This window comes from Bos grunniens, chromosome 3 (assembly GCF_055505025.1).
Source record: "Bos grunniens cultivar Pamir isolate PY7600 chromosome 3, Bosgru_T2T1.0, whole genome shotgun sequence".
NCBI classification, from domain to species: Eukaryota; Metazoa; Chordata; class Mammalia; order Artiodactyla; family Bovidae; genus Bos; species Bos grunniens.
Window position 1 is genome coordinate 112,713,784 of NC_141167.1, and position 126,324 is coordinate 112,840,107.

At 40.8% G+C, this 126,324-nt stretch overlaps 1 protein-coding gene, 1 long non-coding RNA gene and 2 pseudogenes across 8 annotated transcripts; 3 read left to right on the plus strand and 1 right to left on the minus strand.

Annotated features, from left to right (window-relative positions):
• Positions 1-11,802: 11,802 nt before the first annotated feature.
• On the minus strand, positions 11,803-56,739 carry CD84 (CD84 molecule). Of its 6 annotated transcripts, none has more exons than XM_086393602.1 (8): positions 56,645-56,739; positions 39,641-39,982; positions 21,451-21,702; positions 20,934-21,053; positions 20,063-20,095; positions 17,966-18,063; positions 16,999-17,061; positions 11,803-15,348 (listed from the first exon to the last, which is right to left on the minus strand). In XM_086393602.1, the coding sequence occupies exons 1-8, from the start codon at positions 56,724-56,726 to the stop codon at positions 15,283-15,285; spliced, it is 1,056 nt and encodes a 351-aa protein (XP_086249728.1). In that variant the 5' UTR covers positions 56,727-56,739; the 3' UTR covers positions 11,803-15,282. The 6 variants fall into 6 exon arrangements, 5 of the variants coding, with proteins under 5 accessions (XP_086249728.1, XP_086249732.1, XP_086249729.1 ...); XR_015161257.1 differs by having other exon boundaries at positions 13,940-15,348; positions 20,914-21,053; XM_086393606.1 differs by lacking the exon at positions 39,641-39,982.
• On the plus strand, positions 24,190-45,013 carry LOC147376863 (uncharacterized). Its single transcript, XR_015161258.1, has 2 exons — positions 24,190-24,322; positions 44,823-45,013. It is a non-coding gene; the product is annotated as an uncharacterized LOC147376863 (long non-coding RNA).
• A 24,451-nt stretch (positions 56,740-81,190) lies between the features above and the next one.
• Positions 81,191-81,404, plus strand: LOC147376864 (small ribosomal subunit protein uS14 pseudogene; annotated as a pseudogene).
• Positions 81,405-109,184: 27,780 nt separating this feature from the next.
• On the plus strand, positions 109,185-110,641 carry LOC147376865 (uncharacterized; annotated as a pseudogene). Its single transcript, XR_015161692.1, has 2 exons — positions 109,185-109,199; positions 109,537-110,641. The product of XR_015161692.1 is annotated as an uncharacterized LOC147376865 (transcript).
• Positions 110,642-126,324: the final 15,683 nt, after the last annotated feature.

Below are 126,324 nucleotides of genomic sequence, written 5' to 3' on the forward strand. Positions count from 1 at the left end.
CATTATCACCTTTTAGCAAGTCACTTAAGTTTTACAAAACATCCTGAGGCCCTTCACCCACAGTTCTGAGGTAACCACACCTAGTCTCCTCATCAAAAAAGGTGGCACTGTGGATGATCCAGACAATCCTACTCTCCAGTTCCCTAGAAACAGGCTCTGAAAGTGGTTTCCAAGACTTCTTTTCTACTGTTGATATATGGGTCCCAATCTGAGTTCAGTTCAACAAATATTTATTAAGCTCTCTTAGGCAATGACCCCACGTCTGAGGTCAGGGGTGGCGGCCTAGAGGAGCTATCCCACATCCGAGGTAAGGGCCGGTGGCTGAGAGTGCCAGGCTGCGACGGTTCAGGAGTGGCTGAGAGGAGCTACCTCCCACATGAGGCCAGAGCGGGCAGCCAGGAGGAGCTACCCCATGCCCGAGGTCAGGGGCGGTGGATGAGAGGAGCAACCCCACGTCCAAGGAGCGGTGGCTGCGCAGGCACAGGAGGGCCCAAGAGAGCTACTCCACGTCCAAAGTCAGGAGGGGCGGCGGTGAGTAGATACCCCTTGTCCAAGGTAAGGAGGAGAGGCTGTGCTTTGCTGGAGCAGCCGTGAAGAGATACCCCACGTCCAAGGTAAGAGAAACCCAAGTAAGATGGTAAGTGTAGTGAAAGGGCATCAGAGGGCAGACTCACTGAAACCATAATTACAGAAAACTAGTCAATCTAATCACATGGACCACAGTCTGGTCTAACTTAATGAAACTAAGCCATGCCGTGTGGGGCCACCCAAGACAGGCAGGCCATGGTGGAGAGACAGAATGTGGTCCACTGGAGAAGAGAATGGCAAACCACTTCAGTATTCTTGCCTTGAGAACCCCATGAACAGTATGAAAAGGAAAAATAATAGGATACTGAAAGAGGAACTCCCCAGGTCAGTAGGTGCCCAATATGCTACTGGAGATCAGTGGAGAAATAACTCCAGAAAGAATGAAGGGATGGAGCCAAAGCAAAAACAATACCCAGTTGTGGATGTGACTGGTGATAGAAGCAAGGTCCAATGCTGTAAAGAGCAATATTGCATAGGAACCTGGAATGTTAGGTCCATGAATCAAGGCAAATTGGAAGCGGTCAAACAGGAGATGGCAAGAGTGAACGTTGACATTCTAGGAATCAGCGAACTAAACTGGACTGGCATGGGTGAATTTAACTCAGATGACCATTATATCACTACTGAGGGCAGGAATCCCTTAGAAGAAATGGAGTAGCCATGATAGTCAACAAGAGAGTCTGAAATGCAGTACTTGGATGTAATCTTAAAAATGACAGAATGATCTCTGTTCGTTTCCAAGGCAAAAAATTCAATATCACAGTAATCCAAGTCCATGCCCCAACCAGTAATGCTGAAGAAGCTGAAGACCTTTTAGAACTAAAACCCAAAAAAATGTCCTTTGCATTATAGTGGACTGGAATGCAAAAGTAGGAAGTCAAGAAACACCTGGGGTAACAGGCAAATTTGGCCTTGGAATACAGAATGAAGCAGAGCAAAGGCTAATAGAGTTTTGTGAAGAGAATGCACTGGTCATAGCAAACACCCTCTTGCAACAACACAAGAGAAGACTCTACACATGGACATCACCAGATGGTCAACACCGAAATCGGATTGATATATTCTTTGCAGCCAAAGATGAACAAGCTCTATACAGTCAGCAAAAACAAAACGGGAGCTGACTGTGGCTCAGATCATCAACTCCTTATTGCCAAATACAGACTTAAATTGAAGAAAGTAGGGAAAAACCACTAGACCATTCAGGTATGACCTAAATCAAATCCCTTATGATTATACAGTAGAAGTGAGAAATAGATTTAAGGGATTAGATCTGATAGAGTGCCTGATGAACTATGGACTGAGGTTCGTGACATTGTACAGGAGACAGGGATCAAGACCATCCCCATGGAAAAGAAATTCAAAAAAGCAAAATGGCTGTCTGGGGAGGATGTACAAATAGCTGTGAAAAGAAGAGAAGCGAAAAGCAAAGAAGAAAAGGAAAGACATAAGCATCTGAATGCAGAGTTCCAAAGAATAGCAAGAGGAGATAAGAAAGCCTTCCTCAGTGATCAATGCAAAGAAATAGAGGAAAACAACAGAATGGGAAAGACTAGAGACCTCTTCAAGACAATTAGAGATACCAAGGGAATGTTTCATGCAAAGATGGGCTCAATAAACGACAGAAATGGTATGGACCTAACAGAAGCAGAAGATATTAAGAAGAGGTGGCAAGAATACACAGAACTGTACAAAACAGATCTTCAAGACCCAGATAATCACAATGGTGTGATCACTCACACTCACCTAGAGCCAGACATCCTGGAATGTGAAGTCAAGTGGGCCTGAGAAAGCATCACTACGAACAAAGCTAGTGGAGGTGATAGAATTCCAGTTGAGCTATTCCAAATCCTGAAAGCTGATGCTGTGAAAGTGCTGCACTCAATATGCCAGCAAATTTGGAAAACTCAGCAGTGGCCACAGGACTGGAAAAGGTCACTTTTCATTCCAATCCCAAAGAAAGGCAATGCCAAAGAATGCTCAAACTACTGCACAATTGCACTCATCTCACACGCTAGTAAAGTAATGCTCAACATTCTCCAAGCCAGGCTTCAGCAATACGTGAACTGTGAACTTCCAGAAGTTCAAGCTGGTTTTAGAAAAGGCAGAGGAACCAGAGATCAAATTGCCAACATCTGCTGGATCATGGAAAAAGCAAGAGAGTTCCAGAAAAACATCTATTTCTGCTTTATTAACTATGCCAAAGCCTTTGACTGTGTGGATCACAATAAACTGTGGAAAATTCTGAAAGAGATGGGAATACCAGAACACCTCACCTGCCTCTTGTGAAACCTATATGCAGGTCAGGAAGCAACAGTTAGAACTGGACATGGAACAACAGACTTGTTCCAAATAAGAAAAAGAGTACGTCAAGGCTGTATATTGTCACCCTACTTATTTAACCTATATGCAGAGTACATCATGAGAAAGGGTGGGCTGGAAGAAGCACAAGCTGGAATCAAGATTGCCAGGAGAAATATCAATAACCTCAGATATGCAGATGATGCCACCCTTATGGCAGAAAGTGAAGAGGAACTACAAAGCCTCTTGATTAAAGTGAAAGAGGACAGTGAAAAAGTTGGCTTAAAACTCAACATTCAGAAAACAAAGATCATGGCATCTGGTCCCATCACTTCATGGGAAATAGATGGGGAAACGGTAGAAACAGTGTCAGACTTTAATTTGGGGGGCTCCAAAATCACTGCAGATGGTGACTGCAGCCATGGAATTAAAAGACGCTTGCTCCTTGGAAGGAAAGTTATGACCAACCTAGATAATATATTCAAAAGCAGATACATTACTTGGCCAACAAAGGTCCGTCTAGTCAAGGCTATGGTTTTTCCAGTGGACATGTATGGATGTGAGAGTTGGACTGTGAAGAAAGCTGAGCACTGAAGAACTGATGCTTTTGAAGCATCAGTTTTGAAGTGGTGTTGGAGAAGACTCTTGAGAGTCCCTTGGACTGCAAGGAGACCCAACTAGTCCATTCTAAAGGAGATCAGTCCTGGGTGTTCTTTGGAAGGAATGATGCTAAAGCTGAAACTCCAGTACTTTGGCCACCTCATGTGAAGAGTTGACTCTTTGGAAAAGACTCTGATGCTGGGAGGGATTGAGGGCAGGAGGAGAAGGGGACGACAGAGGATGAGATGGCTGGATGGCATCACCAACTCGATGGACATGAGTTTGAGTGAACTCCAGGGGTTGGTGATGGACAGGGAGGCCTGGTGTGCTGCGATTCATGGGGTTGCAAAGAGTCGGAAACAACTGAGCGCCTGAACTGAACTGAGGCAATGGCTTCTGTGATGAGTGCTGTTAGTGGAAAGATGAATAAGACATACTTTTTTCCTGGAGGGAGATGGGCCCCAAACATGTGACTAAGTGCCTAATTTCTCTGTTTCTAGGATGATCAAGGTAGAACTCCCTGCTCCATCTCTAACCATATGGCTCTGCTGCACTCCAGTTTCTTGTTTCTGATACCCTGTCTCTAGATTTTCCATCCTGTCTCAGGATCCTGGTCATGCCTCTTGCATCAGACTTCATTTTTGCTATTCTGTTTCTGAATTCCCCTCAGCCCAAGGTGCCTTTATGTCTCCTCAGGGTCTGAGTTCTCAGCTGTACAGAGCCTTTGTCATATTGTTAATAGAGCATTTGCTGCTTTAGCTACTTACCTTATCTCTTATTTTCTTGTGAAAAACAAAGATAATAAAAGAATAGAAGCATCATCACATACTTTTTCTGTTTACTTGTTGAAATGAAGCCTGTGGTCTCATTTCTTAGGCACTTACAATGTGTAAATAATTTTATTAATGGAAATTTACAAATGCAAGAAATAAAAGATGACATGGAGAAAAGACAAGCTACCCTGTTACAATCATGGCATCTAGCTTCTGAAATAGACTTAGGTAGCATTTACTGCTAGTGAGCATGTGTGCTGTGCTTAGTCACTCAGTCGTGTCTGACTCTTTGTGACCCCATGGGCTGTAGCCCACCAGGCTTCTCTGTCCATGGGGATTCTCCAGGCAAGAATACTGGAGTGGGTTGCCATGCCCTCCTCCAGGGGATCTTCCCAACCCAGGGATCAAACCCAGGTCTCCCTCATTGAAGGTGGATTCTTTACCATCTGAGCCACCAGGGAAGCCCCAAAGAATGTGTTGCCTCCCCACTGGGGAATTGAATGCCGGTCTCCGACATAACAAATGGGGCTACTCACCACTATACTAATGAGGATGGCACTGGTGAGCATAATCTTCACGTTTGTATTAATCAGTTAATTAATCTAATTCTTTTTTTTTTTTTTTTAAGGATCCAAGGTTAATTAGGTACTGCAGACACAAAGAAGAGAAGAGTCTTCTGAGCCAAAACAACTTATTGGCCACCTGGGGACACAGTTGAGAAAATGCCACTGCTATATAATTATCATAGAATATGATAAATGTTACTTTTATGCACTTTTGTACTAAATGTTACAGGAGTGTAAACAGGAAGCTATATATTTAGCTTTGGGTGGGAGGTTTTAGTGGAGAAGGAAGTTGCAACCCACTCCAATATTCTTCCTTGAAAAATCCCATGGACAGAGAAGCCTGGCAGGCTACAGTCCATGGGGTTGCAAAGAGTTGCACATAACTGAAGCGACTTAGCAAGCATGCCTGGGAGGTTTTAGAAGGCTACACAAAGAGAGGATACTTGGTCTGATCCTTGAAATATGGAAAAGTCAGAGATAGAAGGGAGAGAAAGGCATTTCAAGTGGAGGACATAGCATGGGCAAAGGCATGAGAGTGGGAAAGGATTTGATATGTTCATGGATCCATGATATTTCTATGTGGCTGGAGCTAGAGAAGAGGCAGGAGAGGGGCCTGGAAACTCTCGATGGGTCAGATTGTTAAGGGGTGAGGTCCCACAGGAAAATGAATTGATAAGTTCCTTGTTTTACAATAGAAAGATTGATTTTTATGTGATAGCAGCCCAGGTAATGAATGTTAAAGGGATGAGCTGAAAGACTGGGATGGAGAGACAGAATGTGTTTGAGGATTAGACACATTGAGGGGACATGGTTGAGAGGAGCCATAGAAAGGAGCTGGAACTGACAGACTACCGGGGTCCAGCCCCGGTTGGATCCAGGGATTCCCTCGGGAGGACGGCGTCGGCGATTAAAAGGAAAGATAAAGAGATAAGGAAAGAATTTTGTAGTTGAGAAAATAGAGGAGAGAAAAGAGGCTGATATTCCTTGGTTTACTCAGAAAGCCAATAAAGCCCCAGCACGGGACTTGCTCTGTTCACATAGGCCCCAGGCGCCCTCTCGAATAGCTGAAGGTGCCCCACCTTAGGCACCTTCTCGAGTGGGTCTTAGAAGCCCAGGCAGGAAAGTGAACGCAGAGGGCCCCTGCGCTCCAGGGAATCAGCCTGAAAAGGAAAAGGAAAGAGAAAGAACGACACGGGGAGACCAAGCCTGATGAGCAAGGCCCACACTTTATTTTCCAAAGTGGTCTTTATACCTTAAATTGTGCATAGTGGATAATGGGGGGCGGGGTGTGGGTAGAGTCATGCAAGGTCAGCAGTCCTTGATCCTTATCAAAGCCAGGCTTTCTTTCTGCAAACTTATCATATGCAAAAGCTTTAGGTGATTTACATCATCTTCTGGCCAGGAGGCCTGTTAACATTTTATGATCCTTTCTTCAGAAAACTTATTTTTCTCTAAAGGTGATTATTCTAAAGTCAGGCACCACCCTCCAAAAGCATTAGATAAAGTTGCATTCCTATAGGGCAAAAGTGTGGTGGGCTATAACAAGAAAAGAGTTAACTCAAGGGTCCAAGGTTACAAACATTAAAGCTACTACTTACATTTCTATATACCAATTATGTTAATCAATACACTCTCTGGGACACAGTAGGTAAGGGATATGGAAACTTGGCAGCAAGAATTAGCTCAACAAAGAAATCCTCTACTAGTTCTATTCTAACAATTTTAACTCTCTGAGAAACTCTGCATTGTTAGAATAGCTTAAGCTTCCCGTGCCTCTCGGGGTTGGGAGGCTGTGAGCAATCACAAACGTAGCTGCAGGAGTCCGAACAAATCTGTCAGGCAAGCTAGAAAGTCATCAGAGGGGTTTGAATTGAAACACTCCTATTATGCCCAGGAGACTTATTAACTAGAGTTTTAAGTTGATTTTCTTACAAAGAAAAGAGGTCGGGGATAGCCCTCCGTTAATGTCAGAAGAGTTGGTGAAAGTCGTGAAATAGTAAAACAGACAGATTTTGGTTTTGGGGTAGACGCTCAGACAGACCAGGGGGTGGCCCTTGAGCCCTGACTTGCCTTGCCCGTCAGGGCTCTCCCGCATGACCTTGTCATGGGTGGGAACTCCCCGTGCTGGCTCCCGGCAACAGACCCTAACAGCTGATTAGATATAGCAGGGAAGTTGAGGTGAAAATAGGAAAGAAAGAAGACAAGGATAAAAAAGCTCTCTGCTTTTGGTAGCTGATGATGGGTAGAGCAGCAAAGAACAGCAATTCAGGACACAGACCTTGGAGTTGGAAGGCTAGGAATTGATTTCTAAGTTTTAATATTTGCTTGTCTGAATTACTTAGCCTTTCTGTGACTCAGTTTCTTAATTTGCAAAATGGGGGATGGCTGCATTTTCTTTAGGGTACATAAGTTTTAATATTTCTTATTGGCTTTAAATGAGTGAATATATATAAAACATCAGGGTGGGAATAGTACATAGTAAGCACTCAGTAATTGTCAGCTATTATGATTTTGGTAGGTTATTAACTAGCACAGGGAAAACAGACTGAAAGCAACTTGGGGAGGCTGAGGAAAGATCTGTGAGTTCAATTTGGGGCACACTGAATTTAAGGTGATTTCTGACATCCATGCAGAAATGATCCGTAAATAGTTGGAAATATAGGTTATAAATTAATCATTGTGATTATGTATTTGAAAAAAATTCCTTGACAGATAATTTATGCAATTATTTGTCTACTATATGATCTCATAAGAAAAATTTCTCAGTTGCAAAGATATGACCACTTTGAATTCCCAGAGTTGATTCATCTGAACCCTGAACCTTGTGCAAGGCTATTCAAAACTGACTGGGCAATCAGCCAGCAAGAGTGATGACAGTAATTATCATTCAAAGAAAGAGTGGTTCTGTTTATGCATTCTTCTAAATAAATTCACAAAGTCTACAAGTCTCTAGAGAATGTACTAGTCATTACTCTGCTTCCTCAAATCAGAACTTCAAGACTTATACTAATGGTCTTTGTCAAAATGTATTTACACTTTAATCTGATTTGAACAACCATCGAGGGCTCCTCACACTTGGACTGCAGATCATTAAAATCTCAAGGTGTGTAGCTGTTTCTTAACCATGAAATAGTATAGCACAACGCCCCAATTCTGACCTCTTTCATTTCTGTTTCTCTTGTGGCATAAATAGTGCAAATTTACACTGTATCTCTCTCATTTTGTAACAACTCATTGGAAATGCTTGACACCTGAATTCCTTGCTTTCTAGGAAACCAGTTCTGCCCAAAATGCAGGCACGGTTTTTATACAAGCTTCTTTAGTAGGTGTTTCCCAAATGAAATTGAGTGGTTATCCAGAGAACAACAGAATTAATATGTGTACACATTTACCTGGAGCTGCAAATGGCACCCCACTCCAGTACTCTTGTCTGGAAAATCCCATGGACGGAGGAGCCTGGTAGGCTGCAGTCCATGGGGTCGCTAAGAGTCAGACACGACTGATCACCTTCACTTTCACTTTTCACTTTCATGCATTGGAGGAGGAAATGGCAACCCACTCCAGTGTTCTTGCCTGGAGAATCCCAGGGAAGGCGGGGCCTGGTGGGCTGCCGTCTATGGGGTCGCACAGAGTCGGACACGACTGAAGCGACTTAGCAGCAGCAGCAGCAGCAGTTTTAGTATCTCTAAAATATCATTATATGTACATATTCATTCAACAAATACTTGTGGACCACCTATTATGTGTCAAACAAAGTGCCAGGTGTGGGCTATACCTGAGGCAAAGTGTCAGGTGTTGGGAATCCAGAGCAGGCAGCATGGTAGAGTCCAAGTATGGACTCTACTCACTCTCATGGTAGAGTCCAACATGGTTCTTGGTGACAAGAAGTCCTAAGTTCAAATCCTTGCTAAGATTTTTATTCGCTTAGCTTTAATGTAAACTAGAAGAATTAATTTCCACTTTACAGCATCCAGTGTAGCAGTTGATATACAAAGTAAGCTACCAGTTAAATATTATAGGCTCCCTGCCCTCAAGTAGCTCTTTATTTCCTTCACTATTATTCAGACATAGCCCCTGTTCTCTCACTAGTTGAGGAGACGGGTATGCTATCAGGTAATTAGGATGTGGTGTGGTAAATGAAACAATAGGAGCAGATCTTGATCTAGGAGGATTAAGAGTTAAAAGTTTGATATACAAAGTTAATTTAGCACAATGTCAGATATATTTCTGTTGCATGGACCTTTATAACTTTGGTTTTAGCATCTTATAATGGTTTCAGGCCTGCTGCTAAGTTGCTTCAGTCGTGTCCGACTCTGTGCAACCCCATAGATGGCAGCTCACCAGGCTCTGCTGTCCCTGGGATTCTCCAGGCAAGAACACTGGAGTGGGTTGCCATTTATTTCTCCAATGCATGAAAGTGAAAAGTGAAAGTGAAGTCGCTCAGTCGTGTCCGACCCTCAGTGACCCCATGGACTGCAGCCTACCAGGCTCCTCCATCCATGGGATTTTCCAGGCAAGAGTACTGGAGTAGGGTGCCATTGCCTTCTTTGTTCAGGCCTATAATAACAGACCTATAATGATCCAGGTCTTTACTGTGTGTGGGCATGGAATACCTCTTTTAATACTCACACGAATCCTACACAGTAAGAGCCAGTATTATCCCAATTTTGCTGCTGCTGCTAAGTCGCTTCAGTCGTGTCCGACTCTGTGCAACCCCATAGACGTCAGCCCACCAGGCTCCCCCGTCCGTGGGATTCTCCAGGCAAGAACACTGGAGTGGGTTGCCATTTCCCTCTCCAATGCATGAAAGTGAAAAGTGAAAAGTGAAAGTGAAGTCGCTCAGTCGTGTCCAACTCTTAGTGACCCCATGGACTGTAGCCCACCAGGTTCCTCCATCCATGGGATTTGCCAGGCAAGAGTACTGGAGTGAGGTGCCATTGCCTTCTCCATCCCAATTTTACTGATGGGCAAATTGAGGCACAGAGAGGTTAAAACAAGAAACTAGGATTCAAACCCAGGTACTCTAGCATCAGAGCCCACATTTGTGACCACTCATTATACTTTGACTGCAGCCATGAAATTAAAAGACACTTACTCCTTGGAGGGAAAGTTATGACCAACCTAGATAGCATATTCAAAAGCAGAGACATTATTTTGCCAACAAAGGTTCATCTAGTCAAGGCTATTGTTTTTCCTGTGGTCATGTATGGATGTGAGAGTTGGACTGTGAAGAAGGCTGAGTGCCGAAGCATTGATGCTTTTGAACTGTGGTGTTGGAGAAGACTCTTGAGAGTCCCTTGGACTGCAAGGAGATCCAACCAGTCCATTCTGAAGGAGATCAGCCCTGGGATTTCTTTGGAGGGAATGATGCTGAAGCTGAAACTCCAATACTTTGGCCACCTCATGCGAAGAGTTGACTCATTGGAAAAGACTCTGATGCTGGGAGGAAGGATTGGGGGCAGGAGGAGAAGGGGATGACAGAGGAGGAGATGGCTGGATGGCATCCCTGACTCGATGGACGTGAGTCTGAGTGAACTCCGGGAGTTGGTGATGGACAGGGAGGCCTGGCGTGCTGCGATTCATGGGGTCGCCAAGAGTCGGACACGACTGAGTGACTGATCTGATCTGATTATACTGATTATACTTCTTCCTATTATGTCCTTAAGCTTCATTTTACAGTCAGAAGTTACATGAGAGAAAATGTTTACAACTCAAGGGAAATTCAGGGAAAAGCCTAATAGAAGGAAAGAAATGTATCTTGAAGAAAATATAGTCCGATCATTTCTGTTTTCCAGGAGGAACATGAGAAGTGCTGTCTGTTGACATAGCCTGGACCAGCCAGACTCCTTCCTATGCCCACTTTCCAGAAGTGGCCCAGTAAAACTCTTCTCTTGTGGGCTGTGCAGTTAATAATGTTCTATAGCTTTAAAAAATTTTCATTTAAAATCAGCTTCACTCTCTTTTTCTGAGAGGCATGCAGAAAAATCTGCAGCATTTTTCACTTTCTCTCCCTGGTAAAAAGCCCATGGTGACTTGAGAGGGAATGTCTTGCCTTACCAACTGCTTTCCACTAGAGGCCTCTGCCCCTGAGATTTCAATTTCAAAATACACTAAAAAAAAGCTGGCACATCTTGGTCTGATACAAGTATCTGATACAAATACCTTATAGTAACACATATATATGGAATCTAGAAAAGTGGTACTGATGAACCTAGCAGAGAACAGACTTGTGGGCATAGTGGGGGAAGGTGAGGGTGGGACGGACTGAGAAAGTAGCATTGACATGTATACACTATTCTATGTAAAAGAGATAATTAGTGGGAAGTTGCTGTATAGCACAGGGATCCCAGTTGGAGCTCTACGATGACCTGGAGGAGTGTGATGGGTACAGGGGAGGGAGGCTTAAAAGGGAAAGGATATATATAATTACAACTGATTCATGTTGCTGCATGGCAGAAACCAAAATAACATTGTAAAGCAATTTTCTACCAGTTAAAAAGTAAAGAGTCTGTTCCACTGAAAGAATAGTTTGATTTTATAGGCCTGTTGGTCGTAATATAGCTTATATGGAAAGATGTGAAGGGGAAAATAAGATCCCATTCATATTACAGAAGGATAATCTGAGAACTGAATGGGAATGCAGTGAGTAGCTTATGCCTTCATAAATCAGAAGATTCATAGGGAAGAATCAAACATGGTGTTCTTGAGTCCCAAAAGTCACTTGAAGAATTTCTGTGCACTGGCTGCACCCCAGGTTTGTTCTCCTGGGAAGACCCAAGGAACTCTTAGTTCTAGTTCTTTCATTTCTTCCTTCCTCCCTTCATCTTTCTTTCTTCCTTTCTTTCCCCTTCCTTCCTTCTTTCCTTTCTCCCCCAACCCCTACTTTCTACTGGGGAATTAGAATACTAAGAACATGACTCAGTAAGCACACCAGGGAGAGGCAGGGGCAGCAGTTACAGAATGAATACGTTCATGAGTGATCTCTCAACTCACATAAAGAAGTACTTTTATTTTAGGAAAAATATCTTATTCAGTGTGACTTTGAAACTTCTACATCCTTTGAGACTACGTCTCTTATTTCTTCTTCCATACCCTTCCCTAGGGTGACTGCCTTATACCTGGTTCATTGCTCTACTTGATGTTTTAGAAGATCTGTCTAACTCTGAAAATCTTTTCTCTCCAAATGCCCCTGTACTGGGAATAGCCTCTGATGTTTTCATGTTGATATTTAGTGCTTGCTGTAATTTGATTCCACTATGCTTATTGGCTTATATCCATCAGTACTTCCAATATATACCCTTTTTTCAAGCTAGCTGATCACTTTCAATTCTATTCAACAGCATTTATAGCTCATAAAGCAAGGTGCAAGGCACCATGTTGGCTGATGATAAATGCAAAGATGAATAAAGCTAATACGTCTCATGATCACCTTTTCTTGATCATGAAGTCATGGGCCTTGCCTTTAAGTAATGAACAATACATAAGGAAACAAACAATTATCTATACTGTAAGGTAGAATGAAATGAGTTTTAGTGACAGAAAGACAATAGGGGTGGGGAAAGGAGTGCAAAAAGAACCATAGTTATTTTGACTAGAGAAAGCTTCACAGATAAGGTGATATTTGAGCTGGGTATTGAAGGATATATAAATGAACAAGGGATGAGGCCATACATTCCAGCTGAGCACTATGCCACACATAGGCAAGGGACTGTGATCGTGCATGGTGTGTCTGGGGTCCTGCTGTTTTCTTTCTCTATGCCTTCCTCACTTGGAGGCTGTCTGTCTTCTTTACTCTCTGCCAAATCCCATCCACACCTTGAGGTCCACCTTCAGCTTCATTTCCTCTATGAGGTCTCTTCTGACTGTGTTAGGTCACTCCACCCCTTGTAGCATGTAGTTCAGGATTTGACTGTAGTGTTTGTGCTGTAGTTAGACCAAATCAGACATCATGTGCATCTTATACTTTGGAGATCTTGAAGCCCCCAACATAGTGATAGATGATTCTATGGGCCTATTAATGGGGACCAACACCTTCATTCTGCCTAAAAACAGTTCATTTCTGTTATTGAGACTGGAATTGTTCATGGTGGTTTAGGATTTAGCTGGTTGTGCTTGTTAATACATGAGGGAAACAATTTTTTCAAATGCTTACCTGAAAGTTCCCCTTAGGGGAAGAGGGAGGATCACTAACCATAGCTTGAACCCCACCACTCTCTGGGCTAAGCCTTAGTAACTGGGTGGACACAGTTTCATAATGTGTATCATCATCTCCCAAGTTCCCTCTGGAGAATGACTGCTTCCTTCAACGTCTTTTGTTCTGATGTTTGGGTTTCCCTAAAATGCCAGAAATATAGCTGAGTAGTTAGAAGAAGAACTAAAGAGCCTCTTGATGAAAGTGAAAGAGGAGAGTGAAAAGGTTGACTTAAAGCTCAACATTCAGAAAACTAAGATCACAGCATCTGGTCCCATGACTTCATGGCAAATAGATGGGGAAACAGTGGAAACAGTGGCTGACTTTATTTTTCTGGGCTCCAAAATCACTGCAGATGGTGATTTCAGCCATGAAATTAAAAGATACTTACTCCTTGGAAGGAAAGTTATGACCAACCTAGACAGCATATTAAAAAGCAGAGACATTACTTTGCCAACAAAGGTCCATCCAGTCAAGGCTATGGTTTTTCCAGTGATCATGTATGGATGTGAGAGTTGGACTATAAGGAAGGCTGAGAACCAAAGAATTGATGCTTTTGAACTGTGGTGTTGGAGAAGACTCTTGAAAGTCTCTTGGACTGCAAGGAGATCCAGCCAGTCCATCCTAAAGAAGATCAGTCCTGAGTGTTCATTGGAAGGACTGATATTGAAGCTGAAGCTCCAATACTTTGGGCACCTGATGCAAAGAGCTGACTCATTTGAAAAGACTCTGCTGCTGGGAAAGATTGAGGACAGGAGGAGAAGGGGATGACAGAGGATGAGATGGTTGGATGGCATCACCGACTCAGTGGAGATGAGTTTGAGTAAACTCTGGAAGTTGGTGACAGACAGGGAGGCCTGGTGTGCTGTTGTCCATGGGGTCCTGAAGAGTTGGACATGACTGAGCGATTGAACTGAACTGAGTTCCTTTTGGAGAATGGCTTTATTGAAGATGCCTTCTTTTTCATGATGATCAGGCAGTTTGGAGTGTATCTTAGCCTGGTTTTGTAGAGAAACAGAATTATAGGAAATAGCTATAAAGGAATTGACTCGTGGTTACAGAGATTGAGAAATTCTGAGATCTGTAAGCAAGCTAAAGAGGTCTGAGTTGAAAGGCCTGAGAACCAGGAAAGCTGATGGTGGAAGTTCCAGTCCAAATGCAAGGCAGCAGACTAATGTCTCAGCTCAAGATGCTCAGCTCTCAGACAGTCTGTCTGAGAGAGAATAGATTCTCCCTTACTCTGCCTTTTTTTCTATTCAGGTTTTCAATTGATATGGTGATGCCCACCCACATGGGGGGGGGGGTTGAGAATTAATCTGCTTTACAAGGTCTATCAATTCAAATGCTTATCTCATGCTTCACACTCACACCCTGAATAATGTTTAACCAAATATCTGGGCAACCCACGTCCCAATCAAATTGACACACAAAATGAACCATTACAGAGGGATACAGAAGGAAAACTTAGCCAGAAAAAAATATTATGAGGTTTCTGAAGTGGAGTCTAAAGAAAAATGCCCCAGAAGTCTAGTCCCTACAGAAAGAACATGTTCCAACACTCGTTTGGAAGAGTGTGTCTGCACAGCTGAGACCCACAGCTCTGACATCTTTCCATGCCACACAGTGATATAGGGTTGGGCTGGTCCAGCCAGGTATACCCTGAACAAACGTTCCCAGGCAAAGGGACAAACAGAGCCTGAAATGCAGTCCACACTCTATACATCAAGTCATGCACTTGAGTGAGAGGCTTATCTGCCCAAGGTACAGGGGGACTGGGTGAGGCCATGCACCAGGGCTTCTCCCATATATTGAGTATGAACAGAGGCTCTTAAGTGGTGTGTCATGGCAGGTTACAGGTGTGTAAATATTGATGCTCCACATATGGGATTGCTGGGAAGAGTCATCCCATCCAGTCATATTCAGCCTCCAGCCATGAGCAATCTTGATTGCTTATTCCATTGTATCATAAAAATTATTTTCTACATGTGCTGCAGTGTGAAGAAGGATGGGAAGCACTGTGCCAAGGGATCTGCTTTGTTATTTGTTAGGAAGTGAGCCATCTTAGAAAGGGCATGATCCATTTGTCTATTTCAGTACAAGTTATGCCCAGCATAACCAAAGAAGTGTCTCCTTCTTTGCTTACATGTTGGAATCTGGTGATCTGTAATTTCTGGGTAAGATCTGGGCAGAGGAAGTCTAGGTCTGGATCATTTGCCATATGTGTGGTTGCAGCTCAGTTTCCATGGGGAGAATTCCATCTAGGAGCCTAGATCACAATTTCATAGCTTGAAGTCCCAAGAGGTTTGCTGTTCTGAGTGCTGGTTTTCTCCATCTGTACAAAAGGGAGAAGAGGGAAATGCTGACGTAAAGGCACTGCTCAGGAATTCCAGTCCCACAGGAAGCCTTTAGAGAGACACCTTAGATTTCCCTGGTTCTGGGGTACTCTGGGGTAGCAGGATCTTGCCCTTTGCTGAGTCCCTCACCTCTGTTCCAGTCACTCCATTTGGAAGCCCTCTTAACTCAGAAAAAATAGCAGGTGGGAATGTAGGTATCTGCATTGATTTTGATTATAGGCTTGAAGCGGCATTCAGGCTCATGTGACCTGCCTTCCTTGTTCCTAGGTAAGCCTTCATTTCTCCTTTACCCCAGTAACTTCACCTTGGCTTATATGTAGTGGTGTCACTTTCACTGGTGTCATATGCTATAGTTACTTAGAATACTGCAGACAACTCTTCCACTGGCTCATGGAGTCCTAGGTTTTAAATTACATACTAACCAAACTAGTAATTACCAACCAACTTGTCTAGAGAGTTTACTATGAGATGTCTCAATCCAGGAGTCCCTGATTAATCCTTCAAAGCTACTACTTCCCAGTGTATTTTCTTCTGTTTCCTCCCATTCTCCTTCTAATCCTGGTCCAGACATGCTGGCTCCCTGCTTCTCACTTGCTTCTCCTTCCCCTTTTCCCCTCCTCCTCTTTCCTCACTCATTTTCTTCCTTTTCTTCTCTCTCCTTCCATCTTTGGTCCTTGAGGAAGTCAAAGTCCTTCTGTCTTATTCTCCAGGGCACTTGGTTTATCTTGACATTCAAACTGACCTGTGCATTGAGTTCCCTTATGACCTTCCTACTTGTCCAGCTTACAGATGACTCATAGAATCAGCTTTTAATTCTTATTCATGAATGCATTTGCATTCCATTTTGACATCCCAATATTTCCTCCCACTCGTCACTTGTTATCATTATCATCCCTTTCTCCCCAGACATCTGCGTTCAAATTTATCTTTCCTGGTTAGCTTCCTGCCTATTAACTCAGCTATTAGACAGAAACACTTCCAAAAAATTTGATTCACCCAGAGACCCCAAAGCTGTCCTGATTGTGGTGGAAACAAGGACTTTCAGATAGTAACAACACCGAACCAGGTTCCCCAAACTGAAAGTCCTGTCAAAGGTCAGGACCTACCTTCTCTCTTTGCATATTTGAGAGAAGCATGCTGGGGCACAGGGAACATGAGTATCACTAGAGCACTACAAATGCTTGTACAGGTGGCACACTCTGAAGGTCTGCTGAGGGAACCAGTGGCAACTGGGATTCAACCTGTGTTCTGCCTGCCTATCTGTGCATCTGGTATGGCCCTGTGTCTGCCTGGGGCATGGCAGACCTGCCTTCCAATTTATACACTGTGAGCTAGCAATGGCTCTGGATGTTATTAGAGGCTGAAGTTTCCACACTGCAGTTCAGAGACCTAGATGCTCCTTCATAGAAAGGCTGGGAACAGAAATCAAGGAAGCCAGCTTGTAAATGGCCTTGGACCTGGGAAGCGGAGCTGTGTGCATGTGTGGAAGGAGATCAAGGCTATCAGCAATTAATCCTGAGAAGCACAGAGTCCCAAGGGAACCATTTCACTCCTGTTTGGTTAGATAAGATGCCAAAGAAAAGTTGGAACAGACAGGACAACAGTGATAAAAATCAGACAGACTTTACCTTATCAGAGTACTGCATTATGGAGTAAATTGTGTTCACTGGCTCCTCCTTGGTGGGGAGCACCTGTAAAACACCCATCTTGCCCTCAGTGAGGGAGCCCAGGCAAATCTCTTACTTCTTCCTCTGCCCATCAGCCCTCCCTGCTCTCACTTTCACTAAGTGGTCTCCTCTCCCAGCTTCACCTTTGGTTCCATCCAGGTGGAGAGGATCAGGGTGAAGTTGGAGTGGGTATAGGTAGCAATTGGACAAGAACCTCAGAAGCCAAGAAGAACAGTCTGGTGGTTCAGACTGAGTCTTGCTTAATCAGAATTTTAGCTTTCCATGGGCTCTACAAACCCAGCTGAACTATTGGTCCAAGTACAGGCCTGGATTGACCAGGCAGACTTCAATTTCCCTTTCTCTCCTTAGAGACTTCAGGAGAGCAGGCTGGTAGAAGCACAGAGGAAGGCGATACCATGAGGAAGCCTGGTTACGAGTGGAGGTGAGGGAGGGGCAGGCAGGTAAAAGGAAGGTGGGAGGGCAGGCTGTGGGACAGAGTGAATCAGCCTGTGGAGAATAAGCTGCTGCTGCAGCCAGACCAAGAAGTCAAGTTCAAGTGGACCTCTCTCCGTTTTGTGCACTTGAAATCCCCTTAGCAACTTGTTTACTGGTCAGTGGCCACATAAAAGCTCTCACCTCATATCAGAGGCTCCCCTGGTATGGGTCCCCTATAGAAGGTGCTTTACTCTTAGTCATGACATCTAACATGGAGCCAGGCCCAATTAGAAGCATGAGGTCTCAAGTCCAGGAGGCTACCAGGGGGTGACACATGGCCACTTTCTTGTCCTCATAGAAAGATTCGAAGGATCATTTCCCTGACATGGTATTTCTTGGTCGGATCCCGCACCCCCAGCCTCTGGCCTGTGGCTGCTACCCATGACTCCCTGTTTGGGGTGGTGGTGGAGACCTGTGAGTAACACCACCTTACCTTGGATTGGGGGATCTCATCATAGATCCTGGACTCTGCTGGCTGGGTGTTTCTTGAAACTGTGATGTATGTGTATATTGTTCTCTTTGAGGAAGCATCTGAGTCACAAACAAGCATAGAACCACAGTACATGAAAATGTGGATGAATTTTTAGAGATGACTTAATGTTCTCTTTTTTCAAATAAAGAAATGAAACCCCAAGAGGTTAAATGACTCCTGTCCTCTTGAGATGGATGTTTGAATCCTTGCTTGTCTCTTTCTTAGGGATGCCATGCAGTACAGGAGACACCTGGCTCAGGTCTTACCCAGAGCTCAGTGGGAATTCTTTTCAGTCCACATTAGGATAAAGAGATTCTCCCCAACCTCTGTGTGGGCACTGCAGGTAGCTTTTCCACCCAGGGTCTTCCTTAGTATCTCCAGCATTTAGCATTGACTGCCTTGTATGGCTAGTCTTTTCATGTGACGGTCTTAGTTTTTCAATTAGATTGATTCTCTCTAGTTATACACTGTGTTGGTCTCTTCTGGTACATATCTTTCTTTTACCACTTCAGTGTTAGACATGTAAGAGGTACTCCACACATATTTGTTACTTGACTGATTGATTCAAACATTTGTTAAACTCTCTACCTGCCAAGCTCAGTGAGAGGAATTTAAGAATTCCTACTTTTAAGAATTCAGGGTTCACCTAGTGACTCAGATGATAATCTGCCTGCAATATGGGAACTGTGCTGGGCTTAGTCATGTCTGACTCCTTGTGACCCCATGAACTGTAGCCTACCAGGCTCCTGTGTCCTTGGAATTCTCCAGGCAAAAATACCGGAGTGGGTTGCCATGCGTCCTCGTCCAAGGGATCTTCCAAACCCAGGGATCGAACCTAAGTCTCCCACATTGCAAGCAGATTCTTTACCATCTGAGCCACCAGGGAAGCCCAAGAATACTGGAGTGGGTAGCTTATCCCTTCTCCAGGGGATTTTCCCAACCCCTGAATACAACCGGAATCTCCTGCATTTCAGGCAGATTCTTTACCAGCTGAGCTACAAAGGGAGACCAGGGTTCAGTTTCTGGTTTGGGAAGATCCCCTGGAGAAGGGAATGGCTGCCCATTCCAGTATTCTAGCCTGAAGAATTCCATGGACAGAAGAACTTGGTGGCTACAGGCTATGGGATTGAAAAAAGTCGGACACAACTGAGTGACTGTTTTAAGAATTCATGGACTAATAGATGCATTTCTCCCTTTGTACTGCTTTTCTTTGCTCCTAATGTGGAACATTTGAGGGTCAAGTTGAAAACAGATAGCCAGAATTGAGGGCCTTCATATTCCAAAGCACCAACATATCTGCAGACAACAGGTCTGGGCTGAGTGCTATTATTACAGGGATCAAGTGTTTCAGAGTTTAGTCCTGTCCCAGTCCCTGCCTCTGGAGAAGGAAATGGCAACCCACTCCAGTGTTCTTGCCTGGAGAATCCCAGGGACGGGGGAGCCTGGTGGGCTGCCGTCTATGGGGTTGCACAGAGTTGGACATGACTGAAGCGACTTAGCAGCAGCAGTCCCTGCCTCAGACTTGGTGAGTGAACCAGATTCAGTGCTCTCTCTTATTTCATTTGCAGATGAAAAAATAGGACTTCTTCCCTTCAACAAGGCTGTGAGGGATTGAGGGCAAAGGCCTCTTTGAGGAGCCCTGAAGATCACCTATGGCCTGAGGAGGTGGTGTGACTTCTCCCCATCAAGAGATTATTTGAGCTACAGTTCATATTACAGACTCTCTTCGCCCAGGATGCCTCCTTCTGTGTCAAGCCCAGGTATGTCAATTGTAAGGATAGTATCAAAGTACTCACGATGTACCAGGCACTTGGCCAAGTACTTTATATGTGTAATTCATTAAATCTGTTCAGTAAGTATATGCTGCACAACCTGGTTTTACGTGTATTTTACAACTGAGAAAACCAAGACAGTGATAAAATAATTGGTAGCTGATAGATGGTCAAGCTGGGACCTTCACCCCAGATGTCTGCAAAGTACAAGCTTAGGCTTCACCACTCTACTGTGAACTCATCTCTTCCAGTTGTCATCCAGGGAAACTAGTGGTTGAGAACTTACCAGGGTTCTTACTGAAGTTCTTCAAGAAGGAACCTGAGGAATCAGACCCAAAAGAGAGTTAGGAACATGGAATCAGAGGTAGAGCCTCTCTACATCCATGGTTGCTATTATGATGGGTGGGAAAGGAAGATTTTGAGTGGACACAGAATTAAGAGGAATAGAAGGGTGGACTCCCCTAGGGCCCAAGATCAGGTTTTCTGAGTTTAGAATGGTTACAATTACAGAATGATCCAGAGGGACCCAAAGGGATCTAGTGACAACTAGTACTTGTCCCTCAATGACATTTCAAAGGTCACAGTTTTGGTGGACTTGGAAGTGACCTTGGAGACTTAGTCCAAATCTTATTTCACGTGTGAGAACACTGAGTTGGAGAGGTAAATACATGTGCCCCATTGAGCACAGTTTGTTAATGGCAGTGCTAAACTTGAACCCAGGGGCTCTCTTTGACTTGAGGTGTCCAATTCTGATTTTCCCTACAGGAGACCTGGAGAAGGAAATGGCAACCCACTCCAGTATTCTTGCCTGGAGAATTTCATGGACAGAAGAGCCTGGCAGGCTACAGTCCTTGGGATTGCAAAGAGTCAAATACGACTAAGCGACTAACAGTTACTTACTCACTTAAACTTGGACCCAAGTTCTGGACCCATGGCATCCTGCTGATCCCAGAAACATGTTTGGAAGACCATTCAGGGTAATGTAATACAGTAATCAGGGCTGTCTTTCTGGGAGAGGGTAAGATGGGGCACTGAGGAGTCTAGAAAGACTAATTCCCTGGAACAAAGGACATTTCCACCCCACCTTGGATAACTGACTTCAATACCAGAAAAATGAAGGTACATTTCTACATTTACCTTGTGAGAAAATCTCCTACCTTCTCCTTTCTTGCACAAAAGGAACAAAACCACTGAAGGTAGAATGACTATAAGCACAGAAAGCACAGCCAGCCCACTCATCAGTCCAGTGTGGCGAGTATGGGGGGTCATTGTGATGTCTGAAAACAGAAGATTCAATGAGACTTGACTCTCAGGAGATGGGCCAGAGAGGTTAGGCAAGCTTGTCCACATTCAAGAGCACTATCCATACTAGGTGCCCTCCAGGGGAGTGCCAAAGCTACAAGGAAAACTGTACTGCCCGCTATTAAAGGTCAAGATCAGAAACTGAATCAGGCAGCTGAGTGGGGACTGCCTCAGAATACCCTGAAATGCCTGGCATCTCCCAGAAGGCTTTGGACTCTTTTCTGGGGCTTACTGGGAGGAGAAGCACCTTGGGTCCAGCCATGCCATAACGAAGGCACCTTCCTCTGGAGAACTTGGGCCAGTTTCAGGCCTTGCAGCAGGTCAGAGTGAATTTTGAGACTCCAAGAGAGATGGCCAGAGATGCTTGGTTACCTGCACAGAGCTGCTGGGCAGAGATGGAGTCAGAATTGTTGCTGACAGGGTTCCACGCTGTACACGTGTAGGTCTCCTCTTGGTTGTCAGGGGTCTGGAAGATTTGAAGGACATTGCCCTCTTCCCCTCGTGGACTCCAACTGTATGTCACATTCTTTTCTTCTTTATCCACAGAGCACATCAGTGTGACATTACAGGTGCTGTTCACAGATGTCACGAAACTCTGAGTAATTTTTGGCTTCTCAAGACGACCTGTGAGGAGAAAACACATGAGCCAGTGGTAAGCTGGAGATGACCTGTATCAGCCTGAGGGAGTCAACTATTAAATTTTCAGACATTTTCATGAGGGTTGTTAAAAACTTACAATGAAATACATTTTATTAATAACAAAGCTAATAAATCCTCAAAACTCATCACTTTCTAATGTTTTTAGACAATTTACTTTTTTATTTGTTTTTTTTGGCAGTGCCATGAGGGATCTTAATTTCCCAGCCAGGGATCAAACCCATGTCCCCTGTGGTAAAAGTGCGGAGTCTTAACCATTAGACTAATAGGGAAGTCGCAATTTACTGTTATCTATGCTCTAGGAGTTATTTATATCTATCATATTTATTCCTTGTAATGATGTAAAATGTCTTCCCAACTCTGCATGACTTAAAATCAGCTGTAGTGGGAGTATTTACATCAAAGGAATTGGCAAATGCTACAAACTAGGGCTTGATTTATTGCTTTTCTGATTGTCACTTCAGACTTAAGAAAGGAATGGAGGAGAGGGTTCTAAAGCAGATTAAACAAACAAACAAAACTGAAGATTTTACATTGTGACTAGCACACAAAAAGTCAGAAATAATCTTCTAGAATTTGAGAACCATCATCCAGTTCAGCAAAGAAGTTACTCACATCATTGATGAACAAATGAAGTTCCAATACATGTGTCTTTGCTGAATCACTTTTTTCTTATTAGTAAGCTTAAATTAAAATGTCAACCGATACTTACGTTGATTGTGTTCACGCATTTTCATGTTGGTTCATTCATCAGTTGCAACCACATGTTGGCTAGGGATATAAATGCTCAGCGAAAACCAGTGAATGCATTCTGTGAGAACAACTGGCTATATGGAATTTACAATAAAGGCTATTGTATATTATCACTTATACAATTGTGTGCCACATCTCCTTTATGTCAATACAGTTTATAGTGTGTGTATACAGACACACACATCATTAAGAACTGGTTGAAATTTTATCAGCACCCCACTGTATGACACAATCTTTAAACATTTTTGTTCGGCTCTGTTTTCTGGTCAATGTGTGTTTTCTTTTCTTTTTTTTTTCATTTATTTTGTTTTAAAGTGCCCATGATGAAAACTTCAAACCTCTTTAAAAGTTCATTTCAAAAAATGGTTTTGCTAAAACAACCAAAAGGTAAATGATAAAAGTTTTAGGTGTAAAGGATTACGAAAAAACCAATTATATGTAAGTTCATGCAATAACTAGATCTGGAGCTGGAAGAAGTACAGCTGGAAAGATCCTTTGCCAGGAGATAAGAAAAGGACCATATTCAGAGTATATAAGTTCAGTTAATTCTTGGCAAATCTGCTATGATGTGGTTTGCCCCTCCACTACTGCCATGCGAGGGAGGGAATAGAGGAAGGAACTGGCACATAACTTTCTAATTAACATAGAGTCTGTAAAAGCAATACATTTGGCAGTGTAGAGACAGAAACCATTTGTTTGTACCTGTGAGGATGTGAAAAATGGGAAGTAAGAGCTGTAAAGGCTTTGATTCCAACCTAATCAGAAACTCTGGTTCTAAGAGTCTCTTGTGCATGCTTACACTCTTTGTGACCCTGTGGACTGTAGCCCAGCAGGTTTCTCTGTCCATGGGACTCTCCAGGCAAGAATACTGGAGTGGGTTGCCATGCCCTCTTCCAGGAAGAGTCTCTTAGAGGGGAACATTCCAGATCAGAATTAGTGATGACTTGGCAAAAAAGCTTCTAAATAAGTTTGGAGTAAAGACCTTGATTAGCTGTGACAGTGATAGATACAGATATACATGGTGAAAAAGGAACCAAACTGTGTGTTTCCTCAGAAACTTGATTAACAACAGTGTTTCAATCTCTGCTTGTTGTTCACTTGTTTTTAGAAAGTTTTTTTTTTTTTTTAGTGAATGTTAAGGTGGTGGATAGTGGTGAAAATAGGATTCCATCTCATTTTTCTCAGCAGGCAAAGAGATGTTACTGTTAGGTAGTTAGAATAGGAAAAAGAAGTCCAAAATGGTGGTGGCTAAAAGACAAAGAAAGAAAAAAGCCCACAGAAACAGAACAAAAGAAAATCTGAGGACCAGACTGAGAACCTCAGGTGAAACAAACAGCTTTCTGGGTTAGCCCAGTTTACATAGGGCAGGCTCAGGGGAAGGAGACAAAACATATAAAAAGAGGAGCCAAGATTGAGACTCTCTCCTTTTGGGTCAGCCTGCCCTCATGCTTCGAGGGTGTACTACCTTTTGTTTGCCAAATAAAACGGAGCTGTAATCGGGCTATAACACTGGTCCACCATTTCAAATCTTTGCTGCAGTAAGACAGAATCTAGGAAATTACACACTCCCCTGATGACATATCTGGTGCCATAACTCGGATGTAACCTGGCTGAAACAACCTCAGCTCAGCCCCATGAGGCAGAGACCAAGCACAGAAGAAGCCCGACAACAGTCACGTGGCAAAAGGTCATGTGGTGGAAGCTGAATGCCAAGGAAACCCAGCCCAGTGGAAGTGACAAGAAGCCTAGTATGCTGAAAACAGGGACAGCAAAAACAAACTCAGCAGAAAGTTCACACAGCTCAGTCTCAGATTCCAGAAGACCTCCAGTTAAGGTAAGAGGTCCTTGCCTCAGTCGCTGGAAGGACATATGGCTAACAAATCTTAATTCCTTTACAATCTCTAGTTTCTTGTTTCCTTGAACCCCTTGTGAACAGGTGAGCAGCAGTGGGTGCAGTTGAGGGTCTCTGGCACGGGGCTACTTCTCAGTGTGTCCTGAAGGCTCCACTATCTGCTATGCCTTAGTAGCTGTTGCCCAAGTGGGTGAGGGTTATTCTGTTCTTAATCTTCTTTGTGCCAAGGATCAGGCCAATGAAAACTATGGGTACAGGTCAGGCATTTAGCAGTTTTTCTGACAGGCTATGAAGGGGGTTCCTCGGCATGCTTTTCCCACTGCTTTTTTTTTTTTTTTTAAACTTTACAATATTGTGTTAGTTTTGCCAAATATCAAAATGAATCCGCCACAGGTGTACATGTGTTCCCCATCCTGAACCCTCCTCCTTCCTCCCTCCCCATACCATCCCTCTGGGTCGTCCCAGTGCACCAGCCCCAAACATCCAGTATTGTGCATTTTACATGCTTCAATGCCATTCTCCCAAATCTTTCCACCCTCTCCCTCTCCCACAGAGTCCATAAGACTGTTCTATACATCAGTGTTTCTTTTGCTGTCTCGTACACAGGGTTATTGTTACCATCTTTCTAAATTCCATATATATGCGTTAGTATCCCACTGCTTTTTCTCCCATTCTTCAGCTCCTCTCTCCATCTGTGCCACTGTTTACAAAATATTGGGCAGGTCGTCATCTTTCCGTCTCCAAAAGTTGTGTTTGAAACTGTTTACCTAAGATTGGGACTCAAACTCATATGGCAGGACCTAATGAAACTCAGGTTTTTGATGTCTCATTGCAAAAAAATTCAGTGAGAGACACAGTGATAGGTAAGGGGTAGATTTGTTTGGATTCAGAGAGAAGCACAGGCCACAGAGTGTGTGCCATCAGAGAAGGTAAATGCGTTGGCCGTGAAATGTGTGGTTAGTTTTTGTGAGCTGGCCGATGTCATATGCTAATGGGTGGGAGGATCTTTCCAACAATTGGGGAGCCACCCACTCCTTGGTCTTTTGGTAGTGCCTTGGAACTGTCATGGCGCCTTTGGGTGTGTCATTTAGCTTGCAGATTGAGGATCAAGGCCTAGTTGAATTTGACTTGTCTGCCATCTTGGACCCATTTGATTCTAATCAGTTTATGTTATGCCTATGCCCTTGGGCTATGTCATTCTTTCAAAAGTTGTGCCCTGGCCCCTTCCCTCCTGTTTCATGCTCTTACAGGCCCACCATGTTGCCTCTACAATCTTCTGGAGGGACAACCAGAAAATAGCTGGCCCTTGGGAGGGAAGTACTATATAATATCCAATCCCTCTAGAGATTCAGGCCTTCATCTTCCATGTTTCCTACAACATGTGTATCAACAGCGCCTCTCAGTGAACCTGTTAGGGGGGGTGACAGGGCCACAGTGCCTGCTAGAGGTCCATCTGTTGGTGGCATCCCTTCAAGAGCAATTGGGCTTCCAGGGACAATGTTTGCCACTTTGGGAGTGAACCCTGCAGGCCTTTTGGGCCCAAACCCTTACCACCCTTCCCCTAAAGTTACAAAAGTAGTGAAAGCGAAGTCGCTCGGTCATGTCCGACTCTTAGCAACCCCATGGACTGCAGCCTATCAGGCTCCTCCGTCCATGAGATTTTCCAGGCAAGAATACTGGAGTGGGTTGCCATTGCCTTCTCCAAGGAGAAGGTTACAAACATAACCCTGATCAAATCTCCACTCCACTTTTAAGGAACACCTGATCTGTTGCCTCTTATTAATTTGTTCTCAAGTCACTTACTAACTCCTGCAACCAGGACCCTGCCCCCTTGTAGGCAACATCACCACCCAGCTTATTATTAAAATACTCTTAATGCCCCTAACAGGACCAGGTAACCCTCTCCTTTGCCATTACTTCTGTTACTACCTAAAGTGGGCCTATGACAATGAAATGTTGATCTCTAGGAGATTGTCAAGCCTCAAACTCCCTGGGGATCTGCACCTTGACCCTTAGCTCTCAGGTTGCAACAGTACTGGGTAGGATAATCTTTAGAAAGACTCACCCCTAAGGAAGTCCACCCATAAAAATAGAAGAAGGTCTATTAGTTTCTTCTCCTTTTTTCTTTTTCTCCCTGTCATCACTGTCTTTTAGATGGGAAATAACCAATCAACTTCCTTACAGGTGCCCTTGAGATGCATCCTTGATAACTGAAAGTTGTTTGATCCTCTAAGGAAAAGTTGCTTAAAATTCTTTTGTGCCACTTCGTGGCCACAGTATTCTCTGGGGGATAAGGAACACTGGCCTGATGATGGGAGTTTAAATTACAATACCGTCCTACAGTTGGACTTATTCTGCAAAAGATAAGGGAAATGGACAGAGATCACCTATGTCCAAATTTTCTTCCACCTAAGAAATATGAAGGAACTCTGTCTTAAGTATGGGATTGTTGTATGCCCTAAAAGTGAGCCTACTAGGCAAATGGTGTTAGGCATAGACAACTAAGAGAAGGAAGCCTCCCATGAAGGCTCACCTCCCATGGCTCCCGAGTTGCCTGGTGTTCTTTCCTTGTATCCAAATGTGCCCCCATATCTGGGAGCACCCCCTCCACAAAAGCCAACTCAAGTATGTCCCTTAGTGAAACTGGAGGAGAATTTGGATCAACCTGGGTTCATAAGTTCTTCTCCCACTTAGAACTAAGACTGATAAAACAAGACCTGGAAAGCTATCCAGATGACCCAGGCAAATATATAGATACATTCCAACACATTACCTTGGCCTTTGACTTGACGTGGAAGGACATCATGGTCATATTGAGTCAAACTTTATCTGACCCTGAGTATGCTAGGGTCATAAAGGAAGCCTGAGGGTATGCTACAGGGCTTCAACAAGTCAAGCAGTAAATATCCAGTGGGGGAAACTGCAGTCCCCTCCTCAGATCCTAACTGAAATTATAATGACCCTGAGCACATCTGGGAAAGGGATTACTTTCTGATCTGTGTTAAGGTAGGGCTAAAAGCAGCCCAGCAAAAAGTAATCAGCTATGCCTGGGTCTCAGCAATAAGTCAGCAGTCCAGTGAGAACCCCACTGCCTTTCTGGAAAGGCTAAAAGAGGCCCTCCAAAAGTTTACCAATCTGAACTTCGACTCTTACAAGGAACAGGTGATTTTAAAGGACAAATTCCTGTCCCAATGTGCATCAGATATTAGGATAAAGTTACAACAACTACAGCAGAAGGACCCTTCTGCTTCTTTAAATGGGATGGTCCAGACAGCCACCAGTACCTTTTATAACAGAGAACGAGAGAGGGACGTCAAGGCCGAGGAAAGGGAGAAAAGGAAAGAGACAAGGCATACCCAGATGCTGGCCGTCCTCCAGGGAAGCACTATGGCGAACCCCGAGTTCTTAAAGGACAAGGCACAAGGCAAATGCCTAATCTGTAGACAGGTGGGACACTGGGCCAAAGAGTGTCCAAACCATGACAAGTCTCCTAAATGGCTTGCTACAAATGCCATCTATTGGGACATTGGGTGGCATTCTGCCCTTGGGACCCAAGAGCCTCAAGGTCAAGCTTCAAGCCTTCCCTCACGATGGTTTAACAGGACTGAAGTGGCCCGCTCCAGCCAGCCTGCCTGTCACAGATAATCATCACGGGGCTGGAGCCAAGGGTGCAGCTGGATGTGGCAGGTAGGTCTGAGAATTTCTTGGTTGACACATGGGCTACCTACTGTGTCCTGACCTCCTATTCTAGAGGCTTCTCCTCCCAAACCTGTACCATTTTGGGTGTTACAGGAAAAACAATTACAAAAAGATTCACCCAAGCACTTCTTTGTTGCTGGAATGGACAAATATTTTCCCACCAGTTTCTGGTGGTCCCTGAGTGTCCTACTTCTTTATTGGGAAGAGATAAACTCACTAAACTGGGGACCACCCTTGTGACAGGAAGCTTTTCTACAGCTTCTGGTTACTACTGAGGAATCCAATATACCCTCTCCAATAGGGAGGGACCAAAAACTATGGGAGGACAAAATTAACCCCAGGTTTGGGACCACGGAACTCTTGTACAAGCCCACCAAGCTGAACTGGTCATCATTGTCCTCCAAGATCCCACTTGGCTTCCAAACTGGAAACAATACCTCTCAGAAGAGAAGCTTGGGAAAGACTACAATCGCAATAAAATTCCTTGCCTGTGGGCTATTGGTTCTCACCAGTTCACCGTGTAACACCCCAATCCTCCCTGTAAAGAAAAAGGATGGGACCTGGTGAATGGTTGGAGATCTCTGGATTATAAATGAAGCTGTGGTCCCCCTCCATCCCACAGTACCCAATCCCTATGCACTCTTGGGATAAATCCTGCCCAGTGCCAAGTAGTTTACAGTCCTGGATCTTAAGGATGCATTTTTTTTGCATGCCACTGGTTAAAGAATCCCAATATCTTTTTGCCTTCGACTGGGAGGCTCCAGGAGAAAAACACCAACAGACGACTTGGACAGTATTACCTCAGGGGTTCAGAGATAGCCCCTATCTGTTTGAGCAGGCTTTTAGCTGGGATCCCCTAGATCTGATTCTGGGACCTTTGGGAAAATATTACAATATGTAGAAGACCTACTATCTGCTCTCCAGATGAGAAAAATGCCCAACAACATGCAATTCAGATTCTTAACTTTTGGCAGAGAGGGGATATAAAGTCTGTGCTAAGGCACAGATGGTCGAGACAAAGGTCACCTACCTGGGAGTTCAGATTACACATGGGTCATCTAGGAGGTTGTCCTTTGATCAAGTACGAGGAATCTTCCAGTTGCCCTCCCCCATGACTCGAAAACAACCATGAGATTTCCTGGGGCTAACCGGGTATTGTAGAATCTGGACACCCAATTATGATCTAATTGCCCAGGCCTTATATGAAAGCTTGAAGGGAGGGGGTGATTTAATCCCATTGATGTGGGGAAGTCCTCAAAAGGAGGCAGAGGATACACTAAAAGAAGCCTTAACTCAAGGACAGCCTTGAGATTGCCAGACCCAGAAAAAGCATTCCACCTGTACATACATGAAAATGAAGGAATAGCCTTGGGAGTGTTAACTCAAAGGTTGGGACCTGAGCCCCAGCCTGTAGCTTACTTATCCAAGAGGCTCGACCCAACTTCCCAAGGCTGGCCTCCCTGCCTTCTAAATCTTGCTGCTATTGCAGTCCTGATAGGAGATTCTTTAAACTCTCTGGAGAAGGCAATGGCACCCCACTCCAGTACTCTTGCCTGGAAAATCCCATGGAAGGAGGAGCCTGGTGGGCTGCAGTCTGTGGGGTCGCTAAGAGTCGGACACCACTGAGTGACTTCACTTCACTTTCACTTTCACTTTGGGGGCAAACTAACTACTTTTACCAGCCACCTAGTGAAACAACTGAATAGGAGAGGCCATTTATGGATGTCTGATCAAAGGATCCTCAGATATTAAGTAGTGCTGATGGAAAATCCAGGCCTGACTATATCCCCTTATGAGGTTCTTAATCGAGCTACCCTCCTACCTACCCCCAAGGGCTCTCTCCCTTTCACTCTTGCCTAGAAACTTTGGATTACTGGACAAAACCCTGAGAGGGCTTGTCAGAAGATCTAACCAATCCTGAGGAAATCTGGTACACTGATGGAAGCAGCTTTGTCTTGGATGGAAAAAGAAGAGCTGGATATGCAGTAGTTTCCAATTTTGAGACCATAGAGGCTAAACCTTTTCCAACAGGTACTTCAGCCCAATTGGCTAAGCCTATAGCCCTGACTCAAGCTTTAGAGCTTGGAAAAGGAAAAAGAGTAGCCATTTACACTGACTCCAAGTATGCCTTTCTGGTGCTACATGCACGTGCTGCTATTTGGAAAGAAAAGAGGCCACTTGACCACCCGAGGGTCCCCAATCAAATATGGTGATCAAATCCTTAGGCTCTTGGAGGCAGTCCATCTGCCAGATGATGTTTCAGTCTCCCATTGTAAAGGACACCAAAAAGGGAGCACAGACGTGGCACAAAGGAACCAAGCAGATGATCAGGCAGCTAAGAGAGCAGCATTAAAAAACAGTGATGTAGTAGTGGTTGCCACCTTAGTTCCATGGGCTAATTTGCCAGAAATTCCTTCATATACTGAAGGTGAGACTCTTAAAGCTAAGAGTGAGGGCTTTCAGGAAGATCATATGGGGTGGTTCCAAAAGGAGGGACTCCTTTTTCTGCTTGGGAACCTTCAATGGAAGTTGGTTAACTCCTTACACACCACCACTTATTTAGGGGAGAACGCCCTCCAAAGGTTACTAGAAAGGTCCTTCAGAGGAACAGGCCTCCAAACAGCTGTAAGGCGATTGGCCTCCTCTTGTCCCACTTGCCAATTAAACAATCCCCAAGAAGCTCAAAGACCCCAGCTGGCCCAGCCTGTCCAACGGTGTGGGACCTAGCCAGAAAAGGACTGGCAGATGGACTTCACCCAGATGCCAGTTTCTCAAGGGTATAAATATCCTACTAATCATGATAGATACATTCACAGGATGGATTGAAGGTTTTCCCACCCAGACTGAGAAGGCCAAGGAGATGGTAAAAAACTGCTCCATGAAATCGTTCTGAGATTTGGCCTGCCCAAGTCATCACAAAGTAACAATGGGACATCATTTACTTCTAAAGTCACCCAAGGGGTCTCTAAAGCGTTGGGCATTACTTATTATCTCCATTGTGTCTGGAAGCCTCAGTCTTCAGGAAAAGTAGAAAGAGCCAACCAATTCTTAAAATCAGCGATAAAGAAGATAACCCGGGAGATTTCCCTGGGATGGAAGGAGGCTTTACCAATAGCTCTCCTCCACACCTCTATTGCCCCTAAGGAACAGGTTGGTCTTAGTCCTTATGAGATGCTATATGTGAGAACTTTTGTTTATGCCAATGACCTCTTCCTAGATCCAGAGGCTCAGACCCTCGAGTCTTACACTGTGGTCATTGGGTAATTCCAACCAGATATATTCTTGTGGGGTGTCAACCAGGACCCAAAAGATTCTAAAGAGCCACCACTATATGCTTCAGTGACTCAAGTCCTAATTACAGTCTGGAAAGATGGGTCCCCAAAGACTCAACTCCAGCCCACATGGAAGGGCCCCTACGCTGTAATACTTTCTACCCCCACAGCAGTCAAGTTTTCAGGGCATGATTCCTGGATTCACTACTCATGAGTCAAGCCATGGAAGAAAACAGAAGAAGACACTCAATACACCTGTGAGCCCCTGGAAGATCTCAGAAAACTGTTCAGGACCACAAATGAGTGCCATTCTAATGAACACCCCCAAAATTAAGTTTCTGGGGATAAGATTTCTCAGGACAGCTCTTAAGAGCCAACACAGCCTGGAAAGGGTTATACTCCAAAATAGATAGGAGATAGCTCTCCTGATCCCTGAACAAGGAGGGACTTGAGCTATCTTGAATGAAATGTGTTGTTTCTGGGTAAATACCTCCAGCCAAGTTAAAGAAAGTCTCACAGTCCTCAAGAAAAACATTCAGATCCTATGGGATCTCAAAAAACGAGCTGGAGAATTCTTGGGGTGGCTACAATCTCTCCTTGGGAATCCTTCTCGTGGCAAGGGAGGATTTGGAGTTGGCTAATATCCCTACTAATCCCTGTTATCACCATTTGATGCTGCTTATGATTGCTCCATGTATTATCAATTGTCTAACCCATTTTATCTCTGCTCAAGTCAACAAGCTACAACATGCGGTGCCAATTCAACAAGGATGTATAAAACTATACCTGACCATGGGAAATATCACTCACCCTTAGATGGACACAGCTATAAGGACTCTGAGGATTGCGATAAGCAAGAGGGGAAGGCCCAATGCCCTTTGGTGTCCCAGCTCAGCAGGAAGTAGCCAGAGAGACCTCGACGCCCTATTCCCAAAGAATTGGGCCACCCACCTCTTGAGGGGGGAATGTTAGGTAGTTAGAATAGGAAAAAGGGGTCCAAAATGGTGGTGGCTAAAAGACAAAGAAAGGGAAAAGCCCACAAAAATGAAACAAAAGAAAATCTGAGGACTGGAGTGAGAACCTCAGGTGAAACAAACAGCCTTCCTGGCTAGCCCAATTTACATAGAGCAGGCTCAAGGGGAGGAGACAAAACATTTAAAAAGGGGAGCCAAGATTGAGCCTCTCTCCTTTTGGGTCAGCCCACCTTCACACCTTGAGGGTGTACTATCCTTTGACTGCCAAATAAAACAGCTGTAACTGAGCTGTAACACTGGTCTACCATTTCAAATCTTTGCTGCAGTGAGTCAGAACCGAGGAAATTACACACTCCCCCAACATATCCTACACAAATCTGATGGGCAGTGAAGATCAGAGTTGTGGCTGACAGGCTTTCATCTTTCCAAGTCAAAGAATGGGGAGGCCATTGGAGATCAGCTTCAGAATCCAGGCTCCACTGTTCTCTAACTATAAAATTGTGAAGAAGGTATCCAGTGGTACTGAGCTTCAGCTCCCTCAATTTTAATGTGGGGACAACAAATTTCTCTAGCTAGGGTGGTTGAGAGGATTAAATGAGTTATTACACAGATAGACCACTCTACTATCCATCAATTTGTCTATCTATCATCACTCTATTTATGCTCATATGTACTTTAATTTTCTATTGAAGAGGCAAAATAAACTGATAAGAGTGACTGCCCCTGAGAAGGGAGAGTTGCATTTCACTGTATTATCTTTTGTGCGTATGTTGCCTAAATATGTATAATCTTTATGTATTTTTAAAAATTAGTAGAATGTCAGTCAAGTACTGTCCAGTAAATGTCAGTTTTTTCTCTTTGTCTTCTCAGCTTACTATTCCAAAAGCACAGATTTTGTTGTATGGGAATTCTCTAAGATTTTACAGCAGAAGGCAATGGCAACCCACTCCAGTACTCTTGCCTGGAAAATCCCATGGACGGAGGAGCCTGGTAGGCTGCAGTCCATGGGGTTGTGAAGAGTCAGACACGACTGAGTGACTTCACTTTCACTTTTCACTTTCATGCATTGGAGAAGGACATGGCAACCCACTCCAGTGTTCTTGCCTGGAGAATCCCAGGGATGGGGGAGCCTGGTGAGCTGCCATCTATGGGGTTGCACAGAGTCAGACACGACTGAAGCGACTTAGCAGCAGCAGCCTTAACTACAGATGGTAAAACATCTAAAGACTGAGTGGGTAAAACTAAACATATAAAGGGATGAAAACAAATATCATAAAAATTGAACACCCTCTTTATTTTCACAAGCAAAGGTCTTGAATGAGTCAGATATTTTCTGAAGTGTCCAACTTGGGTATGGTTCTTTCAATTATGCTATATTAATTGAGCACTTATAATCACCAGACCTTGTATTAGGACCCGGGACTACTATGCTTAACTCATTCTTTCATTCAACAGATACTTCTGCAGCACCCACTGTATGCCTGGCAAGGTGGGAGCTGGGGATATAGTGATACACATCATATACAAATCTCTGCCTTTATGGAGCTTGAATTTTAGTGGACTAACTATATACCTGAATTGTATTAGCCACATTTCTGTGTTTTTCTACTGTGGGGCAAATGGAGATGGTAAAATCCTCGAGACATGATTCAAATATTCTCTATGCTAGAAATTAGTGCTGAGAAAATGTTACTCACTTATGTCATTTAAGGTTTTCTAATGGTGAAAATAAACAGGTGATGTAATAATATATTTTATTTAACTCACTATATCCAACATGGAATCAATATAAAAATAATTAATGAGATATTTTATGGGTTTCTTTTTTGATAATAAGACTTTGAAATTGAGAGAGTAACAGGCAGGAAGGTTTGGGTCCCCAAGCGGAGGAAATAGACTGCAAGTAACAGACGCTTTTTTTCCACTCTTTTAAGTGGCAGGAAGAAACAAACTACAAGTGTCAGATGTTTTTTCCCTTCTCTATACAAAATTAAAAGGAGGTTTCTTTTAAAATTCAGTGTTGCCATGACGACACGTGGTTGCCTGAACTTTTGTCAAACCTTGAGCTAGTCAATGCGTTTTTCTTATGAAGATGTTCTCTTAAGCTATGTTAATGAAACTATGTATTTGCTTGGAAATCTGCCTTTCCTCAAGATTCATGTCAATTGTTTTATGACCCAGGATAACTCACCTTGTGCCAATGCTATCTTAAATGCATGTTGTGGGTGAAATGCCTGGTGCAACTTTCTCAGTTTTGAGGCATTTTCTTTCTCTAATTAGCAGCTTGCTAATAGGTATAAATTTTATTGGCATCACCAGATGGTCAACACCAAAATCAGACTGATTATATTCCTTGCAGCCAAAGATGGAGAAGCTCTACACAGTAAGCAAAAACAAGACCAGGAGCTGACTGTGGCTCAGACCACGAACTCCTTATTGCCAAATTCAGACTTAAATTGAAGAAAGTAGGGAAAACCACTAGACCATTCAGGTATGACCTAAATAAAATCCTTTATGATTATACAGTGGAAGCGAGAAATAGATTTAAGGGCCTAGATCTGATAGATAGAGTGCCTGATGAACTATGGAATGAGGTTCGTGACATTGTACAGGAGACAGGGATCAAGACCATCCCCATGGAAAAGAAATGCAAAAAAGCAAAATGGCTGTCTGGGGAGGCCTTACAAATAGCTGTGAAAAGAAGAGAAGCGAAAAGCAAAGAAGAAAAGGAAAGATATAAGCATCTGAATGCAGAGTTCCAAAGAATAGCAAGAAGAGATAAGAAAGACTTCTTCAGCGATCAATGCAAAGAAATAGAGGAAAACAACAGAATGGGAAAGACTGGGGATCTCTTCAAGAAAATCAGAGATACCAAAGGAACATTTCATGCAAAGATGGGCTCGATAAAGGACAGAAATGGTATGGACCTAACAGAAGCAGAAGATATTAAGAAAAGATGGCAAGAATACACAGAAGAACTGTACAAAAAAGATCATCACGACCCAGATAACCATGATGGTGTGATCACTCACATAGAGCCAGACATCCTGGAATGTGAAGTCAAGTGGGCCTGAGAAAGCATCACTATGAACAAAGCTAGTGGAGGTGATAGAATTCCAGTTGAGCTATTCCAAATCCTGAAAGATGATGCTGTGAAAGTGCTGCACTCAGTATGGCAGCAAATTTGGAAAATTCAGCAGTGGCCACAGGACTGGAAAAGGTCACTTTTCATTCCAATCCCAAAGAAAGGCAATGCCAAAGAATGCTCAAGCTATCGCACAATTGCACTCATCTCACACGTTAGTAAAGTAATGCTCAAAATTCTCCAAGCCAGGCTTTAGCAGTATGTGAACCGTGAACTTCTTGATGTTCAAGCTGGTTTTAGAAAAGGCAGAGGAACCAGAGATCAAATTGGCAACATCTGCTGGATCATGGAAAAAGCAAGAGAGTTCCAGAAAAGCATCTATTTCTGCTTTATTGACTATGCCAAAGCCTTTGACTGTGTGGATCACAATAAACTGTGGAAAATTCTGAAAGAGATGGGAATACCAGACCACCTGACCTGCCTCCTGAGAAATCTGTATGCAAGTCAAGAAGCAACAGTTAGAACTGGACATGGAACAACAGACTGGTTCCAAATAGGAAAAGGAGTACGTCAAGGCTGTTTATTGTCATCCTGTTTATTTAACTTATATGCAGAGTACACCATGAGAAATGCTGGGCTGGAAGAAGCACAAGCTGGAATCAAGATTGCCGGGAGAAATATCAATAACCTGATATGCAGATGACACCACCCTTATGGCAGAAAGTGAAGAGGAACTACAAAGCCTCTTGATGAAATTGAAAGTGGAGAGTGAAAAAGTTGGCTTAAAGCTCAACACTCAGAAAACGAAGATCATGGCATCCGGTCCCATCACTTCATGGGAACTAGATGGGGTAACAGTGGAAACAGTGTCAGACTTTATTTTTCTGGGCTCCAAAATCACTACAGATGGTGACTGCAGCCATGAAATTAAAAGACGCTTACTCCTTGGAAGGAAAGTTATGACCAACCTAGATAGCATATTGAAAAGCAGAGACATTACTTTGCCAACAAAGGTTCGTCTAGTCAAGGCTATTCTTTTTCCTGTGGTCATGTATGGATGTGAGAGTTGGACTGTGAAGAAGGCTGAGCGCCAAAGAATTGATGCTTTTGAACTGTGGTGTTGGAGAAGACTCTTGAGAGTCCCTTGGACTGCAAGGAGATCCAACCAGTCCATTCTGAAGGCGATCAGCCCTGGGATTTCTTTGGAAGGAATGATGCTAAAGCTGAAACTCCAGTACTTTGGCCACCTCATGCAAAGAGTTGACTCATTGGAAAAGACTCAGATGCTGGGAGGGATTGGGGGCAAGAGGAGAAGGGGACGACAGAGGATGAGATGGCTGGATGGCATCACTGACTCGATGGACGTGAGTCTCAGTGAACTCTGGGAGTTGATGATGGACAGGGAGGCCTGGCATGCTGAAATTCTTGGGGTCACAAAGAGTCGGACACGACTGAGCGACTGATCTGATCTGATCTGAATAGGTATAAAAATCCTTGCTAAAAACCAACAAGGGGGCACTCTTTCTGTCCTCTCTGATATCTATGTCAGAAGCTTTCTCTATATCTTTTATACTTCAATAAAACTGTATTACACAAAAAGCTCTGAGTGATCAAGCCTCATCACTGGCCCTGAATCAAATTTTCCTCCTCCAGAGGCCAAGAATCCCAGTGTCGTTCACAGCTCATAGCAGCAACCTTTCAAAATCTAGTGTGTATTTTACATTTACAGCACATCTCGATTTGTACTCATCATCTTTCAAATACTTAGGAGCTACATGTAGCTACTGACTACCATATTGGACGGGGCAACTCTAGATGAGCACTTCTCAAACTGTAGCACATATAGGAATAGTCCAGAGAGAATGTTAAAATACAGATTCCTGGACTTCACCACCAAAGGTAAGGACTGGGGCCTGAGAATTTGCATTTCCAATAAGATGCTGCCACATACAGACCATAACTTGAATAGCACTGCTTAACACACCACACACCTGCCAGTGAATTCAATTTTAGTGATAATAACTGTACTAATATTTGACCTCTTAAAAGCATTTTGCATTAGCTACTGGTGAAATTAAGATTAAAAACCAAAATGAAATATCACTACACACTCATCAGAATGGCCAAAATAAAATATACTGACAACATTAAATGCTAGAGACACCAAATCATTCATACATTTTTTATGGGAATGCAAAATAATTTGGCAATATTTTTAACACTGAAAATGACTCAAAAGTTTTGGAGAGAGTTATCAAGCCATGAAAAGGTATGAAGAGAACTTAAATGTATTTTATTATGTGGAAGAACCCAACCTGAAGGGGTTACATACTATGTGATTCCAACTAGACATTCTGAAAAAGACAAAACCATGGAGACAGTTTCCTCTTTGAAAAAACCCTGATGCAGGGAAAGACTGAAGTGAAAGGGGAAGAGGGTGGCAGAGAATGAGCTGGTTAGATAGCATCACTAGCTCAATGGACATAAATCTGAGCAAACTCTGGGAGACAGTGAAGGATGGAGGAGCCTGGCATGCTGCAGTCCATGGGGGGTCGCAAAAAGTCAGATACAACTTAGTGACTAAACAACAACAATTGAGACAGTAAAAAGATCAGTGGTTGCCAGGGGTGGTGTGGAGGGGTGAATAAGCAGAACACGGAGGGTTTTCAAGGCAGTGAAGCTACTCTGAATGATACTATAACGGTGGATAAATATCATTGTATTTTACCATTACCCATAGAATGTACAATACTAAGAGCAAACCCCTAATGTAAACTATGGACTTTGGTAATGATGTATCAATATACATTATTAACTGTAATGAATGTATCCCTCTGGTGGGAGATATAGACAATGTAGGAGTCTAGAACTCCTGTACTTTTACTCAATTTTTTCATGAACCTTGAACTGCTCTAAAAAATAGAATCTATTTAAAAGGGGAAAACAAAGTTCTGAAGAGTGATGATGATTGCACAACAACGCGAACGTATTTAATGCCACTGAGTGTTACACTTAAAGATAATTAACATGTTAAATGTTATATATATTTAATCACAATAAACAAAAAAAGAAAAATGGATTTAGCATATGATTTCATTCTTGGGCATTTATCTTAAAGAAACAGAAAGTCATTTAATGTAGAAACTTGTACACAAATATTCACAGCAACTTATTTGTAATTGCCCCCAAACTAGAATAGCTTCTTAGGTGATGCCAATGCAGGAGACATAAGAGGTGCAGATTTGATCCCTGGTTTGAGAAGCTTCCTGGAGAAGAAAATAGCAACCCACTCCTGTATTCTTGCCTGGAAAATCCCACAGACTGAGAAGCCTGGTGGGCTACAGTCCATGGGGTTGTATATAGTCACACACGACTGAAGTGATTTAGCACCGAACTAGAAACAACTAAAATATCCCTCAGTAGGTGAATGGTTAAACAAAGTAGCACATCTATACCATGAAATACTATCCAGCAATAAAAATATATAACCTACTGATAGTTGCAATAATTAGGATGACTCAAAGAAATTATGATGAATGAAAAAAGCATGCATACTGCATGATTCTATCCATGTAACATTTGTGAAGTAGCATAATTCTAGATATTAAGAGTGGATTAATGTCTTCCAGGAGTTTGGGAGGAGAAAGAGGGTGGTAATGAGTGACTGTAAAGGATGAAGGAATCTTGTGATGTTGGTCCACTTAAGTTTGTTGATTATGGTAATGGTTACATGAAGCTATTAATGTGACTAAGTTGTACAGAACTTCACATATACACATAAATGAGTGCCTGTATAACTGCTGAAATCTAAATAAGCTCTATAGGTTGTACCAATGCCAATTTCCTGGCTTTGATATTGTACTCTAGTTATGTAAGCTGTTACCGTTGGGAAAAGATGGGTGAAATGCACACAGGCACTCCCTATACATTTCTTTACACCTTTCTATGCCTCTATAATTATTTCAAAATAAAAAGGGTTTTTTAAAAGTACTTTGCATACTCTATCTTACTTGATATTCACAATAACTATGGGAAGTAAATAGTATGATTATTTTCATTTTATAGAAAAGAAAAACAAGGTTTACAGGAAGAGTACATTGCTAAATGCAAGCAAAGCCATACCCTCTCCATAAGCATCAATATATTTATGTAAGTACTTATAAGTATGAAAAGATTTAGGGAACCCAACTGTCAGAAATAAAGGTGTTTTTACATAGCAAATTGCAAAGTAAAAATAAAAAAACAAGCCTTCTCTCTTTCTACAACTTACGATAGACTTGAAGGTTGTAGGACCTGGTGGTTGTCACTTTAGAGGTCTCTACATTTATGTCGGCTTTGTAGATCCCTGAGTCTTCAATCCTCAGATTTCTGAGCTCCAGATTATAGTTCTGACCTGAGACACTTATTCGTTCATGGTAATTTTGGTGGGTTATGGTAACTATGGGTTCTTCTCCGAAGTTTCCTGGTTTTACGAAAGCAACAGATGTTTTGGAATGCCAAGAAATGATGGTAACTTTCTGTGATGGTTGGATATTTAAGGGAAAAGTAGCTGACTCCCCCAGAATCCCATTCACTATGAAGATGTCTGTGTCGCTTCCAGCTGCTTCCAGACCTGAGAACATAAATAGAAAACCATAAACATTTGACAAAACCATAACCATTTGACTGTTGCTCCTTTTAGAATTCTCTTTCTCTCCAGGCTTGAATCTCCCTGAGGAACAGCTGATCCAGTTTCTTGATGATACCTTTTTTCCTCTTTTTTTTGATTTTGCTTTAAACATATTTAACATGTTATGATGGCTAACTTTTCTAAAAGATTCTCATTCAAAAATTAAGTTTCCAGTGAATTTTTTAATTATAAATTTATTTACTTGGAGGCTAATTACTTTACAATATTGTATTGGTTTTGCCATACCCAGTGAATTTTTAAGCAATCTATTTCATTAAAACATATTTATCTAGACACCTAGACTCTAATGAGAGTTAGATGGAATTTGAGAGATTAAGGCTGTAAATCTCCATATTTAAACCTCTGAGGTCTGAGATAGTAAATATTTTCTTTCCCAAGGTCAAATTGCCAAGTGGTAGAAGAGCTGGGGACAAGAGCCTGTGATGGCTGCCATGGTCTTTACAAAAAAAAGTTACATTTATGCCTCTATTCCTAGAAGATATAGGCAGAGAGTGCTTTAGAGGTCCTGGAGTAAATATGCCCCAAGTTAGTGATTTTGAGGGCTCTTTTTGCTTACTGTCATAACTCCAGTCTGTAGATGAGTACCTGACACATAGAGGGTGCTTAGCAAATATTTGTGGGATGATTTAATAAATTAAATTCAGTTATGTGTTGCCTAGGCTCTTTTGGAGCAACTTCTGAAGTAAGCAAAGTTCATTTATTCATTTATACTTTTATGAATGAATGAACATATTTATTCAAGGACAACTTTGTTCTAGATCTTATAGCAAGTATTTATTAGTTTGATTATAATACAAATGCTTGTTGAGCCTCTACTCTTTAAACCATGATGTCAAGAGACTGGGGTACAATGGAGAGTAAAAATAGACATGGTTTCTGTTCCCTGGAACTTAAACGAAGAGAACAAGTTTGATAAGGTAACTACAAATAACTTAAAGGTTATGGTACTTTGAGAGAGAATAGGAAAGGGACGTGAGTCATTCTGGGAATCCAGGAATAATTTTGGGATTGTAGTATTCAGTATAAAGCTGAAGGATGAAAATCTAACATAGAAAAAAAATTAAAAGTTTATTTTGTTCTCTTCTCCATTACCTTATGAACATAAACTGATTTAATACATAGTTTGTAAAATGAATAGCAATATAATTATAAGGTGTTATTTTCTCCCTTTTCTTCTATTCTTTCATTACTCTGTTATTCTCACTGAGCTATATGGTATGAGAGGGTGTTTTGAGCCAGCATGTATGATATTCAAAACATTTAATAACCAATAGACACAAGCACTGACCAATCAAGAAGAGCTTCAGCCATAAACACTAACAGGGCCATTCTGATGAGTACTGACTGCATATAAGCCCCAAAGAGCAGAGCAAAACTTTTCACTTAAGTGGGTTCAGCCTGACTCTAAAGTTTATTCAGGGCTTGGCATAAAGAGGATAAGAATAAAGGTCACTGAGAATACAAGTCATTGTGATGCATCAGAAAAGCAAAGGGATTTCTTAAACTGATGATGCTGTCTCACTATGACCACCCTTGTACTCTACCCCAGTACTTTCTGGACAAGCCAGGGACTGCTCACATAAACCTCTTTCCTTTCAGAACATCCAACATTTTCCCTTAGAAGGAATATCCCAGGCAAGGACTGGTGACTTAGTTGGGGTGGGCTAAGTAGAGATGGAGATGTAACAAGGTCCTGGGGTGGAGAGAAGAAGGAGACTAAGGACCCTTATCTACAAACATTTATTAAGTGCTAGGGCTTCCCAGGTGGCTCAGTGGTAAAGAATCGGCCTGGATTGGGAAGATGCCCTGGAGAAAGAAATGGCAAGCCACTCCAGTATTCTTGCCTGGGAAATCTCACGGACAGAGGAGCCTGGCGGGCTACAGTCCACCAGATCACAAAAGAGTGGGACATGACTAAACAAGTGCCACTCAGGGATGAATAGGACATGGTGGCAGCTCTGAGGAACTCAGAGCCCAGAGAATAAGATGCATGTGCATGCATGCAGACAGTAATACAATATGATGAGTACTAAACAGTAAAACAATAGCAACCAAACTACTGGGGGAACAGAAAGCGAGACTAAGCTTGTCTTTGGTGGCAGGAGTCAGAGTTAGCCAAAATCCATTCCTTGAAGGTTAATTCTCCCCAGATAAGCTCTGCCACTGTGTTGATGAGATCTGGTAGAACGGCACTTGGAGTGTCCCAGCCTGAATCCTTGAATGTCCCCAACTGGACATGTGACCTGTGCAGGGTACAGAGACTTGAGCTCAGAAGGACCTGAATTTGATTTAATGCTGTTGTGTTGTCATGAACTTCTTAATATTACTTGTAAAAAGACCCTATATTTTCATATTCTACTGGGTTCCACAAAGTGTACAACTGGCCCTGGTGCCAAATCTCACAAGGTTTTTTTCTTTTTTTTAATATCAAGTCCTTGTGCCTAATTTCCATTTCACTCTTTGGATTCAGGTTCAGTGTGAGAAGATGGAAAAGGTGGGGGTTCCATAGACTCATAATTCTGGTGGGTTTTCTCGTCAAATCCCAGGAAATGGTGGGCAGTTTACTAAGGCTGAGATCTTAGTAGGAGGGCAGTTGTGCAGCCACAGAATGGTTGGTGGGTGGTGTTGCTTTTTGAAGTATATCTTGTCTCCTCTTGCGAGTCATTCAGGAAGTGGTGCTTGGGTATCAAACAGTCAGGGTGTCAGATAGCTAAGCTAGAGGAAGTCCTTTTACTATTTTGTGCTGTGGTGCTGCTGGTAAGACTCCTGGGCTTTCTGAGAAAAAGTGTAGGGCTTGCACAAGCATAATATGTACCTTTGAACACCCAACGGAGGTATGAGGCACCCACAAAACGACAGCAGGCAAAGAAAAGATAGGGAGGATGAAGTCATAGGTGCTATGAGCAGCCATAGCTGCTACTTCTACATATGAGCTGGTCAACCTTAATTAAGTCACGAGGCTTTTCTGAGTCTCAGTTTCTTCATCTACAGAATGGCAATAGTAACTATAAAATTTGCTTATCTAATTAGTGATCAGAAAAATCATATATGAGTGGAAACTCTTTGTTGACCATCAAGGCAAAATCAGATCAGATCATATCAGATCAGTCGCTCAGTCGTGTCCGACTCTTTGCGACCCCATGAATTGCAGCACGCCAGGCCTCCCTGTCCATCACCAACTCCCCAAATGCTAGTTATTTCTGAGGTTATTAATGATAACGATTCTCATTCTCATCCTCATCTTAACAATTAGGATATGCCCTTTAGGACTTCCCTAGTCCATCTCTATGATGACCTTGGTAACACCAAGATCATACTGAAGAATGTATGAAGAACCATTATTAAGGGCCAATTCAGGAAAAGCACAGAGGGACAGTTTTCAGTACCACTGCACTTGGTGGCCTCTCTATTCTTCTCTTAAAGACTTTGGTGTTTTAAGAATCTCCATATCAGCCAATGTTAATATTTATTTTTCTAGGTGCTGGGGGGACTCGAACACTATATTAATGTTGGAGGCAACTTTAAGAAAACTTAATTTCAGAGAGAATTTATGGCACAAAAATATCTTAAGGACTTACTATGAAAAGCACTATGCAAGTCTATGACCAAGACAAGTTCTCTGTCCCTTTTAAAAATTTCATATATGGTTAGGGAAATAAGACACACACACACACATACACACTCATAACTCACCTTTGCAATATGATCTGGTAAATGATAAATTCAAATGAATGGTAGAGACAGTAATTACAATAGGAATTTGAAGAAGGATAGATCACTTTGATCTGCAGTGGTTAGAAAAAACTTCTTGGAGGAAACAGAATTTGAAGAGGACCTTGAAGAGTGAAAAGAATGTTACTAGATAGAAAGGGAAAGAATTAGTGTCTCAGGTCTTCAGGTTCTGAATAAAGGTTTAGAAAGAGAAGAATGTGTGATGCAGGTTGAATAAGTATAGATTTGCTTAACAAAGTAGAGAGCAATCAAGCTAGAAATGTAAATTTAGGTTTAGATTTAGGACAGACCTGAGTTTGAAGTCTACACCATAGGCAGGGGGAAGCTATTAAAGTTTTTGAGAACGAAGGCTAATAATGCTTTAGGGTTAGAGTCATATGGTAATAATTTGTAGAAGGAATAAGAGGAAAGAAAAGCTGGGCTTGAAAGACCATTTCAGAGGCTACTGTTAGCCATCTGGGCATGAATCGAGGGGTAATGGGAATGGAAAGGAAGGGATAAATTTGAGAGATAGGACAAAGAAAGGCAAGGAATGAAGAGGCATGTCATAAAATTCAACAGTATATTGGGTGTCTAGTTCATGAGAGTGGAAAACTAATAGCTACTGGAATTTGATTAAGTTTATGCTTGGAAGAAGTCAAAAGGAGAAGACAAGTTTAATGTCAGAAACACTGAACGTGAGATGATGGTGCACCACTAAATAAGAAGTTAGAGGAGTGGAAGATAAGAAAAGTACAAATGTATTCAAAGTATTGTTTGGGGGCTGTGGCAGAATCTGCTGGTTGTTTTCCAATATTTGTTTTCTACTTCATTCTTAGTAATATAATCCCTAATTTTTAGCAAGGTGTATGGTCACCTTGCTAATAAATATTAGGGCGAATAAAGATTATATCGCCCAACTTTCTGCAATCTCAGTTTGGTCATGTGACTAAGTTCAGGTCCATGGGACGAAAGTGCAAGTATTGTATTGACTTTTATGTCGTTAAGAAGATGGCGTTTGCTTTCTTCATCTCTTCCTTGCTTGTTATAGGCTGGAATGCCATGACAGTGGATCTTGGACATTTTGGATCAAGAAGAGGAAGCCAAGTACTGAGAATCATGGAGCAGGAAGACTCAAAAAGTGTGGATCCCTGATGACCTTGTGAACTATTCTACCAACTGAACTGCCAACTCCAGTCATTTTACACTAACAAGAAATAAATTTCTTTCTTCTTTAAGGAATTCTTATTTTTGAGTCTCTGTCACTTGCCATCAAACTGAAATCCAAGTGGTTTAGGAATCATCTATGGAGAGGAGGTGATTGAAGGAGAGGGTCACTCAGGAAGAGTAGGCTGAAGTCCAAGGCTGAACCTTGTGATAAGTGCTTACAGTTACAGAAGAGGCATTATCAAAAGAAACTGAATAGATCAAGCAATACAGTGGCAAGAGAGGCACCAATAGCAGACAAAATCATGAAACCCAGGAGGAGAAAGAATCTCAAGAAGGTAACTGTCACTGACGTCTAGTGATCCAGAGTCTTCAAGTGAGTTAAAGGCTGAAAATGACCCCTAGATTTGTCCATTAGGAGGTTACTGATGGCCTTTGAGAATGTAGTTCAAGTTAGGATGATTCAAATGAAGGCCAGAGTGTAGTGGATTGAGGATAGAAAAAGTGGTAAAGAAGTGGAGAAGCTTCATAGTGAAAGAAAGGTTATAAAATATAACAAATAGCTAGCTAGAGAGCCAAACAAAACCAATTTATTTTATTTTATTTTAAAATAGATGATACTGAAGGGGGAAGTGTGGTATGGAGAAAAAGAAAATAGAGATGTCCCTGATCTGGGATGGATGTCCCTACGCATGGAGTTCTTTGTTTCTCTCTCATAGGACTTGCCACTCTGGGTGGTAGTCATGAGCCCACATGTCTGTTTCTGGACACTGAGCCACTTGAATCCTGGGATCTTGTCTTAAAATCCCAAGCACCAAGCACAGTGAAGTATACACAGGCCACTAAGACTTGTGTGGAACAAAAAATGGAAGGGAAATGGTGTGCAGAGAAAGGTATATGTTTTCAGTCAGAGGAGGGTCATGCCTTCATCTGAAGTGGAAGGAAAAAAGGAAAGGATGTGTGAAAGGATATTGATATTTTGAGGTCTTGTTGGGAGTGAGGATAGGAGAAAGTTTGCTTGGCAAGATGGAAGAAGCGCACAGTTTGAGTCCAATGGGCCTGTGTTCAATTCCTGATAGTTACTGAGGCCCTTATCTTACTTAGCTACAAGATAGGATATAGTAATACCTACCTCATGACATTGTTGGGAGGACACATAGGTGTTGCTTAATATGTAGTGGACATTTTGGAACAGAGAAGATAAAATGCTAACTAGTCACCTGGGACTGCAAGGACATCCAACCAGTCCATTCTAAAGGAGATCAGTCCTGGGTGTTCTTTGGAAGGACTCATGCTAAAGCTGAAACTCCAGTACTTTGGCCACCTCATGCGAAGAGTTGACTCATTGGAAAAGACTCTGATGCTGGGAGGGATTGAGGGCAGGAGGAGAAGGGGACAACAGAGGATGAGATGGCTGGATGGCATTACCGACTTGATGGACGTGAATTTGAGTGAACTCCGGGAGATGGTGATGGATAGGGAGGCCTGGCGTGCTGCGATTCATGGGGTCGCAAAGAGTCGGACACGACTGAGCGACTGAACTGAACTGAGTCATGCTTGATGGCCTTCATATCTTCAGTAATGTGGGAAGCAAGAGGAGGCAGGAGAGGGACTACTTAAGAAGTGTAAAGTTAGGGGCACAGGTCTTGAATCTAGGGATATTTGAGCCTAGATATGTTATTTGGTGGGAAACTATTGAAATTCTCTGATTCTTAGGTTCCTTACCTTTAAAATATAGGTAATTATTAAATGCAATTATGAAGAAAGAACACTAAGCACAAATTCCTGGCACATAAAAATGATAGTTGCTATCATTATTTTGATGAATGTAAAATTTTTGAGGAAATGCTGCTCTAGGGAACACCGCCAGGAAGTTAACAGTTTGACTGAGGGGATGAAGGGACTCGTGAACAGGCTTGGGGCCCAGTGAAAAAGAGATGACTCGTATTTATAATATCTCATAATGAGTGTGAAGAAAGCAAAGAACTAAAGAGCCTTTTGATGAAAGTGAAAGAGGAGAGTGAAAAATGTGGCTTAACACTCTACATTCAAAAAACTAAGATCATTGCATCTGGTCCCATCACTTCATGGCAAATAGATGGGGAAACAATGGAAACAGTGAGATACTATATTTTCTTGGGCTCCAAAATCACTGCAGATGGTGACTGCAGCCGTAAAATTAAAAGATGCTTGCTCCTTGGAAGAAAAGCTATGACCAACCTAGACAGCATATTAAAAAACAGAGACATTACTTTGCCAACTAAGGTCCATGTAAGTCAAAGCTATGTACGTGATGTGAGAGCTGGACTATAAAGAAAGCTGAGCACCAAAGAATTGATGCTTTTGAACTGCGGTGCTGGAGAAGACTCTTGAGAGTCCCTTGGACTGCAAGGGAATCCAACCCATCAGTCCTAAAGGAAATCAGTCCTGAATATTCATTGGAAGGACTGATGCTGAAGCTGAAACTCCAATACTTTGGCCACCTGATGCAAACTGACTCTTTGGAAAAGACTCTGATGCTGGGAAAGATTGTGAAGGCAGGAGGAGAAGGGGACAACAGAAGATAAGATGGTTGGATGGCATCACTGACTTGATGGACATAAGTCTGAACAAACTCCAGGAGTTGGTGATGGACAGGGAAGCCTGGCATGCTGCAGTCCATTGGGTTGCAAAGAGTCAGACGTGACTGAATGACTGAACTGAATGAGTGTGATTTCCTGATTCTCATAGCCAGACCACAGCAGGATAGGGTGGGAGAAAGGCAATACTTCTAGAAGAGAAGCAAAGGCAAGAAAAGGCTTGAACTCCGTGATGTGGGCTTGGATGGAAAAATTGGTTCCCCATGACCTCTAGATAGCTATGGTGAAGAGGTAACCGGAGGGTCAGGATGACCCCAGCTTGAACAGAGAACACCATGGACAGTCTATTCACTGGAGCTGGGTTTCCCCTCCTGGAAGGGAAGCTGGACATCTTTCTCAGCCTTATATATCTTTTGTGTTTTAGATGATAACTCCTGTTTCCCTGGATGAACCCATGTGAATGGGTGAACTTTACAAATATACATTTCATGATAAAGTAGCTGCCCAAAACCACTGATTGAAAGAAGGAAATAGAGAATATGAGAATAAGAAATGTGTTTGGAAAAAATAAAGACTTAGAAACTTTATCTGGGTTAGAAATATTGATGGGGTAGGAGGAGGTTAACTGGCCAGAGGGAAATTCTTCAGACCTGAGTAAGGGAAATTTACTGAGAAGTAAATTTACTAGAAGTTGGGTAAAACCCAAAGAGATTACAAAATAACAATTACTGATGGCAACAGAGAGGGCATTTAGACCTAAACTTCATAGTTCTCCTTCAGTTCAGTTCAGTTCAGTCCCTCAGTCATGTCTGACTCTTTGCAACCCCATGAATCACAGCATGCCAGGCCTCCCTGTTCATCACCAACTCCCAGAGTTCACCCAAACTCATATCCATCAAGTCGGTGATGCCATCCAGCCATCTCATCCTCTGTTGTCCCCTTCTCCTCCTGCCCCCAATCCCTCCCAGCATCAGGGTCTTTTCCAATGAGTCAACTCTTCACATGAGGTGGCCAAAGTATTGGAGTTTCAGCTTCAGCATCAGTCCTTCCAATGAACACCCAGGACTGATCTCCTTTAGGATGGACTGGTTGGATCTCCTTGCAGTCCAAGGGACTCTCAAGAGTCTTCTCCAACACCACAGTTCAAAAGCATCAATTCTTTGGCGCTCAGCTTTCTTCACAGTCCAACTCTCACATCCATACATGACCATTGGAAAAACCATAGCCTTGACTAGACAGAACTTTGTTGGCAAAGTAATATCTCTGCTTTTCAATATGCTATCTAGGTTGGTCATAACTTTCCATCCAAGGAGTAAGAGAGTCTATTAAAAACAAAGACAGTGTACATTTGGGGTTTCAAGGGACTCCTCCCTAGTCTCTTAGATCCTATCTCCTCCCACCTGATCTCATATCCTTCTCTCCACTGCACACTCTAACCACACTGACTTTCTCATTCTTCAAACTGGCTAAGAACACCTTAGAACCTTTTCTATTAAATACTTGCTGCCTGGTAGGCTGCAGTCCATGGGGTTGCTAAGAGTCGGACACGACTGAGCGACTTCATTTTCACTTTTCACTTTCATGCATTGGAGAAGGAAATGGCAACCCACTCCAGTGTTCTTGCCTGGAGAATCCCAGGGACCGGAGATCCTGGTGGGCTGCCGTCTATGGGATCGCACAGAGTCGGACACGACTGAAGTGACTTAGCAGCAGTAGCAGTCCTTTTTTTACAACACCCTTTCCAGCACTCCTTCACTGTGAAACTCTGTTCCAATGTCATATCTTCAGAGAAAGCCTCACCATGTTTAAGTAGCCGTCTCTTTCCCATCACTCTCTATTGCCTTGCCTTATTTATTTTTCTTCACAGCAGTTATGACTACTAAAGCATTGCATGTGCATATTTACTTATTGTCTTCCCCACCTTTCACCCCCATGAGAATATAATGGCCATGCAGTCTTTTTCTGTTTTGGTCACTAGTACTTCCCTTACAATTAGTGGATGATTATTAAATATTTGTTAAAAGAATAAATACTTTTTTGGCAACTGACTCACTTTCCCTTTTTCTAGCAATAAAAAGCAAGATAGAAAACTTAGAGTAAGAGAAACAGTGAGGACAAGAAATAACTCTACATGTCTCTGGCTCTTGGTAAGGAAGGTTCAGAGTATAAACTGATTAATAAGAAAGAGCAGTTGGCTAACAGTAAATTCTTTCCACTCCAATATTCTCATATTGTTAACAAAAATTTGCATATGTCCACAGGCTAGGGAATCATAGCATGGTGAGTAAAAGATCAATAAACAAGACTGAGCCAAGGTTCTATTGCCAATTAGCTAAATGACCATGACTAAGCCAATTACCTGCTAAACCACAGGATTCTATTGGTAAATGAAATAAAATTTCTCTACTACTTTTGAGGAAGTATGAAAATTAGATGACATAACACCGCTCTCAGGTATATACAGCAATAGAGAAGAAACTAGAGACCCCAAAGGGAGAGTTGCCCTGAGGGGCACCCTCTTTCTGCCCCTGTGTCAGACACTATGACTTAGTAATGAAAAGCCAGACTGCCTGAGCTTGAATCCTGCTCCTGCCAGGTTCTAGCCATGAGGCCTTGGGAAAGTTAACCTCTCTGTGCCTTGGTTTTATCAGCTTCTAAATAGACTAACAGGAGCACTTCATAGAAGTGTTATATTAAATGAGTTATTATTTGTAAACCTATTAGAAAAGTACTTGGCATATACTAGGCACCATAAGTGCTTGTTATGTAAAATAAGAAAACATTGTTGCAGAGATTAAAATAATACCCCCAGACAACTCTTATGGAAAAAAGGAGAACTGGAGTATTATGGAGATGTTACAAAAGGCCAGCATGAAGGTTTTCATATGAGTGGAAATAAGGAAGGGTGTATTGTTGCTTAATAGCTACCCAACCCCCCTTGCTTCTTTAGGACCCTTCAAATCAGCATTTCTTGATATTTCTTCAGTCATAGCTAACTTTTGCCTTGTCTCCTCCCATCCACTGCTTCCCTGAGTATGGCAGGTCTGGAAAAGAGTTACCAGAGGCAGCAGCACCCAGAAGAGAGATGGTTGTAACTGGTTATTCTGAGTGCAGGGAAAGAAGGACAAAGAGGAAGCAAAGGGTTAGCTACAAGGAGCTTTGTGTCTTTCTCCATGAAAATGGAAATTCCTTGCTTATGAGGGTTTTAAAACAAGGAACCTACCACCTCCATACAGTTCAGTTCAGTTCAGTCTCTCAGTCATGTCTGACTCTTTGGGATCCCATGAACTGCAGCACGCCAGGCCTCCCTGTCCATCACCAACTCCTGGAGTCCACCCAAACCCATGTCCATCTAGTCGATGATGCCATCCAACCACCTCATTCTCTGTTGTCCCCTTCTCCTCCTGCCCTCAATCCTTCCCAGCATCATGGTCTTTTCCAATGAGTTAGCTCTTTGCATCAGGTGGCCAAAGTATTGGAGTTTCAGCTTCAACGTCAGTCCTTCCAATAGTATACTATTTTCTGCTGGCTTGTTTTTTTCTTTACTTTATATAATCTTTATTGAGATTTAGGGTGACATGAATCCTCTTCTGCAAAATAAATACACACACACACACGCACATAGATTCTCAAAGATGAGATCCTGTCACTCATCATTTTATCATTACTCAGCACTCTATGGACATGAATCTGAGCAAACTCTGGGAGACAGTGAAGGACAGGGAAGCCTGGTGTGCGGCAGTCCTTGGGATCACAGAGTCAGACACAACTTAGTGACTGAACGATAACAACAGCACTCTAAGCATATAATAAAAAATGGAGTATAGTGAAGGAAAAGGTGTAGTGGGTATGTACCTCCACTAACATCAGTCACCCAACTGACTGCTCAGACCTCTTTCTTTTCTAACTTCCACATAGCTGAGTCTAGTTACCCCCAAACTTACAGATTCATCCTTCTCTTAAGTTCAAGAGAACAAAAGTCTGATTTGGGAATTATTCGAGTAGCCCAAGTGACCTGGCATTGACCTTTGGGCTCCTGTTGTGGAAGCACTCTGGCTGCTCTGGGGTCACACACTGATCTCCAGGGCTGCTCTGGCATATTGGGTTGATGAGGGGGTCACTACCCCCTCTACTGGAGTCTCACGTTGTTACAAGGATGCAGCCTCAAGCATCTCTTGGAGACTGGAATTTAAAGCTAATGTCCTGATATCTACTTTTCTCCATACATAACATATTCTTCCATTTCTGTGATTGGGCTTTTGTTTTTAAGCCCTTCTGGAAGGTCTATGGCAATAGTCTGCTCAAATCTCTTTCTACAACAGAGGCTTTGTCTTTATCTTGAAAGTGAAAGTCACTCAGTTGTGTCCGACTCTTTGCAACCCCGTGAACTATACTGTCCATGGAATTCTCCAGGCCAGAATACTGGAGTGGGTAGCCTTTCCCTTCTCCAGGGGGTCTTCTCAACCCAGGGATCAAACCCAGGTCTCCCACATTGCAGATGGATTCTTTACCAGCTGAGCCACCAGGGAAGCCCAAGAATACTGGAGTGGGTAGCCTATCCCTTCTCCAGTGGAGCTTCCTGATCCAGGACTCAAACTGGGGTCTCCTGCATTGCAGGTGGAATCTTTACAAACTAAGCTATGAGGGAAGCTGAAGGCCCCTCTCTAATAGGACTTTGAACTAATGGCAAATTGACACTTGCCAGGACTCTTCTCCAGGCGTGAAATCTTATCTCCAACTCTCTCCCCTACTTCTTGTGTCAGCTGCTGGAGTGCCTCATGACTGTGCTCTACATTCAGCAGAACATCGAGATCTTGTTGACACTGGATCTTTGCTTGTTTTGAAAAAGCAAATTCAAATCATTCTATAACCATGCTCATGTGAATGGTACTTGATCCACGTCTCGAGATGGTTATTTCTTTGGATATTCTACCTTGCTGGCCTGCCTAAACTTCTGTTACTGGCAAAGGCCTGCCCACCAGCCTCCAACCTCCTCTGTAGGTGGGTACAGATAGGCCCAGTCTCTATTGAATAATCACCACTCATGATAAATCCCAAAGTGTGATAACCATCAGCCTCAGAGATAATATACTATTCTATTTCAGCATCAAAGTGGTGAAGGCATCACTGACTCAGTGGTTAAGTCTGTAGACAGGAGTTCAAATCCTACTTCCTCCACTTTTTGGCTAAATGACCTCTGTTTTCTTCTGTAATATTAATAGTACCCATCTCAAAGGGTGTTATGAGGATTAGACAAAATAACATATGCAGACTACTTAGAGTAATGACAGATATGTAGTGACTGATCCATAAGTGGTTAATTATTACTATCGTTGATAAGAGAGGAGAAGGCGGCAAGGGGAGGGATTGAAGAAAGAGAAACAAGAAAGGTATGGAGAAAAGGAAGAATTAAAGGAGTGTGAGAGAGAATATGTAGAAGGAAGTGAGTATGGAGCAAAAGCAGTGGGCTCTTGTTTTTTATCCCAAATGGTTGGCGGCTAGTAGAATACTTGGAAGGACAGTCAGAGTCACAGTATTCACAGGTCATGATGAGGAAGCTGAGATCACAAACATAAGACTGTGAGTCTTGGCTCTTCAAGAAAACTTTTCCAACATGGAATGGTCATGAGCTTGCACACTCAGACTCCTCTTATTTCAGTGCTTTCCAGCGGAAAAGGGGATTTTTTAATTCCCTTTTCCCATTGCATCTCAGCTGCTTAAATTGTTCAGAATTCATTCCAGGGAAGTAAGTACAGTCAGTGTTGACATCTAAGCTCAATGCTAAATATCAGGGACCATCTTTGTCAGGAATAGCAGCAAGAGAGATATGGGGTACACTTTTGCACTCAGGAAATGTTGGTAGAATAATCTTTAAGAGGCAAACATATCCATTCAACAAAGCCAAATGGTACATGAAAGTACTGCTGGTTTTTCTGCTATAAAAACAAACTCCCACCTCTCATTAATGGGTCCTTGACAAAGGGAATATTTCATCCCTGGTTTTCTCTTTGGGAACTTCAAAAGCCCACACCTAAGTTCAAATTCATACCATCTTTTCACCGGCTCATGTTCCTTGGATCATCCTAAACAGAGGAATCTTGGCCAAGATCTCTGTGTAAGAAAGCCCTGGCTCTTTCCTAATACCATATGAAAAGCAGGTGTGAAAAACAACAGCATTAGCTAGTATTTGGTAAGCACCTACTATATTCAAATACTGTGCCAACTGTCATACCTGGGTTATCACTTTGATTCTCAAAAATCTTATTGTACTAAGAGTTCTCCCATTTTGAAGTCTAAATAACAGTGTTGGGTTGGCTGAACCCAACCCAGCCCAGGATGGATTGCCCCCAAATATGCCACTATGACATATGATTTTTTTCTTTTTTTTTTTTGTCAGCATCATTTGTGGGAATCTGTTCTCAGACCAGAGATTGAACCTAGGCCACAGCAGTGAAAGCCCAGAATCATAACCACTTGGCCACCAGGAGACTTTCCATATTGATTATTTTGAATAAAAGTTGATTGAGAAGAAGCCAGTGCAAGAGAAAAACTCTGATTCTTCTCTATCCCCCTGAAAGCAGAAAATAAACCTCACAGCATCTGGAGGTATAAGGACATCCTTATCAACAAAGACAGGGAATCTGGGGGCAAGAAGCTTATATAAACAAATCTTGTTATTTTAATCTACCACTTCAAGCCCCAAGTCTGTTTACACTCTTCACTAACTGATCACCAAAAGCCTGAGTTTCTTTGTCCTGTTGATTCTTCACAAATTTATTGTTTCTTTGTCTAAAAAGTAAAAGCTGTTTGTTTTGGCCACTTCTTAGTTTCCATTTCTATGAGACCTCTGTGTGCAAAAATTAAAATTTGTTACTCAGTCTCACAAACTTAGAGAATGAACTTATGGCTGCCAGGAGAGAAGGATGGAGGGGACAGGATAGTTAGGGAGTTTTGGATGGACATGTACACACTGCTGTATTTAAAATGGATAGCCAACGAAGACCTACTGTATAGCCCAGGGATGTTATGGGGCAGCCTGGATGGGAAGGGGGTTTGGGGAAGAATGGATACATGTATACATGTGGCTGGGTCCCTTTGCTGTTCACCTGAAACTATCACAACATTGTTAATTGGCTCTGTGTGTGTGTGTGCGCGTGTGTGCATGCGTGCACACATGCTCAGTCATGTCTGACTCTTTGCAACCCCCTGGACTGCAGCCTGCCAGGCTCCTCTGTCCACAGAATTTTCCAGGCAAGAAAGGGTTGTCATTTCCTACTCCAGGGGATCTTCCCATTCAGGGATCGAAACAGTGTCTCTGGTGACGCCTGCATTGTCAGGCTGACTCTTTTACCACCGAGCCTCCAGGGAAGCCCCTAATCACCTATACGCCAATATAAAATAAAAAGTTGAAAAAAAAATGTTTATTTTCTCCTGCAGTCTATCCCATATCATTTTTTTAAATTTATTTTTTAATTGAAGGATAATTGCTTTACAAAATTTTGTTGTTACGTCAGTTTTATTATTAGTCCAGCCACAGAACTCAAGAGGCAGAAGAGGGAAATATTCCCCTTTCTGACAACAGGTGGATTTTATATAACTTTCCCAAAGTTCTAAAGCTAATGGATGAATGATTCATTGCTAGCTGATTCAATAACTTTGATTTCCATTTTAGTAGATGAGGCAAGTGTATCTTAGAGCTGCCTCTCATGTAGTGTACAGTAGCCCTTTGAAGAGCATCAGGGACTTGAAAACTGTGAGTGAAAGGTCAGAAAAATGTGGAGCAGAAAGAACTATAGCCCTGGGATTAACACAACAAATGTTCATTTTCAGCTCTACCAATTTCAGGCTGTGAAATTTTAGGTGAATTGTTTAACTCAAGTCTTAGATTCTACTTTTTTTTTTTTGCATAATGAAATTAAGAACATCTATCTTGCTTATTTCAATGATCTTAGTATGTATCACATAAGAGTATGTACATAAAAATCGTGAATGCTTTGCTAGTTAAGTGGTATCAAATGCTTCCCTGTCCAGCCCTTCTTTGAAAGACTGGGGACATCCCTAGATTTCCACTTAGGTTCTATCCAATATTTTCCCCCATCTACTTGCATTTTCTACTTGTCTGTTAGGGTGACTAGCACAGGCTCTAAAAATTTGACCTGCCCAGTGGATACAATCTCAAGGAAGCTCACATGAAGGAGCCATAGCTTTAAGCGGTCAGGGGAATCAGAGATACCACAGTGCACCAATTGTACCTTTTCTAGAAATCCTAACCCACTAGATTCTCTGTGTTCTAACTCATGCCAGGAATTTGCTAGTGCATTCCAAAGCTGATAAGAGACACTACAAGTATTTTTAGAAATGATACTTTTTACATAAACAAGGCAATTGTTCAGATTCAGTGAGATAATATATGCAATGACAAAACACTCCCAAAGCTATGTTAATGTTACATAGTGTCCTTTGTACTAACAACAAGCAATATTCATGTGACCATTATACTTTACTGTTAAGCCTTACGTAACAAAAACAGGATTTTTAGTTCAACTTCTCCATTTCTTTTTTGAGAACTAATTTGTTTATAAAACGTGGATAATACTCTCTTCTCCATTAATTTTAGAGTTTTTGGAGGACAGAAGCAGAGTAATAGCTTTGAATGTGCTTTGAAAATAAAGGGAACTTAAAGAGATGAAGTTTTTATAATGATAATTATAGTCATGCGTCACTCTAATCTGCTGGAGCAAGAAATAATTAAGTCATATCTCTGTTAAAATTTATATAACACATTCTAAAGCCCCAAAAAATTGCTTCTAAGTTTTTCAAAGTTTTGGACTATCTATTCCTTTGTTGGTTTTCTGGGCAGGTCTACCATGAGCTGATGCTTCTGAGCAGAAGAGTTTTTCTCAGATGTTTAGAGGCTGAGTACAGATAAAATTCAGATATATAAACTATAAAGCTGAAAACCAGATAGGTTTGGATCTTAAGTCTCTTCCCAGTCAGGAGGATCCCTTTTGAGACCCAGGGTGTTTCTATTAAAGCAGGCCAAAAGGACATTTCAATAGCCTCCTTAAGGGCAGTTTCCAAAACTTAATAGAAAATTAGGAGGATATCAGCAAGGGTCAGAACTCACAGGTTTGTAGGCAAAAGAGCAAGATCCATAGGTGGTGATAAGCCATCTTTTTCACTATAAACTTCTGCACACAGCATGGCATTCTTTCAGTGGAGAATCAGTTTCACTTCTGTTGCCTTTTTATAGCCACAAAGGAAAGGAAGTTGAGTTAACTCATGATGGACTGACTAGTTCTTTTTTCTGTTGTATAAAGTGCTTAGCAATAAATATTTATTGAATGCCTACTATGTGCCAGACACTATGTTGGCACAGGCAGTATAAAGAGCCACAAAGCGATTTGATCTCTCTCCTTTCATGGAGCTCATATTCTTGTTACGGAAATCAACATCAGCAGGCAGTGTAGTGTGATATGTATTTCAAAAGAGAAAATAAGGGGAACTAGGAGGGCAGCAGAGACATCTAATCCAGGCTAGGACAGTGTCAGGGAGGCTTCCTGAAGGAACTGATGACCAAGCTGAGCCAGATCTGAAGAGCAAGTTAGCATAATTAGGAGAAAGGTGATAGGGATCAGGCAATGGGAAGAATGTGTTAACACTGTAAGAGCTTTATAAGTGATAGCAACTAATATTGCAAAATTATTAATATTAGCATATGCAATAATAATCATGTAGAATTCTATTATACAATTGTATATAACTGTATAATTATTTGTACTATATGATCATTATAATCATATATGTAATAATAATATAATGTATATATCAGATATACAGGTATTATCTGATAATAATATATAGTTATATATATATAAGTTTAATAACATATACAGCTATATATAAAATATAGATATTATCAGATATCAGATATTATCTGATAATGTATCTTATCAGATATAATATGGCTATATATAATTATAAAATTGTTATAAATTGTAGTGTATTGTATTACTGTATAGACTGGTTCCAAATAGGAAAAGGAGTACATCAAGGCTGTATATTGTCACCCTGTTTATTTAACTTATATGCAGAGTACATCATGAGAAACGCTGGACTGGAAGAAACACAAGCTGGAATCAAGATTGCTGGGAGAAATATCAATAACCTCAGATATGCAGATGACACAACCCTTATGGCAGAAAGTGAAGAGGAAATAAAAAGCCTCTTGATGAAGGTGAAAGAGGAGAGTAAAAAGTTGGCTTAAAGCTCAACATTCAGAAAACGAAGATCATGGCATCTGGTCCCATCACTTCATGGGAAATAGATGGGGAAACAGTGGAAACAATGTCAGACTTTATTTTTCTGGGCTCCAAAATCACTGCAGATGGTAACTGCAGCCATGAAATTAAAAGACGCTTACTCCTTGGAAGGAAAGTTATGACCAACCTAGGTAGCATATTGAAAAGCAGAGACATTACTTTGTCAACAAAGGTTCGTCTAGTCAAGGCTATGGTTTTTCCTGTGGTCATGTATGGATGTGAGAGTTGGACTGTGAAGAAGGCTGAGCACCGAAGGATTGATGCTTTTGAACTGTGTGTTGGAGAAGACTCTTGAGAGTCCCTTGGACTGCAAGGAGATCCAACCAGTCCATTCTGAAGGAGACCAGCCCTGGGGTTTCTTTGGAAGGAATGATGCTAAAGCTGAAACTCCAGTACTTTGGCCACTTTATGCAAAGAGTTGACTCATTGGAAAAGACTCTGATGCTGGGAAGGATTGGGGGCAGGAGGAGAAGGGGATGACAGAGGATGAGATGGCTGGATGGCATCACTGACTTGATGGACGTGAGTCTCAGTGAACTCCGGTAGTTGATGATGGACAGGGAGGCCTGGCGTGCTGCGATTCATGGGGTCACAAAGAGTTGGACACGACTGAGTGATCTCATCTGATCTGATATGCATATATATAGTGTATATAATATATAATATAATTTGTATAATTATGATTGAACTAGACATGACTCAGGACCATTCTTTTATGAAGCCTCCCCAGTCCCTGTTAGAAGTATAACAAGGGCCTTGTCTGGGTTGGAGGTGAGGGAGAGTGGTAATGGGAGTAAAATTTAGGACCAGATACCAAGCAGTTTGAACTTGGACCCAGCTATTCTGGGGAGAGGTGGGTGGTGGTGGTGGTCCAGTTGCTCAGTTTTGTCCAACTCTTTGCGGCCCCATGGACTGAGCCCATAAGGCTCCTCTGCCCATGGAATTTTCCAGGCAAGGATATTGGAGTGGGTTGTCATTTCCTTCTCCAGGGGATCTTTCCGACACAGAAATTGAACCCGAGTCCCTTTTGTGTCCTCTGCATTGGCAGACAGATTCTTTACCATTAGCACCACCTGGGAAGCCAGTGGAGTGCTGGGGAAACTGAGGAAATAGGCCCTGAGACCTGGAGAAGTAAGATTGTATGTAGCCTTTTCCACTAACAGGACTCCTCAACCAGCTAGCTCATTTCTAGGGATTCTGAGCATTTGGAGTCATTCACTGAGCAATCCTTCTCATCATTTCCCATATATACTTATTCAGTGTTGAACGGTTGAGTGCCTTTTTGAGATATAGTGAATTGGGAAGCTCGGACCAAAGACTGATTAATATAAAATTTTCCAAATTATGTCCTTTCACAAAATTAGCCCATATTACTTTCACAGTTTTAACAAGCATATCTCCCTGAAATATGTAATTAGTACATTTGCACAACCACACATCTATCTTGTGTTAGTTGTACAGAGAAGGGAGAAAGACTATGAAGTTGCCAAGAGCTGCTAAAAACCTAACTTTGTATCTTCTTTATTCCTTCTTTATTCCCTGAAGGAATGTTCCTTCTTCTCTTGCATTTAAAACTCTTGCTTGGTCTCATATGTATGTGTTTAGAACTTCTGTATTGGTATCTTGCATGTGCATGCTAAGAAGCTTCACTCATGTTTGACTCTTTGTGACCCTATGGACTGTAGCCTGACAGGCACATTTGTCTATGGGATTCTCCAGGCAAGAATACCGGAATGGGTTGTCATGCCCGCCTCCAAGGGATCTTCCCAACCCAGGGATCCAACTCGCGTCTCCTGCAGCTCCTGCATTGCAGGCGGATTCTTTACTGCCACCAGGTAAGCCCGTGCTGGTGTTTTATTCAAGGACTTATCTCCTCTTATGCTTGGACAAATGTCTTTTCTCTGTATTTCAGCCTTAAGCTGTCAAACAAGCAGTGTATTTTTCTTTTTTTTAATTAAGAAGGAACTAGCTTTTGTTGCAGAGAAGGCAATGGCAACCCACTCCAGTACTCTTACCTGGAAAATCCCATGGACAGAGGACCCTAGTAGGCTGCAGTCCATGGGGTCGCTAAGAGTCGGACACGACTGAGCGACTTCGCTTTGACTTTTCACTTTCATGCATTGGAGAAGGAAATGGCAACCCACTCCAGTGTTCTTGCCTGAAGCGACTTAGCAGCAGCAGCTTTTGTTGAGGATCTTTTCATGTGTTTATTAGCTATCTGTATGTCTTCTTTGCAGAAATGTCTGTTTAGGCCTTTTCCCCACTTTTGATTGGGTTGTTTGTTTTTCTGGTATTGACTTGTATGAGCTGGTGCTTTTATATTTTGAAAATTAACCCTTTGTCAGTTGTTTCATTTGCCATTATTTTCTCCCATTCTGAAGGTTGTCTTTTCACATTGTTTATAGTTTCCTTTGCTGTACAAAAGCTTTTAAGTTTAATTAGGCCCCACTTGTTTATTTTTGTTTTTATTTCCATCACTCTAGGAGGTGGGTCATAGAGGATCTTGCTGTGATTTATGTCATTGAGTGTTCTCCCTATGTTTTCCTCTAAGAGTTTTATTGTTTCTGGCCTTACATTTAGATATATAATCCATTCTGAGTTTATCTTTGTGGTGTTAGGAAATGTTCTAATTTCACTCTTACATGAAGCTGTTCAGTTTTTCCAGCACCACTTATTGAAGTGACTGTCTTTGTCCTGTTGTATATTCTTGCCCCCTTTGTCAAAAATAAGGTACCCATAGGTGTATGGGTTTATCTCTGGACTGTCTATCTTGTTCCATTGGTCTATACTTCTGTTTTTGTGCCAGTACCATACTTTCTTGATGACTGCAGCTTTGTAGTCGAGCCTGAAGTCAGGTAGGTTGATTCCTCCAGCTCCATTCTTCTTTCTCAAGACTGCTTTGGATGTTTGGGGCCTTTTGTGGTTCCATATCAACTGTGAAATTTTAAATTCTAGTTCTATGGAAAATGTCACTGGTAATTTGATAGGGATTGCATTGAATCTGTGGATTGCATTTGATGATATAGTCATTTTCACAATATTGAGTCTTCCAACCAAGGAATATGGAATATCTCTCCATCTGTTTATGTTGTCTTCAATGTCTTTCTTTAGTGTCTTAATTAGAGAAATGCAAACCAAAACTATAATGAGATACCACCTCACACCAGTCAGAATGGCCATCATCAAAAAAAAATCTACAAACAATAAAAGCTGGAGAGGGTGTGGAGAAAAGGAAATCTTCTTGCACTGTTAGTAGGAATGTAAATTGATACAGCCACTATGGAAGATAGTATGGAGATTCTTTTAAAACCTAAAAACAAACCACCATATGACCCAACAATCTCACTGCTAGGCATAAATCCTGAGGAAACCAAACTGAACCAAAAAGACACATGTACACCAGTGTTCATTGCAGCATAAACCCTGAGGAAACCAAAACTGAACCAAAAAGACACATGTACACCAGTGTTCATTGCAGCACCATTGATAAGAGCTAGGACATGGAAGCAACCTAGATGTCCATCAACAGACGAATGGATACAGAAGCTGTGGTACATATATACAATGAATAATTCTCAGTCATAAAAAAGAAACAGTTCAGTCAGTTCTAATGAGGTGGATGAACCTAGAGCCTATATACAGAGTGAAGTAAGTCAGAAAGAGAAAAACAAATATTGTATACTAATGTGTGTATGTATATATATATAAAATGTAGTGATAGTCACTCAGTCATGTTCAACTCTGTGACTCCATGGACTATAACCTGCCAGACTCCTCTGTCCACGGAATTCTCCAGGCAAGAATACTGGAGTGGGTTGCCATTTCTTTCATATATATACATGGAATCTAGAAAGATGATACTGATGAAATTATTTGCAGGACAGCAGTGGATACACAGACACAGAGAACAGACTTATGAACACGGAGGTGGTGGTGAGAAGGAAGGAGAGGATGGGAGATATGGATAGAATAACATGGAAACAGACATTACCATATATAAAATAGATAGCTAATGGGAATTTGCTACATGACTCAGGGAACTCAAACCAAGGCTCTGTAACAATTTAGAGGGGTGGGATGGGAGGGAGGTGGGTGGGAATTTCAAGAAGGAAGGGACATATTATACCTATGGCTGATTCATATTGATGTTTGGCAGAAACCAACATAATACTGTAAAGCAATTATTCCTCAATTAAAAATAAATAAATTGAAAAAAGAAGATACTAGCTTTTGTTGATTTTTAAAACACCTCCAGCAGGAACAATAAGTACATTTCAGACTAATCTGTATGTGGTGGTTTTGGGCAATTAAACAGCCTAGAATGGGGGAAATGTTGAATGGCTGGCAGTCATCAAGTTTCATCTGATAGTTAATGAGATTCCAAGAGTGAAGGATCAGTAACAGACCTGCCTTTTCTGATTTCAGCTCACAGTGCACTTTTTCTTCTTTCAGGCTTCTTAAATTCTATAACAACATTCATCTTAAGAGCATATTGTTATCTTCTTGTTAAAATACAGACAAAGAATTTTCAGTTCAGTTCAGTTCAGTTCAGTTGCTCAGTCGTGTCCAACTCTTTGTGACCCCATGAATTGCAGCATGCCAGGCCTCCCTGTCCATCACCAACTCCCAGAGTTCACTCAAACTCACCTCCATCGAGTCAGTGATGCCATCCAGCCAGGTCATCCTCTGTTGTCCCCTTCTCCTCCTGCCCTTGATCCCTCTCAGCGTCAGAGTCTTTTCCAATGAGTCAACTCTTCGCATGAGGGGGCCAAAGTACTGGAGTTTCAGCTTTAGCATCATTCCTTCCATAGAAATCCCAGGGCTGATCTCCTTTAGAACGGACTGGTTGGATCTCCTTGCAGTCCAAGGCACTCTCAGGAGTCTTCTCCAACACCACAGTTCAAAAGCATCAATTCTTCGGCGCTCAGCTTTCTTCACAGTCCAACTCTCACATCCATACATGACCACTGGAAAAACCATAGCCTTGACTAGACGAACCTTTGTTGACAAAGTAATGTCTCTGCTTTTCAATATGCTATCTAGGTTGGTCATAACTTTCCTTCCAAGGAGTAAGCGTCTTTTAATTTCATGGCTGCAGTCACCATCTGCAGTGATTTTGGAGCCCAGAAAAATAAAGTCTGACACTGTTTCCACTGTTTCCCCATCTATTTCCCATGAAGTGATGGGACCGGATGCCATGATCTTCATTTTCTGAATGTTGAGCTTTAAGCCAACTTTTTCATGCTCCTCTTTTCCTTTCATCAAGAGGCTTTTCATTTCCTCTTCACTTTCTGCCATAAGGGTGGTGTCATCTGCATATCTGAGGTTATTAATATTTCTTCTGGCAATCTTGATTCCAGCTTGTGCTTCTTCCAGCCCAGCATTTCTCATGATGTACTCTGCATATAAGTTAAATAAGCATGGTGACTGTACAAAAAAGATCTTCACAACCCAGATAATCACGATGGTATGATCACTCACCTAGAGCCAGACATCCTGGAATGTGAAGTCAAGTGGGCCTTAGAAAGCATCACTACGAACAAAGCTAGTGGAGGTGATGGAATTCTAGTTGAGCTATTTCAAATCCTGAAAGATGATGCTGTGAAAGTGCTGCACTCAATATGCCAGCAAATTTGGAAAACTCAGCAGTGGCCACAGGACTGGAAAAGGTCACTTTTCATTCCAATCCCAAAGAAAGGCAATGCCAAAGAATGCTCAAACTACCGCACACGCTAGTAAAGTGATGCTCAAAATTCTCCAAGCCAGGCTTCAGCAGTATGTGAACCATGAACTTCCAGATATTCAAGGTGGTTTTAGGAAAGGCCGAGGAACCCGAGATCAAATTGCCAACATCTGCTGGATCATCAAAAAAGCAAGAGAGTTCCAGAAAAACATCTATGTTTGCTTTATTGACTATGCCAAAGCCTTTGACTATGTGGATCACAATAAACTGGGGGAAATTCTTCAAGAGATAGGAATACCAGACCACCTGACCTGCTTCTTGAGAATCTATATGCAGGTCAGGAAGCAACAGTTAGAACTGAACATGGAACAACAGACTGGTTCCAAATAGGAAAAGGATTATGTCAAGGATGTATTAGTCACTACACTGTATGGCAACTCAACTATCAACCCCAGTATTATTATTATTATTGCTTTTTCTTCAAAAGGCAGTCATATACTTACGTATTGCTTTTTCTTCCAGTACCTCCTCTTGATTACCTGGAACAAAGAAAAGGGAAGGATAATTCACTAGATAATGGAACAGTGACAATTATTTGATTACTCTTTCTACCATGTGACAATTTCTACTGCCTTGAAACTAATTTCAACATGTTTGCTGCTGCTGCTGCTGCTGCTGCTGCTAAGTCGCTTCAGTCGTGTCTGACTCTGTGTGACCCCATAGACGGCCTCCCACCAGGCTTCCCCATCCCTGGGATTCTCAAGGCAAGAACACTGGAGTGGATTGCCATTTCCTTCTCCAATGCATGAAAGTGAAAAGTCAAAGTGAAGTCACTCAGTCGTGTCCAACTCTTAGCGACCCCATGGACTGCAGCCTACCAGGCTCCTCTGTCCATGGGATTTTCCAGGCAAGAGTACTGGAGTGGGGTGCCATAAACCTTACTTTTTATTATGTCCTAAAACACTGAAGTAAAATAAAAAAGACTGATTCCTTTGGGAAAAAAGATTCTAGCTTTTGAGAAATCTCTTGTTGTGCCATTTGCAGTTGAGCAGAGTGCCAAATAGCTTGAGATCTGGGACAGGAAGCTGGTCTGGGGTACAGACCAATAGAAGAGAAAGACTGCTATAGACAGAAACTTTGAGAAGAAGGACAAATTAGATAAAATCAGGTGGCCCTGTGGGTTGGCAGGCTAGGCTGGAAGCTGGAAAAGTCTCCAATGCTAAAACTTTTTTTTTTTTTGGTCCCAAAATTCCCATGCCCTGCAGAATTTTTCTGGGAAAGTGGCATTGACAGGATCTGGAAAACAAAGGCAGATTGTATGACATATATAGCTGGAATTTTAATATAAAAGTGAACCAAAAATAATAAAACTACAGCCCAACCCCTTTCCACTTCAAATATTGATACGATCTAAGAGGCAGGGATGGGGAAGGATATTGGGGATTAGGCTGATTTTAAGCAAACTCAATCTAACTAAAGCAACGACACTATCCCAGTTCAATTTAATTCTAAGAAAAATATTAATAATCAGAGTCTCACTCAAAATGCCAGGCAGAGGGAAGGGATTGCATTTCCATGAAAACAAAGTAAAACAAAACAAAAAGTATTATACTTAAAAATATACCATTTTTATACAACTATTAGAATGCAATCAAAGTTATAAGAATTGTTAAGAAGCAAGAAAACATGATACATAATTAAGAGAAAGCTCAGTTAATAGAAACAAACTACAGATGAGCAGTTTTTGGAAATAGATAAAGACTAAAACAACAATTGTAAATATTTTTAAGAATTTATAGGACAAGTTGTTGAAAATTTGAAAAGATGGCTCATTCTAGAGAGAAATGAAAATTCAAATGAAGAACTAACTGGGAATTCTAAAATGTAAAAAATACAATATGTGAAACAAAAGTTAATTTGATGGACTTAATAAATATCAGAATAGACACTGTCGAAGAAAGGGTCAGTGAATGTCAAAATAATAAAAACTCTTCAAACTGAAGTAAAGAGGGGACCAAAAACATGAAATATTTACAAATAAATCTGATGAAAGTGTAAGGATGAATCTGACAAAGGCACTGGAGACTAGAAGTAAATGGGAAGGAATGCCTATTGATGTGTTGGAATATTCAGTATTGTTAAGATGTTGGTTCTCAAGATGGCAGAGCAGTAGGTAGATGTGGAGTACATCTCTCTCCATGGATACATCACAAATTCACCTTCAGACACAGAAGATCTTGAAGAACACCAACTGAGAGCAGGCAGGAGTACCTGACCCCTGGAAAAGAATACATAGAACCAAGCAAAATTCAGTAGGATGAGGAAGTAGGGGGAAAAAGAGGAGAGTAAGCAGGATTGGACCTTGCCTTGGTGGGTGGGGGAACTGAAGCAGGGCTCTAATCTCCACATAAAGGCAATTGTTTGGGACAGAGGAGAAACATTTGAGGCTGAGAGTGAAGCAGCTGATCTGTGACAGTCTAAATGGAATGAGAATCACACAGACAATCCTTACTGTAGCCATACGTACCCCAGACAGGGATGCGAGTCCCCTAGAAAGCACAATAGCTGGGAGCTGAAGCATAGGGATTGGAGTGCAGTCCCATGCTTTTGATGGCAGGGATACAGCCAGAGGGGACATGAGGGAGATCACCATGGGAAATGCCTGTGGAAGAAAACCAGGCAACCATGGAGGCAAGGTGATACTGTTGAGTCACACGTAGGGTGTGCAGCCATCACCGTTGCTCTCTCTCTCCCCACACACCAGCACTGACAGCTGGACAATAGAGAAAGACCCCAGAGAGACTGGCCTTTTAAGCTCCTGACATGCCAAGCAACAGAGAAGGACCAGCCAAAGAGGCCTTCTGATCACCAGTTTCCAGAGGCTAGAAAGACACTTAAAGGGCCATATCTCCTGTGACTGAGGCAGTTGGTGTCCCATCACACTAGGGTCCCCACGATCCAAACAGCTGTGTCACATTCACACTCAATTTTCACTGGGGCAGAGTTGCCAGGGGCTAAAACAAGCCCTAATAGTGTCATATCTTCTGTGACAATAGCTGCAAGCACCCTTGTGTAGCTGACATTGTCAGGGTCCCTGTGATCCAAGAAACTGTGCCACCTCCATCCTCAAACCCACTGGGACAGAGTTGTCAGAGGCTAGAAAAAACCCTGGAGTGGGGTGCCATTGCCTTCTCCGTGACTTAGCAGCAGCAGCAGAAAAAACCCTAAGAACACCATATTTCCTGCTGCCCTAGCTGCCAGCTCCCCTGAGTACCTGATGCTGCCAGGTTCCCTGCAATCCAAACAGCTGTGCCACCTCCACACTTGGTCCTCATTAGGGCAGACCCAAGTATTCCAGGGCAGCCTCAGAAGCAAACCCCTATGGATATCTTATATGGAGAGGTGGAGATAAAAACACAGTTGAAACCCAGGGGCTGTGTGGCTAAGGAAGAGGACCTAAAACCTTCCCACCAGCTGTACAAGCTTCAGATTAAATCCACATAATCAACTAAGCAGACTCTCTGTCTGCCTAGAATATATAAAAGGACAATAAGAGTTCCCACAAAAGAAAATGCACTAGTTCTGACAACTGTGGACATTGGAGGCTAGAACACACAGGATGAGGACCAGATTAGAGTCTACAGAGACCAGCCCAGTATTGAAGGGTGCCCTATGCAGGTGAAGTGGACTGTGACTCACAGCAAGGGAAAGGATGCTGACAGCAGAAATTCAAGAAAAACATTTATTATTCTTATATTTTGACTTGTTCTGTAGTTGCTTCTGTATTTTTTCTTTTTCACAGTTTTTTTTCCTTCTGTTGCCATAGTTGTTGATTTAACTAGTACTATTAAAACTATTTAAACTTTTGACAATTTTTTTAATCACAATTTTTATTTCTTTTATATACTTCTGCCTCTACACTGGTCTTTTGTGGTTCTGTGGGTTTTCCTTATTTTAATTTTTAAAATGTATTATTTTGCTTCAACACTTATTCTTTTGTTTGCTTTTCCTATGGTAGTTATTCTTTTTAATACATATAAATCTTCTTCATTTACCTTTATTTAACTTTGCATTTCTATTCTTTATTTTCTTCCTTTTATTTCTTTTTCTCACCATGTTTGTTTGTTTTGTTTTCATTGCTTTGTTCCACAATTGGCAGCTTGCTTTGGTTTTGTTTCCCAGTTTGTGCTTTAGTTCATTTTGTTTTTAACTGGTTGGTATTTTTTTGTTTCCTTTGCTCACTGGGAAATCTACTGTACTTCTTTTTTTTTTTTTTTGGACTCTTTTGGTTTTGTTTATAGGTGTTTGTGTGTGTGCATATTCCGTTATTTTTGTTATTGTTTGCCTGATTTTGTATTTGCCATTTGTATGAGATGAATCTCTTGTTTCTTGTTTTTGTGTGTTTGTTTTAATCCTCTTTAAGGCCATAACAAATTACCTGTGCAAGCTCCACTCCCCAGCTAGAGATCGGGCCATGAGCCTTTGGAATGGGGGTGCGGACTCCAAGACCCTATACTGCCAGAGAACCCCTAACCCTAGGGAGTATTAATTAGTGAGAACTCCCACAAAGGCATCCACTTGTATACAAGACCCTGCATCACCCAACTGCTGGCAGCACCCAGTGCAGAATGCCTAATCCAAACAAACAAGACAGAAACAAACCCAATCATCAGCAGACAGTATTACCACCTCACACAGCCCTGCCCATCAGAGGGCACAAAAAAAGCTCACCTCCTTCCACCAGAATGCAAGCACAAGCCACACCCTACACGAAGCCCACACGAACTACTGCACAAACCTTACCCATGTGGGCAGAAACCAAAAGGAAGAAGGAATTTGACCTTGAAGGCTTGAAAAAAGAAGACCTCGAAGGCTTGAAAAAAGAAGACCTCAAACACAATAAGTTAAAAAAATTGAAAAGACAGAGAAATATTGTGAAGATGAAGGAACAACCTAGAAACACGTAAGTCCAAATAAACAAAGAGGAAATAGACAACCTAACAGAAAAATAATTCAGGATAATGATAGTAAAAATTATCCAAAACCTTGAAAATAGAATGGAGAAAATGCAAGAATCAATTAACACATTTAACAAAGACTTAGAAGAAATAAAGAATAAACAAATGGTGAAAAAAAGCACAATTACTGAAATTAAAAATACTTGAGAAGAAATCAATAGCAAAATATCTGAGACAGAAGAACGGATAAGTGAGCTGGAAGACTGCTGCTGCTGCTAAGTTGCTTCAGTCGTGTCCGACTCTGTGCTACCCACCAGGCAGAGCCCACCAGACTCTGCTGTCCCTGGGATTCTCCAGGCAAGAACACTGGAGTGGGTTGCCATTTCCATCTCCAATGCATGAAAGTGAAAAGTGAAAGTGAAGTCGCTCAGTCGTGTCAGACCCTCAGCGACCCCATAGACTGCAGCCTTCCAGGCTCCTCCGTCCATGGGATTTTCCAGGCAAGAGTACTGGAGTGGGGTGCCATTGCCTTCTCCAACAGAATGATGGAAATAACTGCTGAAGAGCAATATAAAGGAAAAGGAATGCAAAGAGCTGAGGATAGTCTCAGAGACTTCTTGAACAATATTAAGTGCACCAACATTCTAATTATAGGGGTTCCAGAAGACGAAGAGAAAAACAAAGGGTATGAGAAAATGTTTGAAGAGATTATAGTTGAAAATTTCCCCAACACAGGAAAGGAAATAGTCAATCAAGTCCAAAAAGCTCAGAGAGCCTCATACAAGATAGAACCAAATAGAAACATGCCAAGGCACATACTAATCAAACTAACAAAGATTAAACACAAAGAAAGAACAAAAAGCAACAAGTAACATACAAGGGAAACCATATGATTAATGGCTGATCTTTCAGCAGAAACTCTGCAGGCCAGAAGGAAATGGCAGGATATATTTAAAGCACTAAAAGGGAAAAACCTACATCCAAGATTACATTACCTGGCAAGGATCTAATTCAGAATTGATGGAGAAGTCAAAAGCTTTACAACAAGCAAAAGTTAAGAGAATTTAGTACTGCAAAACCAGCTTTACAACAAATGTTAATGGGACTTACATAGACAGGAAACACAAAAGAAGAAAAAGACCTACAAAAACAAACCCCAAACAATTAAGAAAATGGCAATAGGAACATATATATCAATAATTACTTTAAATGTAAATGGATTAAATGCTCCAACCAAAAGACACAGACTGGCTGAATGGAAACAAAAAAAAGACCCGTATATATGCTGTCTACACGACCTATTTCATAACTAGAGACACATACTGACTGAAAGTGAGAGGGTGGAAAAAGATATTCCATGCTAATGGAAATCAAAAGAAAGCTGGAGTAGCAATCCTCATATCAGACAAAATAGACCTTAAAATAAAGATTACAAGAGACACGAAGGACACTATATAATGATCAAGGGACAAATCCAAGAGGAAGACATACAATTGTAAATATTTATGCATCCAACATAGGAGCACCTCAATACATAAAGCAAACACTAACAGACATAAAAGGGGGAAACTGACAGTAACACAATAATAGTAGGGGACTTTAACACCCCACTTACACCAATGGCCAGTTATTTAAAGCAGCAAATTAATAAGGAAACACAAGACATAAATGACATATTAGACCAGATGAATCTCATTTATATCGTCAGGACATTGCATCCAAATGAAGAAGAATGCACTTTTTCTCAACTGCACATGAACATTCTCCAAAATAGACCACATCTTGGGTCACAGATCAAATCTCACTAAATCTACGAAAATTGAAATCATACCAAGCATCTTTTCTGACCACAGCACTATGAGACTAGATATCAGTTACAGGAAAAAAAAAAAACTGTAAAAAAAAAAAAACCCACAAACATATGGAGATTAAATAATACATTTCTAAATAATGAACAGGTTATTGAAAAATCAAAAGGGAAATCAAAAAATTCCTAGAAACAAATGACAATTAAAACATGACAATTCAATACCTAAGGGATGCAGCAAAAGCAGTTCTAAGAGGGAAGTTTATAACAATACAATACTACCTCAAGAAACAAGAAAAACATAGAATAGACAGGATAACTTTATACCTAAAACAACTGGAAAAGAAGAAGAACAAAACCTGAAAGTTAGCAGAAGTAAAGGAGTAATTAAGATCAGAGTAGAAATAAATGAAAAGAAATAAGAAATAATCAGTTCAGTACAGTCACTCAGTCATGTCTGACTCTTTGTGACCCCATGGACTGCAGCATGCCAGGCCTCCCTGCATCACCAACTCCTGAAGCTTGCACAAACTCATGTCTATCGAGCAAGTGATGCCATCCAACTATCTCATCCTCTGGTGTCCCCTTCTCCTCCCACCTTCAATCTTTCCCAGCATCAGGGTCTTCAAATGAGTCAGCTCTTTGCATCAGGTGGCCAAAATTTTGGAGTTTCAGCTTCAGCATCAGTCTTTCCAATGAATATTCAGGACTGATTTTCTTTAGGAAATCCTTGCAGTCCAAGGGGCTCTCAAGAGTCTTCTCCAGCACCACAGTTCAAAAGCATCAATTCTTTGGCACTCAGCTTTCTTTATAGTCCAACCCTTACATCCATACATGACTACTGGAAAAACCATAGCTTTGACTAGATGGACCTTAGTTGGCAAAGTAATGTCTCTGCTTTTCAATATGCTATCTAGGTTGGTCAAAGCTTTTCTTCCAAAAAGAAAGGGTCTTTTAATTTCAAGGCTGCAGTCACTTCTGCAGTGATTTTGGAGCCAAAAAAAAAAAAAAAAAGTCTGTCACTGTTTCCATTGTTTTCCCATCTATTTACCATGAAATGATGGGACAGGATGCCATGATCTTGGTTTTCTGAATGTTGAGTTTTAACCCAGCTTTCTCACTCTCCTCTTTCACTTTCATCAAGAGACTCTTTAGTTCCTACTCTGTTTCTGCCATAAGGGTGGTGACATTTGCGTGTCTGAGGTTATTGATATTTCTCCCGGCAATCTTGATTGCAGCTTGTGCTTCATTCATCCCGGCATTTTGCATGATGTACTCTGCATATAAGTTAAATAAGCAGGGTGACAATATCCAGCCTTGACGTACTCCTTTTCCTATTTGGAACCAGTCTGTTGTTCCATGTCCAGGTCTAACTGTTGCTTCCTGACCTGCATACAGATTTCTCAGAAGGCAGGTCAGGTGGTCTGGTATTCCCATGTCTTGAAGGACTTTCCACAGTTTGTTGTGATCCAGACTGTCAAAGGCTTTGGCATACTCAATAAAGAAGTAGATGTTTTTCTGGAACTCTCTTTCTTTTTCTATGATCCAACGGATGTTGGCAATTTGATCTCTGGTTCCTCTGCCTTTTCTAAATCCAGCTTGAACATCTGGAAGCTCATGGTTCACGGACTGTTGAAACCTGGCTTGGAGACTTTTGAGCATTATATTGCTAGCATGTGAGATGAGTGTAATTGTGCGGTAGTTTGAACATTGTTTGGCATTGCCTTTCTTTGGGATTGAAAGAAATAATAATACAGACTAATAAAACTAAAAACTGGTTCTTTAAGAAGATAAATTGACAAGCCTTTATCCAGATTCGTCAAGAAAAAAAGAGAGAAGAATCAAATCAACAAAATTAGAAATGAAAAAGGAGAGGTTACAACAGACAATTCAGAAATACAAAGGATCATAAGAAACTATTATCAGCAACTATATGCTAATAAAATGGACAACCTATAAGAAATGGACAGATTCTTAGAAAAGTTCAATTTTCTAAGACTGAACCAAGAAGAAATAGAAACTATAAACAAGTCAATTGCTGCTGCTGCTGCTAAGTCGCTTCAGTCGTGTCCGACTCTGTGCGATCCCATAGACGGCAGCCCACCAGGCTCCCCTGTCCCTGGGATTCTCCAGGCAAGAACACTGGAGTGGGTTGCCATTTCCTTCTCCAATGCATGAAAGTGAAAAGTGAAAGTGAAGTCGCTCAGTCGTGCCTGACTCTTAGCGACCCCATGGACTGCAGCCTACCAGGCTCCTCCATCCATGCGATTTTCCAGGCAAGTGTACTGGAGTGGGGTGCCATTGCCTTCTCCAAAACAAGTCAATTACAAGCACTTAAATTGAAACGTTGATTAAAAATCTCCCCTAAAACAAAACCCAAGGCCGGCTGGCTTCACAGATGAATTCTATCAAACATTTAGAGAAGAGATAATGCCTATCCTTTTAAAGTGCTTTCCTAAAATTGCAGAGGAAGGAACACTTCCAAACTCTTTCTATGAGGCCATCATCACCCTGATACCAAAACTGGGCAAAGACAACACAAAAAAGGTAAATTACAGGCCAATATCACTGATTAAAATAGATGCAAAAATCCTCAACAAAATTCTAGCAAACAAAATTCAAAAACATATTAAAAAGATCATACACCATGACCAACCCAGGATTATCCCAGGGATGGAAAGATTTTTCAATATATGCAAATCAATCAATGTGATACAGTATATTAACAAATTGAAAGATAAAAACATATGGTAATCTCAATGGATGCAGAAAAAGACTTTTGACAAAATTCAGCAACCATTTATGATAGAAACTCTTCAAAAACCTGCATAGAAGGGACCTATCTCAACATAGTAAAGGCTGTATATAATAAACCCACAGCAAACATTATTCTCAGTGTTGAAAAACTGAAAGCATTCCCTCTAAAAACAGGAACAAGACAAGGAAGCCCACTCTCATCACTATAATTCAACACAGTTTTTGAAGTCCTAGCTATGGCAATCAAAAAAGAAAAAGAAATAAAAGGAATCCAGACTGGAAAAGAAGAAGCAAAACACTCACTGTTTGCAGCTGACATGATACTATATATAGAAAACCCTAAAGATACTAGTAGAAAATTACTAGAGGTATTCAGTGAATTTAGCAAAGTCACTGGATACAAAATCAATACACAGAAATACTTCCATTCCTATATACTAACAATTAAAAATCATAAAGAGAAACTAAGGAGTCAATCCCATTTACCATGGCAGCAAAAAGAATAAAATATTGAGGAATAAACCTACCTAAGGAGAAAAAGAGCTATATACAGAAAACTTAAAGACCCTGATGAAAGGAATTGAAGACAACACAAACAGATGGAGAGATATTCCATGTTCCTGAGTTGAAAGAATCAATATTGTGAAAATGACTATACCATCAAATGCAACCTACAGGTTCAATAAAATCCTTATCAAAGTACCAGTGACATTTTTCACAGAACTGAATAAAAAACCTCACAATTCATACGGAAACACAAAAGACCCCAAAGAGCCAAAACAATCTTGAGAAAGAAGAATGGAACTGGAGAAATCAACCTTCCTGACTTCAGACTATACTACAAAGCTACAGTCATCAAGAAAGTATGGTACTGGCACAAAAACAGAAATATAGGCCAATGGAACAAGATAGAAAGTCCGGAGATAAACCCACACACCTCTGGGTGCCTTATTTTTGACAAAGGTGGGAGGAATACACAATGGGGCAAAGAAAGCCTCTTCAATAAGTGGTGCTGGGAAAACTGGAAAGTTACATGTAAAAGAAAAAAACTAGAACACTTCCTAACAGCATACAAAGATAAACTCCAAATGGATTAAAGACCTAAATATAAGGCCAGAATCCATGAAACTCTTAGAGGAAAACCTAGGGAGAACACTCCATGACATAAATCACAGCAAGATCCTCTATGACCCACTTCCTAGAGTGATGGAAATAAAAACAAAAATAAACAGGTGGGACCTAATTAAACTTAAAAGCTTTTGCACAGCAAAGGAAACTACAAACAAGGTGAAAAGATAGCTCTCAGAATGGGAGAAAATAATAACAAATGAAACAACTGACAAAGGATTGATTTCCAAAATATACAAGCAGCTCATGTAACTCAAATATCAGAAAAACAAACAACCCAATAAAAAAGTGAGAAAAAGACCTAGACAGATATTTATCCAAAGAAGACATACAGATGACTAATAAACACATGAAAAGATGCTTGACATCACTCATTGGGGGAACAGGATGGCAGAGGAGTAGGTGGACGTGGAATACATCTCTCTCCACGGATACATCAGGAACACACCTTCAGACACAGAAGTGCATGCAGAACACCAGCTGAGAGCAGACAGGAGAACCTGACCAGTGGAAAAGAATTATAGACCCATGGAAAACTCGGGAGGATGAAGGAACAAGGGGGAAAGATGGGAGTGTTAGTAGGACTGGACCTGTTAGTAGGACATAACAATTGTAAATATCTATGCACCCAACATAGGGGCACCTCAATACATAAGACAAACACTAACAGACATAAAAGAAGAAATTGACAGTTACACAATAACAGTAGAAGGCTTTAATACTCCACTCACACCAATGGACAGATCATCAAAACAGAAAATTAATAAGGAAACACAAGTTTTAAACGATACATTAGATGAGATGGATCTCATTGATATCTTCAGGACATTCCATCCAAATGCAGAAGAATACACCTTCTCAAATGCACATGGAACATTCTCCAGGATAGACCACATCTTGGGTCACAAATCAAACCTCAGTAAATTTAAGAAAATTGAAATCATATCAAGCATCTTCTCCAACCACAATGCTATGAGAATAGATATTAATTACAAGAAAAAAAAACTATAAAAAACACAAACACATGGAGATTAAACAATATATTTCAAAATAACCAACAGGTTACTGAAGAAATCAAAAGGGAAATCAAAAAATTTCTAGAAACAAGTGACAATGAAAACTCAAAACCTATGGGATGCAGTAAAAGCAGTTCTGAGAGGGAAGTTTATAGCAATACAGTCCTACCTCAGTGAACAAGAAAAACATGCAATAGACAGCCTAACTTTATACCTTAAACAACTGGAAAAAGAAGAACAAAAAATTAGGAGAAGGAAAGAAATCATAAAGATCTGAACAAAAATAAATGAAAAAGAAATGAAAGACACAATAGTAAAGATTAACAAAACTAAAAGCTGGTTCTTTGAGAAGATAAAATTGACAAACCTTTATCCAGACCCATTAAGAAAAAAAGACAGAAGAATCAAATCAACAAAATTAGAAATGAAAAAGGAGAGGTTACAACAGACAAAGCAGAAATACAAATGATTGTAAGAGACTATTATGAACAACTATATGGCAATAAAATGGATAACCTAGAAGAAATGGACAGATTCTTAGAAAAGTTCAATCTTCTAAGACTGAACCAGGAAGAAATAGAAATTATTAACAACCCAATTACAAGCACTGAAATTGAAGCTGTGATCAAAAGTCTCCCCCAAAAAACAAAAGCCCAGGGCCAGATGGTTTCACAGGATAATTCTATTAAACATTTAGAGAAGAGCTAATGCTTATCCTTCTAAAATTCTTTTTAAAAATTGCAGAGGAAGGAAACCTTCCAAACTCATTCTATGAGGCCACCATCACCCTGATACCAAAATGAGACAAAGACAACACACAAAAAAGAAAACTACAGGCTAATATTACTGATGAACATAGATGCAAAAACCCTCAACAAAATTTTAGCAAACAGAATTCAGCAACACATCAAAAAGCTCATACACTATGATTAAGTTGGGTTTATTCCAGGAATGCAAGGATTCTTCAACATATATGAATCAATCAATGTGATATACCATATTAACAAATTGAAAGATAAAACTATATGATCATCTCAATAGATGCAGAAAAAACCTTTGACAAAATTCAGCACCCATTTATGATTAAAACTCTTCAAAAAATAGGCATAGAAGGAACCTACCTCAACATAGTAAAGGCCATATATGATAAACCTGCAAAAAACATTATTCTCAATGATAAGAAACTGAAGCATTCCCCCTAAGATCAGGAACAAGACAAGTGTGTCCACTTTCACCACTATTATTCAACATAGTTCTGGAAGTCCTAGCTACAGCAATCAGAGAATAAAAAGGAATCAAGATCAGAAAAGAAGTAAAGCTCTCACTGTTTGCAGATGACATGATATTGTACATAAAAACCCTAAAGATAGTATCAGAAAAGTACTAGAGCTAGTCAGTGAATTCAGCAAAGTTCATGATACAAAATCAAGACACAAAAATCACTTGCATTTCTATACACTAACAATGAAAAATCAGAAAGATAAATTAAGGAATCAATCCCATTTACCACTGCAACAACAAAAAAACTAAATATCTAGGAATAAACTTACCTACGGAGACCAAAGAACTGTACACAGAAAATTATAAGACACTGATGAAAGAAATCAAAGATGAAATAAACAGATGGAGAGGTATTCCATGTTCCTGGGTAGGAAGAATCAACATTGTGAAAATGCCTTTGAACTGTGGTGTTAGAGAAGACTCTTGAGAGTCCCTTGGACAGCAAGGAGATTCAACTAGTCCATCCTAAAGGAAATAAGTCCTGAATATTCATTGGAAGGACTGATGTTGAAGCTGAAACTCTAATACTTGGCCACCTGATGTGAAGAGCTGACTCATTTGAAAAGACCCTGATGCTGGGAAAGACTGAAGGCAGCAGCAGAAGGGAACAACAGAGGATGAGATAGTTGGACAGTATCACTGACTCAATGGGCATGAGTTTGAGTAAACTCTGGGAGTTGGTAAAGGACAGGGAGGCCTGGCGTGCTGCAGTTCATGGTGTTGCAAAGAGTCGGACATGACTGAGTGACTGAACTGAACTGAACTGAACCAAACACAATCTACCAATTCAATGTGATCGCTATCAAATTACCAGTGGCATTTTTCTACAGGACTAGAACAAAAAATTTCACAATTCATATGGAAACACAAAAGACCCTGAACATCCAAAGCAGTCTTGAGAAAGGAGGATGGAGCTGAAGGAATCAACCTTCCTGACTTCAGATTATACTACAAAGCTCCAGTCATCAAGACAGTATGGTACTGGCACAAAAACAGAAATATAGGCCAATGAAACAAGACAGAAAGCCCAGAAATAAACCCATACACCTATGGGTACCTTATTTTTGACAAAGAAGGCAAGAATATACAATGAGACAAAGACAGAAGCTTCAATAAATGGTGCTGGGAAAACTGGACAGCTACATGTAAAAGAATGAAATGAGAACACTTCTAACACCATACACAGAGATAAACTCGAAATGGATTAAAGACCTAAATATAAGACCAGAAACTATAAAACTCTTAGAGGAAAACTGGCAGAACACTTGATGACAAGACCCACCTCTTAGAGTAATGGAAATAAAAACAAAAGTAAACAAGCAGGACCTGATTAAACTTAAAAGCTTTTGCACAGCAAAGCAAACTATAAGCAAGGTGAAAAGACAACCCTTGGAATGGGAGAAAGTAATAGCAAATGAAAAAACTGACAAAGGATTAATTTCCAAAATATACAAGCATCTCATACAACTCAATACCACGAAAACAAACAATCCAGTCAAAAAGTGGGGAAAAGACCTAAACAGACATTTCTCTAAAGAAAACATGCAGATGGCTAAAAAACAGATGAAAAGATGCTCACCATCATTCATTATTAGAGAAATGCAAATCAAAACCCCAATGAGATATCACCTCACACCTGTCAGAATGACCATCACCAAAAAGTCTACAAACAATAAATGCTGGAGAGGGTGTGGAGAAAAGGGAAAGCTCCTGCACTATTGGTGGGAATGTAAATTGATCCAGCCACTATGGGAGACAGTATGGAGATTACTTAAAAAACTAGGAATAAAACCACCACATGACCAAGCAATCCCACTCCTAGGCATATGCCCTGAGGAATCCAGGGTTGAAAGACACACGTATCCCATCTTTCACTGCAGCACTATTTACAATAGCTAGAATATGGAAGCAACTAGATGCCCATCAACAGATGAAAGGATAAAGAAGTTGTGGTATATACACACAATGAAATATTACTCAGCCATAAAAAAGAACACATTTGAGTCAGTTATGAGGTGGATGAACCTCGAATCTATTATACAGAGTGAAGTGAGTCAGAAAGAGAAAGATAAATATGGTATTCTAATGAACATATACAGAATCTAGAAAGATGGTTCTGAAAAATTTATTTACAGGGCAGCAATGGAGAAATAGACATAGAGAATAGACTTACGGACGTGGGGAGAGGGGAGGAGAGGGTTTGATGCATGGAAAGAGTAACATGGAAACTTACATTACCATATGTAAAATAGATAGCCAATGGGAATTTGCTGTATGACTCATGAAACTCAAACAGAGCTCTGTATAAACCTAGAGGAGTGTGATGGGGCAGGAGATGGGAGAAAGGTTCAAAAGGGAGGGGATATATGTATACGTATGGCTGATTCCAGTGGTCATGTATAGACGTGAGAGTTGGACTATAAAGAGAACTGAGAGCCGAAGAATTGATGCTTTTGAATTGTAGTGTTAGAGAAGACTCTTGAGAGTCCCTTGGACTGCAAGGAGATCCAATCTGTCCATCCTAAAGGAGATCAGTCCTGGGTGTTCATTGGTGGGACTGATGTTGAAGCTGGAACTCCAATACTTTGGCCACTTGATGTGAAGAGCTGGCTCATTTGAAAATACCCTGACGCTGGGAAAGATTGAGGGCAGGAGGAGAAGGGGACGACAGAGGATGAGATGGTTGGATGGCATCACCAACTCAATGGACATAGGTTTGGGTGAACTCTAGGAAGTGGTGATAGACAGGGAGGCCTGGCATGCTGTGGTTCATGAGGTTGCAAACAGTCAGACAGGACTGAGTGACTGAACTGAACGGATGGCTGATCCATGTTGAGGTTTTACAGAAAACAATGAAGTTCTGTAAAGCAATTATCCTTCAATAAAAAAATAAATAAGAAAAAGCTACAGTGAGATACCACCTCATACCAGTCAGAATGACCATCATCAAAAAATCTACAAACAATTAATTTTGGAGAAGGTGTGGAAAAAAGGAAACCATCTTTCGCTGTTGGTGGGAATGTAAATTGATACAGCCACTATGGAAGACAGTATGGAGATTCCTTTAAAAACTAGGAATAAAACCACTATATGACCCAGCAATCCCACTATTAGGCATATACCCTTAGGAAACCAAAATTGAAAAAGACACATGTACCCCAATATTCATTGTAGCATTTTAAAATAGTTAGAATATGGAAGCAACCTAGATGTCCATTGACAGATGAATGGATAAAGAAGCTGTGGTACAGATACACAAACAGAATAATACTCAGCCATAAAAAGGAACATATTTCAGTTAGTTCTAATGAGGTGGATGAACCTAGAGCCTATTTTACAGAGTGAAGTAAGTCAGAAAGAGAAAAACAGATATTGTATACTAACGCATACACCATGGCTTCCCTGGTGGCTCAGAGGTTAAAGCGTCTGCCTGTAATGCAGAAGACATGGGTTCGATCCCTGGGTCAGGAAGATCCCATGGAGAAGGAAGTGGCAACTCACTCCAGTATTCTTGAGAATCCCATGGATGGAGAATCCCATGGAGAATCCCATGGATGGAGGAGCCTGGTGGGCTACAGTCCATGGTGTCGCAAAGAGTTGGACACGACTAAGCGACTTCACTTCCACTTCCAACGCATACATATGGAATCTAGAAAGACAGTACTAAGGAAATTATTTTCACAGTAGCAATGGACACACAGATATAGAGGACAGACTTGTGGACACAGTGATGGGAGGAGGGGGAAGATCAAGGATAGCGTGGGATGTATGAAAAGAGTAACATGGAAACAGTATCACCATATGTAAAATAGATAGCTCACTGAAATCTGCTGTATGACTCCAGGAACTCAAACCAGTGCTCTGTAACAACCTAGAGGAGTGGGATGAGGAGGGAGGTGGGATGTAGGTTCAAGAGGGAGGGGACATATGATTCATGATGATGTTTGGCAGAAACCAATATAACACTGTAAAGCAATTTGGTTTAATTAAAAATAAATACATTTTTAAAAAGTGCTACTTCTCCCCAGATTGATCTATAGATTCAACATAATCCCACTCAAAAGCCCAGCAGGGTTTTTTTTTTTTTCTTTTTCTTTTTGACCATTGTATCACATTTTAAAATTAATATATGTTTCTCTGAATACATATGATAAAATACTCTGATTATATCAAACAAGTAAAAATTACAAACACATAGATCCTACCATAGTCTAGTTCTTCATAATCAATGTGATGGTTACGATACAGTCCTGAGAAAAGCTGTGTCAAAAACTAAAATTGAAAAATCCTTCCATGAGCTCAGTCATCCCCAATCCCCCTTAAAACTAAAAGTTTGTCAAGTTATAGCAAATATAAAAGAGGTGTTTAGTAATTTACAACACTCTTTGAGAGAATTATTTCTCAATTGTTTAGCTACTTTAGGCACAATTGCTTGTTCTCTAATGCCATCTTTATCAAATGTATCATGCAATATTAGAAGTTGGAGACAAAAGAAAAGTGAAGCTTTCCTTAGCTCTGTCAAATCACGATTCCTGACGAGTATGTTCTTGAAAATGGTGGAAAGTTTTTCTATTTGATAGTGGAGAACATGATGTAGAATATCGGTATTTGGCACAGAATCTGGCTTGGATGATTTGGTTAGATATGAGTACCGGACATGTGATGGAACATTTAAATTTAGTTCAGATGTGTCCTACCAGTTGTATAGGTCGTATGCATTGATAAGAAATAACACCTTTTATCTCGTTGCAGCTGAGAAAGCCACATGGGTCACCAACAGCTCTACAGGAGCCACCTGAGAAAATTTGGCCAGAGTTCTCACTCTTGCTGGGTCTGCTCAAACCAGCATGGTCTGATTTGGAAATACGCCACAATACGTGCGGCCAGTGTTTCCAGCCGCATGCTAAGAACATCGGCTTCATTAAGTTGTGCTAACCGAACTTCCTTAAATGGAAGGAACACATCAACATTATGCAGCACATTAGCCTTATGCAGAAACAGTACTAGCTCTTTGTATATAAAAGAAAAGCTTTAAAAACTTCAAAAAAAAAAAAAAATAGCAGCATTCCTGATCTGTTCGTTTTACTTCCAGGAAATTTGAAGACATTTACAGCATACTTTTTGATGTTAAATAGAACTGAAACTCCAATACTTTGGCCACCTCATGCGAAGAGTTGACTCATTGGAAACGACCCTGATGCTGGGAGGGATTAGGGGCAGGAGGAGAAGGGGACGACAGAGGATGAGATGGCTGGATGGCATCACCAACTTGATGGACATGAGTTTGGGTAAACTCTGGGAGTTGGTGATGGACAGGAAGGCCTGGCGTGCTGTGATTCATGGGGTTGCAGAGTTGGACACGACTGAGTGACTGAACTGAACTGAAATGTTGAATGTTTCAGTTCAGTTCAGTTCAGTCACTCAGTCACTCAGAATCCTTAATAACTGACCTCAAGAAAGGAGGTATCACTGCTTTCTCTAAGATATACATGAATGCAGTTATTTCATCACTGTATTATGGTTTTTGTGTACAGAACTTTCACCTCCTTCATTACATTTATCCCTAGATATTAATATTTTATTCTTTTGATTCAATTGTAAGTAAGATTATTTTCTTAATTTCTTATGGCTCATTATTAATGTATATAAAAACAAGTGATTTTTGTATATTGGTTTTATACCTTGCATTTTTACTGAATCTATTATTTCTAGCTGTTTTTTTTTTTTTGTGTGTGAAGGGTTTGTGGTTTTCTATATGTAATAGTATATCATCTGCAGAGATAATTTTACTTCTTCCTTTTCAATTGTAATGCGTTTTAGTTCTTTTTCTTGTCTAATTACTCTGGCTAGTACTATGACTTCCACTACTATGATGAATACAAGTGGTGGCAGTGGCTTGTTCCTGACTTTAGAGGAACTCATGTTTTCACTGTTGAGTATGACACTAGCTGTAGGCTTGTCATATATGATCTGTATAATGTTAAGGTAATTTCCTTTATGCCTATTTTTAGAGAACTTTTATGATTAATTAATGATAATTTTTTTCAAAAATTTTTGCATCTACTGAAACAATCATATTATTTTTACTCTATTAATGTGATGCATCACACCAATTGATTTGCAGATGTTAAGTTATTCTTGCATTGCAGAGGTAAATCCTACCTGGTCACGGCATATGATCTTTTTAATGTATTGTTCAATTGGTTTGCTAATATTTTGTTGAGGAATTTTGCATCTGTGTTCATCAGAGATGTGTGTGTGTGTTTGTGTGCTAACTCACTGCAGTTGTGTTCAACTTTGTGACATTATGGACTATAGCCCCGCAGGCTTCTCTGTCCATGGGATTTGCCATGTAAGAATACTGGAATGGATTTCCTTCTCCAGGGTATCTTTCCAACTTAGGGATCAAATCTACATCTTCTGCATTACAAGCAGATTCTTTACCACTGAGCCACCTGGGATGCCCTTTTGCTGTGTATACATGTGTGAAAATTTGTTTCCAGACATTTAAGCAAAGAACTTTTGGAGTCTCCAACATCTATCTTCTCTAGTAGAAAGCAACTATTGTACCTGAAACTCAATGTACAGTTTTCCATTTTTAAGTATGCAAATTTGACTGAATATCCTCACCTGTCATACTCTCAATATTACTAGTAGACTTTTTAAGTAATTAGTTTCACCTCTCCTTGGAAAATGGTACGTCATTTAGTTCTAAGTCCTCAAATTTATAATAAATTGTCAAGACACTGGGTGTCACCAAGCCTCCAACATAATTTCTAAATTTCATTTTTAATGTGAGCTTTGTGCAGTAAGCACATTGTACTGTGTGGTTTGAACCAGAAAAAGCATGATGAGAAAAACATATGCAATCTACTTAAAAGACATAGTTATCATAAAATTTTAGTCACCTAATGATACAACATTTACATTCTTAAATCAAACATTGCTTGAAATGCAAGTGGAAATTGCCAGAAAGATGGTTATATTTCTTTTCATTCCAGTTAACTTGGCCAGTTAAACAATCTCTTAATGGTGTCTCTTGTCCTGCTCACTGCAGTGATTTATTCTGATTTCTATCTTGTTGAGCTATCTAGCCTTATATTCACAAACTGGTTACCTAGAAGTCAGTTTTCTTACTGCTAAGTTCTTTCTTTCATCAATATGTTATAATGCCTTAACAGACTGGGCTAAATCTCAAAAATAATCTATTCTATTAATGGTTTCACAAAAACATTTAATAAATATAAAATTTATATTTTTCTATCAGTTATTATTTTCTATCAGTTATAAAATCTCCATTTTTCTATTAATTAATGAGAATTAATTAGTGTTGATATTCCTAACTCTGAGCAAGATTAAATATTAGCATTTATCTCTCTCAATCTCTTCATTTTGTTGAAATAAGCTGGAGTTTTATTTCTTTATTAGTTTTTAAAATCATTTCCTGCTTTATTAATTATCTCCTAGTAATACTTATGTTAAAATTTTTATTCTCAACAGTTTGGGAATTTACTCCTATTGTTTTCTTTGGTCACTAGTATATCTTGAATTCCATAGCTTCCCCCTCTTTTTGGAAACATTTATTTTGCTCTATTTTTAAAATTGAAGTGTAGTTAATTTACAACATCATACTAGTTTCAGGTGTACATCATAGCAACTCAACACTTTTATAGATTATATTCCGCTGAAAGTCACCAAAAAATAATGATTATATTTCCCTGTGCTGTACAATACATCCCTGTAGCCTGTCTGTTTTTATACATTTGTACTTCTCAATCCATGCCGCATCCTGTTTCTCCCCAATTCTCTCTCCCTTCTGGTAACCAACCAGTTTATTCTCTATGCCAGGAAATCTGTTTTGTTGTATTCATTTGTTTTATTTTTGGATTCCACAAATACTTAATCTCCAGTGTCTACCTTTCTTTGTCTTATTTTACTTAGTATAATATCCTCCAAGTCCATCCATATTGTTACAAATAGCAAAACTTTATATTTTTTTTATGTCTGAGTAGTATTTCATTACACACACATGCACATATATATGTGCATGTGTGTGTATATATATGGGAGAAGGCAATGGCACCCCACTCCAGTACTCTTGCTTGGCAAATTCCATGGACAGAAGAGCCTGGTAGGCTGCAGTCCACGGGGTCGCTAGGAGTGAGACACTACTGAGCGACTTCACTTTCACTTTTCACTTTCATGCATTGGAGAAGGAAATGGCAAACCACTCCAGTGTTCTTGTCTGGAGAATCCCAGGGACGGGGGAACCTGGTGGGCTGCCGTCTATGGGGTCGCACAGAGTCAGACATGACTGAAGTGACTTATATATATACACACTACATCTTTTTTTTTAATTAATTAATTTATTTTATTTGGAGGCTAATTGCTATACAATATTGTAATGGTTTTTGCCATACATTGACATGAATCAGCCATGGGTATACATGTGTTCCCCATCCTGAACCCCTCTCCCACTTCCCTTCCCCTCCCATCCCTCAGGGTCATCCCAGTGCACCAGCTCTGAGCACCTTGTCTCATGCATCAAACCTGGACTGGTGATCCATTTCACATATTGTAATATACATGTTTCAATGCTGTTCTCTCAAATCATCCCACCCTCACCTTCTCCCACAGAGTCCAAAGTCTGTTCTTTACATCTGTGTCTCTTTTGTTGTTTCACATATAGGGTCATCATTACCATCTTTCTAAATTCCATATATATGCATTAATATACTGTATTGGTGTTTTTCTTTCTGACTTACTTCACTCTGCATAATAGGCTTCAGTTTCATCCGCCTCATTAGAAATGATTCAAATGCATTCTTTTTAATAGCTGAATAATAGTCCATTGTGTGTATGTACAACAGCTTTCTTATCCATTCGTCTGCTGATGGACATCTAGGTTGCTTCCATGTCCTAGCTATTGTAAACAGTGCTGCAATGAACATTGGGGGTACACATGTCTCTTTCAATTCTGGTTTCCTCGGTTACACTACATCTTTTTAAAACAATTTATTTGCTGATGAACACTTAGGTTGCTTCCATATCTTAGCTATTGTAAATCATGCTGTTAATAACATTGAGGTGCAGACATCTTTTCAAACTAGCATTTTTTTTTTCAGATATATACCCAGGAGTGGAATTGTGGGATCATATGTTGGCTGTAGTTTGGTTTTTCAGGAAAATCCATACTGTTTTCCATAGTGACTGTATTAATTTACATTCCCATCAAAAGGGTACCAGGGTTCCCTTTTTCCCACATCATCACTAATATTTGTCATTTGTAGACTTTTTGATAATAGCAGTTCTGACAGGTGTGAGATGATATCTCATTGTGGTCTTGATTGGCATTTCTTTGATAATTAGTGAATTAAACATCTTTTAATGTGTTTGTTGGCCATCTGTGTATCTTTGGGAAAATGTCTATTTATGACTTCTGCCCATTTTTAAATCAGGTCATTTGTTGTTTTCAGCTCAGTTCAGTTCAGTTGCTCAGTCACGTCTGACTCTTCGCGACCCCATGAATTGCAGCATGCCAGGCCTCCCTGTCCATCACCAACTCCCAGAGTTCACTCAAACTCATGTCCATCAAGTTGGTGATGCCATCCAGCCATCTCATCCTCTGTTGTCCCCTTTTCCTTCTACCCCCAATCCCTCCCAGCATCAGAGTCTTTTCCAATGAGTCAATTCTTCGCATGAGGGGGCCAAAGTACTGGAGTTTCAGTTTTAGCATCATTCCTTCCAAGGAACACCCAGGGCTGATCTCCTTTAGAATAGACTGGTTGGATCTCCTTGCAGTCCAAGGGACTCTCAAGAGTCTTCTCCAACACCACAGTTCAAAAGCATCAATTCTTCGGCGCTCAGCCTTCTTCACAGTCCAACTCTTGCATCCATACATGACCACTGGAAAAACCATAGCCTTGACTAGACGGACCTTTGTTGGCAAAGTAATGTCTCTGCTTTTGAATATGCTATCTAGGTTGGTCATAACTTTCCTTCCAAGGAGTAAGTGTCTTTTAATTTCATGGCTGCAGTCACCATCTGCAGGGATTTTGTAGCCCCCCAAAATAAAGTCTGATACTGTTTCCACTGTTTCGCCATCTATTTGCCATGAAGTGATGGGACTGGATGCCATGATCTTTGTTTTCTGAATGTTGAGCTTTAAGTCAACTTTTCACTCTCCTCTTTCGCTTTCATCAAGAGGCTTTTTAGTTCGTCTTCACTTTCTGCCATAAGGGTGGTGTCATCTGCATATCTGAGGTTATTAATCTGTTTTAAATTTTGTTAGAGTATGCCATTGAGTAAATTAAGTGTACTCAGGAAGTATATAGTCTGAGTCCATAAATATTTGCAAATGTCTTTACTTACTTTCTTATGTAAATAACTTAGCTAGCCATAGACTCCATTATTATTTTATTTTATTTTATTTAGGATTTAGGCTTGCATATAAGAAAAGTGAACTCCGGGAGTGGTGATGGACAGGGAGACCTGGTGTGCTGTGATTCATGGGGTTGCAAAGAGTCGGACACGACTGAGCGACTGAACTGAACTGAACTGAACTGATAAGAAAAGTATGCTATTTTAAATTTTGTTCTTTAATTTCTCTGTCTTCTCTTTATCCTATGTTACTGAACCAAACTGTTTTCCTTTATTTCTTCCTTTTCTCATTTATCTTATTAAATTTACTCTTTGACTAAAGTTTTTCTACAGACAAAAGGCAGGCAGAGAATATGGGAGTGGTCCATTCTGGGAAGGCCCCACAAGGTCTTGCTCAGTTACAATTCTCCCCTTTTCTTTAACACTCTTCAGTCTTGAGGGTGAATATGTGTAGAACAAGAGAGGGAATACCATTTTGGATTGAGAGGTTAATCATAAACTCAACAGAGGAGCTCACTTTTAGTTTCTTTTTCTGTTTCAATCTCCCTAACTCTTTGAGGGAATGAGGTGATGACCATTCTGGCTACTTTCTGCTGAAATGGGGGCATAGGCCTAACTAATTTGGGAAATGTACACAGAGTTGGGAATAGTTTCTAATTCCAAGCTTAGCATCAATATTTTGCATTATGAAAGCATTACTTCTCTTTTTGATTGTTTTGTTGTAGCACTGGATAAACATTTGAAAATTAGTACACATATTACAATGAGGAGAATGATCAAAATATGTTTTTGCAGTCCTTCTCAAAAGAGTTCTCCTATTTTAGATGGTGTTCAGGAAAATAAGTTTTGGAGTGTTTCCTCTTTATGTAATTCAGTAATCAAGTAGCCTTTTGAATTATTGTATATTTGGGTTTTAACTTTTCCAGGGGTATTAATTTTATATAATAAGAGCTATTGGCCACTATATATTTCTCCCCTTTTTTGGTCAAAATAGAATTTAGACTAATTTTAATAGCTAATGCTACTATGACTGAAGAATTTAGTGACTTTTTCTGGGAGACTATAGCATGAGATCATTCGCCACTACTATTTCTAGTGTATTAGTCACTCAGTCATGTCTGACTCTTTGCAACCCCATGGACTGTAGCCTGCCAGGCTCCTCTGTCCATGAGATTCTCCAGGCAAGAATACTGGAATGTGTAGCTATTCCTTTTTCCAGGGGATCCTCTTGATCCAGAGATCAAACCTGGGTCTTCTGCATTGCAGACAGATTCTTTACCCTCTGATTCATCAAGGAAACCTGGTAGTAGTCCCATTTGCCACTACCATTTCTAAAGTGGGGAAAGGTTTTATAGTGATAAGGAGACCTTGAGACCATAAGGTTGCAGCTGGCAGTTGTTAGCAGACATTGTTTTGAGAAGAGCTGGTGATATACTTAAGTCTAATAAAGTTTAGAAAACTCAAGTTCTTGGTAATGTAGGAATGTGTCTGAACTCATATCCACAATGGCTACCGAGCTCTATTTTGGATGTTTGAACCATAGTTATTCCATTCTGATTTTTTAAATGCATTTTTTCCTTAATGGTTAAAGCAGATGTACAATGCATGTTTAACAGGCCACAAACAGGCCATTTTGGTTAGCCTAAAGCCAGAATGACCCTACATACCTCAATATGTAAAAATTTCTTTCGTCATTTTACCCTTTTGATTCTGAATCTTTCAGTAGAAACCACTGATGATCAGAATATCTGTCCCTTGATGCTGGGGTAGTTCAGCTGCCTGCCACAGGGTTAGATCATGTCCTCTATTTTAGACCTCCTTTCTATTTGTCTAGTTATCCATGTTGGGGGAAAACTAATCAGATATTGCAAACAGGCTCAGAGGTATGTCAGTGGGGAAACATTTTATAGGCTATACATTTTATCAGTCATACTCAATTGTCACATGAGCATTGTACTTGTGCTTTCAACAATAAATTTTAGCCAGCAGTATTACACATCATAGTGGTAATACTCTGTAAAACTTCATTAGAGAATTTTATTTCTATCGTAGTAACTCCTGAGGGCAACAGTGTGGTTTAAAAGTAAAACAATAACTTTCTTTTCTTTTTTTACATACTGATTCTATATATATATAATTCTAGAAAACGTACATTAATCACTAGTAATTACAAAATCAGTCGTTGGCTGAGAGTAGGAGTTGGGGCTAGGGGAAGCACAGGATTACACACTGAATATATTGGAGATGATAAATATGTTCATTGTGTTTGTTGTGATGATGATGTCACAATTGTATGCATATGCCAAAACTGAAATCTATTATATAGTTTTAATATGTGAAATTTATTGTATGTCATTTGAAAGTATTTTTAAATGTTTAAAATTGTCATAAAATACATATAACATCAATTTTAAAAAAAGTCAGATGAGGAACAACCTTAATTCCATCTGTGATCTTAATTTCCCTTAACCATGTAACCTCACACGTTCACAAATTCTGGGATTATAATATAATTATCTTTGGAGGGTCATTATTCTATATACAACTCAGTAAATGATAGGTATTAATCAGTTCTTACTTGGAATTTTTTCTAGACTTCCATTATGTGACAACATATAGTTGTTACTGAAATGACTGAAACAGTAACTTTCAGTGTTGATAGGGAGAAAAACATTTGGTAAACAATTCACTTAGATTTGTACGTCAGATCTTAAGGCCTGTCTGGGTCAGTTGCATATCACTGCTGTTGTCTTCTCATCCTGATATTAATATTGTTTGGGGACAGCAGTCCTTTCTACAGACCAGCCCAATGTAGTGGCCCTTCTTAAGTAGGAAATATAAGTTTAAGAGTTAATTTCCTTCAGTTTCTTAGTGCATGATGTGCTTAAGGATACCTGATGTCATCTTTCATCTAGGTTGGAGACAGTCCTTTAAAGTATGCTTCTTCCAGTATGCATAATCCCCTGATTATAGATCAGGGGGCATCTGATCTTCACCCCAAAATAGATTACAGTGATCAGTTTCAGAAACAAATTTAGAATATCTTTTTAATAACTCAATTAATTAAGCTTTACAACAATGTAACATAGTAAAAATAGCTACTTGGGAAATGAGGTTTAGACAGTAAATACAGATCTCAATGAGCAAAACTAGAATTTAACATGGGCTTCCCACGTGGCTCAGTGGTAAAGAACCCCCTGCCAAGCAGGAGACATGGGTTCAGTCCCTGGGTCGGGAAGATCCTTTGGAGAAGGAAATGGCATCCCATTCCAGTATTCTTGCCTGGAAATTCCCACGTACAGAGGAGCCTGATGGGCTGCAGTCCATGGGGTCACAAAGAGTTGGACATGACTCAGTGATTAAACAGCATCAGTAGCAGCAGCAGAATTTTATATTGAAGCACAATCATTTTTTTCTCTAAAATTACCCTAATTTTTACCAAACATAGCCAAGTTAATATTAGTTTGTTTGCAAAATAAATCTGGTTATCTGATCACATAGACTTTGAAAAAATATTGGCTGTGCTGAAACTCATAAGGAATCTCACATTGAGCTTTTAAAAGCCTCTCAGAATGAACTTTTAAAAGGAGTGTCAAGGTCAGTCAAGCCACACCAATGGCTTGTAACAGATTCTGCCTGCAGTATCTATAGATTTGGGTGAATTCTTCTCTTCTCAAGGTCCTCAAAATATCTTCAGATATACACACAGACACACACACACACACACAGACACACACACACACACACACATAATTGTACTATGTATAATCCCAGTTTGCAGGATCTCAGTTCCCAACCAAGGATCAAAGCTGGGCCAGAGCAGTGATGGCACTGAATACGAACCACTAGGCCACCAGGGAATTCCTTTGAGATTCTTGAACTTGTTAGGAGGTGACCTTCCTTACTCACTAATAAGGCTTCTGGCACCTGAGAGTTTCTAATTTCTGGAGGGATCAGGTAGGGAGGAAAGAGAAACATTTTAATTCTATTTACAAGGTATAATTTACCAAGTTGCTATAAATCATAATCAGCTTAAGGGCAAATGTTCCTTTAAATCTGAAAAACAAGGATCAAGTCAGTAATATGTCAGACAAAATGTCATACAAGTTATAATTATATTTTTTTGTTCATTCAATCCTATGTAATTAATTTTTGTTCTGCTCAAGTCTGTTTCTTTCCATTAGTTTTGTTGACCTTGCCTCATGATTGAGGATGATAATGACAGATAATTTTAATAAGTTTGTGAGGTTTTTGTTAAGGCTTGTGTAATTTGTCCAGTGAAGTGAGTGCCTTGGTCACTGGAGATTGTAGAAAGTATACCCCAAGTAGAAAGTCATTTCCTTTTTCACTGCGAGAGCATTGGCTTTGCATCACGGGAAGGATTTAACCCATCAGATAGAAAAATGGAGTTGTTCAGGGAGCTGGAAAGAATCAATTGACTGTCTTGGGTGTGCCATCAGTTCAGTTCAGTCGCTCAGTCATTCCAATTCTTTGCGACCCCATGAATCGCAGCATGTGAACTCCTTATTGCCAAATTCAGACTTAAATTGAAGAAAGCGGGGAAACCACTAGACCATTCTGGTATGACCTAAATCAAATCCCTTATGATTATACAGTGGAAGCGAGAAATAGATTTAAGGGACTAAATCTGATAGAGTGCCTGATGAACTATGGATGGAGGTTCGTGACATTGTACAGAAAACAGGGATCAAGACCATCCCCATGGAAAAGAAATGCAAAAAAAGCAAAATGGCTGTCTGAGGAGGCCTTACAAATAGCTGTGAAAAGAAGAGAAGCAAAAAGCAAAGGAGAACAGGAAAGATATTCCCATTTGAATGCAGAGTTCCAAAGAATAGCAACAAGAGATAAGAAAGCCTTCCTCAGTGATCAATGCAAAGAAATAGAGGAAAACAACAGAATGGGAAAGACTAGAGATCTCTTCAAGAAAATTAGAGATATCGGGAACATATCATGCAAAGATAGGCTCGATAAAGGACAGAAATGGTAGGGACCTAACAGAAGCAGAAGATATTAAGAAGAGGTGGCAAGAATACACAGAAGAACTGTACAAAAAAGATCTTCATGGCCCAGATAATCACGATGGTGTGATCACTCACCTAGAGGCAGACGTCCTGGAATTTGAAGTCAGGTGGGCCTTAGAAAGCATCACTATGAACAAAGCTAGTGGAGGTGATGGAATTCTAGTTGAGCTATTTCAAATCCTGAAAGATGATGCTGTGAAAGTGCTGCACTCAATATGCCAGAAAATTTGGAAAACTCAGCAATGGCCACAGGACTGGAAAAGGTCACTTTTCATTCCAATCCCAAAGAAAGGCAATGCCAAAGAATGCTCAAACTACTGCACAATTGCAGTCATCTCACATGCTAGTAAAGTGATGCTCAAAATTCTCCAAGCCAGGCTTCAGCAATATGTGAACCGTGAACTTTCAGATGTTCAAGCTGGTTTTAGAAAACGTAGAGGAACCAGAGATCAAATTGCCAACATCCACTGGATCATGGAAAAACCAACAGAGTTCCAGAAAAACATTTATTTCTGTTTTATTGACTATGCCAAAGCCTTTGACAATGTGGATCACAATAAACTGGAAAGTTCTGAAAGAGATGGGAATACCAGACCACCTGACCTGCCTCCTGAGAAATCTGTATGCAAGTCAAGAAGCATTCAACAGTTAGAATTGGACATGGAACAACAGACTGGTTCCAAATAGGGAAAGGAATACATCAAGTCTGTATATTGTCACCCTGCTTATTTAACTTACATGCAGAGTACATCGTGAGAAATGCTGGGTGTGCCATAGCCCTGTTTAATTCACAGCTATTGTTTACCCATCCTAACTCCTCTGATTTAGGAGAAACTGTTGCTATGATTCAAGGATATCAGGATGGCAAAAGTCTGACATGAGGGGTTAATTTTTTTTAATGAGTATAATGGACTTTATCTACCTGTGCCACAATCTTAACAGATTCTGTTATTGCCTTTGCATGAAAGCCAATTAGGACATTTTCTTAAGACTTGTGTTCAGTCTATTTAGTGTGGGCCTCAATTTTGATGACAGACAACATTTTATGTCAGGACATATATGATCTCCAGGAATTTCATATAATTTCTGGAACACCTATAAAATATATTTTTATAGACATAGCATAAAGAAAGCTTAATGTTACCTTTTACTTGATGATGTTTCCCCTGTAATTTAATCTACCAAATAATCCCAGTTAGTTTAATATTTTTCTGAGTTGCCTGAAGTATCTTAAAGTTAGCTAGAGAAAGAAATTCAGTGTGTTATCAAAAGCAGCATTCTAACAGAACTTTGTGTTCATAATAGAACCAAATTCCAACCTGTATTAGCTTACTGTTAATAGCAATATTCATTTAACTAATTAATTTCAGTCTAATCATAATAAATTCTGGCCATGTACAAAACTCTTTTTTCAAGATTCTTTTTCTACAAAATTTTCATAGCTTTCTAAATCCATTTTAATTGCTCCCATTTTTTCCACCCATTCTCCAACAAATATATTTCCAGTCTTCCTATCTTCTACCATTGACAACATATATACTGATTTCTTTAGACATCAAGATACTTTTTTTTGATCATTTTAGTAGCTTTAATTACATATATTATCATTGTAACCTGTAAAAGCCTTAATATCAATTTAAAATCAAGAAGCAAGTAATTGTGAACTGTATGTCATACCAATATTTTGGGATTAACAAACAAACATATATCATTAACTCTAAAAACATACATTTTTATAGAATAATTTTTAATGTGGTAAAAGACATGTGTCTAATAAATCCAAATATCTTAAATTTTTTCTCTTAATCAAAGGCAAAAGTAGATAAACTTAGTTCAGAGATATATTTTCCCCGTGAATCCTGGGAGTATTATGGCAGGATATATTACAAAGGAAAATCATCTTTTCATATTTCATTGGCTTACAGCTGAAATTCTCCATTTCTGGAAAATGTACCTCAAGGGGTTGCATTGGGAAACAAATTTGAGTTTCCCACAGCTGGCACACTTACACATAGACAAATGCAGACATACACACTGCCGGGAGCCAGCACGGGAGTCCCCACTCAAGACAAAGTCATGCGGGAGAGCTCTGACGGGCAAGGCGAGTCAGAGCTCAAGGGCCCCCGCCCCGCCGGACCTGCCTGAGCGTCTACCCCAAAACCAGAATCTGTCTGTTTTACTATTTTATGACTTTTATCAACTCCCCTGACATTAACAGGGGGCTATCCCCGACCACCTTTCTCTGAAGAAAATTAACTTAGAGCTCTAGTTAATAATTCTCCTGGGCATAATAGGAGTGTTTCAATTCAAACCCCTCTGATGACTTTCTAGCTTGCCTGACAGGTTGTTCAGATTCACAGCCTCCCAACCACAAGAGGCATGGGAAGCTTAAGATATTCTAACAATGCAGAGCTTCTCAGAGAGTTAAAATTGTTAGAATAGAACTAGTAGAAGATTTCTTTGTTGAGCTAATGCTTGCTGCCAAGGTTCCATATCCCTTACCTACTGTGTCCCTGAGAGTATATTGATTAATATAGTTAGTGTATAGAAATGTAAGTAGTAGCTTTAATGTTTGTAACCTTTGACCCTCGAGTTAATTCTTTTCTTGTTATAGCCCACCACACTCTTGCTCTATAGGAATGCAACTTTATCTAATGCTTTCGGAGGGTGGCGCCTGACTTTAGAATAATCACCTTTAGAGAAAAATAAGTTTTCTGAAGAAAGGGTCATAAAATGTTAACAGGCCTCCTGGCCAGAAGATGATGTAAATCACCTAAAGATTTTGCATATGATAAGTTTGCAGAAAGAAAGCCTGGCTTCAATAAGGATCAACGACTGCTGACCTTGCATGACTCTACCCCTCCCCACTGCCCCATAATCCTCTATGCACAACTTAAGGTATAAAAACTACTTTGGAAAATAAAGTGTGGGCCATGCTCATCAGGCTTGGTCTCCCCGTGTTGTTCTTTCTCTTTCCTTTTCCTTTTCAGGCTGATCCCCTGGAGCGCAGGGGCCCTCTGCGTTCACTTTCCTGCCTGGGCTTCTAAGACCCACTTGAGAAGGTGCCTAAGGTGGGGCACATCCTGTGATTCGAGAGGGCGCCTGCGGCCTACGTGAACAGAGCAAGTCCCGTGCTGGGGCTTTATCGGCTTTCTGCGTAAACCAAGGAATATCAGCCTCTTTTCTCTCCTCTATTTTCTCAACTGCAAAATTCTTTCCTTATCTCTTTCTTTATTTCTATCCTTTTTGCCAATGCCGTCCTCCTGAGGGAATCCCTGGATCCAGCCGGGGCTGGACCCCGGCAACACACAAAGACCAAAATCTAATTTCTTCAGGACAAAAACAAAAGGGCGAAGTTGAGCAATTTTTTCAAGTTTTTCAAGCAAGAAGCCCTCTTTTAAAGAACAAACAAAATGTAAATAGAAAGATAGGGGAATCATGACCATGGATATCATGGCAATTTAACTGGCAAATGCAAAACCAAAAATAACATTCAGAACAGGTTAAATTTACTTATTTGAGCTTAAAGAGTCACTTTACACATTTTACCTTTGGTTTGCAGTTCTAAGGCCAAAGTTCTCAGGCAAAGTGGGCTGTGTTTGTATTTCAAAGACATGATTAGAATTGAAACTTCAAGATTTTTCCTAGGAATATTTTTGTTGTCTCAGGGTCAGAATTCTGATTTTTATCAAACTAGCTTTTTCTTTTTGCAAAAAGAACCAGTTTTGGAATTTCCAAAGAGTTTCATCTTAACCAATTTTTTCCAGAGTCTAAACAATATTGTGACCACACAGTTTTAAATAATATTTCTTAGTCATAGGTTCATAGCTATAATAAGATTATTTTTCCAAAATGTGACCTGGAGGGCATGCTCCCCAGAAATGAAAAACAAAGCATAAATGGTGGCTCCAAAGCCAAACATTAGCATCTAAATAAGCAAGGAATCATTTCACAAATAGGATAGAAGTCCAATAGCTATTCTTCTTTCCAACAGGGTACCCCACATGAATACAAAACAAACAGGCTTATCTGAGGAGGAAAGCCCAGGGTAGAGAGGAAGGGAGGTTTTGGTTGTACATACAAAAGCGACTTACCCTCCTACACTGAGTCTGTCAACCCCTAAATGTCTGCTAATGTTCATTTGTAGAGACAAATCAAAACCAGGGCCTTGCTTCCTTCATCTCAGAATTGAAAGCACTGTGAGCCAGCAATGCCTGGTCAATGGCAAGCATTTGGGGCTGTCCCCAAGACAAAGGTGAGCAGCTCAGGCAGCTTCTGGACAGTATGCAAGAACTACCATCATCCAGAAATTGATGTGTCATGGACAAGATGCCCACTTGGGACTTCTGCCCCATCTGGGTTGCCAACATTGTTACCAAACCAAACTTGGTCCACGTGCCTGTGTGTAGTAAAGCCAATTTACTGACTCTGGGTTGTGGTGAAGGGAAATGCAACATTTATTGCAGGATACCAAACAAGGTATCCTCTTGAGAAATTTGTATGCAGGTTAGGAAGCAACAGTTAGAACTGGACATGGAACAACAGACTGGTTCCAAATAGGAAAAGGAGTACATCAAGGCTGTATATTGTAATCCTGCTTGTTTAACTTCCATACAGAGTACATCATGAGAAACGCTGGACTGGAAGAAACACAAGCTGGAATCAAGATTGCTGGGAGAAATATCAATAACCTCAGATATGCAGATGACACCACCCTTAAGGCAGAAAGTGAAGAGGAACTAAAAAGCCTCTTGATGAAGGTGAAAGAGGAGAGTGAAAAAGTTGGCTTAAAACTCAACATTCAGAAAACGAAGACCATGGCATCTTGTCCCATCACTTCAGGGGTAATAGATGGGGAAACAGCGGAAACGGTGTCAGACTTTATTTGGGGGGGCTCCCAAATCACTGCAGATGGTGATTGCATCCATGAAATTAAAAGACGCTTACTCCTTGGAAGGAAAGTTATGACCAACCTAGATAGCATATTCAAAAGCAGAGACATTACTTGGCCAACAAAGGTCCGTCTAGTCAAGGCTATGGTTTTTCCTGTGGTCATGTATGGATGTGAGAGTTGGACTGTGAAGAAGGCTGAGCACCAAAGGATTGATGCTTTTGAACTGTGGTATTGGAGAAGACTCTTGAGAGTCCCTTGGACTGCAAGGAGATCCAACCAGTCCATTCTGAAGGAGATCAGCCCTGGGATTTCTTTGGAAGGAATGATGCTAAAGCTGAAGCTCCAGTACTTTGGCCACCTCATGCGAAGAGTTGACTTATTGGAGAAGACTCTGATGCTGGGAGGGATTGGGGGCAGGAGGAGAAGGGGACGACAGAGGATGAGATGGCTGGATGGCATCACCGACTTAACGGACGTGAGTCTGAGTGAACTCCGGGAGTTGGTGATGGACAGGAAGGCCTGGCATGCTGCAATTCATGGGGTCACAAAGAGTTGGACACGACTGAGCGACTGAACTGACTGACTGACCAAACAAGGAGTCTAAGTAGCTAGTACTTAAAACGTCTAAACTCCCAGAAGGCTTTCGGGGAAAGGTTTTTTAAGACTGAGTGAAGCAAAGGATTGTAGGGCATGGGATCTGCTCATGGATATTCTTTTGATTGGTTGGTGGTGAGGTAATTGGGAGTCAATATCATCAACCTTCTGGTTCCAAATGGTCTGAGGTCTACATGCTTGTGGGCAGCATACAGTTAACTTTTTCCACCTAGTGGGGGTTTCAGCATCTGCAAAACAACTCAAAGGACTTGGCTCAGAATATTATCTGTAGTGCTTGGGGAAGAACTAAAGGTTCTTGAGTTTTTGGAACTAAATGGCTAAAGTATTAATATTTTGTCTTGCTTGAGTATTTTCCTTTTTTTCTATGTTTTATTAATTCTTTGACTAAATTTGATCTTTGATTAAAGTTTTTCTACAGACAAAAGGCAGGAAGAGGATGTGGAGATGGGAACTATTCTGAGAAGGGCCTGTATGGTCCTACTTGGTTACACTTGAATGTAACCAAGATTGCACCAGAATGTGTTCAAGTGTGTTACATATTCTTGTATGGCATTGATTGTATTTTTTTCAATAAAGAAAAATTCTCTTCTATTTCCTTGATTATTACTTCTTTTCTGGCCTCTCTAATTTTTCTTCCTGAAATTACTATTAAATTATCTGTAGGTATCTTCCATATTGATTAATTACTACATCCTGGTTTTCTCTTTTTGTCTTTCTATTTTACATTCCAACATGATTCTTTTTAATATTTACTTATTTTTAATTGAAGGATAATTGCTTTACAATATTATGTTGGTTTCTGCCGTACACCAACATGCATCAGCCTCTATCTGATATATTTATTTATAGATATCTTATGGGACATCTTCCAAACATGGGTTTCAACCATATTCATACTGATCTTCAGCTTTTTGCTTGAGTTTTAAATTTTGCTAATATAAATTTATTTCCAAGAGTCTTTTCTTAGCCTCCAGTCACACTTAATTCTTGATTTATGATTATCTTTAATTCTATGTTTGGAAATTCTCTATGCTAATGAAAGTGTAGACTAAAAAATAAAACATACTGACAAAATCCTGAGGGAAAGAACTATGATTGGAAGAGAAGGGAACTGAGATAAAGTTGTTACAGTAGTCAGAGGAAAACAGGAGAGGAAATGTCATAAAATTCAAATAAAGAAGGATTTACATAAGAAAGGAATATTGAAACATTTTTAATTCTGCAGATAATTAAAAGAGAAATGAAAGAGTATATGCAATTTTTAAGCTAATGTAAGCTTCCCAGGTAGTGTTGGTGGTAAAGAACCCGCCTGCTCATGCATGATACATAAGAGACCTGGGTTCAATTCCTGGATTAGGAAGATCACCTGCAGAAGGAAATGGCAGCCCACTCCAGTATTCTTGCTTGGAAAATTTCATGGACAGAGGAGGCTGGTGGCCACAGTCCATGGGGTCACAAAGAGTCAGACATGACTGAGCATGCATGCACCACAAGCAAAAGTTAGATTCTGAGAAAGAAATAAGCCAAATAACCAAGTAACATAAAAAGGCTCCAAATCCATCTATCTATATGGCCATAGTTTTGACCTTAGCAAAAACACTGTTAAGTGGAAAGAGAATGGAGGCTACTACAATTTAAGTGAGAAACAAGGGGAAAGTTATAAGATGGCAATGCTGTACAAATAGTTGAAAGCATGGGAGAAGATGCAGAAGACTACAGTTGCAACCCCTTGGCTATGTTACCTCAACAGTCTTTTTTGTTTTGTTTTGTTTTAATGATTCTGCTGCTGCTACTGCTGCTAAGTCACTTCAGTCGTGTCCGACTCTGTGCGACTCCATAGAGGGCAGCCCACCAGGCTCCCCTGTCCCTGGGATTCTCCAGGTAAGAACACTGGAGTGGGTTTCTATTTCCTTCTCCAATGTATGAAAGTGAAAAGTGAAAGTGAAGTTGCTCAGTCATGTCCGACCCTCAGCGACCCCATGGACTGCAGCCTACCAGGCTCCTCCATCCATGGGATTTTCCAGGCAAGAGTACTGGAGTGGGGTGCCACTGCCTTCTCTGTTAACGATTCTAGGCCTTGGTTAGTTCTAAAAGGTCTTGTAGGTGTTCATAGAACTGTTCAACTTCAGCTTCTTCAGCGTTACTTGTTGGGGCATAGACTTGGATTACTGTGATACTGAATGGTTTGCCTTGGAAACGCACACAGATGATTCTGTCATTTTGGAGATTGCATCCAAGTACTGCATTTTGGATTCTTTTGTTGACCATGATGGCTACTCCATTTCTTCTAAGGGATTCCTGCCTGCAGTAGTAGATATAATGGTCATCTGAGTTAAATTCACCCATTCCAGTCCATTTTAGTTCGCTGATTCCTAGAATGTCAATGTTCACTCTTGCCATCTCCTGTTTGACCACTTCCAACTTGCCTTGATTCATGGACCTGACATTCCAGGTTCCTATGCAATATTGCTCTTTACAGCATCGGACCTGCTTCTATCACCAGTCACATCCACAGCTGGGTATTGTTTTTGCTTTGGCTCCATCCCTTCATTCTTTCTGGAGTTATTTCTCCACTGATCTCCAGTAGCATATTGAGCACCTACTGACCTGGGGAGTTCCTCTTTCAGTATCCTATCATTTTGCCTTTTCATACTGTTCATGGTGTTCTCAAGGCAAGAATACTGAAGTGGTTTGCCATTCCCTTCTCCAGTGGACCACATTCTGTCAGATCTCTCCACCATGACCCGCCCATCTTGAGTTGCCCCATGGGCACGGCTTAGTTTCATTGAGTGAGACAAGGCTGTGATCCTAGTGTGATTAAACTGACTAGTTTTCTGTGAGTATGGTTTCAGTATGTCTGCCCTCTGATGCCCTCTTACAACACCTACCGTCTTACTTGGGTTTCTCTTACTTTGGGCGTGGGGTATCTCTTCATGGCTGCTCCAGCAAAGCGCAGCCGCTGCTCCTTACCTTGGATGAGGGGTATCTCCTCACCGCTGCCCTTCCTAACCTTCAATGTGGGATAGCTCCTCTAGGCCCTCCTGTGCCCACGCAGCCACGGCTCCTTGGACGTGGGGTAGCTCCTCCCGGCCACCGCCCCTGACCTCAGATGCGGGGTAACTCCTCTCGTCGTCACCCCTGACCTTGGACGCGGGGTAGCTCCTCTCAGCCGTTCCTGTGCCATCGCAGTCTGGCACTCTTGGCCATTGCCCCTGACCTCGGACGTGGGGTAACTCCTCTTGGCTGCCGCCCTTCAGGAATGGGGTCCTCCCGGCTTCTGCCCCTGACCTCGGACGTGGGGTAGCTCTTTTCTGCCACACTTAGTGCGCCGGTTGCAGCCTTGGAATACAGAATGAAGCAAGGCAAAGACTAACAGAGTTTTTCCAAGAAAATGCACTCGTCATAGCAAACACCCTCTTCCAACAACACAAGAGAAGACTCTATACATGGACATCACCAGATGGTCAACACCAAAATCAGATTGATTATATTCTTTGCAGCCAAAGATGAACAAGCTCTACACAGTCAGCAAAAACAAGACCAGGAGCTGACTGTGGCTCAGATCATGAACTCCTTATTGCCAAATTCAGACTTAAGTGGAAGAAAGTAGGGAAAACCACTAGACCATTCAGGTATGACCTAAATAAAATCCCTTATGATTATACAGTGGAAGTGTGAAATAGATTTAAGGGACTAGATCTGATAGATAGAGTGCCTGATGAACTATGGAATGAGGTTCGTGACATTGTACAGGAGACAGGGATCAAGACCATCCCCATGGAAAAGAAATGCAAAAAAAGCAAAATGGCTGTCTGGGGAGGACTTACAAATAGCTGTGAAAAGAAGAGAAACGAAAAGCAAAGGAGAAAAAGAAAGATATAAGCATCTGAATGCAGAATTCCAAAGAATAGCAAGAAGAGATAAGAAAGCCTTCCTCAGCGATCAGTGCAAAGAAATAGAGGAAAACAACAGAATGGGAAAGACTAGAGATCTCTTCAAGAAAATTAGAAATACCAAGGGAACATTTCATGCAAACATGAGCTCAATAAAAGACAGAAATGGTATGGACCTAACAGAAGCAGAAGATATTAAGAAGAGGTGGCAAGAATACACAGAAGAACTGTACAAAAAATCTTCACGACCCAGATAATCACGATGGTGTGATCACTCATCTAGAGCCAGACATTCTGGAATGTGAAGTCAAGTGGGCCTTAGAAAGCATCACTACGAACAAAACTAGTGGAGGTGATGAAATTCGAGTTGAGCTATTTCAAATCCTGAAAGATGATGCTGTGAAAGTGCTGCACTCAATATGCCAGCAAATTTGGAAAACTCAGCAGTGGCCACAGGACTGGAAAAGGTCACTTTTCATTCCAATCCCAAAGAAAGGCAATGCCAAAGAATGCTCAAACAGCTTTAGCATCTGTTTGCACTCATCTCACACGTTAGTAAAGTAATGCTCAAAATTCGCCAAGCCAGGCTTCAGCAATACGTGAACCGTGAACTTCCAGATGTTCAAGCTGGTTTTAGAAAAGGCAGAGGAACCAGAGATCAAATTGCCAACATCCGCTGGATCATGGAAAAAGCAAGAGTTCCAGAAAAACATTTATTTCTGTTTTATCGACTATGCCAAAGCCTTTGACTGTGTGGATCACAATAAACTGTGGAAAATTCTGAAAGAGATGGGAATACCAGACCACCTGACCTGACTCTTGAGAAATCTGTATGCAGGTCAAGAAGCAGCAGTTAGAACTGGACATGGAACAACAGACTGGTTCCAAATAGGAAAAGGAGTCCATCAAGGCTGTATATTGTCAGCCTGCTTATTTAACTTATATGCAGAGTACATCATGAGAAACGTTGGACTGGAAGAAACACAAGAAACACAAGAAACACTGGAATCAAGCTTGCCGGGAGAAGTATCAATAACCTCAGATATGCAGATGACACCACCCTTATGGCAGAAAGTGAAGAGGAACTACAAAGCCTCTTGATGAAGGTGAAAGAGGAGAGTGAAAAAGTTGGCTTAAAGCTCAACATTCAGAAAACGAAGATCATGGCATGTGGTCCCATCACTTCATGGCAAACAGATGGTGAAACAGTAGAAACAGTGTTTTATTTTGGGGGGCTCCCAAATCACTGCAGATGGCGACTGCAGCCATGAAATTAAAAGACACTTACTCCTTGGAAGAAAAGTTATGACCAACCTAGATAGCATATTGAAAAGCAGAGACATTACTTTGCCAACAAAGGTCCGTCTAGTCAAGGCTATGGTTTTTCCTGTGGTCATGTATGGATGTGCGAGTTGGACTGTGAAGAAGGCCGAGCGCCAAAGAATTGATGCTTTTGAACTGTGGTATTGGAGAAGACTCTTGAGAGTCCCTTGGACTGCAAGGAGATCCAACCAGTCCATTCTGAAGGCGATCAGCCCTGGGATTTCTTTGGAAGGAATGATGCTAGAGCTGAAACTCCAGTACTTTGGCCACCTCATGTGAAGAGTTGACTCATTGGAAAAGACTTTGATGCTGGGAGGGATTAGGGACAGGAGGAGAAGGGGACGACAGAGGATGAGATGGCTGGATGGCATCACTGACTCAATGGATGTGAGTCTGGGTGAACTCCGGGAGTTGGTGATGGACAGGGAGGCCTGGCATGCTGCAATTCATGGGGTCGCAAAGAGTTGGACACGACTGAGTGACTGAACTGAACTGAACTGAGGCCTTGGTTTCCTGGTTGTAAAATGAGGACAACCATAATAGTACCCCATGTGTGTTCTGCACATTCATTTAGAATGTTTGTAAACACATTGTTTTTACAATTTGTCTGTAAACAAATTGTTTACAAGCAAAGTGCTTGATACACTGTCAGCTTTCCATAAATGTTAGTTCTTAATATTATCATGATAAGAAATGAATAATAAATAGCATTTGAACAACATTAATGATCAGGGAACTGTCCACCAGAGGGTAACTGATGGTGAAATATTAGGCACTGGTAACACTAAGAAAGATAATTATCATTTATTGATTGTAGAATTTGTTTCAAAGCTATGTTAAATACTTCCTAGTGAGAAACGGTTGAAGAAATTGGAGGTGATTAGCTTGGAAAAGAGGAAATATGGTGAGAAGGGCTGGGATTGAGGCAACAAGTGAAACAGCGTAATAACTATGGTCAGATATTTGAAAACCTTTTGTTTGGATGATGGCACCAAGGTGTGTCTATAAGGCCAAACTAGTCACAAAGGATCTGGTTCCAGGAAGCTGACTTCAGTTCAACATTCAGATCGCCTCTCCCCCCTCTCCCCAACCCCGTGTCTACTTACAAGCATTTCATTCCACAAGGACTTCACCTGGACCTCTGGAAGGCAGATGTAATTGTGGAAATGTCTCATTTTGTAGTTGAATCATGAATGTACCCAAAGTTTTTAAATTCTCTGTTTCATTGTTATGAAATTCTCCCAGCTACCTAGTGTGTGATGCCATGAACTTAGAAGTTGTTTATCTAATAGATTTTGTTTTTAAACTTGGCTTTAAAAATCATCAGCAGCCTGTGGGTAACCTAAAATGATAAATATCAGTGGAGGAGGGGATAAATTCTGCAACAGTTTTGATATTCTCAGCTTTCAGGCTGAAATAGAAAAGAATCAATAACTTTTTATATCAACATATTGAAATCTAGTTTAGGGTCATAAAAAACAAAGATGCTTATGTTTAACTATTAATCAGAGAGAGAGTGTGTGAAACACCTAAAGTTCACAAGTGCTCTCTCTAATTGAGAAAAATTCATGTGAAAAACAGCAAGCCCCCCTACACAAACATATACACACACTCATGTGCACATCCTCCTTAAGGTATTTGCTCAGAGTCCATTATTAGCATCTAATCCGTACTTTTAGTGCATAGGGACAGATTCAATTCTCAGGTAAAACTCGTTTTTTTCTTCTTCTCTCCTCATCTCTCTTATTCTTTTTCTCTTCTATTTTTTTTCAAAAATTATTTGAAGAGAAAAGAACTAATTTAAAACCATAAGATCAATGCTAGTTTAGAATATATATTCTTCTAAAAAATTCCAGCAACCTGGAATTAGAAACAGATACAAATGAAAAACTGATGAAATTTTGTGACTATGTACCAGGAATAATTATTCTATATGTTATTATAGTTATGTGACTTACAAAAAAGACATAATCATGGAAATTAAGTAGAATATTTTCATAGCTCAATAAGTTTTGTTTTTAATAGGAGGAAAGAAAATGAAATGGTATATGGTAGAGGATATGAGGTCAGGATATGATACTGTGGTGATTTTTTTTTTATAAAGCATATTTGTGTGTCTACATTACCTCAGTAATGAGGCAGAAGTTGATGATGCAGGCTGGGGAGGGGAGAAAAGGATAGAGTCCAGAGAACAAGAATGAAGATTGACTTTTCACTCACCGTATTGTCCCTTCTGAAAGACCTATTTGTTTTCCAAGTCTATGCCCCGACTAGTAATGCTGAAGAAGCTAAAGTTGAATGGTTCTATGAAGACCTACAAGACCTTCTACGACTAACAACCCAAAAAGATGCCCTTTCATTATAGGGGAGTGGAATGCAAAAGTAGGAAGTCAAGAAACACCTGAGGTAACAGGCAAATTTGGCCTTGGAGTACAGAATGATATAATGTCAAATACATTGTGTCTGGTTATAAGTCTTTGGTTATTTTGCTAAAGTTAAATGCTACAAAATTATAGGCCTTATTAATTCCATTCGAGTCTGGTATAGTAAAAATATATCCAATTGAAAATAAGAATTTGACTCAGAAATTCTTTGTAGAAGTGAGGACGTTACAAAACATGTCTTCCACCTTACATCGCTAAGTGGGATGTAGCAGTTTGAACCAGGTCAATGCTGCAAAAATTTTAAACAAATTTTAAAAGGCCAGATGAATTACAAAAATCTTATTCTTAGAGGTATCAGTGAACTGTGAAAACAATGGGATTCCATGACATAAAATTCCAGAGAGGTAGGACTTTTCTGAGGTGAGCTGATCATCACCAGCCATTTTTCTACCTGGAGGTAGGGTAGATTGACCTACTCCATTCACAAGCTAAATATTGAATTTGGTCCAAGTTGAGCAAGCTAGGGACAGAAAGTTTTTTTTTTTTTTTTTTTACTCTGTAAATCTAAATGGAAAATTGGAAAACTGAGGCAGTCTCTAATACATGGCTGATTTTCTCAACAGACATTTGCTTATTTCCAGGAGTGCCTTGGATGATGATGAGTTAGACTGACATCTTCTTAAAGAAGAGTGAACTCTTTCAGTCCTGCAGTTCTATGAAGGAGACCTACTGTGATGGTCTTTTCCCTAATTCACTTTCTAGATTTTGAAACTGAGTGGGATGGAGGCTGAAAACTAGATCTTCTGATTGTCTCTCGGATCTGAGGAGATTGATACCTGTTGTTGTTCAGTCGCTCAGTTGTATCCGACTCTTTGTGACTCCTGTCCTTTCTGGTATGTTACAGTCCATGGGGTGCAGAGTGATACCTGACAGTCCCTCGATCAGAGACCTGTAGGAGCCACACCCAAGAATAGGGTAAAGCAGAGATAAATTGTCTTGTTTAAATTGAAATCCAGCCCAAACAAACTAACTCCCTGATTGCACTGAGGTAATCAGCCTTTTACCCTGCCTGGCTAACAGGAAGTCAAGGGAACCCTTTCTGCTGAAAGATAACATAATCTGAAGCCTCTTTGGTTCTTTTACAAAAACTGGTGGCTCAGCCTGCCAATGCAGGAGATGCAAGTTTGATCCCTGGGTCAGGAAGTTCACCTGGAGAAGGAAATGGCAAGCCAGCCCAGTATTCTTCCATGGGAAATTCCATGGACAGAAAAGCCCGGTGGGCTACAAAGAGTCAGATACCATTTAGCAACTAAATGAGAATACATGACACTGAAAATATTCTAGGCAGACACAGCTATAATTGATAATAAAGAGAGAAAGTGGACATTAGAAACAGATTTACATATATAGGTTAAAGACTTAAAAACAACTATGATTAATATTTTGAAGAAAGTAGAGGGGAAAATGTACATAATAGGTGAAAAATTGAAGAACTTCAATAGAGAATTTGAATCTATTAAAAATTAATTTGATGTACTAAACCTATTAGATGATGAAATAGAAGAATATATTTATAGCTCTGAGAGTGAGGAAATTTTTTAACCAAAATATAAAAAGCACAAATAATAAAGTGAAGAGTTTGTTCTTTTTTATGGCTGAGTAATATTCCAGCTATATATCTATATCACACATTCCTAATCCATTTTTCTGTTGATGGACATTTAGGTTGCTTTCATGTCCTGACTATTGTAGATAGCGCTGTAGTGAACACTGGGGTGCATGTATCTATTTGAATCATGGTTTTCTCTGGATATATGTTGTAGGATCATATGGTAACTCTCTTTTTAGCTTTTTATAGCATACTGTTCTCCATAGTGACTGCACAAGTTTACATTTCCACCAACAGTGTAGCAGGGTTCCCCTTTTCCACACCCTCTCCAGTATTATAGTTTGTAGATTTTTTGGTGATGGCCATTCTGACTGGTGTGAGGTGATACTTCATTGTAGCTTTGGGATTTTCATTTCTCTAATAATTAATGATGTTGAACATCTTTTCATGTACTTTTTGGCCATCTTCATGTTTTCTCTGGAGAAATGTCTCTTTAGGTCTTCCAATTCTTTTTTGATCGGGTTGTTTGTTTTTTAGATATTGAGCTGCATGAGCTATTTGTGTATTTTGGATATTAATCCCTCGTCAATGACTTCTTTTGCAAATAGTTTCTCCCATTCTGAGGGTTGTCTTTCCATATTGTCTGTGATTTCTTTTGCTGTACATAAGCTTTTCAGTTTGTGCCCCATTTGTTTATCTATTTTTTTTTTATTATTACTATAGGAGGTGAGTCAAAAAAAGGTTTTCTTGTGATTTATGTCAGAGAGTGTTCTGCCAGGGCTTCCCTGGTGGCTCAGTGGTAAGAATCCACCTGCCAGTGCAGGAGACAGGGGTTCGTTCCCTGATCTGGGAAGATCCCACATGCCATGGAGCAACTAAGTCCATGCACCACAACTACCGAGCCTGTGATTTAGAGCCTGAGAGCTGAAACTACTGAATCTATGTGCCACAACTACTGAAGCTTGTGCACCCTAAAGTCCAGGCTCTGAAACAAGAGAAACCCCTGCAGTGAGAAGCCCGCAAACTGCAACTAGAGTGTGGCCCCCACTCTCTGAAACTAGAAAAAAGCCTGCACAGCAACACTCAGTGCAGCCAAAAATAAAAATAAATAAATAAAAATTATTTTTTAAAAAAGAGTGTTCTATGTTTTCCTTTAAGAATTTTGTAGTATCTAGCCTTACATTTAAGCCCTTAATCCATTTTGAATTTAGGACGTGTTCTAATTTCATTCTTTTACTTGTAGCTGTCCAGTTTTCCCAGCACCACTTATTAAAGAGACTGTCTTTCCTCCATTATATTTTCTTACCTCTTTTGTCATAGGTTAGGTGACCATAGTTGCTTGGGTTTATCTCTGTGCTTTCTAACCTGTTCCATTGAACTCAATCAACAGAGGAATAGATAAAGAAGATATGGTACATATATACAATGGAATATTCAGTTCAGTTCAGTCTCTCACTCGTGTCCGACTCTTTGCGACCCCATGAATTGCAGCACGCCAGGCCTCCCTGTCCATCACCAACTCCCAGAGTTCACTCAAACTTATGTCCATTGAGTCGGTGATGTTATCCAGCCATCTCATCCTGTCGTCCCCTTCTCCTCCTGCCCTCAATCCCTCCCAGCATCAGAGTCTTTTCCAATGAGTCAACTCTTCGCATGAGGTGGCCAAAGTACTGGAGCTTCAGCTTTAGCATCAGTCCTTCCAAAGAACACCCAGGACTGATCTCCTTCAGAATGGACTGGTTGTATCTCCTTGCAGTCCAAGGGACTCTCAAGAGTCTTCTTCAACACCACAGTTCAAAAGCGTCAGTTCTTCAGCGCCCAGCTTTCTTCACAGTCCAACTCTCACATCCATACATGACTACTGGAAAAATAGCCTTGACTAGATGGACCTTTGTTGGCAAAGTAATGTCTCTGCTTTTGAATATGCTATCTAGGTTGGTCATAACTTTCCTTCTCAGTCGTAAAAAGAACAAAATAATACCATTTGCAGCAATGTGGTTGGACCTAGAGATTGTTAAACTGACTGAAGTAAGTCAGACACAGAAAGACAAATATCAGATAGTATCACTTACATGTGGATTGTAAAAAAAAAAAAAAAAAGTACAAATGAACTTATCTACAAAACAGAAGTGGTATAGTTGTAGATAGTAAACTTATGGTTACCAGGAGATTAGGAGAAGGGAGTGATAAATTGGAAGATTGTGACTGATATAACCACACTACTCTATATAAAATGCATAACTAATAAGAACCTACTGAATAGCACAGGAAACTACTCAATACTCTGTAATGGCGGGGGGGGGGGGGTCCTAAGATGGCGGAGGACTAGGACAGGGAGACCACTTTCTACCCTACAAATTCATTGAAAGAATATTTGAACGCTGAGCAAACTCCACAAAACAACTTCTGAACACTGGCAGGGGACATGAGGCACCCAGAAAAGCAGCTCATCATCTTCGAAAGGAGGTAGAACAAAATGTAAAAGATAAAAAGAGAGACAAAGAGTTAGGGATGGAGATCCGTCCAGGGAAGGGAGTCTTAATAGAGAAGTTTCCAAACACCAGGAAACCCTCTCATGGGCGGGTCTGGGGTAAGTTTTCGAATCTTCGAGGGCAACATAACAGGGAGGAAAAATAAATAAATAAGACCCACAGATTACATGCCTAAAGGCAACTCCCAGCAAAGAAGTAGCCCAGACGCTCGCATCTGCCACCAGCCAGTGGGGGCTGAACAGAGAAGAGTGGGTGGCATTGCTTAGGGTAAGGACTGGGCCTGAATGCCCTGAGGGCAATCTGAGGGAGCTAACGTGGGATAGCAACCTAAACTGTAGGATAGCCAGAGAGGCGGGGGGGGTGGGGGGGTGGGAAAGAGAGAGAGAACTATCCTGCAAAAAGCCCTAACCTAAGGCACTGCCAGGTCTCTCACAGAACAAAGGACTGAGTGAATACCAGAGGAGAGCTAGCCGGCTGCAGACCAGCCCATCCCTCACCGGACACAGGGGGCAGGCGGGCACCAGCCAGAGCAGGAAGGGGGCAAACTTGGCCCCAGAGAGGGCATCCCCTACCAAACTACAAACCGGCTTCCAGTTTCTAACCAAAGACTTCCTGGGATTCTGGACCGTTGACATCCGCTGGGAGGGTCGCAGCCAGAGATCAGCTCCCCAGAAGAGACACATGGCACACCAGAGACGGGCACTCCCGGAAACCCGAGCAGCTGGGACCAGGGAGGTGATAAGATGCACTGCACCTGAGGAAAGTGTGCTCGCCACGGCACCTGGTCGCCTGAGCTGCTCTAACTGGGGAATGGCACAAAACGCAGGCCCAACCGAGTCTGCGCCTTTGTGGAGTACCCAAGAACCTGAACCTGACCGGCTTAGACCTGGGAAGTGCACACAATCCAGGGCCCGTTCCCCGCAGAGCAACCTGAAGCCTAAGCAGTGTAGACTGGGAAAGTACGCACGCCGTGAGCGGGGGCAAACCCAGTCTGGCTGAGACACTGCGAGCACTCCCCACACACGCCAGTGATATTTGTTTGCAGTGTTCCTCCCTCCCCACAGCACGACTGAACAAGTGAGCCTAAACAAGAGACCATCTCCGCCCCCTTGTGTCAGGGCGGAAATTAGACACTGAAGACTCCTGCAAACAGAAGACGCTGAATAAACAGAGGGAACCGCTTTGGAAGTGACAGGTGCAACAGATTAAAACCCTGTAGTTAACACTGACTACATCGGAAGGGGCCTATAGATCTTGAGAAGTATAAGCTGAAACAAGAACTATCTGAAACTGAACTGACCCCACACTGCCTGCAACAGCACCAGAGCAATTCCTAGATATATTTTTACTATTAACATTTTTTTTTAATTTTTAATTTTTTTTTCTTTTTTTTAAGCCCTCAATTACTCCTTTAATTTTCATTTTTATAACCTACTGCTAAGTTGCTTCAGTCGTGTTCGACTCTGTGCGAACCCATAGATGGCAGCCCACCGGGCTCCCCCATCCCTGGGAGTCTCCAGGCAAGAACAGTGGAGTGGGTTGCCATTTCCTTCCCCAATGCATGAAAGTGAAAAGTGAAAGGGAAGGCGCTCAGTCATATCTGACTCTTAGCGACCCCATGGACTGCAGCTGACCAGGCTCCTCCATCCATGGGATTTTCCAGGCAAGAGTACTGGAGTGCGGTGCCATTGCCTTCTTCGTATAACTATTACCTTGCAAAAAAAAAAATAAGACCTTATTTTTAAAGCAAACTTCATATATATTTCTTATACTTTTTGTGATTTTTTTTAATATTGTATTTTTGAGAGTCTAACTTCTGCTCTAGATTTTTAATCTTTGCTTTATAGTATTTGTTATCAGTTTTGTATATTTAAGAATCCAATCTTCAGTACCCATTTTTACTTAGGAGTGTGATTACTGGCTTGATTACTCTCTCCCCCTTTTGACTCTCCTTTTTCTCCCCCAGGTTACCTCTATCTCCTCCCTCCCCCTTCTCTTCTCAACCCAACTCTGTGAATCTCTGCGGGTGTTCCGGGCTGCAGAGAACACTTAGGGGACAGAGCACTGACTAGATCTATCTCTCTCCTTTTGATTCTTCCTTTGCTCCTCCTCCTCACCTCTATCTCCTTCTTCCCTCTTCTCTTCTTTATGTAACTCCGTGAACCTCTCTGAGGGTTCCAGACTGTGGAGAGCACATAGGGAATTGTTTACTGGCTAGATTGCTCTCCCCCTTTTTGATTCCCCCTCTTCTCCTCCTGGTCACCTCTATCGCCCATGTCCCTCTCCTCTTCTTCATGTAACTCTGTGAACCTCTCTGGGTGTCCCTCACTGTGGAGAATCTTTTCACCCTTAACATAGAAGTTTGATTATCAGGGCTATATGAATGGAGAAGTCTTGAGGCTACTCTAAGAATAAGACTGAAAACCAGAGGCAGGAGGCTTAAGCCCCAAACCTGAGAACACCAGAGAACTCCTGACTCCAGGGACCATTAATCAACAAGAGCTCATCCAAAAGCCTCCATACCTACACTGAAACCAAGCACCACCCAAGAGCCAATAAGTTCCAGAGCAAGACATACCATGTAAATCCTCCAGCAATGCAGGAACATAGTCCTGAGCTTCAATATACAGGCTGCCCAAAGTCACACCAAACCTATAAACATCTCAAAACTCACTACTGGACACTTTATTTCATTCCAGAGAGAAGAAATCCAGCTCCACCCAGCAGAACACCGATGCAAGCTCCGCTAACCAGGAAACCTTGACAAGCCACTCGTCCAACCCCACCCACAGGGAGGAGCCTCCACAATAAAGAGGAACCACAAACTACCATAATACAGAAAGGCCATGCCAAACACAGCAATCTAAATAAGATGAAAAGGCAGAGAAATACTCAGCAGGTAAAGGAACATGATAAATGCCCACCAAACCAAACAAAAGAGGAGGAGATAGGGAGTCTACCTGAAAAAGAATTCAGAATAATGATAATAAAAATGATCCCAAACCTTGAAAACAAAATGGAGTTACAGATAAATAGCCTGGAGAAAAGGATTGAGAAGATGCAAGAAATGTTTAACAAGGACCTACAAGAAATAAAAAAGAGTCAATCAATAATGAATAATGCAATAAATGAGATAAAAAAAACACTCTGGAGGGAACCAACAGTAGAATAATGGAGGCAGAAGATAGGATAAGTGAGGTAGAAGATAGAATGGTGGAAATAAATGAAGCAGAGAGGAAAAAAGAATTGAAAGAAATGAGGACAACCTCAGGGACCTCTGGGACAATGTTAAACGCCCCAACATTTGAATCACAGGAGTCCCAGAAGAAGAAGACAAAAAGAAAGACCATGAGAAAATACTCGAGGAGATAATAGTTGAAAACTTTCCTAAAATGGGGAAGGAAATAGTCACACAAGTGCAAGAAACCCAGAGAGTCCAAAACAGGAGAAACCCAAGGTGAAACACCCGAAGACACATATTAATCAAATTAACAAAGATCAAACACAAAGAACAAATATTAAAAGCAGCAAGGAAAAAACAACAAATAACACACAAAGGGATTCCCATAAGGATGACAGCTGATCTTTCAATAGAAATGCTTGAGGCCAGAAGGGAATGGCAGGACATATTTAAAGTTATGAAAGAGAAAAACCTACAACCCAGATTACTGTACCCAGCAAGGATCTCATTCAGATATGAAGGAAAATTCAAAAGCTTCACAGACAAGCAAAAGCTTAGAGACTTCAGCACCACCAAACCAGCTCTTCAACAAATGCTAAAGGATCTTCTCTAGACAGGAAACACAGAAAGGGTGTATTAACTTGAACTCAAAACAACAAAGTAGGTGGCAACAGGACGATACTTATCAATAATTACCTTAAATGTAAATGGGTTGAATGCCCCAACCAAAAGACAAAGACTAGCTAAATGGATACAAAAACAAGACCCCAATATATGCTGTCTACAAGAGACCCACCTCAAAACAGGAGACACATACAGACTGAAAGTGAAGGGCTGCAAAAAGATATTTCATGCAAATGGAGACCAAAAAAAAGCAGGAGTAGCAATACTCATATCAGATAAAATAGACTTTAAAACAAAGGCTGTGAAAAGAGACAAAGAAAGACACTAGATAATGATCAAAGGATCAATCCAAGAAGAAGATATAACAATTATAAATATATATGCACCCAACATAGGAGCACTGCAATATGTAAGGCAAATGCTAACAAGCATGAAAGGGAAAATTAACAATAACACAATAATAGTGGGAGACTTTAATACCCCACTCACACCTATGGATAGATCAACTAAACATAAAATCAACAAGGAAACAAAAACTTTAAATGACACAATGGACAAGCTAGGCCTAATTGGTATCTATAGGACACTTTACCCCAAAACAATTTTCTTTTTCTGAAGAATTTCACCTTTTTCTGAAGTGCACATGGAACCTTCTCCAGGATATATCACATCCTGGGCCATAAATCTAGCTTTGGTAAATTAAAAAAAATATTGAAATTATTCCAATCACTTTTTCTGACCACAATGCAGTAAGATTAGATCTCAATTACAGGAAAAAAAACTATTAAAAATTCCAACATATGGAGGCTAAACAACATGCTTCTGAAAAACCAACAAACCATAGAAGAAATCAAAAAAGAAATCAAAATATGCACAGAAATGAATGAAAATGAAAACACAATGACTCCAACTTACGGAACACTGTAAAAGCAGTGCCAAGGGGAGGGTTCATAATAATACAGGCTTACCTCAAGAAACAAGAAAAAAGTAAAATAAATAACCTAACTCTACACATAAAACAACTAGAAAAGGGAGAAATGAAGAACCCCAGGGTTAGTAGAAGGAAAGAAATCTTAAAAATTAGGGCAGAGATAAATCCAAAAGAAACAAAAGAGACCATAGCGAAAATCAACAAAGCTAAAAGCTTGTTCTTTGAGAAGATAAAGAAAATTGATAAACCATTAGCCAGACTCATCAAGAAACAAAGGGATTTATTTATTTAATAAAAATTTTTAAAAAATAAGAAAAAGAAACAAAGGGAGAAGAATCAAATCAACAAAATTAGAAATGAAAATGGAGAAATCATAACATATAACACAGAAATACAAAAGATCATAAGAGACTACTATCAGCAATTATATGCCAATAAAATAGACAACTTGGAAGAAATGGACAAATTCTTAGAAAAGTACAAGTTTCCAAAACTGGACCAGGAAGAAATAGAAAATCTTAACAGATCTATCACAAGCATGGAAATTGAAACTGTAATCAAAAATCTTCCAGCAAACAAAAGCCCAGGACCATACGGCTTCACAGCTGAATTCTAGCAAAAATTTAGAGAAGAGCTAACACCTATCCTACTCAAACTCTTCCAGAAAATTCCAGAGGAAGGTAAACTTCCAAACTCATTCTATGAGGCCACCATCACCCTAATACCAAAACCAGACAATGATGCCACAAAAAAAAAGAAAACTACAGGCCAATATCACTGATGAACATAGATGCAAAAATCCTTAATAAAACTCTAGCAAACAGAATATAATGATATGTTTAAAAATCATACATCATGACCAAGTGGGCTTTATCCCAGGGATGCAAGCATTCTTCAATAGCTGCAAATCAATCAACGTAATACACCACACTAAAAATTGAAAGATAAAAAACCATTTTATTATCTCAATAGATTCAGAGAAAGCCTTTGGCAAAATTCAACATCCATTTATGATTTTTAAAAACCCTCCAGAAAGCAGGAATAGAAGGAACATACCTCAACATAATAAAAGCTATATATGACAAACCCACAACAAACATTATCCTCAATGGTGAAACATGGAAAGCATTTTCCCTAAAGTCGGGAACAAGATAAGGGTGCCAATTCTCACCACTACTATTCAACATAGCTTTGGAAGTTTTGGCCACAGCAATCAGAGCAGAAAAGGAAATGAAAGAAATCCAGATTGGAAAAGAAGAAGTAAAACTCTCACTGTTTGCAGATGACATGATCCTCTACATAGAAAACCCTAAAGACTCCACCAGAAAATTACTAGAGCTAATCAATGAATATAGTAAAGTTGCAGGATATAAAATTAACACACAGAAATCCCCTGCATTCTTATACACTAACAGTGAGGAAACATAAAGAGAAATTAAGAAAACAATTCCATTCACTATTACAACGAAAAGAATAAAATACTTAGGAATATATCTACCTAAAGAAACAAAAGACCTATATATAGAAAACTATAAAACAATGGTGAAAGAAATCAAAGATGACACTAATAGATGGAGAAATATACCTTGTTCATGGGTTGGAAGAATCAATATAGTGAAAATGAGTATACTACCCAAAGGAATCTATAGATTCAATGCAATCCCTATCAAGCTACCAACGGTATTTTTCCGAGAACTAGAACAAATAATTTCACAATTTGTATGGAAATACAAAAAACCTTGAATAGCCAAAGCTATCTTGAGAAAGAAGAATGGAACTGGAGGAATCAACCTGTGTGACTTCAGGCTCTACTACAAAGCCACAGTCATCAAGACAGTATGGTACCGGCACAAAGACAGAAATATAGATCAGTGGAACAAAATAGAAAGCCCAGAGATAAATCCACACACCTATGGACACCTTATCTTTGACAAAGAAGGCAAGAATATACAATGGAGAAAAGACAATCTCTTTAACAAGTGGTGCTGGGAAAACCAGTCAACCACTTGTAAAAGAATGAAACCAGAACACTTTCTAACACCATACACAAAAATAAACTCAAAATGGATTAAAGATCTAAATATAAGACCAGAAACTATAAAACTCCTAGAGGAAAACATAGGCAAAACACTCTCCGACATAAATCACAGCAGGATCCTCTATGACCCACCTCCCAGAATATTGGAAATAAAAGCAAAAATAAACAAATGGGACCTAATTAAAATTAAAAGCTTTTGCACAACAAAGGAAACTATAAGCAAGGTGAAAAGACAGCCTTCAGAATGGGAGAAAATAATAGCAAACGAAGCAACTGACAAAGAATTAATCTCAAGAATATACAAGCAACTCCTGTAGCTCAATTCCAGAAAAATAAATGATCCAATCAAAAAATGGGCCAAAGAACTAAACAGACAGTTCTCCAAAGAAGACATATAGATGGTTAACAAACACATGAAAAGATGCTCAACATCACTCATTATCAGAGAAATTCAATTCAAAACCACAATGAGGTACCATTTCATGCCTATCAGAATGGCTGCTATCCAAAAATCTACAAAGAATAAATGCTGGAAAGGGTATGGAGAAAAGGGAACCCTCTTACACTGTTGATGGGGATGCAAATTAGTACAGCCACTATGGAGAACAGTGTGGAGATTCCTTAAAAAACTGGAAATAGAACTGCCATATGACCCAGCAATCCCATTGCTGGGCATACACACTGAGGAAACCAGAAGGGAAAGAGACACGTGTACCCCAATATTCATCACAGCACTGTTTATAATAGCCAGGACATGGAAACAACCTAGACGTCCATCAGCAGATGAATGGATAAGAAAGCTGTGGTACATACACACAATGGAATATTACTCAGCCATTAAAAAGAATACATTTGAATCAGTTCTAATGAGGTGGATGAAACTGGAGCCTATTATATGGAGTGAAGTAAGCCAGAAAGAAAAACACCAATACAGTATACTAACACATATATATGGAATTTAGAAAGAATGTAATGATAATCCTATATTCGAGACAGCAAAAGAGACACAGATATATAGAATAGTCTTTTGGACTCTGTGGAAGAAGGCGAGGGTGGGATGATCTGAGAGAATGGCATTGAAACATGTATGTTATCATATGTGGAACAGATCGCCAGTCCCGGTTCAATGCATGAGACAGGGTGCTCAGGGCTGGTGCACTGGGATGACCCTGAAGGATGGAATGGGGAGGGAGGTGGGAAGGGGGGTTCAGGATGGGAACACATGTACACCCACAGCTGATTCATGTCAGTGTATGGCAAAAACCACCACAATATTGTAAAGTAATTAGCCTCCAACTAAAATAATAAATTTTTTTAGAAAAGAAAAAAAATGTAATGGCCTATAAGGGGAGAGAATCTAAAAAAGAGTGGATATATGTGTATGTTTAACGGCTTCACTTTGTTATACATCTGACACTAACACCACATTGTAAATCAACTATAATCAAAAAGTGAAAATGTATAAATACATCAAAATTGTTTTACACTTTGTGAAAGACACTATTCACAGTGTTAAAAGACAGGTGCATGTATGTAACCAGCTGAGACTGAATATCCTGAATAAATAGGAATAACCTGAATATTATCAAGAACAGAATATCTCATGGGAAAATGAGTCAATAATATGCATATGAAATTCATTAAAGTGAAAACTAGAAAAGCAAGCAAACATATGGAGAGAAGCAGAATCCTTTAATAGGAATCAGAGGAGTGAACCTTAAAACAACTATGTTAGATTCCATACTTGACTGGCCAAAAACAAAACAAAATCCAGATACTATCAAGTACTGTTGAGGAAGTGGGGAAGGAGAAACTTTGTATACCCTCAGTATGAAAAGGCAAATGATAGGATACTTAAAGAGGAACTCTCCAGGTCAGTAGGTGCCCAATATGCTACTGGAGATCAGTGGAGAAATAACTCCAGAAAGAATGAAGGGATGGAGCCAAAGCAAAAACAATACCCAGCTGTGGATGTGACTGGTGATAGAAGCAAGGTCCGATGCTGTAAAGAGCAATATTGCATAGGAACCTGGAATGTCAGGTCCATGAATCAAGGCAAGTTGGAAGTGGTCAAACAGGAGATGGCAAGAGTGAACGTCGACATTCTAAGAATCAGCGAACTAAAATGGACTGGAATGGGTGAATTTAACTCAGATGACCATTATATCTACTACTGTGGGCAGAAATCCCTTAGAAGAAATGGAGTAGCCATCATGGTCAACAAAAGAATCCAAAATGCAGTACTTGGATGCAATTTCAAAAACAACAGAATGATCTCTGTTCATTTCCAAGGCAAACCGTTCAGTATCACAGTAATCCAAGTCTATGCCCCAACCAGTAATGCTGAAGAAGCTGAAGTTGAACAGTTCTATGAATACCTACAAGACCTTCTAGAACTAACACCCACAAAGATGTCCATTTCATTATAGGGGACTGGAATGCGAAAGTAGGAAGTCAAGAAACACCTGGGGTAACAGGAAAATTTGGCCTTGGAGTATGGAATTAAGGAGGGCAAAGGCTAACAGAGTTTTGCAAAGAGGGGTTTAGCAAACACCCTCTTCCAACAACACAAGAGAAGACTCTACACATGGACATCACCAGATGGTCAACACCAAAAACAGATTGATTATATTCTTTGCAGCCAAAAATGGAGAAGCTCTATACAGTCAGCAGAAACAAGACCAGGAGCTGACTGTGGCTCAGATCATGAACTCCTTGTTTTCAAATTCAGACTTAAATGCAAGAAAGTAGGGAAAACCACTAGACCATTCAGGTATGACCTAAATCAAATTCCTTATGATTATAAAGTAGAAGTGAGAAATAGATTTAAGGGACTAGATCTGATAGAGTACCTGATGAACTATGGATGGAGGTTCGTGACATTGTACAGAAGACAGGGATCAAGACCATCCCCATGGAAAAGAAATGCAAAAAAGCAAAATGGCTGTCTGAGGAGGCCTTACAAATAGCTGTGAAAGGAAGAGAAGTGAAAAGCAAAGGAGAAAAGGAAAGATATAAGCATCTGAATGCAGAGGTCCAAAGAATAGCAAGAAGAGATAAGAAAGCCTTCCTCAGCAATCAATGCAAAGAAATAGAGGAAAACAATAGAAGGGGAAAGACTAGAGATCTCTTCAAGAAAATTAGAGATACCAAGAGAACATTTCATGCAAAGATGGGCTCGATAAAGAACAGAAATGGTATGGACCTAACGGAAGCAGAAGATATTAAGAAGAGGTGGCAAGAATACACAGAAGAACTGTACAAAAAAGATCTTCATGACCCAGATAATCATGATGGTGTGATCACTCACCTAGAGGCAGACATCCTGGAATGTGAAGTCAAGTGGGCCTTGGAAAACATCACTACAAACAAAGCTAGTGGAGGTGATGGAATTCTAGTTGAGCTATTTCAAATCCTGGAAGATGATGCTGTGAAAGTGCTGCACTCAATATGCCAGAAAATTTGGAAAACTCAGCAGTGGCCACAGGACTGGAAAAAGGCAGTTTTCATTCCAAAGAATGGCAACGCCAAAGAATGCTCAAACTGCCACACAATTGCACTCGTCTCACATGGTAGTAAAGTAATGCTCAAAATTCGCCAAGCCAGGCTTCAGCAATACATGAACCGTGAACTTCCAGATGTTCAAGCTGGTTTTAGAAAAGGCAGAGGAACCAGAGATCAAATTGCCAACATCCGCTGGATCATTGAAAAAGCAAGAGAGTTCCAGAAAAACATCTATTTCTGCTTTATTGACTATGCCAAAGGCTTTGACTGTGTGGATCACAATAAACTGCGGAAAATTCTGAAAAAGATGGGAATACCAGACCACCTGACCTGCCACTTGAGAAACCTGTATGCAGGTCAGGAAGCAACAGTTCGAACTGGACATGGAACAACAGACTGGTTCCAAATAGGAAAAGGAGTACCTCAAGGCTGTATATTGTCACCCTGCTTATTTAACTTATATGCAGTGTATATCATGAGAAACTCTGGGCTGGAAGAAGCACAAGCTGAAATCTAGATTGCCCAGAGAAATATCAATAACCTCAGATATGTAGATGACACCACCCTTATGGCAGAAAGTGAAGAGGAACTAAAAAGCCTCTTGATGAAAGTGAGAGGAGAGTGGAAAAGTTGGCTTAAAGCTCAACATTCAGAAAACGAAGATCATGGCATGTGGTCCCATCACTTCATGGGAAATAGATGGGGAAACAGTGGAAACAGTGTCAGATTTTATTTTGGGGGGCTCCAAAATCACTGCAGATGGTGATTGCTGCCATGAAATTAAAAGACGCTTACTCCTTGGAAGGAAAGTTGTGACCAACCTAGATAGCATATTCAAAAGCAGAGACATTACTTTGCCAACAAAGGTTCGTCTAGTCAAGGTTATGTTTGTCCAGTGGTCATGTATGGATGTGAGAGTTGGACTGTGAAGAAAACTGGGCGCCGAAGAATTAATGCTTTTGAACTGTGGTGTTGGAAGACTCTTGAGAGTCCCTTGGACTGCAAGGAGATCCAACTAGTCCATTCTATCCATTCTAAAGGAGATCAGTCCTGGGTGTTCTTTGGAAGGACTGATGCTAAAGCTGAAACTCCAGTACTTTGGCCACCTCATGCGAAGAGTTAACTCATGGGAAAAAGACCCTTATGCTGGGAGGGATTGAGGGCAGGAGGAGAAGAGGACGACAGAGGATGAGATGGCTGTATGGCATCACCGACTCTATGCACATGAGTTTGTGTGAACTCTGGGAGTTGGTGATGGACAGGGAGGCCTGGCGTGCTGCAATTCTTGGGGTCGCAAAGAGTCGGATATGACTGAGCGACTGAACTGAACTGAACTGAACTGAGAACATTGCATATATCTAGAGAGGTGAGTACTCTTGCCTGGAAAATCCCATGGATGGAGGAGCCTGGTAGGCTGCAGTCCATGGGGTCACTAAGGGTCGGACATGACTGAGAGACTTCACTTTGACTTTTAACTTTCATGCATTGGAGAAGGCAATGGAAACACACTCCAGTATTCTTGCCTGGAGAATCCCAGGGATGGGGGAGCCTGGTGGGCTGTCATCTTTGGCGTCGCACAGAGTTGGACACGACTGAAGCGACTTAGCAGCAGCAGCAGCAGCAGCAGAGAGGTAAGTATTTACATAATTTATTACCCAGAAATTGCACTCCTTGTACTACCCAGAGAATCACTTACATGAGTGACAAGAGATATAAAAGAATGGGAATAAGGTTGTTTATCATGGTATTATTTATAATAACAGAGAGTTAGAAAAACTTCAATGTCTATCAAAAGGGAATTAGACAGATGAAATGTAGCATGTCTGAAGGATGTAACACTAGACATTATTCAAAAAGATGGAACTAAATCTTCCTGTTTCAGCCTAGAAGGATCTAAAAATCACAACAATGAGTGAGAAAATGAAAATGGAGCTGAGAAACAGAATGAGATGTCTGTATTTATGTAACTCAAAAACAATTCTAGATATCCACATACGATTGCAAACACACACATAAATATATAGAAAATGGTCTAAGAGGGCCCATATTAGATAGATTCTATTCAGGGGCATGAAGGCGGGAAAGAGAACAGGGTCATGGTATGAAGGGGGAAAATAAGAAAAAAATTAAAACAAGATATAAGAGATGCAGTACCTGGACCACTGATGATTATCCACCATGAACTGAGGAATATGCTTGATCATATTCATCCATTTCTGTAGACTTGCATCTAACTTAAAAGCCAAAATGATTGTATATTGCTCCTATCACGGAAGATAACAATTCTTAGTCTACACTGGTATATTTACATCTGAAACAGACTTCAATTTTGAGCAGCAAATTTTGAGAGCATTGACAAATCAGACTGTGTTCAGGAGACCAGTCAGAACAATGGGAAGGGCATGTCAAAGGCTTGTGTCATGTAACAGGTAATCGAAGAGACAGAGACTTAGATAATAGACTTTTAGGACAAGGAGACCTTTATTTTCATTGTTACTTAAAACTTTTAAACTAAAAGAAGCTTACTCTCCTCACTCCTGAAGTCTGAGATTTGGGCATCTCCTCTGTACTCACGGTACATTCCTTACCCTCTCTGTCATTAGGGTGACTCCAGATTCTAATTTGCCTAGCCATTGCCACAGTATAATTATTAATAGCACTTCCTTTAACTTTCAAGTGGTCCCAGTAGATCAGGCGGTTGTCTACCTATGGCAGTATTTTATTCACTTATTTTAATTTTATTGGAGTATAGTTGGTTTGCATTGTTGGTTTCAGGTGTACAGTGAAGTGATTCAGATATACATATATTTATTCTTTTTTAGATTCTTTTCTCATATAGGTTATCACAGAATATTGAGTAGAGTTCCCTGTGCTATACTGTAGGTCCTTGTTGATTATCAATCTTATAAGGTAGTAGTCATACCAAGCTTCCAATTTATCCCTCCTCCTTACAATGTTTCCCTTTTGGTAATCATTAAGTTTGTTTTCAATATTTGTAAGTCTATTTCTATTTTGTAAATAAATTCATTTGCATCTTTTTAAAATATTCAATTCCACTTATGAGTGATATCATATGACATTTGTCTTTCTCTGTCTGACTTATTTAGTATGAAAACCTCTAGGTCCACATTGTGACAAATGGCATTATTTCATTCTTTTTTTATGGCTGAGTAATATTCCACTGTATATATGTACCACAGAGGCTTCCCCAGTGGCTCAGAGGTAAAGAATCCACCTGCAATGCAGGAGATGTGGGTTCAACCCCTGGGTCAGGAAGATCCTCTGGAGAAGGAAATGACAATTCCCTCTAGTATTCTTGCCTGGAAAATCTTGTGGTCAGAGGAACTTGGTGGGCAGCAGTCCATAGCGTTGCAAAGAGTCGGAGTGACTGAGCACACACCCACTGGATGACAATCCCTAACACTTAGTAGAAACTTAATAGCTATTTTTGTGTGTGTGTGTTTTTATTAACTTATTTTTGGCTGTGCTGGGTCTTTGTTGCTGCACAGGCTTTCTGTCTAGCTGCGGTGAGCAGGCTCAACTCTCTACTTGTAGTACATGGGTTTCTCATTGTGGTGGCTTCTCCTGTTGCAGAGCACAGGCTCCAGAGCATGCAGGCTTCAGCAGTCGCAGCACTTGGCTTAGTGGTTGTGGCTCCCAGGCTCTAGAACACAGGCTCAGAAGTTGTGGGATCTTCCCAGACCAGGGATGGAACCATGTCTCCAGAATTGGCAGGCAGGTAGATTCTTTGCCACTGAGCCACCAGGGAAGCCCAAAAACTATTTGTTGAATGAGTATGCCACTGAGTAGAATTAGGAGTTCTGTGAAATAAAGTTTTGCAGTCAACTTTGATTAAAGTCTGTTACAAACCCACATTGGACCTCATTAGCTCTAAGGGAAGGGATCAACTCTCCCTCCAGCATGTAAATGCTGTGAACTGGTGAGAATTTAGCCCCAATTTCAGCCAGTCCATGATCACGTCCTTCAAATACTGGCAAAGTGGTGCTGAGGATGCTGGTGTAGGGTGGACTGAATTGCTATATCGCCCTCTAGTGGTTGCTATGTGGAACTCTTCACAGACTCCTGTCTGGCTATAATCATAGCCTCTAAGTTGCTGCTTCTATAGATCTTCACCCAGACATCGTTCAGATTTGAGGTAGGGTTTGGGCAAAGAGCTCGAATATAGATAACCTTCATACTATTGGTAGATGCGGGCCATTCTTAAGTGACTAGGTGGCCACTCTCAAAATATGATTTTTTAAAATTTTATTTTCTTATTGAAGGATAATTGCTTTATAGAGTTTTGCTGTTTTCTGTCAAACCTCAACATGAATTAGCCATAGGTATACATATATCCCCTCCCTTATGAACCTCCCTCCTGTCTCCCGCCCCATCGCACCTCTCTAGGTTGATACAGAACCCCTGTCTGAGTTTCCTGAGCCACACGGCCTTCTTTGCCTTTCCTACTGCTCTTTTCCCCTTGTAGTTAATCTTTAATGTATATAGAAAATACGATTTTTGATAGATCCACTTCTTGGTATATTCATGTATATTTAGTCTATGCAAAGATGACTAGGTGGCCAGTATGTTTCTAGATCAGTTTGGGGGTTCTCAATTTGGGGGTTCTCAGTCAGTAGGAAGATTTTGCCCTGCAAAAATATCTGGTAATGTCAGGAAGCATCTTTGATTGTCATGACCAGGGACAGGGGATGTGCTACTGGCATCTAATGGGCAGAGGCCAGGGATGCTGCTAAACATCATATGATATATAGAACAGCCCACCATGTCAAGCAGTTATCTGGACCAAATTATCAATAGTGCTGCTGCAGTTGAGAAACACAATCTAGATTTGCTCCACAGGGGGAAGCTGAAGAAATTCAGGGAAGGCAATAACTTTGGCAGTGACAAAAATTAATCCTTTAAAAATTGTTGCTTCTTGGTGTGGAGTGTGACTCCTGACTTTTCCCCTAGGAAAAGGACAACCTCGCAGTTCATCAAATCAAATCAGCCACCTTCAGGGCTTTACGACTAGCTATAGAGACACAAGGTCACGACTAGCTATAGAGACACAAGGTCACGAAACCTGTTTTGCCACACTGCTATATCACGTATTCTCTGGGTAACAAAGACAAAAGTACAATTTCTTGGGTGGACTGTCTGTATTTTACTCTTTCCAGGAGGTAGAAACAAAATCTTGAGGAAGAGAAGTAACTTACTGTAGTCAATGGCTTCACAGTCAGCGGTTTCACAGTCAGCATATGGACTCTTCATCAATCAGATCCTGGTTGTGTGACTAGAGTAAGTGACCTAAGGAAGCTTAAGGTTACGCCCAGTTTATTTCAGAACCCCAGCCCCTTAAAACTGAGAATGGGTGTGTTCCTCCTGAGTTCTCCAGAATTCAGATATGCTCAGTCAAAAGAAAACAGCAGAGAAACTTGGGGAAACCAGATTCTAAAATATCAGTTTAATTTTTTTTTTTTTTTTTTTAAGACTGAGGAAAAAGAAAGCTCCAGCTCACCCACAATGTCTTAGGGGAAAACTGGGAAGCAGTAAAAGGGTGATCTGAAGGGTTCTCTGATTTTCGACTTGAATCTGGGACCTGGTGATGTAAAACGTACACTGAATGTTATTTCAAGGGTAGCCAAAAAGATTCCAAGATGCAGCCATTCTCCCAGTGAGTTCACGAGCCTTGGTAAGGGAATTTTGAAGGGATAGCCTTTTCTTTCCCTCATTTGTTTCTGCCCTTCCATCCGGTAGAATTCAGCCACAGGAAAAACCCAACTGCTGGGAACTGAGCTGCTAAAAAGTCTGAGTTATAGTAAACAAGTGATTGCTCATCGCCCTGGGGTTTGCAAATCCTGGTTTTTTGAGTATAGGCAACTGATGAGCTTAAGACTATACAAAAGTGGTATAGTGGGAAGTGTGTGTGTGTCTGTCTGTCTGTCTGTGTGCGTGCGTGTGTGCATGCGCCTGCCCAGCATGGAATCCCAGTCGTTGTGTTTGTGGAAGACCCAGCCACCACTATGAAAGTGGAAAATTCCAGAAGTTCAATTCCCAACCTCCCTTGGAAGTAGAACATGGACGTATGACCTGGGATTGGTCACTTGATCTTAGCTTCTGATTTAGAAACTAGAGAAGAAAAGATGAAGAACGGACCCTGGAGAAGTCACTTTGGTACAGAAGGTACAACAGCAATTTGGGGTCCATGTCTAGCTGAGGCAGGGAGGGAGTGCTGGAGTCTGGGTCTAGTGCTCGGAGGACAACAGGAATACAACTGGTAGCCAGTGTTGTCGTCCCTGGGCTGTACTCCTAGCCGCAGCCAAAGTTTCCCCTCTTCTTGCTCATTTTCAAACCATCATCTTACAGAACCTCCCAGTAGTTATTGGGACTAACCAGCATCTTTTCAGGAGATTCCTTTTCTATATAAACAATTCAGTGTCCGTTTCTGTTCATCACAAATTGGAATACACCTGGAATTGGTTCTAAGAAATGAGATGCACTGAACAACAGAACTAAAATGTGAATTGATTGACTAGAGAGGGTAAAGTATAAGGCTATGAGGACCTCAGAGTTTTGAGCTGGGAAGTTAGTGACTCTTGTTTTATGGTTGTAAGACTGTTGGCAGTTTCCTAAAGTGTTTGCTGAGGTCATACAAGACCCTATCAGAAAGAAGAAGTGCTGAAATTCAAGAAGGCCTGTCTGAAAGCAGAGAATAGACGGGAAATAGGACTTCACTGGAAGAGGCTCTTTCTGTCTGCAGCCTATAATTTAAACTATGAAGTATTCAATTAGTTGAAACTGTTGGGCCAAAATATGTTAATTTTCTACTTCAGGATAGGTTTAGTGGTGAGGACAGGTATGCAAAGATTAAGACATGTTTGATAGAGACCCTGAAGACATGAGGCCATGGATGTAAAATGGTCTCACAATCAGTTTGCAGTCTTA

Excerpts from the sequence above, each read along its gene's own strand:
- CD84 (XM_086393602.1), bottom strand. The coding sequence starts at position 56,726 with ATGCCATGCTGTGTGCAGAAGTTTATAGTGAAAAAGATGGCTTATCAC. Across the intron at positions 39,983-56,644 it reads GCTCTTTTGCCTACAAACCT|GTCTGGAAGCAGCTGGAAGC; the intron begins GTGAGTTCTGAC and ends TTATGTTCTCAG. Across the intron at positions 15,349-16,998 it reads TAATGCAGTACTCTGATAAG|ATGGAGAAAACCAGCACTCA; the intron begins GTAAAGTCTGTC and ends CCTTTTGTACAG.